Below are 143317 nucleotides of genomic sequence, written 5' to 3' on the forward strand. Positions count from 1 at the left end.
AGGCCCTACGTTATGTGCTGTACTCTGATTCTTACAGCTGCCCAGGGAGGCCAGTATGATCTTACTTTACAACAGGAGGAATGTGGATCAGAAAAGCACAGAACTGGGACAGATGGAGCTAGGATTTGAAATCAGTTCTGTTTGCTATATCAGTGTTCCCAGTCTTTGCACTATTGAGAACCTCTATCATTATGCTTTCACTCCTCCAACCCTACAGTGGATTTTGATAAATTTTATAAATAAACTGCATCCACTAAGCAAGAAATAGTTTACGTTTTAAACCATATGTTAAAACCATGCAATAGTCATTCACAACTTCTGCTCAGTACAAGATCCTCAGGTCACAGCACAGATTTGAGGCAATTCCACCTAAAAGCTGAGAGACTTGATCCCTTGGTTAACTGGGAAGGTCTTAATGTGGTTATATATGTAATTTTTCCTGATATTTTGAAATACTGAGAAGAACTCATGACTCTCCCACCTCATAGCTCTTATTTTGGCAGATCTCAGGCTGAGTACAACTCATGGGTAGATGAGAGAATAGGAATAAGAAATCTTACATTTTTTGCTGTTCTTTTCAGGTAAGAGTAGTGTGGAAATGGGGATGGCCATTGTATAGGGGAGCAAACAGAGGCTCAGGGATGCTCCGGGCTCTCTAAGGACTCTGAAGTCAGGTTAAATTGTAAAATTTCCTGGGAAATAGTTCAGAGTAGAAGAATGCTCTGAGTATGCCCAAAACTTTGTCTTGCAAATAGAACTTCATGAACAATTTGTTTCATTTGTTGTCAGGAAACTGACTTTATGGATGCCTGAGGATAGGGTGGTGGAGGAAGAAAGACTTGTGCCATTAGCTGTCTGTGCCTCGGGGGAATGGTCCTTTTCCTCTCCTGTGGAAGGAGGGCATTAAGATTAAAGGTGCACAGAAGAGGTGCCTGTGAGACATGCTAACCTGCCAGATATGGAGATGCAGCAGTCCCCAGAGGGTCCTCGTATCTCTGCCTTTACTCTGCTTTTGCTTATTCTAACATAACAGAAACTGATTATGACCCCCAAAGAGCTACTCTCTCCCCTCTTGGGCGAGTTAAACTCCATGTCCTCTTTAGATCTCTGTCCCTAAGAGAAGCCCTCCTTGACCCCTTGACTGACATCCCTGTTAAGCCCTTGAATACTGGGCACCTCTCCTTCATAGCACTTGTTCTAGGAGTTGTTTCACATTTGCTTGGGTGAAACTTTGATAGACATCTGTATCTCCCACTAGACTACAATTCCCTCAAGGGAAGGGATGGTGTCTGCTTTAGCTCACCTTTTTATTCCCAGCATCTAGCACAGTGCCTCATACAAAGAAGTCCTTAAAAATTGAATGAAGTGAATGCACACGTAAATGAATAAGTTAACAGTACTGAAAAAGCAGCTCCAGGGCTTTTTTAAGTGTTGAATTCCTCCCTGATGCTGTTGTTCTCCATGTTCAGGGTAGTGTCATTTTTTTTTTTCTTTACTGTGGTAGGATGCTGATCATGGTCTGGATCTGAGCACTGGTAGTGCAGATTACTGGGGCCCAATCACCCCAAATGGCTCTTAGCTGTGTCATGTACTTTACTGTGGTTTTTTTTTTTTTAAGATTTTATTTTTTTCCTTTTTCTCCCCAAAGCTCCCTGGTCCATAGTTGTATATTCTTCGTTGTGGGTCCTTCTAGTTGTGGCATGTGGGACGCTGCCTCAGCGTGGTTTATTGAGCAGTGCCATGTCCGCGCCCAGGATTCGAACCAACGAAACACTGGGCCGCCTGCAGTGGAGTGCACGACCTTAACCACTAGGCCACGGGGCCAGCCCCTTTACTGTGTTTTTAAATAAAACATACTAGGAAGAGGTGATATTTCTCAAAGTATGATCTGAAACCACCTGCACCAGAATCATTTGGGGAACTTTGTAAAATGCATATTTCTGGGCTTCACTCTGACCTGCTAAATTAGAATCTCAGGGCATAAGGTCCCAAGAATTTAAATTTATTGTTATTGTTATTGTCTCTTTTTTAAAAAATTGAATTGAATAGGTACTATGGTCACATGATTCAAAGCCCAAAAGTATAAAAAGACATATAGTTTTAAATCAGTGTCATTTAGGGGGCCGGCCCATAGCCTAGTTAAGTTTGCTCGTTCTGCTTTACCTGCCTAAAGCTCACTGATTCAGATCCTGAGCGCAGATCTACACAGCACTCGTCAAACCATGCTGTGCTGGCATCCCACATAGAAGAATTAGAATGACCTACAACTAGGATATACAACTATGTACTGGGGCTTTGGGGAGAAAAAAGAAAAAGAAAAGAGGAAGATTGGCAAGAGATCTTAGCTCAAGGTGAATCCAAAAAAAAAAAAAAAATTATGGTCATCCAAACAGTAAGTTTTTAAAAAAATTAATAACTATTTTATTTTAGAATAGTTTTAGGTTTATAGAAGAGTTGCAAAGACCGTACAGAGAATTCCCATATACTCCACACCCGGTTTTCTCTACTGTTAACATCTTACAGTAGTAGGGTACATTTATCACAATGAATGAGCCAATATTGATATATTATTATTATTATTATTATTAATAAAGTACATACTTTGTTAAGAATCTGTTAGTTTTTATCTAAAGTCCTTTACTGTTCTAGAATCTCATCCACATTACAATTAGTCATTATGTCTCAGGCTCCTCTTGATTGTGACAGTTTCTCAGGTTTTCCTATTTTAATGAGTTTGTTTTGAAGTACTTTGTAGATTTTCCCTCAATTGGGGTTTGCCTCATATTTTTCTTATGATTAGATTGGGATTATAGGTTTTTGGGAGGAAGACCGTAGAGGGAAAGTGCTGTTCTCATGACATCATATCAAGGGTATACATTATCAATATGACTTATCAATGTTGATGTTAACCTTCATCGGCTGACTGAGGAAGTGTTTCTCAGATTTCTCCACCACTAAATTACTTTCTTTTCCCCACTTTCAACGTCATACTCTTTGAAAGGGAGCCCACACCTAAGGGGTGGGGAGTTTTGCTTTACCTCTTTGAGGGAGCAGGTATGTACATAAATTATTTGGAATTCTTCTGCAGGGAGATTTACCTGTTGTCCTCCATTTATTTATTTATTCAATCATTTATTTATATCAATATGGACTTGTGAATATTTACTTTATACTTTGGGTTATAATCCAATGCTGTATTATAATCCAATGTTCTGTTGCTCAAAGTGTTCCAACTTTGGCCTCTGGAAACTCTTTCAGTTGGCTCCTGTGTCCCTTTGATACATCCCATTATTGCCTTTTTTTTTTTTTCTGCCCTTCCTTACTTTCTGGCCCTATAAGATGCTCTAGGCTCATTTTGTACGTTTCCTGGCTTAGCCCTAGAATCAGCCATTTTTCCAAGGAGACTTGATCCTTTTTATTAGAGAATGGTATTAAAAACTTAGATCTGGGTACTAGGTGTGCTTATTGCTACTGAGGTGTCGTTCCTTCTAGTTTCCCTCAGCAGACAGATTAAGGAAATATGTACGTATATACCAACCCACGTATATACACGTCTATAAATATTTGTATATGTAGCCATCTGTATCTATATTCAGCTAAACCTGAGTTCATACTGATGTCTCCAGCTCTAATCCATTACCACATGGAACATTTTAATTCCCTCCCCCCATGCTTGTCTCTAATAGTGAGAAACCTGGCTGCTACTATCCACCACCCATTTGCTCAATTGTCCAGTTCCAGCACACATGTATAATGGTTTCAAAGTTGTTAACTCCTACCCGGTGGGAAAAACTTTACCAACTAGAGTTCAGTGCTTATGTACAGTTCCTTTTGTCTTTAGTCTTATAGACTCCAATCATTTCCAAAGTTACTATAGGTCAGCACTTTTCTCCCTCACTCCCTTCAGTGAGGTTATTTTGTACATTTTTCATACAGTTAGATTCTTTTGTTACAGTCTGAATTCCATCCTGAGATTTAAAAAAATAAAGGTAAATAAATAAAATAAATGGAAATAATGGAAATATTTGAAACAGTCACATGATCTCAAACTCCAAAGTATAAAAAGATATAGTTTTAAATCATGGTCAGCCAAACAGTAAAATTTTTGAGCACACACTTTTAATATTTGCTTATTTTAAAGTTGCACATGTGTTCTACTTTCCTACTAATTTATATAATTAGAAATTCGAATAGTTTCTCCATGTTTACCTGCTGTCTATGCACACCCCTCTTAGAGGGCAAAGGCCACAGGCTCCCTGAAGCTTCCAAAAACTCGTCTGTGAGTGTTTGGAACTTAAGGTGTGTTTTCAGACAGAAGTAATGTAACATGTGCTGACTGACTTCCCACTCTCACTCACAAAACCCACTCACTTCTTCTTTTACTCCCAGTTGCAATATTGGCATTTTACTTGTCCCCAACCACATTGACAAGACTGTTTCTCTAGGAAAACAAAATCCAAAGTCAACTTGAGCTTCTCAGATTGCCTTTTGACAGAGACAGAATATTCTTTGAGTGAATGGTGAGACGATGGGACCTGCAGAAGTAACACGGCATAGGCAGAGTACAAACTAGAGCTTCCGTTCTGGGCATGATGAACGTGGCTGGCCAAGAATGGACATGAAATAAAGGTATTTTCAGCCAAGCAAAAGCAGAAGGTGTTCACTACCGTAAGATCTGCAGGAAAGGAAACTCTACATGAGCACCAACAGTAGAACTTTCAGCAATGATGAAAATGATCTATTTATTTGCTGTGGAGTAGCCATTAGCCCTTTGTGGCTACTAAGACTTGAAATGTGGCTAATAAGACTGAGGAACTGAATTTTTAATTTTATTCAATTTTACCTACTTTAAATAGCCACATGTGGCTAGTGGCTATCATATTGGACAGTGTAGTTCTAAAGTATGTACTTCAGGTAGAAGGAAAATTATCCCAGATGGAAGGTCATAGATATAAGAAGAAACGAAGAGCAATATACATATAATAAAGAAATGAAAGTGCTAAATATGTGGGCAAATGTAAATGAACACTCATGCTGCATAATAATAATAATATATAATAAAAAATATATTATTAGTGATATAGATCAACAATGTATAATAATATAATATTAATAATATATTATTAATAATAACAATATATAACATTAAAATATATTATAAATTAATAATATTATTAATATTAATATATTAAATATATAATATATTAATATGTAATAAAATATATATGATAAAATAAGAAATATATAAATATAATAAAATATATATTTAAAAATACGTAAATCTTGTAGAGTCTGGAAAGTATATAGAATTAAAATATAAGACAGTAGAAGCATATAAGTTGGGGATTGAGGTAAATGGAAGTGTTCTGTGGTCCTTGAATTGTCTGGGAGGAGAATAAAGCTACCCATTAGCATTAGTCTTTTATAAGTTAAGAATGCATGGATTACTTCTAGGATAAGCACTAAAACAATAGAAAATAAGTGTATAAGTTTCAAACTAGTAGGGAGATTAATGGAATGATAAAAAATATTCAAACCAAAAGAAAGCAAGAAGGGGGAGAAGAAACAAAATGGGAATAATGAATAGAAAGCAGCATAACATTGGGAGATTTTAAATATAAACACTCTATTTCATTGATTTTAAGGCACACATTTATTCATATTTTTACATTTCTGATATTCGGAGGAATATGACACGCAGTAGTGCCATCCAAACTATGTCAGTCACGTTGTGCTAACTTGTCAGAGCTGTTTATTTGGTCACCAGTTGAATTTTGCTCATCACTGTTCTTACATATGTTGAGTTAATTGCTGATTAAAATGTCCTCAAAAAGATGCCCTCTGACTTGGCATGGAAACAGAGTCATAAGATGAAAATCTACTATTAGTGAGGAAATTCCATTCTTTTTGGCAAATACCAAGAGCTTCTAAGACCCAGAAAGAAACTATCCACAGGTCGATGAAGCTGGGTTTATTTTGTTTTTGAAATATGTGCAATGTAAAACAGTAGAAATTCCAAATCCCTTGGAATTGATGAAGGAAATTTTGAAGCATGGAAAATCTGGTGTGATTGATTCGTGCACTTCATAGGGATATGGCTAAGGTGTCGTGTCATGGTTTAATTGGTAGTGTTTCTCTTTCTTACTGGTAGATAAGATATTGGTGTTTCTTATAATCCATGGTTTTTTTTAGGTGATATAAATGTTTTACATTATAAGGTTGCTTAAGCAAAGCAAACAGAACTGAACTACATGCTGTTTGCAAGAGATACATCTAAAACATAAAGAGTGGAGAAGGTTGAAAGGAAAAGGATGGGAAAGGATATACCACACAAATACTAATCAAAAGAAGGTATCTGACAAGGTAGATTTTAAGGCAATTAGCATTCTGAGAGATAAAGGGGTCATTCCTTAGAGATAAATGCCTCAGCTCACCAGGGAGATATAAAAATTCTAAATACATATGCATCCAGTAAGTGGCTTCAAAATATATAATGCCAAAATTGAGGTCAAAATAATAAATCTATAGCATAGTAGAAGCTCTTAATGTACCTCTTATATAATTGATAAACAAGATCACAAAAAAATCAGTGAGGATAGAGAGCATTTTCTCAACAGGATTAATACATCTGACTTCAGGGACATATATAGAATACCTCACGTAACAACTGCAGAATACATGTCAAATGTTTACATACAGACACTGGTGGAAAAATGCAAGGTTGAAATGAGCAGATTGGCAGTCAGGAGATGTTAGTTACTAGCAGCACTAATAATGGGGATGGTATTGCAACCATGTCTTTACTGACTTCCATAAGCTTCTTACAACATATGTGAAATCACATAATTTCCTCCACTTTCCTACTCCTTGTCCTCTTCTGGCTTCTGTCCTGCTTATTGCCCAACACTGTGGCTCCTTAAAAGTTGCTAGTCCTCTGAACCTCATGCCAATGATTCAGCCCCTGTTACTTGCTGTTGCTTCTTAGATGCTGACTGGATGCTCAACTGGATATGTGGCTACCACCTGACCCAGATTCCTTGTCACTGTGCTTCTACCACCTACTGGGACTTGTTGCTCCCCGTATGGGACCCACTCCCATCTTCCCCCAGCAGATGCTTACAGAGGCAATGCATTCCCATGATCCCTTGGACATTATACTTTGGACACCAGACTGAATGTCTCCTTTGGTCATCTGGAGCTGTGTCAGTTCTGCCAGCACTGTCTAGCTGCTTGGGCATGGTTAGCTCTAGAGTGCAGAATTAGCCTTGTTGCCTCTCCTGCTATGTATGCCTGGACAATCATGAGAAGTGACAGCATCCTATAGTGATGCAGGATGCAGGAATCAAACTGATATCAAAATAGCACTTCAATTCTTTGACTTTTGGACTACAGAATTTATATTCAGTTGGTTTTCCCCTTACTCACTCCACCGAGGCCAGGCTTTGAGATTAGCTGCCCAAGAGTGTTTTGATCTGCATAGCACATAGTCATTCCCAGAATTACTGGCCCACACTTGTGTGGAGACCTCCAGAAAGCAGGATCTGGGGTACTTCCAGAACGAGATCAGCAGCAGGAGGAGAATGCACTCAGACTTCAGGCTGCCCGACCCCACAGTCTGAGAGGAAAGGGAAGAGCCACACGCACAGAGGGCACTCTCCCCAGTACATGCCAAAAGGCAGATCTTCCTGTCTTCTGGGCCAAGGGAGGAATGTGGGGAAAGGAAAAGGACAGTTTTCTCCTCCTTTTGCATTAAGTCTGAGAAGTTTCACCAGATTTCTGGGGAAACACCCTTCCATGCTAGGTTGAGTGTGAGAAAGAGACATTGGGCTAGAACACTGGAAAAATATATGTCCTGAATTATTCACGTTTAGCTCTAGTGAGTGTTGAGTTTGTCCTTCATCCTTGTCATGGTAGAGATGGTCTCTTCTTTAGAGACTGCCGAGAGACCCACCAGGTTTCCTTTCCCCTCACAGACTGAGCCCAAGTATGAGGATAAAATACAAGTCTCCAGAAAACAACAGTCAGTAAAAAATGCCATTCCCCAGAGTGGGGAAAACTCCCTCACTTCCACTGAGGTTTTAGGGGTGGCACGTAATCCCTCTCCCCTTGGCTCCATGGTCAAAGTCCTCCTCCCCGCCCCACTGCTCCCATCACACTGGTCCAAGCCTCCTGAATTATTCTCTTACTATTCTTCTTCTGAAGGCCCAGTTGTCTGACTCCTTAATCCCATCCTTCTAGAAAGATCCTTCTCAGAAACAGAAATCTTTCCAGGCACTTTCATCTAACGTCTAACGGTTCCTGGGGATTTCCTCCTGTTGCCCACCACCAGCTGGTTCTGGAGGCCCAGAGAAGGGACTTGCTGACTTGCAGGGAGAGGTAGGGAACAGAAAGACCCATTTGGAGGGGGCTTTACTTGGCCTGGTGATGGGGAGACACCTTCACCAGAGAATAGGGCAGGATGGAAAGTCATCTGTCTTCTCTTGGTTGTTTCCAGAAGGGCTTTGAGAGATCCCACTGTCCAGGACCAGGAGCATCTGGTACATGACCTAACTATTGAATTTCACTGGGTCTTCGGCTGTCATTTGAACCTGGATCAATATGACCAGAGAGTAGAATTCCACCTTGAGCATGGAAAACTGTGCCTTCCCAGCTCTACATGAAGTGTCCCAACTCTAGCTCGAGTGGACTCTGACAAGCTCAGGACCTCTCATTATTTCCATCTTCCTTAGCTTTTAATGAGAGGCAAGTGACCTCTCTTCTCAGAACTTGGGCTCTGGAATAAGGCAGACTTGGGTTCAAATCTGAGCTCTCTCACATATTAATTGTGGGACCTAGAGCAACATTCTGAATTGTTCCAAACATCAGTTTTTTCATCCATGAAATGAGGATTATAGTAGAGCCTACCAGATAGGATTGTTCTGAGTATTTAGAAAGTTACTCAGTGATCAATATTAGCAAGGTGCCTGGACCATTGGGAAAATATTGTTTATTATTATTGTTGTAGTTATTATTTTCCTTAACCCCCTTTCTTCCAAACTCTCACTAGAGGCATCATGCCATCAGCAGTGCCTAGGGTGGGACAGATCCCTGCACTGACTGGGCCAATGGAAGGTCAGTGGAAGAATGGGTAGCGAGAGATGGAGACAGGAAGCGCCCAGGAGCCCAGCGTCATGCAAGAGTGAGCTGGCAGTGCAGGGGCTCCTTCAAAACCAAGGAAGGCTTGCACCTGGCCCTAGAGGAACCTCTGTGAACAGACAGGACCAGCCACAACAGCGGCCAGGGGATTTCCCAGGGCATGGCTCCTAGGAGTGCATGCATTCGGGCCATTCCTGCCTAGAGGTGGGGTCCTACACAGGGAACCTTCCCCACTGGGCCTCTGATTGGGTAGGTGACCTGCCCCTCAGTAAGGAGCTCAGGCACTTGTTTGATGGAAGGCAGGAGCCCACATGTGGGCCAATCACTGTCACGGATGGGTGGTTGCAAAATGTCAAATATGATAATACGGTGACCACTGCACCAAGTGATTCTATAATATAGCTATCTGTGATAGGCAATTATCATGTAGGGATGAAATCTGAAGTCTCATTCTCCTCCCGTGCAGTTAGCACAAGGCCTCTGGCTGCTCTCTCAGCTTGGAATGTCCTCCTGGTCTCCTTCTGCCCTGAGATTGGGGGGATGACTCCTGTAACACTGGCTCTCCTGCCACCTCCTCCCTGAAGCCCTCCTCAGCCCCTTCTGCATGGGATGGCTTCCTCTCTGGGCTGCCACAGCTCTGTGCATTCATCCTGTAGCACAGGTGTTGGTGTCCTTGTCTTATCTCCCTACAGCACTGTAAGCTCCCAAGGAGCAGGTCCCCTGTCTGACTTGCCCATGATCTCCTCAGCCCCAGCCTAGTGCCCCAAGCATCATGGCCACTCAGGGTTTATGGAATGGATGACCTGCCCAGACAAGATCTTACATAACTCTACAATGATATCGGGTCAGATGAGGTCTGTGGTTCTTAGCCCTAGCTTACCTTAGAATCTCCTGGAATGCTTTTCTGGGTCCCACGCCCAGACATTCTGACTTCACGGGATAGGTGCCGGTTGATTAAGAATCATTAAACTAGATTACCTGTAAACCTTCCAACTTCTCAAACTTTAACATGCAATGAATCACCTGTAGCTTCTGGTTCAGTAGGTCTGGGTGGTGCTCAAGACTGTGCCTTTCTATAAGCTCCAGGTTCTGTGGATGCTGCTGGTCTGAGCACCACTCTTTAAGCAGCATGGTGTAATGCTGTGGTTCCTGGTCTTGGCTGTACACTGGAAATCACCTGGTGGGTGACCTTTTAAGACCGTAGATGTCTGGGCCCGCATCGCTGAGATTCTGATTCAATTGGTCCATGGAGAGATGCAAAGATACTATTTTTAAGAGATCTCATTTCTACCGTTACCACTGTACATTTTTTACCTCTTAAATGTTTCTTAATCTGTTCCCTCCTTTCACTTCTGTTTCCCTCCCAGCACACCCTGACTTAGACCCTAGTCATCTTGCCCTCAGGCTAGTGCAGTATCCTCTTAACTGGTGTGCTTGCTCATCATCTCTGATCCCAAATTCTTCTCAAGGGTGCTCTAGGGGTGCAAGTGGTTTTAAGGTGCTGGTAATTATTTTCTGTAGGGAATTAATTCTTAAACAGCAGCAGGAGCACCAGCAGCAATGGCAGCAGCAATGGTGCTTGAAGCAGCCTCCTCTTACAGAGACGCAAGAGTGGACCAGGCACCCCTGTGCACCTCATCTCGCTTGGCACTCACTGCCATTTTACCAGGGAGGAAAGTGAAGCCTGGTGTTCACACACTGGCCTGCGTAGAGCTGGGACTCAGGCTGAGGTCTCCTGACTCTGTGCAGAGAGTGGTGTCAGACCTGACTTGGGCAGGCAGATGTTATAGTACCTTTAAATTCCAGCTCTGTCACTTACTACCTGTGTCATCTGGGGCAGGTAGCCTCCCTCTCTTGCTCTGTTTCTGCTCCTGAAAAGTGGTGATGTTAATTTTCTCATGGGGTTATTGTGAGGTTCACATGATAGTCTGTGAGAAGGGTTCTGGCTCAGTGCACAGCAGCCATCGCTTTCAGTGGTGTGGGTTTCCTGTGCGTCCCCTGCTGGCCAAATTTCTGTTTTTTTTAAATTCTGTGAGGAGGTCAGGGTTGCCACCCTTATGGAAATGATCAGAAGAACCTGGGAGATTCCCAGGCTTAAAACGTTCCTTCTCCTGTACCATTCACTGGATATGTGTGATCTGCTTCTCTATGCAAAATCAGAGGCCCACTCAGGGCTTATCTTGCACTCCATCACTTCTCCCCTGATGGCCCCCCCGCCAGTGCACTCTGTTCAAGAGTTCTCCTGTGTGGGCAGAAGTCATGGAGGTGTGGCTCAAGAGTGGCTCAGAGCCTTCTGGCCAGTGCTGGATTCAGAGACAATGAGGTTTACACATGAAACAAGGATTTAGTGAATCCTTGGGAAGTAATGGTAATTAAAATTTTTCTTCTTATATACAGATGGCCAATAGGCATGTGAAAAGATGTTCATCATCACTGATCATCAGGGAAATGCGAATCAAAACTACACTAAGATACTACCTTATACCCATTAGAATGGCAAAAATAACCAAAACAAAAAGTAACAAATGTTGGAGAGGTTGTGGAGAAAAAGGAACCCTCATACACTGCTGGTGGGAATGCAAACTGGTGCAGCCACTATGGAAAACAGTATGGAGATTTCTCAAAAAATTAAAAATAGAAATGCCATATAACCCAGCCATCCCACTACTGGGTATCTATCCAAAGAACTTGAAGTCAGCAATTCCAAAAGTCCCATGCACCCCTCTGTTCATTGCAGCATTATTTACAATAGCCAAGATGTGGAAGAAACCTAAGTGCCCATCAACTGATGATTGGATAAAGAAGATATGGTGTATATATATACAATGGAGTACTACTCAGCCATAAAAAAGAATAAAATCGTCCCATTCACAACAACATAGATGGACCTTGAGGGAATTATATTAAGTGAAATAAGCCAGATAGAGAAAGACAATCTCTGTATGACTCCACTCATATGAGGAAGTTAAACATGTGGACAAAGAGAACAGATTAATGACTACTAGGGGAAAGTGGGGGTGAGGGGGTGGGCACAAAGGGTGAAGGGGTGTACCTACAACACGACTGACAAACAATAATGTACAACTGAAATTTCACAAGATTGTAAACTATTATAAACTCAATAAAAAGTAACTTAAAAAATTTTTTCTTCATTTTCCTTCTTTCTGCCTAAGCCTAGGAACATATTAAAAAAATCATAAAAATATTTCATTATCAAATAAATTTTGGAAGGCTGGATTAAACAAACACAGCTTGAGGGATATAATATTAAAGCAACTTAATTTTGTCTGTAATAGTACTTTTAAATTTTAAAAAATCCAGCTTTGAGGTATAATTTACATATAAGAAATATGCTCACTTTAGATATATAGTTTGATGCTTTTTAACAAACATATATGTTCGTTGTACCCGTACTCCCATCAATATCTACAGCATTTCCATGTCCCCAGAGAGTTCCCTCCTGCCCCTATGCTCCACTCCAGACAGCGACTGATCTGATTTCCATCACTATGGAGTAGTTTCACTTGTTCTGAATTTTCATATAAAGGACTTGTACAGTATATAGTCTTTTGTTTCTGGCATCTTTTGCTCAGCATAATGTTTTTACGATTCATCCATGCTGCAGCATATGTCAGTACTTTATTGCTTTATATTACTGAGTAACATTCCATCGTATGGATATACCACATTTTGCTGACCCAGTTTTGGATGTTATGAACACAGTTAGTGTAATTAACAATTTGGTTGGATTTAGCCTACCATTTCGCCATTTGTTTTCCAGTTATCTCTTCCATTTTCTTCTATTGCTCTTTTCTATCTTTGTTTGTTAGTCAAATATTTGTTAGTGTTCTATTTTATTTCCTCTGTTGGCTTCTTTACCATTCCTCTTTTTATTATTTTCTAGCATTTGCTCAGGGCCTCAACCCTTTAACTTAAACGCTAATATTTTTCCTGCTCCTGTATAAAAACTCAGATAGTCACATGACCAGAAGTCTCAATCCAGAAATCATGGTGTCTTGTCCCTTGTCCCCACTCTGCTTCCAAGCTCTGGCAGATGAGGAAGACAGCAGATGGGGAAGGAGCAGACAATACAATGGAATTTAACAGGTGGCCATTAACAAAATTAAACTCGACCTCCCATTGGCTAGAAGGCCATAGAATACTTCCTGATTTAAAGAACAAACATAATTTTGTAAAGTAAACTCTGACACAACATGTATTCATGTTTCCAATAACAAAATGACATTAGAACTATAAAAAGTGTTAAATGTAAGAATGGATACGTGTTATGATTTTGTCTTCAATTTTCCTTTTCTCCCCATAAACAAAAAACTACGAATTTCCCCCATGATTTCAAAGTTTCCACTGCTGACCCTCTATACTCAGCAACCCCTCACTCTGCCATGTTGTCAGTCTGTGTCATCCATCCTCGCTCCTGTCATACCCTCTTGTAAGGTCCCTGCAGTGACAAGGAGGCAGCTTGAGCCCCTCGGGATTTTTCCAGGATCCACTGGATGCCATCTGGGAGAGAGTCTGGTTAGTGCCTCATAAAGGCCACAGGACTCCAGCCATATGATCTTGGACAGGGCACATCACTTTTCTGAAATGTGGTTCTTCTCTATTTGAAACAGGAATATTGAGGATGTCTTCATCCGAGGATTGGTATGAGCATCACAAAAAGAAAGTATGTGAGGAAACATTGGAGCATATTTACTTAAATTGAAATTCAGAGGTCCTGTCAGACAGGACCCACCAGGTGCTTGGGCAACTGGTGCTGCCCAGTTCCTGCGGGGAAGGCCTGTGACTTTGTCTTCTCCCTTCTGATCAATAAACACAGCCACTAAAAGTGGTGACCTAGTGTGGGCTGCTGGCTATTCCCCCAAAATCAACTCGGGGAAAGCTAGAGAAGCAGAGAGAAGTGTGGATTCCAGGCACTAACCAAGAGACCATGAAAATCTCCAGGGGAGGGTAGAGGCTGCCTGAACTGCTGAGGATGGGCTCTGCAGTTTGGAGAGAAGGGGCCAGAGGTGGAAGCAGGGGAGGCGGGGCAAGGGAAGCTTTTGAGTTCTGCTCTTGCTGGCATGCCATGTTGCTTTGGGACAATCACCAGCTGCCCCTTCACCACAGAAATGCCACAGACATAGGCGGCCGTGGCCCAAGCTACTGGGGGGTGGGGTAATATTAGGGCAGTGTGAAGGCCCTAGCACTAAAACGAAGCCTTTTAAAAATGCAGTCATAGCCAGGGCGATGAGATGCTCTTGGTGTTCCCAGGAAGAGAAATTCTTAAACATTCTCTTCAGAGTTTTTCATCATTTCTGCTAATATTCACATCCTATGCCACAAATAATAAACAAAAAACTCAGAGCAAGTTCCTGAAACCAACTTGTGGAGGGGGAATGAGGCCCCCAGAGCTGCCAGAAACCAAAGGCAGGGGTCCCAAATGCCAAACTCTGGGATCAGAAAGGGTGGCTGTGAACTGGGAGACACATCTGTCTCTTCTGTGCCACCCAAGGAGCAGGTGACTCACACAGTGCCCAGGGTACTGGCCTCCACCACCGGATAGGAGGTAAGCATCTGATGAGAAGCATGCCTGGTGGCGTGTGCTGCCTGTTTGCTCTTGTCCAGTTACCGGCACATCCCTGCCAAGTAGCCCCTTGAACACTTTTACAGGAGGAATCCCTCAATGGGGTCTGATCATTTTAGAAATATCAAAAGTGGCAGTGAGAACGGCTGGGATTCCACTGGGTCAGCATCTGGGCAGTGCTATTCGTAATACTCACAAATACCTATTTCATAACACTCACAAAATGACTACAGGATGTCTCGGCACATCTGGCACCCTGACCACGGGAGGCTGGCTTGAAGTGGAGTATTGTAATCTTGCTGCGCTTTCCATTTTAGCCTAAAGTAGGGGATACCTTATGTGTAAATCAACCCGGTGTCATGCTGAGCCCTTCTGGTGCTGTGCAGATAAAAAGGAAGCAAAGGCTTCCCTGGACACAACATATATGCACCCACAACATGCACAAAACCACACAAAAGCACATACCCACAACACAAACAATGCATACTTAGCATACACACATATACACAAAACACACACAAAACATATATAGCCAGAAAACACACAGCACACAATAATACACACACACAAAAACAACACACAAAACATACATACAAAAGCACAATACACACTCCAAGAAAACACACATCTCCCCCATACAGAAAATAGAAATGCACCAAAGATACACACACACACACACACACACACACACACACGAAAATACAACCTGCCAAAAAGTCTTAATGGTGATTCCTCTGTAATGAGTGGTTAGATAAATGAAAAAAAATTATCTAATAAATTAGATTCCTTAAAATCACTATAAGATGCAAAATTTTAAAAAATATATAAAATAAAATATGTATATCCTTTAACCCAGCAATTATACTTCTAGGAATTTATCCTAGGGAAGTAATCAATGATATATGCAAGGGTTTAAGTCCAATATTTATCACAATATTGTATATAATAGTGTAAAAATGAAAACCCAAATGTTCAAAACTGGGGATTAATTAAGTAATGGTACCTCAATATGTGACACAAATTAGCTGTCCCTTGTCCTCTTCTTCAACCTCCCACAAATAAAAAAACAAATAAGTAAACAATATCCTCTTGTGCATCAGTATTGGTCAGGACTGTCAAATTCACAGAGGTTGAGTGTGTGTGAAAATAAAGGTGAGAGTTTATACTGAATACTCCACACCACACTATGTAATGCCCCCCATTGTAGCAACAACTCCTCTCTCATTTCCCTTCCCTGTCTTGGAACTCTTGGGCAGGATCTACAAGCCTATTTTGCACCCACCGCAACATGGCACCTCCCCACCTATCTCCATCTTCCCCATCTTGAGAGCAATGCGGGGCCGCCCCACACTTTCATTCTCTCTCATTCCAGAACTCGGCAGCAGCAGTGTCTAAACAGTCACCCCAACTTGCCTTCCTAGAAGACAATGTAGTGACCATTTTGACTTTATTTTATTTTTACTTCATCTTTTCCTTCACTATCTCATCCCCATCCCAAAAGTTTATTTAGAAATTCTCCAAACAAAGATCTCTCCTTATTAGGAATTTAACAGACAACTTGTGGATTTTTATTCCAGCTGTCAGGGGAATAGCATTGTTCCAAGTCTTTAGACAAATAATGAAATACCCTACAGCAATTAAATATGATGCTGTAGAAAAGTATTAATGAAATGAAATGATATTTGAGATATATTGAGTAGAAAAGGCAGGAAGCACTGTTAAATAGGAATGTCATGTTACAAAATAATTTGCCAAACACACTCCTATATTTGTATTTTATGTAGATGTGTATGTGGAAAAAGACTAGAAGATGAGACCCTAGTCTTTAGCCACTTTTAAGAGATAGAGCTGCCATGTGCTCAGAAAGGCCTGAGTTACAGTCCTGTGCTGCCTTTAACTAGCTATGTGATCTTAGGGCAATTGCTTAACCTGTACAACTGTAACGTCTTTTGTCTGGAAGCAGGGAGGACGTCACCTACCCACAGATCATCAAAGGATTAGGTGAGATAAAGAAAGCAGTGGACTTAGCCCAGGCCTGGCATGGTAAGGGCACTGCTGACTGCAGAGATTGTTGCTGTCGTCCCTGTGTTGTTGTGGTGCTGGTGGTGGTGGCCCAGAAGCTATTATCTTACTTAGTTATGTGGATTTTCCTCTCAATTGACCGGCTGTCTTTGGCATTGTGAAGCACAGTCACACAGATTAAATGACAAGAGCAAACGCAATGCAAAATGCAAGAAAATGCTAGTAAATAGCCAACAGACCGTAGAGAGAAGCTGGTCCTTGGTAGGCTCGATGAGGAAGGGCCCTTGGGGGTGTTTTGCATGTCACTGCTGAAGAAGAGGGAGAGGGAGGTGTCAGTGATGTTCTGGAGTGCACCTGAAGGAGAGATGAAAGGAGATTTTCCTCTGGGACATGGAGACTCCACTTGCCTAAACTCTGGGATTGGGGTAAAGGACAACATGTGGACAGGGACGTCCCTGCACCTTCCAGGCTCACTGCCTGACCTAGACCCTGCATCTCCCCTTTCCTTTCAATCATGACTCTTTCCTACACCTTTGCTGTTGGCCTGGACTTGCATCCACACAGTCTATCTCGAGTGCCTTGAAATGTGTTGAATGGATGTGGTACCGTCCTTGGCAGAGTGACACTACCCTACAGGAATTTGTTTATGCTAGAATTTGTTTACAGTTCCATACACTATCCCTTGCTGTGGAAAATGACAGGCAATGAGTGATGGCTGATAATCTAAGATGCTGTTTTTATTGGTTAAAGGAATGCTGCTGTTGCATTTGCATTTACATTCCCGAACTGACTACTTAAAATGAGGACCAGACCTGGCCCCTCTAGATCAGAGATCACAGAGCAGAAGACGAACAGAGCTCCAGGACCCCAAGACAGAGCCACAAACTGTGGCGATCCCTGGCCCAGGTAGGTGGTTCTGCCCAGACATCTCTTGTTCTGATGTCCTGTGTCTGCCAAATTCTCTGCCTTCTCAAGTGCCACCCATTCTCTGTGTCCCTTGATTTACCCCCAAACCGCAAAGGTCATTGTGCTTTATGGATTTGGGGGATGCAGCCTAACAACAAACAACTTAAAATCAAATAGTAGATATTTATGCCCTTAAAGATCCATCAGGTCTCCCCACTCCCCAGAGCTGCTTGGTGGTCATCCTCTCCTTTGCTCACTGCCCTTGCTGCCAAGCCCTGGATCCCTTCTTTATCATTTTTATTTTTTGAAAACCATGTAGTTCTCTTTGTCTCACTCCTAAGCCATTCTCAAAGGATTGGGTTTCTACAAGAATTGCCCATCTCTGCAACCTTAAAAGTGGTGTGACCCTTGAAAAGTCACTTACCTTCAGGTTTTTCATCCATAAAGTGGGAATAACAATTCTTGCCCCACTTCCCTCACTATATTGTCCTGAACTAATGTTGGGGAAAGTTTTCTGTGAACTGAGTGAGATGTGCAGAATTAGGGGGTGTTTAGAAATCTCTTCTCTAACCCCTCCAACTAAAGGACCTTGTGTCAGCCCTGCCCCAAGACATTAGGAGCTGAGCCTTCTGGGACCTTTTGAGGCTTAGTTTCCATGACAAGAGGCTGCAAAGAAACTGCCTTCCTTTGAAAAGATTAGACTACAGCAGGGGGTCAGCAAACTTTTTCTGTAAAGGTTGAGACAGTCAGCATTATAGCATTTGCTGGCCACATGATCTCTCTTTAAATTACTCATCCTTGCTGTTGTATCTGGAGAGTAGCCATAGACAACATGTAAACAAGGGCATGGCTATGTTCCAATAAAACTTTATTTAAAAAACCGGCAGTGGGACAGATTTGGCCTGTGGGCCACAGTTTCCAGCCCGAGGACTAGAGCAATACACTTTGAAATTTTTATTTCATTTTTATAAAATGTTGGCAAGATCCATAAAAATGACATCATGACCCTTAATGCATTGTGACCCACAGTTTGGAAAACATTGCTTTGGAGAGGCAAAGATCAAAGAAGGAGTGATAGACAGAAAAGCATGGTCCAGCCCTGCGAGCTTTCCTGGATGCAAATGTTTCCAAGCAGAGAGCAAGGCCGGCAGCCTGTTCTTCACTCGGGTCCAGCAAGGTTTCCTGGGGTCAGAAGGTGCCATAACCAAACTCCTTCTTGTCTAGTCAGGTCCTATCCTTCATCAAGGTTCCTGTTGAGTCATTTCATCCCACTGAAAATGTCCTTTTTGGAGGAGAATTCAGGTGTGAAAACGGACTCTGAAGACTGGGAAAGAGATGAATCCCAGTCCTGCTCAGAAGGTAAGATTCTTGTGCTAATCCCTATGAGGGCCAAAAAGTAATTCCTAAAGCAGGACTTTGTTAGGCGCTGTGCACAGACCGATTCCTCTCTGCTGACTTTGCCTGATAAACGAGCTTTGAGAACTTCGAAGTGAATTAGACAAGAGAAATCCTTGTAGAAAAAATGAAGTTTTGCCACAGGTACCCAGGTACAGTAGGTGGTAGATCTTTACCCAAAGTTTTGGGATTTTGAAGACTTGAAATACCAACTGGATGATTTTGAATCCTCCAAGTGTATCTCTTTGCTCTTAGCCTGCCCAGGCAGAGGAGAAGGTCCTGGGGCAGAAGGGGTTGTCTGAGTCTAGGTTGGAAAAATGACCCCAGCTCAGAGCTTCTTAGTGCTCTGTGGGGCAAGGCACTTGGTCGTTGGCTCAAGAGGGACAGTAACAGGAGGTTTTTGACGCAAATGACTGTCTAATGCATGGAGTGTGAAGGGAGTGGCCTGTAACATGCCAGAGCCAAACCCCTAAGCTTTCAACTCACACATGGCAATCAGAGTTCCAAAACTAAAAATCAGGACATTAGTCTGAGAAATGTGGATCTTCTAACAGTAACAAGAGAATGGTTTTGAACCAGCCCTGCTCCTGGAACAGGAGCTATGTGGTGGCCACCATGCTCATTCTGTCCCTGAGGCAGTGGGGAGTGGACACTGCGAGGGCAAAAACACAAGATTCTGTAATTTCCCAATGCCAGGGAACTTCAAATGGTATATTGAGACCATGTCCTCATTCTGCCTCTGTTTGTTGGTGCATGGGAGGCGAAGGCGCTTCTTCCTGCTTCCAACACGATCCTTGAGAATCTTCTGTCTTGCCTGGGGCTGGGGTAGCTCCACCTTCCCCCCAACCTTCCCCACCAAGGTGCAGTCCTCCTGCTTCTTCGAGGCATAGACTGTCAGAGCTGGAGGGACAGATGGGGAAAATGAGGCTCAGAGCGGTGAGATGCGGAATTCTCTCAGGCAGCCAAGCAAAGCCAAGACTGGGTAGAACTTTCACACCAGAGCACAAGTTCTTCCATAGGTTCTCTGTGCTCTCAGGGTACAAAAGTTGTTTGGATTATGAACAGGGATTTCATTCAGGCATTTCTCAAACTTAATCTTTTATCAGGCAGAATCCTCCAGATTATTCTCAAGGGCAATGTATACTATCCCCTTGAATTAATGCAACGCAATATTTACTAATTAATGCAATAACTGTGTTTCTAATAAGTAAGGGCGCTAGGAAATTCTGCATTCAGAAACTCAGTTAGCTCTATGTTAGCTCTGTTTCCCACCTTTCTTGATCAGGGAAGCTATTTTTAATGTCATTACTGTCTCTCTGCTTTAGTGTTTCTCAAAACACACAAAAAAGAAGTAAGGCATTAAATGGCCCCTCTGATTCTCCTAAATCCCTGGAAAATTCAAGTTTCATGAGCTAAACTCACTGTCTCTGATTCCAGACCCAGCCAGAAGCCCCCTGGGGCCAGGCCCGAGCCTTACCTCCATGAGTTCTGCACACTCGTGTAAGGACCCTGGGTGGACGACGAGGGTGGCCGAGAGGCGAGGGTGGGATGGGGGATGGTGCCACTGGGCTTTCTTAGAGGAGAGGGAGAATCAGAGAGTGGGGACACCTAAGAGTGCTGGGATGGGCTGAGGCTTTTCGTTTGTAGAAGCAAATCTCAGGAGGTTTGGTAAGACATAAGCTCATGGTGGGCCTCTGCCTTTCCTGAGAGGTGCAGGTAATACATATCTGCTGAGTGGCACAGAAGAAAGGTTTCGAGCCTGGGAACCTTCCAAATGCTTCTTTGGACCATTACCAAGAGGCTGCCAAACCTGACCTCCTCACAAAGCTTATGAAAAACAGAAACTTGGCCAGCAGGGGGCGCACAGGAAACCCACACCACTGAGTGCCGGGGTGGCCACGCACTGAGTTAGAACCCTTCTCACAGGCTCCCGTGTGAACCTCACATTAACCCCAGAAGCAAATTGTTAAGATCACTTTTCAGGAGCAGAAACTGAGGAACAGAGAGAGGCTACCTGACCCAGGTGACACAGATAGTAAGCAACAGATGCTAGAATTTAAAGGTACTATAACCTCTGTCTGTCTGTCAGGTTTAAGGCTCCCCTGTCACCACTCTCTGCACAGGGCAGAGTCAGGAGACCTCAGCCTGAGTCCCAGCTCTACTGCAGGCCAGTGTGTGAACACCAGGCCTTACTTTCCTCCCAGGTAAATGGCAGTAAGTGCCATTTTAAGATGGCATGCATAAGATGAGGTGCACATGGGTGCCTGGCCCACTCCCGCGTCTCTGTGAGGAGAGGCTGCTTCACTGCTGCCACTGTTGCTGTTGCTGCAATTGCTTTGGTTGGTTTTGGTCTTGTAGGTAGGAGGTTTCTGACTCCTGATCTGCGCTGTACCCCATTGGGGTGGAACCAACCACACATTCCTGTCTGTCGGCCCAATTCACATTTCTCCTTGTCAGGGCTGTGATCCCCCTCAAATCTGGGAGCAGAGGTTCTTAATGTGTCGTCCTTGGACCAGAAGCAGCACCAGCTCCTGGAAATTTGTTGGGAATGCAAATTCTCTGGCTCTACCACAGACTTCCTACATCAGAAATGGGGGTTTGAGGCTCAAGAGTTTGTGTTTTAACAAGCTATATGGTTATTGTCATGCACAGAAAAGAGAGAACCACTGCCCTACAGAAAAAATTTCCAGCACCTTAAAACTGCTTGCACCTCTACTGTGGCCTTGAGAAGGAAGTTTAAAGAAGGTATTTGGGGTCAGGAATAACGTGAGAGGATATTAGTTAAGAGGATACTGCGCAAGCCTGAGTGTGAGATGATGGGGGCCCAAGTCAAGGTTTGATGGGAGGGAAACAGGAGTAAAAGACAAACAGATTTAGGAAATATTTAAAAGGTAAAAAAGCACATTGCTAGTACTAGAAATGCAACTTATATAGCACGTCTTGGTCTCACCCTGAGCCAACTGAATCAAAATCTCAGGGGTGTGGGGCCCAGGCATCCATGGCCTTCACCTACCGGGTGGTTTCCAGTGTACAGCCAAGGCTGAGAACCACAGCCTCAGACCGTGCCAAAGAGTGGTCCTTAGACCAGCAACATCCACAGCACCTGGAGCTCATAGAAAGGCAGAGTCTGCAGGTGTGGTTAATGTTTGAGAAGTTAAAAGGCTTAGAGTTAATATAATTCAATGATTCTGAATCAACTGGTACCTGAGCCATGAGGTCAGAATGTTTGGGGGTGGGCCCCAGAAGAGCTCCCAAGGAGACTCTAAGGTAAGCCGGGGCTGAGGACTATGGATCTCATCTGACCCCATATCATTGTTGAGTTACTTAGGATCTCACCTGGCCGTAAACACCAAGTGGCCATGATGCTTGGGGCACTAGGCTGGGGCTGAGGAGATCATGGGCAAGTCAGACAGGGGACCTGCTCCTTGGGAGCTTACAGTGCTGTAGGGAGATAAGACAAGGACACCAACACCTGTGCTACAGGATGAATGCACAGAGCTGTGGCAGCCCAGAGAGGAAGCCATCCCATGCAGAAGGGGCTGAGGAGGGCTTCAGGGAGGAGGTGGCAGGAGAGCCAGTGTTACAGGAGTCATCCCCCCAAACTCAGGGCAGAAGGAGACCAGGAGGACATTCCAAGCTGAGAGAGCAGCCGGAGGCCTTGTGCTAACTGCACGGGAGGAGAATGAGACTTCAGATTTCATCCCTACATGATAATTGCCTATCACAGATAGCTATATTATAGAATCACTTGGCGCAGTGGTCACCGTATTATCATATTTGACATTTTGCAACCACCCATCCGTGACAGTGATTGGCCCACATGTGGGCTCCTGCCTTCCATCAAACAAGTGCCTGAGCTCCTTACTGAGGGGCAGGTCACCTACCCAATCAGAGGCCCAGTGGGGAAGATTCCCTGTGTAGGACCCCACCTCTAGGCAGGAATGGCCTGAATGCACTCCTAGGAGCCATGCCCTGGGAAATCCCACAGTCGTTGCTGTGGCTGGTCCTGCCTGTTCAAAGAGGTTCCCCCAGGGCCAGGTGCAAGCCTTCCAGGTTTTGAAGGAGCCCCTGCAGTGCCAGCTCACTCTTGCATGACGCTGGGCTCCTGGGCGCTTCCTGTCTCCATCTCTCACTGCCTACTCTTCCACTGACCCTCCATTGGCCCCGTCAGTGCAGGGATCTGTCCAACCCTAGGCATTGCTGATGGCATGATGGCACCACTGAGAGGGTGCAAGAAAGAGGGTTAAGAAGAATGGTGATTAACAGCTACTGAGTCCTTTCAATAGCTCAGGCACCTGGCTAAGTTACTCTTTTGAGTAAGCATTTTAATCCTCCCAACACCCCTCTCAGGGAGGTGCTATTACTACCCCCATTTCACAGAGGAGGACATTGAGGTTTGGAGAGATTTAGTAACTTGTCCTGGGTCCTAAAGCAGCAAGTGACAGAGCTTGGATTTGAACCCATCTGTCAAAATTGGGAACCCATGTGTTCACATACATGCTAAATTGCTTGTCCTGAGCAAGGCAGAAAGCTTCGGGGTGGGAGAAATCTTCAGTGGGCTGTGATGTCCAAGCCCACAGGCAGGGTGGAGAGTTGGGGCTGGGGCTCTTGGGGATGGGCTAGAAAGGATTGAGTTTTCTGTTCCCTATGAGAAGTGTTGATATCTGGTTATATTGATCTAGCTCCAAAAGTGACGGCCAAAGCCCCGGAGAAATTCAGCATTTATGACCAAGATCACAAAGTATTGGTCCTAGACTGCGGGATCCTCAGAGCAGTTCCGGATAGACCCTACATCCTCCCAGGTGACTCTCAGTCTCAGCTGTGGTTTCTGTCCCCCCTCAGCTGGGGTAAGGCCTTCCTCTGAGAGGCGCAGCTCAGGCTGTACCATGCCTCCAGCTCCAGCAGGTGGTGGGCAGCAGCAGGGCAGAAGAGCTCCAGAGACCACTAGGGATTGCATGCAGATTGTGTAACAACGGCCAGATGTGAGGGGGGTCTTTCTAGAAGGGCTGGCAGAAAGAAGGAGCCAGACTGTGGAGGAAGAGGAGGCTTGGACGAGAGTGAAGGAGGCAGCTTTGATCACAGAGCCAATGGGGGACGATTATGCATCATGCCTAAAACCCTGGCAGACAAGAGGGCCTTTTCCCTGCTCTGAGGACAGACCCATTTCTCTGTCTTTTCCCAGAGACCTTCTTTGTACTAGCTTCCCACTTGAGCTCAGCCTGTGAAGAGAAAGGAAGTCCAATTCTCCTGGCAGTCTCTAAAGGAGAGCTCTGTCTCTGCTGTGAGAAGGACAAAGGACAAAGCAAGCCATCCCTTCAGCTGAAGGTGAGCTTCCAGTTCAATTTCCTTTCCCTCAGCCACCCCAAAGTGGAAGGCCAAGATCCTCAACACCTCTCACTCTCCACAAAGTCTTATCTTGGCCAATATAACAGGAGCATCCTCGCTTCTGGAAGCACTGGGTAGAAGAGGTTCCTGCCCTCCTTTTTGGTTCTGTGCTCCAAGAGCACACATGCTGGGTTTTCTCTCAAAGACTGCTGTCTGATTAATCTCTTTTACCTCATAGAAGAAAAAACTGACTGACTTGGCTACCGAGAAGGAACAAGCACGTCGACCGTTCATCTTTTATAGGGCTGAGGTGGGCTCCAAGAACACACTGGAGTCAGTCACCCACCCTGGATGGTTCATTTGCACCTCCTGCAATTCTGGTGAACCTGTTGGAATGACAGATATTCTTGGGAAAAGGGAACACACTGAGTTTTCATTCCGGCGAGTTCACAAAGCTGAAATGAGCCCCACTGAGGCCACTGAGTAGAAAACTGCCCTATGCAATGCCTTCCTGTACTTTCCTCTCTCACACCAAACGCAGAAGAACGTGGAGCCTACTTGTTAACGTTTTTCATTTCTCATTAGTACTTTGAGAATTCATGTCTTTAGGTCATAGTTAAAATGATTGAGTAATTGTAGAGTTCTTAGATGAAATAAAGTTCTGGTTGGAATGAGCCCGGCTTCTGCCCGTGTGCTGCTTCCTGAACTGTCAGTCATCCATAGGCTGTGGCATTTGCAGGATTTAGCCAAGCAGAGCCTGAACTTGCCATGGGAAGGAGCGGCTGCACTGATGCTATGCTCTAGAATTAGCCATTCTTACTGGTGTTTGACATGAGCTGAGGGGTTGACCCTGAAGTAGAAGTGCATTGATGTTGTTTAGTCTGTCTCTAGCGTCCAGTGTGACAAGAAGAAAAGCAACAGCAAGTCACCATCTAGCCAAGTGATAAGTGGAAAAGGGTAGGGTGGGTCTCAGACAAGGAGCAGGGTGACCCAAATGTGGGAGAGGCACAGAGACAAGGAATCTGAGTCAAGTGACAGTTAGGAGACCAGAGATCTGGTGAGCAGCCAGTCGGCCTCTGAGAGGTCTGTCAACAAGGGCAAGGTCCATTGCTAAGCTGGGCATAGATCCGAGAAAAGGGTGATGGGCAGGCTGGCCAGACAGAAACCCAGGACCTGGAAGCAGAGCGAGGGGTGAGGAGAGGGAGAGGCTTGGGAATTAGTTGTGTACTAGTTACGGTTCTTCAGTTACAAGCAGCTATAATTGATTCAGGACTACTTAAGCAAAAAGTATACCAAAACAGGGGCTGGCCCAGTGATGTAGTGCTTAAGTTCCTGTGCTCTGCTTCAGTGGCCTGGGGTTTGTGGGCCCGGGTCCTGGGTGAGGACCTACACACTGCTCACCAAGTCATGCTGTGGTGGCGTCCCATATACAAGATAGAGGAAGATGGCCAGAGATGTTAGCTTAGTGACAATTTTCCTCACACACACACACAAAAGTATACTAAAACAAACAGGAGCTTACTAAATGGCTGTTGGGCATATTCATTTCTTATTGCTGCTGTAACAAATTACCATAAACTCAGTGGTTTAAAACAGTGCAATTTATTATCTTAGCTTTCTGGAGGTCAGTCCAAAATGGGACTCACTGAGCTAAAATTGAGGTGTTGGCAGGGCTGCATCCCTTCTGGAGGCTCTAGGGAAGAATCAATTTCCTGCTTTTTCTAGCTTTTAGGTGTCACCTGCATCCCTTGGCTTGTCACCCCTTCCTCCATCTTCGAAGCCAGGATTGGCTGGTTGAGTCTTTCTCACGTTGTATCACTTTTACCCTCCAGCTTTCCTCTTTCACTTATAAGTGATTACGTTTCAATTATTGTGATTACCTCAGGCCCGTATAATCCACCTGGATAATCCAGGATAAACCCCAGCTCAAGGTCCTTAATTTAAACACATCTACAAAGTCCCTTTTGACATGTAAGGTAACACATTCACAGGTTCTGGGTATTAGGACATGGACATCTTTGGGGGACATTATTCAGCCTGGCACATGAAGGACATGCTGAAGAACCATAGTCAGAAATTTCCCACAGGTCAGAAATAACATGAGCTAGGGAAGCTTTGGCCCCAACGCTCAGATGGCTAAGGATCAATCATGTTTTTTGTCACTTAGGAAAAGATTCAGATTCCAAGGAGAGCATGTGACTGCCCTAGTTTGGGTCATGTGTCCACTCCTTGGTCAGTTAAAGGCAGCATACCTTGATCAACACTTTCTCCAAGATACTCCTTCGTGTTTCCAAGGAGGCCAGTGAGGGTCCTCAAAGTTGAATTGGAGAGCTGATCTCAGGAGCAGGTGTGGATGTTGGGCAGGAAGATGAACTGATGCCTCCTCGAGTCCCCTCAGTTTTAACTAGGAGTATGATAGTACCCCAGTCTCTGAGGGTCAAGGGAGATGAGGCCCAAGGTCAGCTCCTTCTGTTTCTGATCTGATAATGATGTTGACCAACACAAGGCCAGTGGTAGAAAAGTATTTAGTATTTTTAGTGTTTGAAAATGTGTCCAGGTGACAATGATGCTTGTGGGAGTATGATGTCTTCTTCATAACATTACAGAACCTCTTCACAACAAGACACAATTATTCAAATTAGCCTCTGAGCTAGGGCTGTCCCATGGGAGTGAGGGCTCTTGCTCCCTTTATGGACCAGAGATGAAGTGTGCTGACCATGGCCTTGAGGAGGCAACCATTTGGCCCAAATGGAGACTGGCATGGCCCAGCCTCCATCCTGCTCCACTTCCTTCCAACCTGGTGACACATAACCAGTTTCTGTGGCACTGGCAACAAGGGCTTCTGCAGTGCTCCACAGAGATCACACATGTACCAGGACCTTGCCGAAGTATGAGGCCTCTGTGCGCCATTGACTTTATTGTTGGAAGGCTCAGGACATGGTTATGGTGATCAAGTAGGTGTTCCATCCCATTTAATGCTTTGAGCTGCTTCCCACTCCTAGCGCTACCAACCCCCCTTCACCTGACCCTGTTTTTTATTCTTCTAACATACTATATAATTTACTTATTTATTATGTTTATTGTTTGTGTCTTACACTAGAATGTAAGTTCCAGGAGTGCTTTGCTCTCTGATGTATCCCAAGAACCAACATCGTGCCTGGCACTTGTAGACATTCTAAGTTTTTTATAAATGGAGAAAGGATGAAAGACCAGAGGGAGGAAGGAAGGCAGGGAGGGGGAGAGGGAAGAAAGGAAGGGTTGCTATTTAAATCATGGTCTTCTCATTACTGCAGCTGATACGACTTCTCCTGCAAAGCAGATGCATTCTGGAAAACGTGTATAAAACAAACTCAAGTGTTTTGAATTTCCTTTTCCTAACTGTCATTGTAATCATGGGTGTGGGTGTTAGTGAAAAAGTTTTAGCCCTTATATATCACACATGAGAATCCCAATGTATTAGTTTTCTAGTGCTGCTGTAACAAAGTAATACAAGCTGGGTGGCTTAAAACAACAGAAATGTATTCTCGCACAGTTCTGGAGGCCGGAAGTGTGAAATCACGTGTTGGCAGGTTGCTTCCTTCTGAGGGCTCTGAAGGAGAATCGATTCTATGCCTCTTCTAGCTTCTGGTGTTTGTTGGCATCCTTGGCATCCTTGGCATTCCTTGGCATTCCTTGGCTTGTAGATGCGTCACTCCAATCTCTGCCTCCATTGCCACATAGGCTTCTTCTCCCTGTGTCTCTGTGTCTCCACATGGCATTCTCTGTGTACGTCAGTGTCCAGATTTCTGTCTTCTTACAAGGACACCAGTCATATTGGATTAGGGCCCATCCAAATGACCTCACCTTAACTTCATTACACCTGCAAAGAGTCGCTTTCCAAATAAGGTCACATTCACAGATACCAAGGGTTAGGACTTCAACATGTCTTTTTTTGTTTGAGGAAGATTAGCCCTGAGCTAACTACTGCCAATCCTCCCCTTTTTGCTGAGGAAGACTGGCCCTGAGCTAACATCCATGCCCATCTTCCTCTACTTTATATGTGGGACGCCTACCACAGCATGGCTTTTGCCAAGCTGTGCCATGTCCGCACCTGGGATCCGAACTGGTGAACCCCGGGCCGCTGAGAAGCGGAACATGCAACTTAACTGCTGTGCCATGGGGCCGGACCCCAACATGTCCTTTTTGGGGGACACAATTCAACCTGTAACACTCAACATTCCAGCTGTTCACCTCAAGGAATTCTCTATGCTTGTAAAAGGGTAATCTCAGGTCATTTAATCTGCAGCAGTAAACCTGCATGAGCACCCTAACCAGAGGTTCGTTTCACAGCTGGCCACTCTTCCTGCCCCCATCCAAGGTCCTGGGGCAGGGTGAGGCAGGTGGAGGCACGGGGAAGGCTGTGTTGGGAATGGAAAGAGAAGACCCTTATCCATCCTGCACTCTGCTGGGGAATGAGTTACCCAGCACAGAGCGTAACAGACAGCCTTTGGAATGGTGCACCCCAGGCATTTTTGATCCCAGTTACGCCAATCAATTAAACAATGTTGAGGACACATCTTGAAATGAGGGCATTAGTGCGTTATGAAACTTATACAAAATTAGAATTTAAAAGGACTAAATAAATAGTACATTCATTAGTTCTTTCTCATATTCCAATGCATTGTCTGGCTCACCCAACTGCTGCCCTCCACCCCCATCCCAGCAGACACTTACCTAGCAATTCGCTGGCAAATGTTTAATAACCAGTTCTCCGGGGATGGGTGGTAGTGGGAGGGAGCTCTGATATGAAGCTCTTGCCAGTTTCCATGGCATAAGACTCCCTACATGGCCAACTTCAAACTGCCAACATGAAGTCACTAAACATGGAGTTGGTGTTGGGGAAGTGGGAGAATTCCCCCCACCCCCACCACTTTTCCTTAAGGTTCTTATGGCTGGTCAAATAATCAAAACGGCAGGTTAGCAGGAGAAAAATCAAAGTTTAATAGCATGTATACATGTGAGAAACCCAGGGAAACTGAGTAACTCAGCCATCTGGCTGAGGCTGCCTGTTTAAATATCTTCAGCTACAGACAAAGAGGACGTTAGTGATAGTGATTTGGGCCTTCAAAGGGGAGGAAGACAATTTACATAGAGATGGTATGCAAATGTTTGTTAAACAGGTTTTGCTGGGCCAAAAAAATGGGTTTGTTGGTGTCCTTTTATCACACCTATTTTCTATCATACTGTAGCTATCGTGTGGTATGAGCTCCTTTGTGGAACAGGCCTTCTATGCTAAATTCATTTAGGCAGTTTGAGAGGGGAAGGTCAGATGCTCTTCCTGAGACTTCTGAGCCTTTATTGTCTTCAGCTCAAAATAATCCGCATACCAGAGTGGTGCATCTTGGGGCGGCCTGCCCTGAACCCTATCATTGGTAAGAGATGCTAACAATTGGCTCTTGCAAGCTGATAGAAGCTGGCTGTAGCACACCACTGCAACCACCTGTAACATCTTCATTTTAGAGCAAGTGTTGGCAAACCGTAGCCTGCAGGCAAAATCCAGCCCACTGCTTGTTTTGTATGGTTTGCTAACACAGCCATGTTCACTGGTTGTCTATGGCTGCCTTCATGTTGCAACAATAAAGCTTATAGCCTCTCAGCCTGCAAAGCCTAGAATATTTATTATCTGGTCCTTAACAGAAACTTTGCTGACTCCTGCTCTATAGGGCAAGAGACCATAGACTGTATGCAGCCTCCAGACATTCATCCCTGAGTCAGTCTGGAACTTCAAGCACAGCTTCCATCAGAGAGCTGCAATGCATGATGGTTGGGTTCTCCATTTCTCTCACAAAAACCTACACTATTTTTTACTGCAAAAGTAACACTAGTTTGTTTCATTTTGTTTTGTTTTTTTACTTGGCCCAGCTTCTCTTGGCAATTCTCAGCAGGAAAATGCATTCCAAATTCCACCTAATTGGGGGATCTGGAGACTTTGACACTACCTTTTACTTCCCCACAGTCCTCTTGCAGAAGGTGCTATGTCTGAACAGCTCCATTCAGGAGCTTGAGGCAGGATCATACGTCAGTTGACCCAATGGGGCAGGGACAGTCTCTTTTTGCAGAGCAGGCAGAGGGCACCATTTGGGAGACTGTCATGGTCATGGTGATTTCTGGTTTGGAAGGTAATTTTCACATGCATTGAGTGATTGTTGCATCCCCATAATGCTGTGAGGAGGGCAGGGGGGAGTTTTCGTGCCCATTTCATGGATGAGAAAACAGACTCAGAGACAAGTAACTTGGCCACAGTAACCCAGATTGTAAGTGGCAGAATTCCAAGTGCTCTGATTCCTACTACAGAGCTCTTTCCATTGTCCCTGAGCTGCTACAACACAACTGTGCTTAAAAATCACCTGGGAAGCTTCTTAAAAATACACATTCTCAGGGTTGCACATTTAAGCATTTCTGGGATGTAGCCCAGGAATCTACCTGCGTTTTTAAAAAGCCCCCGAGTCATTCTGATTCAAGTGTTTCTTTCTGGTCTACACTTTGAGAAACGCTGCCTCCTCCCCATACATTAGAAAATGATAATGTGCCTTTCTGGCTGAGAGCTATTTCCGGGTTATTGGGCATCAGCACTAGTGTTCAGTCTAGGCTTAAACACGAACCACTAGGAATGTCCTACTCCAGGTGATGTAAGCTTGAACCACAGAGAAATCTCATTGCATTGCCTGTCTGGTGACCATGCACTGTCCCCAGCAAGGATGCATCCAGCAGAACACAGCTGCTGAGAGAGGATTATTCACTCAGAGCCTGGACAGTGTGGGCTGCCTGGTGAGGCCTCCACCAGTTGACTCATTCATTCAGAAGTGCTTGTGCCAGGCTCTGTGTTAGGTGTTGAGGATGAAAGGCTGAGCAGACTCAGATGCAGCTCTGTCCTCAAGGAAGTTACAGTCTGGTGGGGAGACAGATGTTAATCAGGCCAACCACAAGTGCATATGGAGAAGCAGTGCCTGGTGCATGACGGGGGTGTGTACCCCAGCCAGGAAATCAGAGGGGCTTCTTTGAGGAAGAAACACCTGAGCAAGATAGAAGAAAGAGTGGGTGTTAGCTAGGCTCAAAGTGGGAGAACTTTCTGTCATCTTTGAGGGGACTTGATGAGTTTCCTTTACTGATAGAGAAAAAAGCAAAGATGGAGAAAAGGGAGAGATGTGGACAGCATGGAGCCAGCTATGTCTCCATAGTTTGCAGGGATGGTTTTTCACACCCCAGGCTGTGGTACCCTGAATATCCCATCTATATGCCTTTGGGAACCTCCTTTTCTATGGAGGGGGAAAGGGAGGGAAGAGTGCTTTAGAAGCACAGGGAGCCCCTGTCACCCATCCTTCTTCCACCCTGTATCCTGACATGCATAAAACACATTTCCTGACCTGACAGGTAAAACAAGTGATGCTGGAAGGGCAATGAATGAGAACGGGCCTTGGGCACATTTACAGCGTGAGACAACCGGTATCTCTTCCTTAGAAAATTGGGGAGAGAAACTGTTTTATTCTTCTTTACACAACTCCAAAGCAGATGCTGGCCCTTGATCCACTTTCTGAAACTGTAGCCACAGCCCATGTATTACCCAAGGCTGCAGAAAGGAAGAAAGGGCTGGCAAATTTCAGAATGTTGGTGTGTGCCAGTTATTTCCTGGCTCGATCCACAAAGTCTCTCAAGAGAAGGATGGACTCAGACCAACACTCACCAGATGGCAAACAAAGATGGAAGGAAACACTACTTTGCTTAGGGAAGGGGCTCGTCTGCAGCCTGCAATCTAAGCTCACTGCAAGTCCCATTTTTTTTGGAGCTCTGCAGGACTGAGAAAGCCAACTGCTTCTGTATGGACCATAGAAGCCGCAAAGTGGCAACTTGCACAGTAGATAAGATCGGGGCCCCACATCTTTATCAAGCATGGTGCTTTAAGAATAAGTATACAAATACGTTTATTCAAATAGATCAGGCATGGTCCTTTAAGAGTTAGGTCAAGTCAGTCAGCCAGCAAGTACTAGACTAAGGACATTTATAATCTCATCTGAGCCCACTTTGAATGATCTCAAGGCAGCATCATTAAGTTAAGGACCTTTCACAACCCAGATCACTGGCTAAATGCCACTGCCAAACAAGAACTGTCGGTTGCTAGAACTCTCCAAATGAGAGTAAATGCAAACAGTTCCAATGAATGAAATACTAGGAGAGCACTTACACAATCATATAGAAGGGAGAACTCTTGAAAGCATTGCAAATGCAAAGTAATTTTGATTGTCCATTTTCTTTGAAGTGTAGTCAAAGACAAAGGCCATGCAAATGTTAAATCATGCGAGTCATCAAGTCGTTTTATTCTTAGTCTTGATATTAGTCACGCTATTTTGGACTTTATATCAGCAGATAAATCCAATGAGTAAGCAAATTTTGTAAGTATCAAGACTTTCAGTTAGAGAGTAATTGCATAGCTCAGTGAATTATAAAAGAAAGGCATAATTAGAGTTTCCATAAATGGTTGGCTTTTAGTCTTAAGATGACACAAACAAGGTTTGTCTTTCTGAAGGTTACGGAGGGGGAAAGATCAGCAACATCACAAAAGAAGACACTCACCTCCAGACCCCAGATTTTCACTGGGCTCTCCCATCTGTAGATAATAGTTTCTGTGTGGGTGAGAAGCACTCCAGACTTTAAGCATTACGTCTGTTGCATGCAACCCTAGAACCCAAACCCATACAAGCCTCCAACCTCCCCTGCCCCCAAATTTGTGCCTGGGGCCTCAGTTCCTGTTCTGATTGCCCACCTGGCACTCTGACCCTACTTTAGGATCTGGACCTTGTCTTGCTTTTGATCTACACCCAGATGAGTGATGAGCGCCCTGCTGCTTGTCTTCAGACCTCCCAGAAGCTGCTTCTGTCTGCCACCTGCTCCGGATTCTTTGCCACTGACTCCTCCCATCTGTTCACATCCATTGCCCCATTTTCTCCCACTGAGGACTCACAGACAGTGCCTTGCCATATCCCTTGGGGCCTGGACCCCACTGAACCTCTCTGTTTACACCTGCAGCAGGATCAGCCTCCCTAGAATTCATCCAGCCTCTACTTGCATCGCTAATTTTAGAGCTTGCATTATCCAGGCTGCCCTCCTGGAGGAGATAACCAGTATGGCCTGGCTCTATCTTGAGAAACAGGCACCCGAGTGAGGTTGGACTGTTTAGAAAAGCAGCAAACCCACAGGCACTGAGATCCTCGCTCCCCAGAAATTTATTTCAGTGTAGAAGTTTGTAATTAACCACACTCTACTTTTTATATCCCAAACTACATACACTTTAAAGGCACAAATGACACTGAAAACAAAGCCCATGTGCTTGCTGGGTGAAGACAACATGTTATAGGGAGAAGATATTTTCTTATTTGCTGTTCTCTGGAAATAAACAAAGACCACTCAAATGAGAACAAGCAGCATCTCTTTACTCAGAGCTGGCTCTAGCAAGAGAGTCAGCCACCATCACTTGCATTTGGCAGTGATTCATAGGCAGGGAGAGGAGTGGGAAAGCTTTATGGTGGCAAAGAAGGGAGGGCTGCAGGAGTGCTTTGATTGGAGTTGGCCTGAGGAAGCTAGAGGCGGGGCATCTCTGTGATTGGTTTGGAGAGCATAGTTGGTTTTTTCTGATTGGTCCTGAGTTGGAAGTGGGGATAAAAGTAGAAAAGTTGTCAGTTATTGACCAAATCTTGATTCTGGGCAATTACTACAGAAGTTGAGAGTTAGAGTTCCATTGTCATGCATGGTTTGGCCGTTGTTAGTTTGTATACTCCATCTTGTACTACATTGAGATTCACACTGGTATTTTCAAATTCAAATTGTGTGTTTTTTTCTTTCCCTAGATCTTTCGTCACTCCCACAGGTTGCCTGGGAATGTTGGAGGTGTAGATGAAATATCCGTGATTCGCAGCTGACTCCAAGGTGAAATAGGAGCCAATCTGTTCCTTGAGGAAGGTGAAGGGCAGACTTTCCTTACCGTTCAGTGAGTTCAGTTCTTTGATGTTCTTTTTCTGAAAGAAGAAGGAGAATTTATGAGGTAGCCAGGCTACTTTGTGAAGGAAAGAAGGAAAGTTCATGGCAGTCTTTGCCAAAATTTAGGTTTTCAGCCTTAACCTTAAGGCTCCCCACTTCCCTGGGCAGGAGGGTGGGGAAATTTCTTTCCCAGATCTCTTACCTTTAGTTGCAAAGAGGGATGCTCTGGATCTTTGACTGTGTCGCAGTGGAGACAGAGCTCTCCTTTAGAGACAGCCAAAAAAATATGATTTTCTTTCTTGATACTAGTTGTACTTAATTGTGAAGTTGATATATAAAAGGTCTCTGGAAAAAGTCAGAAAACTGGTGAGTAGAAAAATAATCTTTTTTTCTGTTGATGTTTCAAGTACAACAACCCTCTTCCCTTTGGCAATGTCATCAAATTCTCACACCTGAGTTGGCCCAGGAGCCAAGGGTGGGAAATTCTTGGAATTTCCCTTTCCCTATGCCTCTGGCTCCTTCTTTCCACCCCTTCCAGGGAAATGTCTTTAAGATCAGAGACTTCTCTGGGCCCATCTCCCCACCCTAACTGTTGCCTGCCATCAGCTGGCCCTTGAGGCTGTTTCCCCAGGAAGCAGGCTTTTGCCCATGGCAGAGAGGGGAGTGGCTGAGCTGCCCCTATTGGGTGAGGGGGTTAATACAGCCAAGGGAGAGTGAGAGAGCACAGGAACCACTTCTGCTGAGTAAAGCAAGGTTGAGAATCACCTGGGGTTGTGGTGCCTTTGTCTGGAACTGCTTTGAGGACCCCATTTTCTAGGACAAGAACTTGCTGGTTTGGGTCTCGAATAGTACACTTCATTAACTTTATAGATTTGATTGTTAAATCTGAAAAACAGTACCTGAGATTATGAACAATTAACATGCTTCAGTTCACCATTCTCATATCCCCACTTGCTCAGTGGGCTCAGACAATATGTTTTCCTCTCATTAGTTTTTCCTGTTACTCCATCTCATTACTCTACCTATAGATGAACTTTCCTGATTAACCACTTGTGCACTGGAGTCAGATTGAGTTGGAGTCAAATCCTTGTTCAGTCATTTTCAAGCTGAACAATTACTAGACTTTTCCAAATGTCATTTTGCCCACCAGTAAAATGGGGGTAAGAAGAGCTATCCTACACAGGGTTGATGTGAGGAAGATGGAGGGATTCAATGAAAGTTCATCATTATGATTAGTAGTATTGATAACATCCAATGGAAGTTCATCATTATTATCATTAGTAGTAGTATTGATAACCCTCTTTGCTGCACCCTCTCACTGGTGGGCCCATGTTATCAGAAATGTCTGGGTGGCATGGATCTCTGCAGAGTTCAGCACCATCTGGGCCCATGGTGAGAACAGTGGAAGTGTGGGGAGGATGAGGTAAGGCAGGAAGCAGCCAGGAGCAGAAGCTTTGTGTCAGGAAGGGGATGGAAATGGCAGGAGTTTTGAGGAAAATGCGGAGGGGTTGTCCCTGCCCTTGTGGAGTCTGAATGGGCAGGACCAGCTGCAGGAGTGGCCAAGGATTTGCTTGAATATGGGGGAGTTTAGGCATTCAGTCTAGTTGGCCCTGCCTAGAGGGGGCAATCCTAGACCAAGAATTTGTTGCTATGCCACCTCTGCTAGGTCAATTGACCATTCTTCAGTGACTGAACTGAGGCTTTGCATGGGGGAAGGTACGAGCCCACATAGAGCACCAATGTTTGAGTCTATTTGGCACAACAGATGTAAAATGTGATAATGAGGTAGACTATCCTGTAGATTAGTAATTATACTATATAATTAAATACATACATAAATGTAAACACACACAGAGTCTTGCTTCCTACTCACTTGTGATCCTGATGCCTTTAACCATCCTTTGTGCCCTCCTCCCTGTCACCTACTATCCTCCTCGTCCCTGTCCCGAAATCCCGGCTCGCATGCCACCTCCTTCCTCAATTCCTCCATCAATCCCTTATTGGGAGTGACCTTTTCCTCTCTGAGCTGCCCAGCTCTTGTTCTGTGCTGGGGAAGGGCAGCAGTCCTGGAATATCTTGTATTGCAGTAATTGCGTGCTTGTATAGGAGTCATTTCTGACTCATTTGATGTTTCTCGTAGGGCCCTGGGTGGGGCTTTCAGTAACCAGCACTTGATTAGTATTTGCCGAGTTGGCGTCTCTGGGCTGGAGGAAGTTATCAGTATGTTTCTGAGGGCTCTTCTGGCACAAGCCATCTGCGACTTTTGTTGGGGAATGAAACAATGAGGACTGAAACCAACTGAAGATACAATCTATCAGTATTCTCAAGTTTGAATTGTATTTTTGGGAAAAAACAGACTTACACAAAAAATGGAATAAAAAGTACTTGAGTACTAAAAAAAATGGGATACTTCAACACTAGCTGGTACCTATAAGATCTAATGGAAGTAAACGTCTGATCCTTTACCAAACTTGAATCACAGATGCACTCTGTGGTTAGCACAGACAGGAAGGAAATCACCATCACTAAGGTAGGACTGTCCACTGCCAAATGAGGCAGCCTAGGACTCAGCCCTGTCCTGCATCACAATGGCGTGGTCGTTCCAGCAGGTGGACGGGTCTTCATCACCTGAGCTCTTTCAGCCTGCATCCCTACCATTCCTCCACTCTCGCTTCATGCTTCAGCTGTCCCAAACTCCTTCTCTTCCCATATCCTCCCCCACACCTTTGCTTACGCTGTTCCTTCTGCATGGAATGGCTTTCCTCCTTTATCCTGCAGGGTAATTCCAACTTTTCCTTCAAGATTCAGTGCAGGCATCACCTCCTCTTGGATCTATCTCCCAATTCCATCCCTCAGCATAGGCTGGTTCTCCGTATTCCTATAGCAACCTATGCTGCCTTCTACAGCAGCCATTACAAATACACACTAAGTCAAAATTAGCGTTGGATGTCTGTCCTCTCTCCCCTCCCCCACCAGCCTGTGAGAGCCAAAAGACAAGTGAAAGTCTTCTTTGCCTGTCTGTATGAGCACAAAGGGCATGTTCACAGGACCCTCTGTGCCTGGCCCCACCGTGTTCTTGGCATACTGGCTTCTACACACAAAGTCATTGCCCAGGGGTCCTATGCCAGGGCCTGAGTTCCAGGTTGCGAGGACTTGGGCCAGCTGTGAGCTCTCATCTCTTACTTGCTTTCTATCATCGGATCTTTAGAGCACTTTACAGATGAGGAAGTACAGGACCCATGGAAACATTCTGGGACTCAAACTGAGGTCTTCCTGCCACATGTGATGGAAAGACCCCCAGAGTGGAATCGGGACTGGTAACCCTGGCTCTGCTACTTGCTAGCTGAGTGTCTTGGGCAAGTTCCTCACATTTATGATGCTCACTCTTTATTGGAAAAGTGGGAATATAGTAATATTCTAGTAAAATTGTTGTGAGAATTAAATTAATTCCCTTATGGAAAGAACTCAGCCTGGAGTTTGGTATATACTTGCTCAATAAATGTGAGTTTCTTGTCACTTCGTCAGAGCACCAAGTCCTGTGTTAACCTCCTGAGCTTATTCTTCCCCAAAAGGTTAACATTCTCAAAGCTGAAAATGCAAGGGCTGGGGTGCTCCCTCCCACTATTCATTAGATGCCCCTGGGAGAGAGTCGCTCACCTCCTTGGGGAGGCTTAGCTACCCACCACCCTTCCCTTTCACCCCAGGACCCCTTGGACAATCACCTGAGTGGCTGGAAGCCTCCGAAGGAAGGCCGAGGTCCGTCACCAGGGGACCTCTTGCTGACGATAGGAGTCAAAGACAACAGGTTAGCAAGTGCAATTCCATTAGCCTGGGATGCTTAACTTCTGCAGTTCCCAAAGCACCATCTGAAGAACACTCACACAGAAAAGTGCTAATGCTCCTAAGGAGGTTCCAGGTCCAATAATTTTGAGAGATTCTGGATTGAACAATGTTAAGTCAGGTTCCTTAAAGCAGGACTTCTCAGAGCCATTTTTTTGAAAATATTTTGTGAGGCAAAACAAGAGTTTTGCCAATGTTGACCTACCTAGACTCCCTCTTATCTGAAGGAGGATCACCTTTCTCGCTTTGGAGATTGGAGCTTTAGGTACGCCTTTCAACATGAAGGATCTCGGTCCTTCTTCTTTGTGTGTGGCAGAGTGGGGAGTTTAGTTGCTGCACACCAGTCAATGGGAGAAGCAGTGCTTTAAAATCTTTCGTCTGAGCCCATGTGTGAAACCTGTCTACTCCTGACACATTTGGGGTCCTGAATCACAATATGTCCATTTCCACCACTTTCCGTACTGTCCCTGTTTACGTAACATGCTGGGAAAATTCCTGGAGCCCAGTTCTTTTGCAAATTGGACAAAAGAAGAATCATTTCCGTAGACAGAATTTAACATGTTCCTGTTTGGGAGCCACTTTTTGATGCCAAGGATGGCTTTGAAGAGATTTCTTACATTCTGTCTCTGGCTGGGATTCATGCTTTTCTTCGCAAGACTCATGGTCAGTGTTCATGGCTGAGCTCCCATCCAAAAAGGATATCACCCAAGCTGAGAATTAACACAATGAGAGAGGTGGAGGGAGGCAGAACCTGCATAGATTAGAGGATATTGGTTATGGAAACTTCCAACCCCAGGAAACCATCCCCAGTGCCCCTAATACCTACAGGACCTTGCCCTATCTCTCCTTGGGAATGTTGCCTTAATGTCACAGGGCCAGATCATTCCAATTCATGATGGAATTCTGTTTAGATTTTAGCCCACTAAAGCAGTTCTGTGGTTTGCCTAACAAATAACAATGTATTTTTGGCCACTTGCCATATTTTGTTTCCCATGTACATGGATTCCCAGGAATCACCTGGGAGTCTTGCTAAAATGTAGATTCTGATTCAGTAGGTCTGGTGGGTCCTGAGGCTCTACATGTCTAACAAGTTCTCAGGGGATGCTGCTGGTTCACAGACCATACTTTGAGTAGCCTGGCTCTAAGAAACTCAACTTCCGGTGCCTTGGAGCAGAGCAGGCTCACAGTCATGCTGTACTGTGGGTTTGGAGGGACACGACCTCAGTTCCCTTTTGGACCTGCACAGCACTTTACAGTGTAAAAGCCCTTTTGCATACACGACTCAGCACATCCTCACCATGAGACTTCAGAGGACATGGGGTGAGTATTTTCAGTTCCTTTTTACAGATGAAGAATCTGAAGTTGAGAGACCTCTTGTAGGTCACAGAGCTAGAAACAAGTTGGAGAGCCCTGGAATTCAAATCCCCACTTCCTGGTGCTTTTGCATCATGTATCAGTTCCCACAGGAGAGAGCACCAGGTGGGATGGAGGTCACCAGACATGAGTGCTCATCTCAGCCTCACTACCAGTGTGCAGGGTGACACGGTAAGTTATGTAAGCTCTCTGGGCTCCCAAAGACGTGGTACACAGACGGGATTCAGTAATATCTCTGAAAGTGCTGACATTTTGTGATTCTTTGTGGCTGGAGGAGTTTCCCAAACTTTAAAAAGCACGTGAATTACCTGGGGACCTTGTTAAAATGTAGTCTGATTCAGTAGGTCTTTAATGGGGCCCAAGACTGCGTTTATAACAAGTTCCTAGGTGACATTAGTGCAGTGGATCCATGGACCATGCACTTAACCCTGGCTGTATCTTGGGATCACTTGAGGAACTTTAAAAATTATAAATCTCTGGGTCCCATCCCCAGTGACTAACTCAACTGGCTTGGGGTGGGGCCCAGAGTTAGTATCTTTTGAAAGCTCCAACTGATTTTAATATGCAGCCAGGGTTGAGAATCACTGTGTTATAGGGTTGGGCTCCTAACTGGAAACAGTTTGCACCAACAAGTGACACAGCTTTCTGATAATAGTTGAGCAACCCTCCCAGATTTTCTGATACTAAGTGAGTCACGTTTTCAAGTTGTTACCAGGAGAGGAACTACTTTCCTGCCTTTGTTGAATTTCTTTTACTATTCTAACTCCAGAGTCCTCTGCAAATCCATTGGGAGATGAATCTATAAAGTTACTCTCTTCGCTACAGCAGAGAGTAGAGTGTCAGCCTGTTTGTGCCAGATTCTAGTTGCGGTTCATGGTAGGAAAGCAGTACCCAGAAACCCCCTCCTCACAACAGTCCCCATCTGGATCAGACAGAGTCACTGCTACAAGGTTTTCTTACCTTGCCAGGACACTTGGAAGTCACATTTATCCCAATTATTAGTTTAGAATAGTGGTTCCCAAAGTGTGCACCAATGTGCCCTGGGGTGGCTTAGCATATCACAGGGGTGCCATGGGATAGTTTAAATTTTTGAGGAAAAATAGACATCTGTTACACTCATGCAAACCACTATCATTAAGTTGTTTCAACCTGAATTCTTAAACAGAGCTGTCAGACATTTCTTTTGTCTTAGATGCTCTATGAAGAAATTCCTCAGACATTAAGGGCACTGTGAACTGAGAAAGTTTGGGAACCTCTGGTTTAGAAGTTGGAGGTAGCATTCCTTGGGCAGAGTACTGCCTTGGGATTAGTAAATCCTGTTGACAGTGCATTCAGGTGTGGAAAGAAAGCTCATAGAATGAGATTGAGATGTGCTAGGAGTCAAAGAGGACTAGATTGATCTGCCCAATAAAGAAGGAAAACTGATGCTTTTACAAGCAGCCTGAGAAGGACAAGGCAGGGGAACTAAGAATACGGAATAGCCAAGGCAAAGGAGAGAAGAGGGAAGCTGGGACCAGAGGAGTAAGATGGCCTCTGAAGTCATTGAGAAGTGCCTGATAGTGGTGTCACTGATAGATGTCTAGCAGGAAGGGTGTAAATTGCTTGCTGGGCCTCTGTCAACCCCCATGGCTACTAGCTCCTTGCTACTCAAAGTGGTCTGGGGATCAGCAGCATCAGCATCACTTGAGAGCTTGATAGAAATGCAGAGTCTGAGCCCCCCCCCCCCACACCCAGGAACAGATGTTGCATTTTTGCGAGATCCGCAGATGATTCTCATGCACACTGGTGTATGAGAGGCACTGTGCTAGCTGAGAGATTCTCAAGCTCTGGGACGTTGAACTACCTAAAGGAGTTAAAAAAATATTGAAGCCTGGGAAATTCCTATTGAGTTGATCTAGACAGCAGACTTAGCATCAGGGTATTTAAAAGTCTGCCAGGTGTTTCTAAAGCCAAGTTTGAGAACTACTGGCCTGGTACAACTGCTTTGTGAGAGTGGGTTTTTTTGGGGGGGAAACCAAAGTTCTGGATCAATTTGGAACCAACATAGGAAACAATTGAAATATGTGAGCCATGAGAGAGATCAGCAGATATAAGAAATTAGTGACTACAAGAGGTATCCCTGAGGTATTAGGGAATAGGGTAGGAAAAATTGGGTTTCCACCATACGTTGGATAGGGGATTAAGTCAATTCCTACTTAAACATTGCAAAAAAGATAACCCCAACAGCCTGGAGGACTTTGAGACATCTAGGTGACTGACGTCTAGTTATGGATAAAACTGGCTCACAAGGCTAGTGAAATTTACAACAGATCTTCAGATGGTATCCACTCAGGTGGTATCCACAGATATCACCTAGAAAGAAGGCTATATTCAGCCATCTGGGATCTGTCTCCATCAAGCAGAGAATACTCAGAGCAGTGGATTCCAAAAGCTCTTTCCTAAGACAAATTCTCTATTTGCCTTCAAAATTACTCACTCCAGCTCCTGGAACAGAGGAGGGAGTGACATCAGTGGTTCCCTACTACAACGCACCAAGGTACCTATGTTCTCAAGCTCCATTCTCTCCTTCCCCCTACATCACTCACAACCCATTGATTTCTAGGGCAAGTCCTCCTGGGAGAAAATGTCTGTTCATATACTTTGGAGCAAGTTGCTCAGAGGAGATCTTAGGGACAAAATTTGGAAAAGTTTGAAAAGCCATAAGGAGGAGGTCCTCCTAGTGAGAAAACAGCCAGGCCAAGACAATGAGTGCTATTCCATCTCCCCATCCATGCATGTCTGTAGCTAAGAAAGACAAATTAGGCTTTGGCCAGAGGGTTGAGAAGGGCCAAAGTGGCTGGTGCCCACAGCCTGGAGGGTATTCCAGAAACAGGGGATGAGGACCACATACCTGGGCCAGGGATACGCCGTGCCTGTGGTTCTGAGTGGATGTTGGAGCCCTGGTGTGTCTGGTATACCACTCAGGCTGTGCTCATCGGGAATGCATAGTGAATGGGAGTGGGTAGATGTGAAATTATGACAGCTACAATTAGACAATAGCTCATTGGTGGGGCAAATTAAAATGACTGCAAATTCTTTGATGTTCTTCTCTTTGAGAGGTGTGGTCTGTGTTCCCTCCCTTTGACTCTGGGTAGGCTCTGTAATTGCTTGGCCAAGAGAAAATAGAATGCAGTGGAGTTATGCCCATTTCCATCCTCTTCTATGTCTTGAGGACCGGCAGCTTTTACTTCCTGTCTCTTGGAATACTTGTTCTGGCAGACCAGTCATCATATGGTGAGAAATTCCAAGCAGCCCCACTAAAGGGCTGATGTGGAAAGGAACTGGGGTCCCACTGACAGCCCCAGCTGAGTTCCTAGCTGACAGCCAGCATCAACATGCCAGTCAAATGAGTGAGCCTCCTGGAAATGTGTTTTCCAGCTGCAGTTGAGTCACATGAAACAGAGTAAACCATCTCAGCTGAGTGCTGCCCATATTGCAGAATTATGAGCAAAATAAGCCACAATGTTTTGGGATGGTTTGTTATGCAGTAACAGATAAATGAGAAAAGACTTTGGTACCAGCAGTGAGGTGCTACAGTAACTAAAGCTCAAAACATGTATGGGTGGCAGGTGGGAGTTGGAAGGCTCTGAAAGTTTGAGGGTGAGAGTTTGAAGGACAGCGAGGAAAATGCCATTGAAAACTGGAGAAAAAAATGATGTGTGTTGTGTAGCAGTGGGAAGATTAGCAAAACTGTTGCCTGAAGTAATGTGGAATATTTTAAGACCTCAGACAGATTTCTTGACATGCCTAATAGGTCCTTTAAAAAACTTTAAGGGCTTGTCCCACAGGTGACTCAAGGGAGAGAGGGCTGTCTTGAAAGAAATTCAGGGTGTCTTTTTGTCTAATAAAATGGATTATAAATTGAGAAGGTAAAACACTTTTAAAGGAATTGTAGTGGCTTGGACTGAAAGGGACAGAGAAGTAAAAAAATAAAAGGAGACCTTAATATATAAGATATAATATATATAATAAAAATAATGAGCACAAAGATGTCCACATCCTAATCCCCGGAACCCATGACTATGTTACCTTACGTGAGAAAAGAGACTTTGCAGATGGGATTAAGTCTAAGCTCCTGAGATGGGAGATAATTCTGGATTATCCATGTGGACCCCATATAATCACAAGGGTTCTTATAAGTGACAGAGGAAGCTAAGAGGGTCAGAGTCAGAGGGATGCACTGTTTAAAAAGACTGGCCCAGCCATTGCTGGCTGTGAACTTGGAAGGGGGCCATGGAATGTGTGGGCATGGCCAGATTTGGCCCACAGACCATAGTTTGCCTGATTTAGATGATGAGGGCCTGGACTCCAGGTTGATGCCTTAATTGGATAAGATTATTGGGGCCCTTGGCAGGGCATAAGTATATTTTGCGTAAGGGAGAAATTGAAATAATCTGTGGCCAAAAAGTAGGCCACGATAGATTAAAAATAAATGTAAATTCCTTGACATTTCTCCCATTGAGAGATGGCATTTATGTGTATTCCTCCTGAATTATTACAGATTCTCTGATGGATCAGTAGGATATGCCAGAATTGTGGTATTACCAGTTCCTAGACCCAGGCCTTGACAGACAAGCCACTTCCACGATTCTTCCACTCTTCTGTAGAACCTGGCTGCCATTCTGTAAAGAAGCCCAAGCAGCCTTTAGAAGAGGCTGTGTGGAGAGGAGTTGGGCCCTTGGCCAATAGCCCTGGCTGAGCTCCGAGTCAACAGTAAGCACCAACTTGTTAGCCACTTGAGGGAGCTACGTTGGATGTGAATCCTGCATTCTGGCTAAACTCTGTGAACTGTCCCCACTGAGCTCTGTCCAAATGGCAGATTTTTGAACAAAATAAATGATTGTTGTTGTTTTAAGCTACTGAGTTTTGGGATGGTTCGTAATGCAGTAGTAGATAGCAGAGATATTTGCCTTTCTACAGTCTTTTATTATAACCATCTTCAGTTGCATGAAACCATCTAAACTATGATGAAGGAGGTAGAAGAAGATGAGGTGGCTGAACATCCACTTCTATAGTCAGGTGTCTGAGAAAAATAGCTACAAGCACAAGAAAAAGGGGAAAGAGTAAGTAAGTCAGGGAGTGAGACTGGGTTAGGCAAGATTCTGCTCTCATTTGATTTTTCTTAACAATCCCGGGAGTCCAGGTAGAAGTGGCCTCTCCCATCTCTTCTTCCAGGTGCTCTCCACCTCCTCCCTGTCCCCCTAATCTTTAAAATGTGAAGCACCTCCAGGAGACCTCCCTTGACCAAGCCCCCCTAGAACCTACTTCTTCCTACAGCCCATTGTTTACTTGATTATTAATTTCACTTTCCTTATTTTTCTTTGTAAACATTCCTTAATATTTATTTATTTTTAGCATGACTATGTTTCTTGATTGACACAAAGAGATAGTTAATTCAGGGAAAAATCCATAAGCCAGTTTGGAACCCAGCACAACCACAGGCATACTGATGGACATTTATTGAGCACTCAGTGTGTGCTGCACACCGTCTCTGTATTACTGCACTTAAGTCTCACATCTCCCTTAGCATACACATAAAGGAACAGGGACTTTGAGGCTAAGGAAATTGCCCAAGGTCACATGTCTGGGAAGTGGAAGAGGGGCTGTAGCTCATGTTTTTCTGACCTCAAAGCAATGTTCCTAACTATTCCACTAAACTACTTCTTAGTCACTATGCACATTTAATGTCTATCCTTCTATTCTTTTATTTTCATATATATTTATTTTTAATTACAAATATAGACTCATGCATGAAAAATTGATTTGTTTTTGCACTAACCGTGTATCGTGAGTTCCTTTCCACGTCACAAGATAGGCTTCTACAAGATTTCTTTTTCTTTTTGGTGAGGAAGATTGGTCCTGAGCTAACATCTGTTGACAAACTTCCTCTTTTTGCTTGAGGAAGATTGTCCCTGACATAACATTTGTGCCAATCTTCCTCTATTTTGTATGTGGGATGCCACCACAACATGGTTTGATGAACGGTGTGCAGGTCCACACCTGGGATCTGAACCCATGAAGCCCAGGCTTCCAAAGTGGAGCATGCCAACTTAACCACTATGCCAGTTGGTTGGCCCCTACAAGATCATTTTCAATGATTGCATAATGTTCCACTGAATATGTAAGGATATATAGAAAACTCTCTTCCTTTTTCAGCCGTTATATGAGTTTTTACTAAGGAGAGACCCATCTTTGTTGGGAGAATTCCTTGTTAGTCCTTCCATGGGGAATGAGACTCCATAAATCACACCAAAATGACAAAATCTGGTCATGAAACTGTGTTCTAAGAAGGATCTGTTCTGTTTACTAGCCTGGCCTTTCTTTTGGTGAACTCTGAAATGGATAAGAAATGAAAATTTGGAAGGAGTAGGGGTGAAGAGTTGAGCACAACGATTTTCAATAAGGAAGGACCAAACTGGAGCCAGTGAAACTTTGATTGCAGGAAAGGAGTGGAGGATGGAGGGAGAGAAAAGAGGAAGGAGGAGCAGAGCAAGGGAGGTAGGGGAGGGCAGGGGACAGGAAGTGCTGGGAAGGGAGAACCACCTAGTGGCTTTGTGCCTCTGAAGGGGCATGCAAAGAAGGGACATTGGATGATGGTGTGATTAAGTTGTTTCTAGGCTGTTACGCTGTAGACCTTTTCCATGTCTCCTTCAAGTCTCCAGAAACTTCCATATTGCTATCACATATTTGGGTCCAAGTGGACAACTTTTTTGGCATAAATGGCTCAAAGTTGAGGAAAAGGACAGCTTCCATATGGGCTATATGTGGACATTCTACAATTTATTGAAATGATTTCATACTGTTGGACATTTAGGTTTACCCTATAAACTCAGCAGTAGGGTAAATATTTCCTTAGAATATAGCCTTAAAAGAGGAAGTTCTAGGTTAAAGAGTAGGTGTAGGGTAAAGCTTTTAATGTATTTGAAAACTTTAAAAATTTGTTTGATAACATACAGAAAGTGCAACTTTTTTTGGATTTATTGTCTTAATGTTTCACTTTCCTAGCCTATTGTGACATCATATTGAAAGAAGCCTTTGTGGTAGATCGTAAGCTCCTCCAGGCGTGTGGGCCAGGATGTTACCTCCTTTCCATCTGGGCAGCCCTAGACAGGGCCCAGCACAGTGAGCATTTCAGGCTCATTTCCAAGGTCTGCGTCTCTACCCCTCAGCGTTATCTGCCATTGCTGTGGATTCGACCACCCAACTTCATAAGTGCCTCTCGTGCATGTGGATGTTGGTAGCACAGACTGAGGACCCATCCGTGGTTGTTTTCTCCAAAACACAACATAACTCCCCAGCACAACTGCTGCCCTCATAGAATTTTGGTCACATTGCTTCTCAGTCTCTTTATTTCTGAAGAGGTTTAGTTCCACTGAGTGACTCCATGTTTCCCAGATCAAAATGTCCTTGTGGCTGTTTAGCAGAGATAAGGGCCTAACCTGTAGGTACAGTAGGTGACAGTCCACAAGTGGAGAAAGGATGGAACAAGAGTGGTGCAGGTGACGCTTCCTTGAGGAAAGGGGTGGTGGCAGGTGTTCCTGCACATACCTGTTCATAGGTAAATCTGGGGGTGAGGCGGCTTCCAACCTCCGCTTGCCAAGGTGTTGAGGGATCCTGATAGAGAGACAGTATACTGTGGTGTGATGCATTCTGTGGCCATTTTGTTGTATGGTAACACTACGTACCAAACCAGAAACCATGCCAGGTGCTGAGCAAACAGCCACAGCATGGGTCGCATGAGTGTTTGTGGCTCTGATCAATTGCCTTAGAAACAGACCTGTGGGACACAGTCTGTTCCCAGCTCTGGGACTGGGCATGCCTTTTGATTGTGCCCAGTGAGTGGCTGCGCCTCAGAGCTTGAACCCACAGGGCCATGAGGCCCAGAGGTGGTGCCAGGAACAGGACAGGGGACACAGCTGGCCCTTGCTGAGTGATTCTGATGATGTACTTGCAAAAAACGGTACATTTCCCCCTGAAGTCTTTCTTTCATTCGCCAACCCTTATAACAACAGAAGTAAAAATGGGCAGGAGTTATTCCTCCACAAATGAAGCACAGGTGAGGTTCAAGCTTGGTTAGGGGCAGGATGGGCCCAAAGAACTCTTTTCTCCTAGTTCCAAGCTCAGCTTACTCTGTGTGGTCAGCCCCTGGAGGAGGCGAGAAGGGACTTGTGTCCTCCAGAGCCAAATGTCAATGATGTATGTTTTCTCCAAGCTCTGATTCTAGGACAGTGCCTTATCAACGGTGGGCTGAGCCCTGCAATAAGTCATAAAAATCAATTGAAAACCAAAAAAGAATAGAACATAAACTATCAGAATCCATTAAACATAGTAAGGGTAAGTATTGTGTCATGAAAGGTCAATTCCGCACTGAGCTCACAGATCCTTGGTGAAGTTCGCCTTTTTACTGTTCAGTAGGGAGATTCGGCTCCCATGTGTTAAGGAGCTGAAAATGGATTGGATGGAAGCAGTTGAGTTTTATAAAACACACCAAGGTTTTATCATTATGTGGCGTGAAATTCAGATGTCCAGGCAAGATTTTAGACCCCAGAGATTCCCTGTGAATTCAGTAATCACGCAAAGTACCTGAATCTCAGCACTTTCAGAAAGAACTTGATGTAAAGCTATGACCCCATTCTATTACTGCAGCGTCATCACCAGGACACGCACTTCTGCAGTGCTTCTAGAATATCATATCTATTTTAAAGCATTTATTTACTCATTGACTGTTTCCCCCTGGTAGCTTGTCTTTTAGAATTTCTTTTCAGGGCTCCCAACTATTGTATTAACCGTGCACGGTTACTTACACCTGCAATGAAAACTTTGAAAAGTTTATTTGAAAATAGAACCTTTCCTTTTTGCTCTATTGGTCTCAAACAGCGCAAACAGCTCTCACACAGCTGGTTAAGGGAATGATTCTGCCGCCCTGTGAGGCATTTTTCTTTTTCTTTTTTTTTTAGATTTTTAAAAAATTTTTTCCTTTTTCTCCCCAAAGCCCCCCGGTACATAGTTGTGTATTCTTCGTTGTGGGTTCTTCTAGCTGTGGCACGTGGGACGCTGATTCAGCGTGGTTTGATGAGCAGTGCCATGTCCACGCCCAGGATTACGAACCAACGAAACACTGGGCCGCCTGCAGCGGAGCGCACGAACTTAACCATTCGGCCACGGGGCCAGCCCCAGGCATTTTGCTTTTAACAGTTAATTGCACCATTTTGTGACTAGCTCCTCCAGCTGGTCCATCTGACACTGTTGTAACCAAGCTCATAAAATACACTGTTTCTTATCTTGCATTTATAGACACTTAATGAAGTTCCGTTCATCTCACAAGGTGTCCGTGCAGTTTGTTCCTGCTCCCGCTCCCTGTCATAAAGTTTCCATGCAAACAAGACACTTAAACTAAGGAAGAGAATTATTTGAGATATATGAGATAATTACTATTATGTTTGTTAATAAAGAAGACAACAGGCCCAAAATGGAGTTGCTTATGCTAAGCCTCATGTTGCCAAACCAAGACTTAATTACAGTTTCGGCTCTCCCAGAAATGGAATCGTATGCCAGTCCACCAGGAATAGCACTAGTTAGGCCACCTGCTGCGAGACCCCTGCCATCCATATAGGAAAGTAACCTTGTAATAGCCAACCACTTTGTGCCTAGGATAGCTTCCTTGTGCCTTCTGCCTATAAAAGTCCCTCGTTTTGTATAGCTCCTCAGAGCTCCTTTCTATCTGCTAGATTGGATGCTGCCTGATTGAATCTATTTTTGCTCAAATAAACAAATTTTTTTTTAATATGCCTCAATTTATCGTTTAAAGTGTTTCAGAGTTGATGACAAAGTTTTGTCCCTGTGAATGACTTGTGAACCTGATAACTTTCTAGTTTTAATTAAAATGTTACCACTCTGCTGCCCAGGAAACAAATAATTCATGACAATTAATTCTGTTTCATTTTAAGGAGACTCTAGGCCTTTATGACTTTACACAGTCAAATTTCCATAATATTTTGTTATCTATATTTTAAAGAACATTTCAAAATAAGATGCATTAAAAATTCTAAAAAATTAAGCATGCAGTAAGAAAAATATGGTGTACTGATATAGCAAATTTCATGTATTCAATAACTGAAAATCTGAATATTTTGTAAACTAAATCTTTCAGTCACGTAAAAGTGAACTATTTAGAAAATTAATTTACTTTGTCCTTAAGGTACAAAGGCCAAAATTACAGTGTAATTCATTTTATTTTTTCTTTTTCAAAAATTTATTTCCTTATGCAATTCCATCAGCAATCAGATTAATATTAAAAGTCAATAATAAATGTATGAGTATGTGTGAACTGGGCTGCAAGGTAAAATGAATTTCAAACAGTGAGTTGCAGTGAGAAAAAAAAAGTTAGAAAAGCACAGTTCTATGGTTATGACAAAGGTCCTGCCTGCGGGAGCCAGGCTGAGCTCAGAGCTCCAGCTGCCACACGCCCAGGTGTGGTCTCCAGAGACGCAGCTATCTGATGTTATTTGGTGTCACGGCGCCCTCTGCTGGTCCTGGAAGGCATAGCTCTGATAGTGACAGGCGGGGCTCAGGTGGAAGTCCTGAAGGTCTTCTAGACTGACCACAGAGCGGTCTTTGGATTCCCTGGCAGCCAGGCCCTCGCTGTGGCAGCATCCAGGAGGCGCAGGGGCCGAGGATGGCTTGTGATAAGGCAAACATTTGCATTCGCTAAGTTATGCAAGGAATAGGCAAGGAGTTGAGCAGAATCAGCTCATAAAAGATCTTGGGGTCTCACTACAGAACTAGACTTGGTGGGTAGACAGTATGGAGAGTTTTACTCAGGGGATGGTGTGATTGCATCTGTGTTTTAGAGGAATTTCTTGGCCAGAATGAAGCGGGCAGCCTGGAGCAGTGAGTGGCTTGAGGTGCGTGGGCAGTTATGGGCTGGCCTAGGAATCCAGGTGATAAGTGGTGCCCTTGAGCCTCACTGGGCATGCCACGTGTCTCACCTGATCCAAGCCTGTGAGACTGACCTTGTTCACTGCATGTTCTGTCTCTTGCTCTCTGTTTCCTGGTTGGCGCAGGCAATGGGAGATCAGAGAGAGAGAGGAGAGTTTGGTTAGAGTCCCCATCCCCACCCCCCCCAAATTTGGCGGTGGCTGCATTCCCATATAGAAGGCCACAGCTCCATCTCTCGGTATACTGGTCAATGCCTGGTCTCCTTGCCTCTTCTCTTCAGGAGGGGTAATGGATTCCATCTGTCAGCAGCCCCCGGTGCTTCACCATCTCCTGTGGCTTTTTCTGGACCTGCCTGCACTTCGTCAATACTCCCTTGCTTACTTTCTCCCCAGTGTGCACCTTTGGAGTGTGTGCTCTATCCCTTGTCAAGACCTGACCCATGCTGGAGTTTTAACTGTATTGTCCAGGCAATAGGGAGTCATTGAAGATTTTAGAGAGGACAGTGGTAAGAGCAGGTGTGTATTCTGGAAAGATCTGGCTGACTGAAGTGAACAGAACAGCCTGAATTAGCAAGGGTTTGAGGCAAGCAAACCATTAACAAATAGCAGCAGGCAGCCACGTACTAAACTAAGACACACCCCCTGAAACGCACAGCATTGGGTCAGGGAATGGCAGCAGGAAGCCAAGCCAGTAGAAGAGTGTGTCAGTTGCACATATCACTTGATAATTAGCTTTAAAAATCTTTAAATTTAATATTTTGTTTTTTTAGGGTTTAGGGTTGCAAAAATGAGTGTGTCAGAAGTGTCCACCAAAATGTCCTGCTTTGTCTCTTCTCTTAGCGCCTACCCCTTCCATGCAGGCTGGCTAAGCGGCTGCCTCTTCACTGATGCTGGACCTGGGCTTTCTGGCACCACAGTCACATCCTTAGACTAGTGTATGATCGAAATATAATGCGAGCCGCAAATCTGAGCCGTGTATGGAATTTTAAATTTTCTAATAGCCATATTAACAAAAGTAAAAAGAAATATGTGAAACTCAAAATATACAAAAAACTCTTAAAACCCAATAATAGGAGAACAAACAACCGAATTAAAAATGGGCAAAAAATCTGAATAGACACCCCACCAAAGAATAAGATGGCATATGAAATGATTACCATAAGATTACCACATAGATGGCAAATAAGCATATGAAAAGATGCTCAACATCATATGTCATTAGCGCACTGAAAATTAAAACAGCAGGGAGATACTACTACACCCCTATGAGGATGGCCAAAATCTGGAACACTGACAACACCAAATGTTGGCGAGGATGTAGAACACCAGAAACTCTTGACCATTCCTGATGGGAAGGCAAAACGATACAGTCACTTTGGAAGACAGACTGGGAGTTTGTTTGTTTTTTTACAAAGCTAATTACAGACTTACCATGTGATCCAGTGATTACAACCACACAAAAAATTGTGCGTGAATGTTTATAGTAGCATTGTGAATCATTGCCAAATCTGGAAGCAATCAAGACGTCCTTCAATAAGTAAATGGATAAACAAAATGTGGTACATGCCTGCAATGGAATATTATTCAGCCATAAAAAGAAATAAGCTATCAAGCTACAAAAACACATAGAGGAAACTTTAATGCATATTGCTAGGTGAAAGAAGGTAGTCTGAAAAGGCTACATACTGCATGATTCCAACTATGTAACATTTTGGAAAAAGCAAAACTACAGAGATAGTAAAATGATCAAGGGTTGCCAGGGGCTGGGGGAGAGACAGGAAGGGATGAATGGGTGGAGCACTCAGGATTTTAAGAGCAGTGAAACTATTGCATATGACAGTGTGATGGCAGATAGACATTATGCGTTTGTCAAAACTCGGAACTGTGAGCACAAAGAGTAAAGCCTAATATAAACTAAGGACTTCAGTTAATAATAATGCATCAATATTATTCATGATTATACATATATAATACTGGCTAATCAATTATAACAAATGTACCTCACTAACGCAAGATGTTAATAATGGGGGAAACTGTGTGCGGCTCTGTTGGGGGTGGGGGGTTGGGGACAGTGTGTGAGAACTCTCTGTGCTTCCTGCTCAAGTTTTCTATAAGCCTAAAACTGCTCTAAAAAAATAAAGTCTATTAATTAAAGAAAAGAGAAATAGGTGAAAGTAATTTGAAAAATACATATTCTTTAGCTCAATATCCAAAATATTATCTTTTTGGCATGTAATCAGTATAAAAATTATTGAGACATTTTATACAACATTTTGTACTAAGTTTTCAAAATCTAGTGTGTGTTTTACAGTAGAGCACATCCCAATTTGGACCAGCCTTATTTCAGGCGCACAATATCCACCTGTGGTGACTGGCTGCCATAATGGGCAGCGTAGTGTTAGACTTCCGCAGGGATTGTATACAACTTCTTGGCTTGTTTTTTCCCCGACATTAGTTAGTAAGACAAAATACGAACTCATACAGCCCTAGCACCCCCACCGCATCCTGAAACTGGCCCCAGGTCAGAAAGCTGGATGCTGTCACCTCTCCTCTCCTCAGTTCTACAAAGCCCAGCACACGAAAGCATTCATTGCTCCTGCATCCCCACCTCCTTCAATCAAGCTCGTGAAGAGTGGTCTCTACTGTCTCATTTCCTTGTCCCCCATTCACTGCTCAGCCCACTCAGTGGGTCCTGAGCTCTGCCATTTCACTGAATCAGCTTTTGCTAAGAGCACCCGCCACTCTGTATGCATTTACACAGTGGGTATTTTTAGTTCTAAAGTGGCTTGACCTCCCAGCAGCAAGTACAATGGATCTCTTTCCCTCCTGTCAAAATCTCTTCCCAGGGCATCCATGATGGCCATTCTTCTGGGTTCCTTCCAACTTCTTTGACACATCCTTCTCCATTGTCTTTGTTAGACTCTGGGCTGGGCCACTAAATGGTGCAGCTCTTTAGGACTCAGTCCTAGGCATCCCTTCATTCCATCCTTTCTTCCTAAGTAATCACGTTCATGTGCTGACTTAAAGGATCATTTATGTGCTGACTACCTTGTTTATATCCCCCACCCAGCTCTCCTCTGAACTCCAAACAGCCATATGATCTTAACAAAGCTCATTCCAGAAAGAAGCTATTATTGACATAATATCCATTTTAAGTTGAGAATTTCCAAGACTTGCCCAACATCATACAGTTGGTAGCACCAATCACTGGCCCGGCTGTGTCCCTACCAGGGTCCTCTGGAGTCTGAGAAAACCTTGAGGGGTTCAGTTTGTGGGCTCTGGCTTCTTGTCACTGCTGTCCACAGGTTGGGCAGGATCCTGGTGAGAAAGTGTGACAGACGTGAGACTGGCAATGGCAGAGTGAGGGAGGGAGGAAGCTGGTGGAAACTAGCTAAGAGAGAGATCGGGTATAAACACTCGAAACCATGAAATGTATTTTTTTCATTCACGGAGAGAAAAGGGAGATTCGGGGAGAAATTGGAATACATACTTCTCATTTTTAGCGTCACTTAGAGATCTAACATTACCGTATTCATTTGCAAACGTAAAATGTACTAGATATAAGTAGGAGGAATAAGGAAGGATATTTTAATTCTTTACAGTTGCTAAACTTCCCTGGTGATCTCACTTTTTCGAGAAAGTAAGCCTCATCGTGTCCAACTTCCATTTTAAATCTGCTTTATTTTTTGTGAGGAAGATTGGCTCTGAGCTAACATCTGTTGCCAATCGTCCTCTTTTTTGCTTGAGGAAGATTGTTGCTGAGCTAACATCTGTGCTAATCTTCCTCTATTTTATGTGGGATGCCACCACAGTGTGGCTTGACAAGTGGTGCTAGGTCCACACCCAGGATCTGAAACTGTGAACCCCGGGCTGCCAAAGTGAAGCATGCGAACTTAACCACTATGCCACCGGGCTGGCCCCCTTAACTCTACTTTTTGACAATATAACATTTATTTAAATTTATTTTTTGCTTTCTTCCCATTTCACTTTTTTTATCTTGCAAAATTTTAAAATCATGCAAAAAATAAGAACCTTATTTCCACCTCCCAGATTTTACACCTGTCAATTTTATTTTTAATAAAAGATAGCAAACATTACAAGGGGCATTTTTAACTCTCATCCTCTTCTGCATCTCCATTCTCCTCTATCCTTCCCAGAAACAGACACTAGCATGGATTTAATGTGAGTTCCTTCTGCTCGTTAAAACTCTGAATACATATTTAGGTGTGTTTACATACATAACCAAATGATATCTTGAATATTTTAAAGATTTTATTTTTTTTTCCTTTTTCTCCCCAAAGCCCCCCGGTACATAGTTGTATATTCTTCGTTGTGGGTCCTTCTAGTTGTGGAATGTGGGACGCTGCCTCAGCGTGGTTTGATGAGCAGTGCCATGTCCGTGCCCAGGATTACGAACCAACGAAACACTGGGCCGCCTGCAGCAGAGTGCGCGAACTTAACCACTCAGCCACGGGGCCAGCCCCCTATCTTGAATATTTTAAAAGGGGAATAAACATATCAGATTATCTTGTAGTTTTATTGATAAATGATTGATGCATGATAAAGTGCATTTATTTAAGGTATACAATTACATGAGTTTTGGTCTATGTGTACACACATTAAACCATAACCACAATCAAAATAAGGCACATATCTGTCATCCCCCATTTTTTTTGTGCTACTGTATAACCCACCTCTCCCTCCCACTGCCCTGCAGAAATTAGGCAGCCACTAATTTGCTTTTCTGTCACCATAGATTAGTTTGAATTTTCTGTAGAATATGTATTAGGTAGGTAAAATCCTACAGTGTGTAACATTTTTGTCTAGCTGCTTCCATTCAGCATACAGTCATGCACCACACAACAACATTTCAGTCAATGATGAACTGCATATATGATGGTGGTCCCATAAGAATATGATGGAGCTGAAAAATTCCTATCACCTAGTGATGTCGTAACTGTCCTAACATCATAGTGCAACGCATTACTCACATGTTTGTGGGGATGTTGGTGTAAACAAACCTACTGCACTGCCAGTTATAAAATTATGAACAGTACATAATACTTGATAATGTAATAAATGACTGTGTTACTGGTTTGTGTATTTACTATATTATACTTTTTATGGTTATTTTAGAGTGTACTTTTTCTACTTATGAAAGCAAAGTCTACCATAAAACGGTATGCTGTGTTATTCCTGCAGTAGCCTCATACATCTCATGTTTACTGTGTCTCTTGATTTAATCATGTTCTCTTGTGCTAGATTTAATCTCATGTTGTTTTGTTCATCATTACTCCTAAGTGTACAATATCCACTGTTAATATTGCCAGAGACCACACTGAACGATTGACCTAGAAATGAAATTAAAAGTGATTAAGGACTATGAAGGTGGAAAATCAGTGATAGTTATTGCTCTCCAGTCAGGCATGTCCCATTCCACCATAGCTGTGATCTTGAAGAACAAGAACAGAGTGACAGAAGCTGTTCAAGGATCTGATTCATTGAAGGTAACAAGACTAATAAAAATCTGAGAAGGGCCTGTATCAGACATGGAAAACTTCTAATGACCTGGATTGAAGACTAGACACAGAAGTGTATCCCTCTCAGCACCATGATGATCACAGTCAAAGCAAAAAGTTTGTGATGTTGAAAGAAAAGGGTAGACCCAACTATGATGTTGAATTTACCAATAGCTCTGGGTGGTTTAAACAATTCAAGAATCATTGTTCATTACATCATGTGAAAGTGAGTGGTGGGTCTGTGAGTGCTGATGTGAAGGCAGCTTAAGAATTTTTGGAAACTCTAGATAAGCTGGTTGAGGAGGAAAATTACTTTCCAGAGCAAATATTCAATATGGATGAAACTTCCTCATTCTGGAAATGAATACCTGAAAGGACTTTCATCTATAAGGAGGCCAAGTCAATGCCATATTTCAAAGCTGTTAAGGACAGGATAACAGTCTCACTTGGGGGCAATGTTGCAGCCTACAAATTGAAACACTTTATGATATAGCACAGTGAGAACTCCAGGGCCTTCAAGCATATCAGTAAGCACACACTACCAATATACTACAGGAGCAATAAGAAGTCATGGATGACCAAGCTTCCCTTCCAAGATGGCCTCCTGAATTGCTGTGCCAGTGAAATGGAGAAGTACTCTTTGGAGAATAACATACCTTTCAAGATTTTGCTTATTATTGATAATGCTACTGGACATCCTCCTTTTATTGGTGATATTATTGCTAAAATCAAAGGGATGTTTCTCCCTCCAAACACCACCTCTTTGATCCAACCAATTAATCAAGAAGTTGTAACAGTTTTTAAGGCCTACTACCTGAGGAGGACCTTTGCCCAGGCTATTGCTGCAACTGAGGAAGACACTGATGTAATTCTGGAAGGGTTACATCTAAGACTGCATCAAGAACCTTGCTTTGACTTAGGGTGATGTTGGCAAAGAATGTTAATGGCATCTGGAAGAAGACACTCAACAGGTTCATCCATGACTTCAAAGGATTTGCCAAGGATGAGGACACAAGGATGAAGATGCAAAAATCAACAAGGCTGTGGTTGAGATGGCAAACAACTTAAACCTCAGTGTGCGTGAGGATGATGTTGAGGAGCTCCTAGATGGTGGTTCCTGAGAAAGTGACTAATGAGGAGTTGTTGGAACCAGAACAGAAACACATGGCTGAAGAAGAGGCAAGAGAAAAGGCAACTGCAGGGGAAGAAAAAGAAGAACTCCCAAGAAGATCACGAGGAGGGTTTAGCAGGACCCTTTGTAGACCTCAACAAGCTCCTTTAAAAGCTTGAAAACATGGACCCCAACATGGAAAGGTTTTCATTAATAGAGAGGACTATTCATGGTGCATTATCTGCTTACAAGTAACTCTATGATGAAAAAAAGAAACAAACCAAGCAAACCATATGGACGTGTTTCTGAAAAGTGTGGCACCTCCTCAGGACGAGCCCCAGGCAGGTCCTTCAGGAGGTATTCAAGAAGAAGGCATTGTTATCACAGGAGATGAAAGCTCTGTGCAGGTTATTGCCCCGAAGACCTTCCAGTGAGACAAGATGTGGAGATGGAAGACAGTGATATTGGTGGTCCTATGTAGGCCTAGGCTAATGTGTGTGTTTGCGTCTTAGTTTTTAACAAAAAGCTTAAAAATGTAAAGAATAAAATAAAAAATTTTAAAAATAGAAAAAAGCTTATAGAATGAGAATGTAAAGAAAGAAAATGTTTGTACAGCTATACAGAGTGTTTTTGTTTTAAACTAAGTGTTATTACAAAAGAGTCAAAAAAGTTAAAAAATATTAAAATGTTTATAAAGTAAAAAAGTTACAGGAGACTAACGTGAATTTATTATTGAAGGAAGAAAAATATTTTTTAATAAATTTAGTGTAGCCTAAGTGTACGGTGCTTATAAGTCTGCAGCAGTGTACTGTAATGTCCCAGGCCTTCACACTCACTCACCACTCACTCATTGATTCACCTGGACCAACTTCCAGACCTGCAAGCTCCATTTATGGTTAAGTGCCTTATCAGGTGTACTGTTTTTTATCTTTTATACTCTATTTTTACTGTACCTTTTCCATGTTTAGAGATGTTTAGATAGACAAATACTTATCACTGTGTTAGGATTTCCTACAGTATTCAGTACAGCAACATGCCTGTACAGATTTGTAGCCTGGGAGCAATAAGCTAAACCACATAACCTAGGTGTGTAGTAGGCTACACCAGATAGGTTTGTGTAAGCACACTATGATGTTCACACGATGAAATTGCCTAGTGCCACATTTCTAAGAATGTAGCCCTGTCCTTAAGTGATGCATGACTACACAGGTAACAACGTGGACTTGCTATTGGCATCCTGAGTTGAAGGGGGTCGTTGCAACCTTCAACTTGTAGCCAGTTGATCAGAAGCACAGGTAACAACTTGGGATTTCCACTGGCATCTGAAGTGGGAGGGGGGAGGGCAGTCTTGTAGTACTGAGCCCTTTACCTGTGAGATCTGATCTATCTCCAGGTAGGTAGTATCAGAATTGAGTTGAATTATCAGACACCTAAGAATTGCTTGTTAGTGTGGGGAAGTCCTTCACACACACATACACGTTGGAATTGGGTCCAGGAACCCTTTTAACCCCCAAATTCCATTTCAGGTCTCAGCAGCCTGTAGTTACAGATGAGGTTACCTTACAGTGCCCTGTAAAGCGCCCCCTCTTCATCTTGAGTGTGCACTTGTGCTCATGACCAGTCCATTCTTGCTGTTCCTGGTGTCCCTGGGGTTGCCTCTGCTCTGCAGGTGCTGGTCAGCCATGGTGACCGAGGAAACTGCATCCTTAAGGGGCCAGAGCTACGTGGTGGCTTGGGGTGTAGTCAGAGAGTGACGCTTAGGTGAGAGTCCAGCGGGAGCTTGGGAGAAAAATATGAGTCACAGACATCATGTGAAACTCAAAATCGCTCCTCCCAGTTACTAACTATGCTGCTATTACTGGGTTAAACTCACCAAGCCTTGTTTTGTCTCCCCTTATGGTGTTTTCTCTCTTAGAAGACTTCTTAATTCCTTCTGGAGTAGGCTTCTAGTGAATTCACAGACAACTGCACCAGGTATGTACAGAAATAGCTGACTCTTAGGTTTGACTTAGGCTGCATACTCAACTATGTCCTCATTATGTATATGCATAAATTACTCAAGCTTACAAGGGTATTAAATGGCTCCTGATGAATCCTAATGTATTTCATCACCATGCACCTTGTAGGGTGTGTGTGTGAAGGAGTGTAGGCATGGGTAGATTGCAGTGTTTGCCCATAAGGCTTCCTTCTCTCCCTGCACTTGCCATGGTTTCCCTGCCCTATGGGTAGAGTGTGTTCCCTGCCCCTTTGACTTTGAACTTGGTCATGTGACTTTTGGCCAATGGAATGTGGGCAGAAATGACAGTGAGCTAGTTCTGAGCTAGGGCTTTAAGAAGTGTGGCAAGTCTATGCCAGCACTCTTGGAATTCCTGGTCTTGGCGAGGAGAAGAGAATACCCAGATTGCACCCTCGGCCTGTGTCCTTGAATGCAAATATGCGGAGGAGAACAGAACCTAAATCAAAGCCTGGAGGGAAACTGAGCCTGATGGGATCAGCTGAATTGCAGGTGACCTACAGACCAAGAGTGAAATAATCAGCTGACCTATGTCCCCAAGATTTTGTCTTTGTTTGTTATATAGCAGAAACCTAAGTAATACTGGGGCCTAAATACAGTGGACCAGTGATAGCACAGAATGGTAACATGGCGTGGTGGCCACTTAGATGGCAACCCTTCATCTCTGTTGATAAAGACTAAAAAAAAGGTGGCAGTCATTGAGAGTTGAGAGTGACTGAGGGTTGAATCCTAGCTGGTTAGAACTGGCAGATGGAACTCCGAGTAACTATAGGCATGTGTTCCTCCAGCTTCCTCAGTTCAGGTAATTAAACTAAGACACAGAAAAGAAAAGTGGAAGGCTTCCTTGACATTTAGCAGCAGAACCAGAGCTAAAGAATGAGTCTCTTGTCTCCTGCCTTTCTATTCTTGTTTCCTGAAGTTAGGATGTTGGGAAACGTCACAGAGAGATCAGCAGCAGGGGTGTGGAACAAGATGACTGGGTAAATGAAAGCCTCAGTTTCCATTCCTGCAGCTCTCTCCATCCACCAAGGCATCTCCAGATAACTCACCAGCAAGGGCAGCTGTGCCTTCTGCACAGTTTGTCTGACTGGCCACTGGAGTAAGCGTTCTTTTATAATGACTAAAGGGCTAAAATGTGCCTATTAAACTTTCATGTGTGAATCACCTAGGGGTCTTGTTAAAATGCAGGCAGGTCTGGGGTGTAGGTCTGGGGTGGGGCCTGAGATTCTGCATTTCTAATGGATGGACCACACTTTGAGTAGCAATGCATTAGATCATTCCAGTGGAATCTTGCTTGAATGATTGACATGAATTAATCAAGGCCAGGTAAGTGAGGCACTAACACACGAATATTAAGTTGAAGCGAAATTCCCATCTGAAATAATAGTTTCACCTTGGCTTACTGTCCCAAGATTGTTCCCTTTTGAATGGTTTGGAAATGAATTGAATCAGCCATGGGTAGGTCTGTGGGTTGTTGTGTGATTAGAAGCCCTGCTCTAGCTTTGTGCTCCTTCCAATTCTTCAAACATGCAGTGGCCCCCTAGAAATTTGACTTTTAGGCTCCCTATGGGTCATCTGCCCCAATATCATCAGCTCGGCACATTTCCTGGGTGGGGTAGGGACTCAGGGACTGGGAAATGTGGAAAATCCAGCCTGGCAGTGAGAAGCTGTTATGTTAAAATGATACATTATATTTCTAGATATTCAAATACTGGACTATTCATGCATTGATGAAATCTCACTCAGGACATGATGTATTTTTTTTAAAGTGACTCATTTTTTTGTTGTGCAGTCTTTGTCAGTTTTTGGTATTAATTTTTATACTCACTTCATAATAAGAATTTGAGAGTTTCCTTTCTTTTCCTATGCTGTAGAACAGTTAAATAGAACTGAAGTTAGATCATTGCATTTTCGGTAGAATTCCTGTGTTAAACTCCTTGGCCTGTATTTCTGGGGGAAGTTCATTGGCTTCGTTCTCTCTTACTTCTTGGGAAATTGCCTACACAGATTAAAAAAAAGAATCTCCTCTAGGCTATTTTGATAAATCGCATTTTCATAGAAAATTGTTTATTTCATTCAAATTTTACACAGAGATGAACAAGGTAGCCTTTTATAAACTTTTAAATTTATTTTATCCATCCACTAATTTCCATTAATTTGTCCTATCCATTTCATACTTTTTTTCATACTTTCCCCCTTGTTCTACTCTGTCTTTTTTCCAGTGTTTTGAATCAGGCTTGATGTTTGTTTTCTTCTTTTTCATCAAGGTAAGTATTTAAGGCTTTGAACTTTTCTGAGACGTGGCATTAGCTATCTCCTATAACTTCTGATATTTACTCTTTTCATTATATTTTGCTAGAAATTCTGCAATTTTAGTTTGTGTATAACCTCTTTGACCTAAAAGTTGTCTAAGAGAAAATGTTTTAATTTCTTAGTGGAAGGGCCTTTTCATTTTCTGATTTGCTTTTTAGTGTCTGATTTTATTACATTGTGATCAGTGCATGTTATCTGTAATCTAGCTTATTTTGTGTTCTGGGTAACTTATTTTATTGTTCACTTGATACGTTGCACACAGGCGGCCTTTTCTCCCTGCTGACCCCCTACCAAAGGCACAGTGGTGTGGAAGCTAAGATTTCATCTGGAGACACTCTCGAAGCACTTGGCCAAGGCACTGAAACTCGCTGCACTGCTCTTTATTCAACTGTAAAATGTGGGTGTCATTGGGGTTCCTAATTTGAATCTACTCTGAGATTCAGGAATTTCTGGACATATACGATCAAGTTGTAGGATGGTTTCATTAGAACCCTATTTTCAGGACAGCAGTCAGTCAAAGAGAAGAAGAAACGTGGCTTGGGGAGGTTATGTAGCAATAGCAAAGTTTTGAAGCAGAGGGGTGATTTTGAACATGCTAAAATTTGCTCACTTAGCTTTGTCTCTGAGCCAACTCTTTTTGGACTTGAGTTAGACTCATTCAGCAAAGAAAAGATGAGTGTTATTAGGAAAAGAACCATTTATCTAAATGTTCTATTTGGCATTAGGACATTGTCAAAACTACAGAAACAACAGAGGTTTAAAAACAAAAATTGTACTGAAAAACTACTCTCAAAAATTTGAAAGCCTAGATGAAATGGATAAGTTCATAGAAAATATAGTTCTAAAACAACATAAGAGGAAGCAGAAAATTTGAATAGGCAAATAAGCATCAAAGAAAGTGAAATGACACTATAGAATCGCCTTTTCCCAAAATTACTAGCCTGGGAGAATTTGAGGGTTAATCCTACCAAATTTTCAAGGAACTCTTAATTCCTGTTGTACACAAATTGTTCCAGAAAAAACCCCAAACTAAAGTTGCTCAACTCACTCTATGATGAAAATACAATTTTTGTTTCAGAAGCAGATAAGGATAATAATAATGGTAATAATAATAATAGTAGAAATAATCGTCCTATTTCATTTATAAATGTCAATGAAAAATTCTAAATAAGATATTAGCTCTTCAAATCTAACAATATATTAGAATATATTTTATGATCATATAGAATTTATCCCAGGAATGTAAGGAAGGTTCAATATTAGAAAATCTGGCTAATTCACTATAATAATAAATAGTAAAAATTACATAGTTGTCTCAATAGATACAGGAAAAGCATTTGATAATATTCAACATCTATTTCTGATTTTAAAAATTTCTTAATTTTAATCTAAAATTAGGAACAGTAGGAGAGTATTTCTTTAACTTGTGAAAAGCTATATATCCCAAATCTAATCAAATTTACAACCTAATAGAAAAACTTTAAATTCATTCTCTTTAAGATCAGTAACAAGACAAAAGTGCTCACTACTCTTTAATGTAATAGTGGAGTTCCTGGACAACACTTTGGAATAAAAAGAATTGAGAAATGTAAGCATCAGAAACAGAGATAAAAAATTGCAATTATTTGTAGGTGATATTATCATAAAGAAAAATCAATAAAAAGCTATTAGAACGAGTTCAGCAAGATTGTTAGATATAAGATAACTTAGGAAAACCATTTCTCTCTGTCAGCAATAACCAACTAGAATATATTATCAAAAAATATTACTCATAATAGCAAAATACTGCAAATTAAAGTCAAATATATGAAACAAAAATATGCAAGATTTATTTGGAGAAGATTTAAAAATCTAACAAGTTATATAGAAGAGTATCTGAATAATTGAGAGATGTTGCATTCTTTTCAATGGGATGACAATATTATCAAGTGGTTAAATTTATCCCAGGTTAATTTATAAATTCAATTTTATCCAACAAAATTCCAGTTGTATTTTTTTTTTAAAGAAAATCATTAAAAATTATTTTCAAGGTCTACGGATAGCTAAGTCTACGTTGAAAAGGAGGAGTGAGTAGACTATTTAATTAAATCAATTTTTTAACGGGCACTATTAGCTTTAGGGCTTCAGAATATTATTTTTTTCCAAAACATTTTTCCAAAACATTTTTCCAAAATAACGTCTGAAGTGTTTTAGTATTTGTATCTTTTGAATATTTTGGAAATTCAATGGGTGAATAAAATAAATTTGTTATCCAAATTTTAATTTATCAAATATTTCATTGATTTGTTTTGAAACATCCTTAAGAATAAAGATAACCTAAATTTTTAAGAATTAATTCTCTAAAGTCATAAGGCCTTTTTGTATTTTATGTAAATAGATTCACTGCTTCTTAGATATTTATTTTCTGTCCAGCAAATAGGTAAATTTTGATTAAAGCTGAGGAATCTCAAATCTACAAGATAAACGTTGTTTTGTTTGGGGAAAAACAAACAAAAAAGAAATTGAAAATTTAAATCACCAATTAGACAATATATTAAAGTGTATTTCAGTTTGGATTTGCCTACCCCAATAATTCTCCTCTTCATTAGCCTAAACATCTTATTTGCGTGTAAAAATTGTCAAGAGAATCAATAGCAGCAAACCAACTACTCTAGAAGTTTACCATAACACATTCACTTTACTTTTTAAAAAAAACTTTATTTGAAATAATAATAGGCTTTACAGAGAAAGTTGAAAACAGGACAGAGAGTTTACGTATATCTTTCACCTAGCTTCCTCTAACATTAAAACCCCATATACCATAGTATAATAATCAAATCTAGGAAATTAGCATTGGTAAAGTACTAATAATTAAGCTACTGACTTTACTTGAATTTCACCAGTTTTTCCTCCTAATGTCCTTTCTCTGTTCCAGGATCCAATCCAGGACCCCACATTATATTTAGTTGTTGTATCTCCGTAGGCTCCTCCAAATGTGATAGTTCCTCAGTTTGTCCTTTTCTTTTATGACCTTGACTCTTTTGATGAGTATTGGTTAGTTGTTGCATACAATGTCTCTCAAATTAGGTTTGTCTGATATTTTCTCTTAATTACATTAAGGTTATACATTTTTGGCCAAAACACCACAGAAGTAATGTGTCCTTATCAGTGCATCATATCAGGGGTACATGAGTTGATGTGTCCTGTTACTACTGACATTAACCTTGATGGCTTGGTTAAGGTGGTGTCTGTTGAGTTTCCTCATTGTAAAATTATTATATTTCCTTCCATAATTGACAAATATCATAAGAGATACTTTGAGACTATGTTAATATACTATATCTCCCCAAATTTTGCCTGCTGATTTTAGCATCTTTTAGTGGATCTTGCCTGCAATGATTATTACTGTGGTATTTGCTTAATGGTAAATTTGCATTTCCCTCATTCCTTCCACATTTATTAATTGGAATTCTTCTATAAAGAAGAGCTGTTATTTCTCTCTCATTTATTTATTTGATTATTTGTACCTGTATGGTTTTTAAAAATTTGTATGTATTTTCATTCCAAATTTGTTAAATACAACATTCTTATAAATTGATTCATTTCAAGTGTATTCATATACAAAAGGCTGTATTCTCCTCTCCTTATCAGTGAGTTTTATACTTTTACGTGTTTTCCTGTTATTAATTAGTATCCGTTTGTTTCAGCTTGAAGAACTCCCTTTAACATTTCTTGTAGGGCCAGTCCGGTGGTGATAAACTCCTTCAGCTTTTGTTTGTCTGGAAAGCTTTCTATCTCTCCTTCAATTCTGAGGGACAACTTTGCCAGGTAGAATATTCTTGGTCAGTAGTTTTTTTCTTTCAGCACTTTGAATATATCATCCCATTCCATTCTGACCAGCAAGGCTTCTGCTGAAAAATCTGCTGATAGTCTCATTGGGATTCCCTTGTATGTAACAAGTTGTGTTTCTTTTCCTGCTTGTAACATTCTCTCCTTGCTTTAACTTTTTTTTTTTATTAATGTTATGATAGATTACAACTTTGTGAGATTTCAGTTGTACATTTTTGTTAGTCATGTTGTGGGTACACCACTTCCCCCTTTGTGCCCTCCCCCCACCCCCCCTTTTCCCTGGTAACCACCGATCAGATCTCCTTATCAATATACTAACTTCCACCTATGAGTGGAGTCATATAGAGTTCGTCTTTCTCTGACTGGCTTATTTCGCTTAACATAATACCCTCGAGGTCCATCCACGTTGCTGCAAATGGGCCAATTTTGTCTTTTTTTATGGCTGAGTAGTATTCCATTTCTCCTTGCTTTAACTTTTGACAGTTTAATTATAATATGTCTCAGCGTGGGTTTCTTTGGGTTAATCTTTTAGCAACATACTTTTTTTAAAAGATTTTATTTTTCCTTTTTCTCCCCAAAGCCCCCCGGTACATAGTTGTATATTTTTAGTTGTGGGTCCTTCTAGTTGTGGCATGTGGGATGCCACCTCAACATGGCCTGATGAGCCGTGCCATGTCCGGGCCCAGGATTCGAACCGGCGAAACCCTGGACCCCCGAAGTGGAGTGCACGAACTTAACCACTCGGCCATGGGGCCGGCCCCTCTGTCGGTTAATCTTATTTGATATTCTCTGGACGTCCTGGATCTGGATGTCTGATTCTTTCCCCAGGTTAGGAAAATTTTATGCTATTATTTCTTTGAATAAGCTTTCTGCCCCTTTCTCCCTCTCTTTTTCTGGGACCTCTATAATGCATATATATTGGTCCATTTGAAGGTGTCATTGTTATCATGAATATTTGCTTCATTCTATGGTTTATGACACTCCATTTTAATTTTTTCTGTGTGAGGAAGATTGGCCCTGAGCTAACATCTGTTGCCAATCTTCCTATTTTTGCTTGAGAAAGATGATCACTGAGCTAACATCTGTGCCAGTCTTCCTCTATTTTTTGTGTGAGATGCCACCATAGTGTGGCTTGATGAGCAGTGCTAGGTCTGTGCCTGGGATCCAAACATGTGAACCCTGGGTGGCTGAAGCAGAGCACACGAACTTAACCACTATGCCACCAGGCCAGCCCCTCCATTTTAATTTTTAAAGTATAAATAAAAGATTATAATTTTAAAAAATGACTACAAGTGCCAAATAAGAAACACATTTCTTCTGAGAGATTAAACTCAAGATACTGGTTAGAGAGTGCCATAATTAATAACTAAAGGCACAATGGCAGAATTACTCATTTACCAGCCTGTACAGGAGTTGTTGGCACCATGTTTGGGACCAATGAAGTAAAAGAAAGAGAGGAAGGTGCCATTTTGCAATAGTGCTATTTGTAGACACAATGCTGTGATGTCAGATGTTATAGAAATTCACAATCCCAAAGACTAAATAAAAAGTGTTCACTGTAAATTTATGAATCAACAGATATTAGTATTGTACTCAGTTAATAACACTGATTAGATTATTGATGAGAAACACTGGAAAGTACATTATTTGTTCTGCAAAAGAGTACGAAATTAAATTCCTAGGTACTGAATATAGAAAGTGGTAAGTTAACACTTTGAAACTAATAGGATATGAAGCTCTGTGGAAGTTTGTGTAACAGTGGTGTGGCTGCAGTGACAGAAAAGGGTAACATTATATTTGTCAATAAAAGAAAAGAAAAAGATGAAGATTTAAAGAATGATTGCACCCTTGAAGTATAAATTAAATATATCGAAACATCCAGAGTAGTTGTAAGAAAATTTCTGCCAAGCAAGAAAAAAGGAATAAATACTCTTTTCCATTTGTTAACACCTACTTGTGTGATCACAGTTTCTTATTGATGGTAGCAGTCAAGATTTGAAGATATAGATTATTGTTAAAGAAAGGCTTGATCAGGAATTATCTGTAGCCATTTTGAGCTTTAAATCTGTTTTGAAATGAGTATGCTCACAGAAGCAAGCTCAAGCTTCTCACTAAAAATTCAAAAAATTTTATTTGGAAAATTTATTCAAATTCAATATTTAGTGATTCCCATAATATTTTGTATTTTAATTTCATACTATTGTATAATATGAACAAGTAGTATAGTGCAATTTTCCACAAAACTTACGTAGATGTCTCTGAATCCTCTCCAGTTTACCTCTGTGTTGAAACAATGAAAGAAGTTAGGTTTCATTGACCTTCAGATCTGGAAACTCAGCGCTCTGCACGAATTTGTGAGTACACTGGACAGCAGCTTGGAGTAGTAGAAAGAACAGAGGCAATGATGTTAACCACTGTAGATTCCAGCCCCCTCCCAGTTTTTTAGTGGTGGAGAGAGCCCCAGTAAGGGCTGAGATTTACCTCCCTTACCATAGATCAGTCGCTGTGGGGGACTCAGTGAACAGATTTAGTTTGATTTAGGTTAGTAAATGAATATGACATTTCTTATACCTGAACGTAAAATGCAGTGGCATTACAATTATTCAAATTATCATGGTGGCATGGGATAAAGGTGGATAGCAAGCATCAGGAAATCAAATGTCTGGTGACAACAGCAATTTCACAGGTGATGGAGCCAGCTGGTTTCTTCAGAAGATTTTAAAGAGCATACATGGAGAAAAGAAGAAATTGAAAACCGTGAATGTCCCACTGAGAAGAACAAAGTGGACAATCAGCAAGATTTAATGGCAGAAAGAGTCCCTCATTTCCTGCAGGGCAGAAATAACTGAAAACTAAATCCAGTGCCTGCTGGTAAGTGCTGCAGTTTTGCAGAACCAGTTAATTACTTAACCTGCCAAGAGGTCTCTTATGCTGAGGTCGGGAATTGTGCTCTGAGACATGAGTGGGGACACTTGAACAGACACATACCTGTTGAGAACTTCTAACCTTCATCAGCCCCCGAACCTCTGTTGATAGCTGAGGTACATAGTCCCCTCTGCTCCCCACCAAATGTGAAGGAAGCATTTCAGTGGTTGCACCTGAGCCCTTTGCCTCACAGGCCAGAGCTCCTCAGGACTTCCATAGAGCACTGATAAGGAAGTACAAGGCCTACTCTGAAAAGAAATGGCCTAAACTCCAAAAGACTTAAAGGATCTTGCCATCGGAGTCAGTACAAGCATGAATAGTATTCATGGGAGTAAATACTAAGTGTGTTGATCAAGATTGGGCTGAATTTGTTGATAGAGACAGATTTACTAGGATTATGGAAGTAATGCATTGACTTGAGTACTTGGGGAGATGTTAATCATCTGCTAGGTTGACTAACTGAAGCCTAGATTTAGTAGTAAACTATGGTTAGTGAAGCTGAAATACTGTAATTTCCCTGGAATAATGTAGGGTGGTGATTTTCAAACTTGGCACTTTGAACAATACTGATGCCTGGATCCCACCCATAGAGATTCTGATTTAACTGGTTCGTTAAACCAGTTTAACTGATTTAACTGTGCGTGTGGTTGTATGGACAGGGGTTTTTAAAAAGTCTCCTCAGGTTATTTTCATATGTGGCCAAGGTTGAGTTGTTGCTGTACAGGAGGCTCAGGGACATGGTGAGAATCTTGGGATACGTCTATTATGTGCAACCTACTCAGCTGCCCATTGATCATACACCTCAGGATGACCCAAGAGACCAATAGCAAATATGTTGGTGAGGGGCCCACCAGTTTCCTGGGGAACTCAACTAAAGACAGTTGCTGTCTTTAGGCTGGAGACGACAGTGAGGGTGCTGCAGTGGAATTGGGTTCCCAGCTCTGACAGGGAATTAATGAGATCTCAGAGCAGAAGAGGCCAGATGATGGTGCCTATCATCAGAGACAAGGTGGGTGCAATTACCATAATAATCCACAGGGACAGGATGTTAGCCAGAGTATTTTGAGGATCAGAACTCTGTAGCAATGACTAATTCAGTGTAGGATTTCTAGAATGAAATAGTTGGAGAAGCATCTAAGGTGCTATTTAACACATATGGGAAGAAAATTTCTAGGTCTAGTAGTCAGAAAACCTAACCTGAACTGCTGTAGTGAAGATTCATGGCTTCCTACCCACTTTCCAGATCTAAAGAAGATCACAGACCTGAAGCCCTTAGACTAAGGTGAAGGCCAGGTCCCTCTGAGGAAGAACTTTGCATGGTGGTGTATGCAATTATGGGGTGAATTGCCATGCCCCACTCCCCAAATTTGCATGTTGAATCCTTAACTCCCAATGTAACTGTATTTGGAGACAGGGCCTTTAAAGAGGTAATTGAGGCTAAAGGATGGGGCCCTAACATAATATGATTGCTGTCCTTATAAGAAGAGGAAGAGATATCAAGGAAGTGTATTCACAAAAGAAAGGCCAGTTGAGGACATAGCAAGAAGGAGAGATGCCTCAGGAGAAACCAAACCTGCTAGCACCTTGATCTTGGACTTCCAGCCTCCAGAACTGTGAGAAACAAACTTCTGTTCTTTAAACCACCCAGTCTGTGGTATTTTGTTATGGCAGCCCAAGCAGACCATACTTGGTGACAGGACTCTTCCCCCAAGCCTTCCCCAGAGATACTTGTGGCCATTTACCAGAGGACTGTGGATTGGGAGAGAGAAAGAGCCAGACCTTCTGGGGGGTTCAATACTGGCTCCATACTGATGCTAATTCCCAGAGATGCAAAATGCCACTGTGGTCCATCAATCAGGTAGAAGATTATAAAGGTCAGGAGACAGAAGGACTCTGGATCCGAGTCTGTCTGGAGACCCAGCCTGAGACTATTTCCCCAGGCTTAAAATTTATCTAATTTTAATAGATAAATTTAGTGATTGGCAGGGTGCCAATATTGGGTTCCTTCTGATAAAGTGAGGGCTACTACTGAAAGAGTACAAAGGAGAAGCCCGTAGATTTCTTCCTCATCCCCTGCCAAGATAATAAACCAAATTCCTAAAGCAATATTACATCCCTGGGGAAATTACTAGAATTCGTGTCATTATCAAAGACTTGAAAGATACTAGGGTATTAATTTCACATCCCCACTTAATTTGCCTTTTTGGCTGATGCAAAGGCTCCATGGGTTGCAGAGAATGCAAGTAGATCATCACAAACTTAACTAGCTTGTAAAGCCAATTCCAGCTGCAGTTCTGCATGTGGTGTCTTGACTGGGGCAAATAAACACAGCCCCTGGGAGCTAGAATACAGCTATTAGCCTAGAAAATGTTCTTTAAACACTATATATATGATCAAAGACGACCAGAAGCAATTTGCCTTCACATGAAGTCTTCATGTCCATGTCAACTCTCCAATTCCCTGTCATAATAAGTCCTGGGGACCTGGTGCTGGTCCATGACATTGATGAAATTAATGTATGTAGCTGAATCTGGTAAGCAAGAAATAGCAAACACACTAGATGCCTTAGAAAGATAAATGCATGCTAGAGAAATGCATTCAGGAGTCTGCTCTGTTGGTGGGATTTCCAGGGATCCAGTAGTCTAGGACATCTCAGAATATCCCCTAAAAAGAGATGGACAAATTCTTATACCTCATATTTCCCAGCATGAAAAAAGAGGCAAAATGCTTGGGAGGCTTCTTCGGATTTTACAGTTAACACATTTCTCGTTTGGGCAGGCTGTTTTGGTCCATATACCTAGTATCCCACAAAGCTGCTAGTTTTGGTGGGTCCTAGAGCCAGAAAAGTTTATGCAGAGGATCCAGGCTGGGATATAAGTTTATTTGTCCCTTAACTCTTATGATTTAACAGACCCAACAGTTTTAGAAATGTTTGCAGCAGATAGAAGTGCTGCATGGAGTTCTTGCAAGCCCCAGTTGAAGAATCACAGCGTATATCTCTAGGGTTTTGAAGTAAGGCCATGTCCTCTTCTGCCTTGCTGAAAATCAGCTCCTGGATTGCTATTGGTCCATTACAGAGACTGAACTCCTAACCCTGAAACACGAAATGACTATTTAAATTAAACTGCCCACCATGAGCTTGGAATGACCTGATCTACCAAATCATAATGGACATGCACAGGAACATTCTATTAAAAAATATTAGTCGATGGGAGACCTGAAAGGTAAAAGTAAACTTCGTAAGCAAGTAACACAGCCTCCTATAATATCTGCTCCTACAGCTTTTCCACCCATTTCTTAGTCCATATTTATAGTCTCATAGGGAGGTCTAGAGTAGTGGAGAAAAAGCATAGGCCTGATTTATGTATGAATCTGCATGGTATGCTGGCCCCAGCCGGAAATAGATGGCTACTGCCATTTCACTGTAGCTCACTCAAGTGGCCCTGAAAAACAATAGTGAAGAGAAATCCTCCCATTGGGCAGAATTTGAGGTACCATATTTGTTTGTTCGTTTCACGTTAGAGGAGATCTGAGATATAGATCCACACTAATTTGTGGGCACTGGCTAATGGGTTGGCTATCTGTGCAGGGATTTAGAAAGACAAAGATTTAAAAATTGGCTACAAGAAGGTGTAGAGTATGGCATGTGGATGAACCTCTCAGAGGGCACAGATGTGAAATGTGAAGATATTTGTGTTCCAAACAAATGCTTACCAAAGAGAATCTACTGCAGAGGAGGCTCTAAAAAATTAGAGGTCGAGATAACCCAAACTGTGGATGTCAGTCTTCCCAAGTCACTTGCCTGCTCAGTGGGTCCATGTCCAAAGTGACCATGGTGGCAGATATGGAGGTTATGCATGAATTCAGCTGCTTGACTTCCCCTCAACAAATTCAATTTGATTATTGCCACTGATGAGTGCCCGAACCACCACTAGCAGAGATCAGCAGAAAACCCTTGATATGGCACCATTCCCTGACAAAATCAGCCAGCTATCTGGTGGCAGACTGATTATATTGGACTATTCCATCATGAAGAGGTCAATGCTTTCTTCCTGTGGGGATTGATATACGTTCTGTGTACTGACTTGCCTTCTCAACTCATGGTATTTCTGTCAGTAACACCGTTGTGGACTTACTGCATGACTTTATCTAAGGTGTCCCACATAGCATCCCTTCTGACCAAGGGAGACATTTTTCAGTAAAGGAACTGTGGCAACAAGCTCAACTCATGTAATTCATTGGCTTTACCACGTGCAGCTGTCTTGACAGCACAGTGGAATGGTCTGTTGAAGACTCACATGTAGTGCCAGCTGGAACATAACAGTCCGAGAGGGTGCTGTCTTACGGGAAGCAGTATATTCCTTAAACCACTGGCTGATATATGTTGCTATCTTCCTCATGACTGGAATGCACAGGTTCAAGAACCAAAGGGTTTTGAAGTCAGGCAGGGGTAGGGGGGAGTACCTCCTCTTACTCTTAAACCAAATAACCTCCTGTAGGAATTTTTTCTTCTTGTTCTGTGCCCTTAGCCTCCGTAGATTGAAGGTTCTTGTGCCCAGGAATGACATGCTTTCTCCAGGGAATACAGTGAAGGATCTGAGAAACTGGAAGCTGAGATTGCCCCCTGGCCATTTTGGCCCCTCGTGTCGCTGAATAAGCAGAAAGGAGTCACCTTACTGGTTGGGGTGATTGATCCTGATTACTCAGGAAATCAGGGAAAACTGGGAAGCTGCTACTCAATAGGGGTAAACAGGACTATGTCTGGAACCCAAGGGATTCCCTCAAGCATGTCTTATTACTCCCTTGTCCAGTAGTTTTTGTCAACAGAAAACTGCAGCACCAATAAAGAAGAGTACCAAAGACTCAGGTTCCACAGAAAAGAAGGCTTGATTCGCCCTCAAGGTGAAGAAGAGCATACAGCTGAGGTACTGGTAGAGGGTAAGGGGAACATGGAATGGGTGGAAGAAGGCAGCTAGGATTACCAAACTAGACCTTGTGAGTAGCTATAGAATCAAGGAGTGTATCAGTTGACTGCTTAACTGTTTCCCCCAACTCCTGCCTTTTCCTCTAACCACCTTATATGAATAATACTGCGAATGGCTTTAAAAAAGTTTCAGTTGAGAGTATGACCACATTGACATAAATTACAACGACTCAGAAGCTGATGTCTTTTTATATTTTGATTGAGATAGGGAACACAGATCTCTCACTCATGGAGGAAGAACATGGACGTGAGGGGCAAAAGGCTTGGACTGTACTGGATGACTTCCACTGATCCTTCAACATCCACTGGAAGGAAATTGGCAGATGGGAAGAGAGTGAGGTCAGGCTATTTATAGGCTGACTGCTTTTCTTGACAAAGGTCACAGCTCCTGCTAAATATCTCTCTCCACAAATCTCTCTCTCTCTGAGTTGTGGTAACCACTTTCTTCTCTTGTCTCTTCAGGCTTATGGGTGGTAAGGGCTGTATCCTACTGAAACTAGCTTTGGGATTTCTGTGTACTCTGCCCACATCTTTGTAAATAACTCCTTTATTACATTTATCTCAAATTGCCAGATTTGAATGTGTCATATGTTTCTTGTTAGGACTTGATTGACACAGCGTGGCTCCCAAGTTGGCCCAAATAGACTTGAAAGACTTTGGTGTGAGAAAGACATTCTCTTTACCATAAGATATAAATGATGGAGCATGCAGTTCTGATCATCATAGACACTTATCTTACAGACTAGAAGGAACTTGCCCTTAAGTTATGAATTTTGGTTCAGAAAGAATTAAAAATGCTGATTCTTGCTGACATCAAAGAATTTTCAGAACAGCAACCCTGATCCTATACTACTTCTGGACTTCCGATTGTGTGATCTAGAGTCGACATTTTTATTGGTTTAGCCACTTTGAATCAGGTTTTTCCTGCTTTTGAAGCTGCAAGTAACTTAACTGCTAGGTTCTTTGAAGTAGAATTGAGGGCTCAAAGGGCATGAACATTTGGATTTTTAATAGCTCCTGTGAAATTCCTTTCTAAAAAGGCTGTGCTGACTCATACACCGCTCGTACAGTGAGTGAGTCTATTTCCTTACACCATTGCCTACCATCATCTTTTTAATTCGTACCTTTCTGATGGGTGGAAACGGAATCTCGTTATTGCTTTGATTTGCATTTGCTAATTACTAGTGTGGTTAAGTATAATTACTTCTATTTATTGGATATTTATATTTTTTCTCAGTGAAATGTTTTTTGCATTTATTGCTCCCGTAGAATTATCTGTATTTTTCTTATTAATTAGCAGGAGCTATTTAACAAGTTTGAGTATTAACTATTAGCCTGTTAGCTTGTTAGATGGGTTGCAAATATTTTCTCCCAGGTACCTTATCCTTTAACTTTCTTCCATGGTGTGTTTTGTCCAAAATTCTAAAATTTTGATGATGTTCAATTTATCATCTTTTCCTTCATGGCTTTTGCCTTTTCTGTAATGTGGATCATTGGGCAAGGCTAGAAGTTCTCTGTCATTTGGCTCTTTGTCCAGGAATTTCAAACTTTAGGCATTTAACCTACAACTTTTCCTTAAATACCGTGAGCTGTCCAATTAAGGCTTAAGCTGTTTATTTTTAATTTTTTGGTTGCACGTAAGTGTACAATTTAGTCCATAGTTGTTTTAAATGTAGAGAAACGTACATTTTTATTGGAGCTATACAGATAGGTTCTTTTATCTTAGTGCTTTTAATGCTGCTATTTATTTCTGCCATTTTGGTGAGTAGTTTGGGGCTATTTTTGTTGATTTGTCCTTTATTTTCACATGAGGGAGAGTAAACTGTTAAATAGCATGTTGGCCCAGATCCTAAAGTCTGGAGTTTCATGAAGAAAGCAGTTTCAAGGAGACGCGATCAGGCAACCCACAGGGAAGAACGTCTTAGACAGTGGGCTTGGGTTGTTTGGAGGAGCAGAGGTTCAGGCATGTTCAACTACATCATCCCACCCACGCTGAGTAAAGGCTGACCTGCAGAGGCTGCCCTGGGAATTTCCTGGGCATTTCCCCAGATCTACTAGAGTATAAATAGCCCCACACAATCCTCCGTGGTTCATGGTCCACATCATGTTGCTCCATCAGTTCAACTGAGGTAAGTGCTAGTTCTTTTCCAGTAGCAATGCCTGGGCCAGACTGCCAGCCCTGCTGGTAGGTAGCCCTTGATAGGACCTAAGCTACAGTGGTTTTGGTCGTCTCAGAAGCCCCAGGGGAGCTGGTGGGCACCGTAGCAGAGAGCCCTGGACTGGGGAGTTGGAAGTTGTAGATTCTATCCCTAATTCTACTATTAATTTGATTCTGTGTATTTGTCACCTGCAGGGGCCACATAACCTCTACTACTTCACAGTCCCTTCTGCTTTATTAGTTGTGATTGGCAGCTTGGGTACACGAATAAGTTGTTATGGAGATTGTGCCTCTATGAGCAGATTCTAGAGATTCTAGTGGTGGTGAATGCTCAAGCTTTCTCGCCCTACCTGGTTTCCATGACTTATCAAGATCATGGACATGTTATGTGAGCAAACTAGCAGGACTTGTTATTGAACAAGCCTGGATGATAATGTCTTAGAGCTTGAAAATTGGAATCTGAACTTATTTGTGATCTCTTAAAATTATTTCCATGTCTAAGTTCTTTGACTTTATGAATACCTGTTTGAATTCAATTCAAGCCACACTTAATGGTGTGCATAATTTTCATTGTTCTATGTGACAGTAAAACATTAATAGAAAGACTCTGGCAAACTGAATTATGTTTATATAGCAGAACCACATTCTTTACTTTTTATAACCAACATAAATATTGATAGTCTTCTCAGATATATTATAATCACATTATTCATCCCTTCTATTCTAAGACAAAAGTGCCGGTTCATTTCTTCAGTAGATCGGCTCTCTGCTCTTCAATTATCCACCCCAATGGTTCAGTTCTTTCCTCTTTTCACTATCCCTCTTATTCCCTCTAATTTCTCTGATACCAGATCACACTAAAGTTTAAACTGGAGACTTCAGAATGGATGCTGATTGCTGAGAATTGTGGGAAGTGCTGTATCCTCTGAATGTTAGGAAGTTAGGGAAAGGTCAGCATCAAGTGGAATAAGAGGCTAAGGCTAAAGAGGACACTTGTGACCATAATACACAGATTTTTGCAACCTTCTTCTGGGCATGAAAAATTCAAGCCATACCCAAAGGCTTTTGAATCAATAGAAATACAGTTCTCTAGGTTGTGTCGCTTGGGTCCTCTGAGCATCTCCTGGGCTGCCTCCTCCTCTCCACCTTTGTGGTTCGTGCACTCACCAGACCATACTCTCTTTTCAGAAGTCTGAGCCTCAGTTTGGCAGAGGACCCCTCCTGAGCTCTGGCATCAGTCCTACAAGGTTCCTCCTTTGAGCGCCTGTGTTCTTTTGTTCCCTCTTCTTTCCTTCCCACAGTTGTTACAATCTGGAATACCTCGGGAAACTCCTTTTTACTCTGTAGCCTTCTAACACATGTGTAACCAGTTCTTCGTTTTCAATTTCCTATGCTTGAAATTCCTTGTGTGGGTTCTGCTTTCCAGACTGGCTCCTGATTGAAACAGAGACCCAAGGAATTTGGAGGCCAGATGATGGCGTCTTTTAGATGCTATTTTGTGGTGAGAATCCCAAGAAGGGGATATGTTGACTGATGCATAATGGAGAGGCTCTTCAACTGGGCAGAGGGGACTCAAGAGGTGACTGGCTGAGCCTGGCTTTGAGCAGAAGTGTGTCTGAATTTGTTACTGTGCTCTCTCCTCGGGTAACAGATAAACTGGAAGCCAAAAGTGATGGGATTGAGACCTCTGCAGGAAAGGACTAGGTTCCTCCAAGGCCAAAAACCAGATGGGGTGGAAAGTATGAGAGGGTGAGAAAAGAGACTCTTTTCAGGATGGGAAAGAGGGGCTCACAGAGGGTTGCCTAGAAGATTCTGTCTTCTTCTTCGCACTTATTTCCCCCCAGCTAGACAGGTGAATATGAAGTTGTAGGTGCTTCTAGTCTGTCTCCTGAAATTCACTTCAGTCAAGTTAACTTGTGCCTCAGAAAATTTTTATGCTTGACTTCAGCGGATGGCATGGGGGTGTGTGTAAAAACTTGATCCACAGAAAAGTAACAGTTACCATTTATTGAGAACCTACAAATGTCCTGAACCACAAGAGCAGAAGTTGGCGGATAAGTTGGGACCTGGGGCTCCGTTTCTGGAGAAATCACTGCCTCCCTCTCTAGTCCTTCGGCAGTTCTGAAGTCCACTGTATTTTGGGGCCACCAGGGACCAGGCTTGCCCCAGTTAAGGGTGTGCTGCTCAGGGCCTGTGGCTCCCCCAGGGAATGGAGGTGCGTCTCTGAGGGACTGAAAGAGCAGAAGTAGGGAGCTTTCAGCCTAACTATCCTTTCAGGGGTGGCCTGAGATGGAGCAGTTGTGACCAGGATTGCCATATGGATCCTGCCTGAAGCACCCAGCTAATTTTGCAATCACAGGATTCGCTTAATGGGACTGTAAAGGGCAACTTCCCAGCCCCAGGAGAAGGTCTCCCTCCACGAAGGGCCTGGCATTTCCAGTCCTAACCCGGGAGTGACACGGCAGGAGAACTGAGCTTTGGGGAAATCCCTCAGTCTCCCCTTTCTGAGAAGCCCAGGGTCTGTCCTCTATTTCTTGTAGGGCTTGACTGGGTGCTTACTGCTCAGGAAGCTCAGACGGGTCTGATAAATAAATGAAAAGCAATAATATATATTGGGGTATATATAGGTTGGAGGGAGCCATTTGGTTTAAAATGAATTTGGCCTGGCCTTGTTTTGCCGAAAGGGCCTGATGTGGTCTGTTGAGCATGTATTGTACAACTGTTTAAACATTTGCTATGTCCCAGAGGTAAGAATGACTCCCTTATGGGCTGGTCCTGTGGCATGGTGGCTAAGTTAGCACACTCTGCTTTGGCAGCCTGGGGTTTGGGGGTTTGGATCCCAGGTGGGGACGCACACCACTCCTCAGCCATGCTGTGGCAGTGACCAACATATACAGTGGAGGAAGATTGGCACAGATATTAGTTTAGGGCTAATCTTCCTCAAACGAAAAAAGAGGAAGATTGGCAACAGATGTTGGCTCAGGGCTAATCTTCTTCAGCAAAAACAAAGCAAAACAAAAACAAAAACAAAGAATGATGCCCTTAAAGATAGGGATGTAACTTTCCCCCATATCAGCATTTCTTTAAGGATAAGCATCTCTTCTTGGAGACTAAGGATTAATTACTGACCTGCTGTGCTCACCTTGTGACCACTGACCTGCTGACCACCGACCTACTGTGCCAGCTAAGCATCTCGAGACAGTAGTAAAAGGGACATTCCTATCATATGTGCTATAAGCTCTTTGTTCCAAGATGGTATATAAACACTCAGTATACCCTACTTCTTTGATGCCCTTCTTTCCTTGGGGAAGGAAGTCCCTGGGCAATAGTCCTCAAACCTGGGTCATACTAAACTCACCCCAATTTTGATTTATAGATTGGCTGTAGATTATTTGTGTCGATAGGTCATACTCATGCTGATGCTGTGATTTCTTCATCTGGGCCTCAGGGGATCTTCTGGCAGGAGGAACTGGCTTTCTTTCACGTCATACAATAGTCACACCCCACCAAGGAAGCTGCAGCCTCCCTATGCTCACCAGATAAATGACCCAGGCTCTGTCAGGGCCCGTCACTGCTCTTGGGAGCTGCTGGAGCTGTGATTCAGTCCCCCGTACTTTCGATGAAGGTCTTTCCTTGCCAGCTGATAGCAGGAAAGTCTTCTGACTCTGGAGCTTTCCCTCTTTTCTGTGCTTTAGGGCTCAGTGAAGGGATGGGGCCATGCCAGGCTGGCTCCGTGTCTTGTCCTGTGCAGAGCTAGGTGCTTCTGATGGGGAGCTGCTAGGATCCTGAAGGAGCTGCCCTGGCACGAGTGCCTCCCCTGCTCCCAGGCAGAACCAGATGCCAACGAGAGGTGGGAGGGCTCCTGGGAGGAGGACGCACAGGCATAGAGGGCTGGGGGTATTTAAGGACAAAAGTCATGCCTGGCTTTGGAACTTCTAGGGAGAGACTATCATTGGCTGGATCTCTGGGTGGAGGAAATTCTGCCTGACCTCCCACCCCTGAGGCTGCCTTGAGGGTTTTTCTCAGGAAGTGGCTCAGATTTTCTGATTAGGGCTTTGTGTCAGGCCAGGCTTCCCAGCTCCCTGTCCAGAACAAGGACCTTAGGAACCAGTGTCCTGGGAAGGTTTTGGAAACATCTCCTGAGGCTCATATCTCTTATTGCTGTCCCCACAGGTGTTGAGACAACCCCACTATGTCAGACGTTCGAGGATCCCCTATCCCCGAAAGAACCCATGAAGCAGGTGATGTTGGGTGGGGGCCTGGAGGCCTGGGACATAGGCACTCATACCTGTCTTTTCTGAGCACCTCAGCATTCTTAGCCCCTCCCTGTATATGGCCCTTACCACCCAGTGCTGTCCATCTCCCAGTGGACCGTGGGCTTCCCAAGAGTGGGGACCAGTGCTTATTCACTGCTCTAGCTCCAGACCCAACATTGGGCCAAACACAGAATAGGCATCAAAAAGCATGGCTGGGTCTTGACACACATGTGCTATGGGACCGATGGTTTACCCTTTTAGACCAGTTGCAGCCCTTTCCCTCCTCACCAGAGCCCACAGCTCTACTGGAAAAGAAGGCCAGGCTGATAGGTCACTGAGTGCTGCCAGTGTAAACCCTGGATCTTCCTTCCTAAAGGGCCTGGATTAGATAATCTTTCTCCTCGCACCTAGAAAAGCAGCCTAATCATAACGTTTCTTCATTATTCTTTTCCATTTAAACCTCAGTGAATAAACCTCAGACTGGCAAGGTCTCTGACTTGAGTCAGCAGGTGTGGATCCTTCAGGGTCAGACCCTCGTGACAGTTCCACGGAGTGACAGAGTGGCTGCAGGTGAGTGGTCATCCAGCAGCTGCTGCTCCTAGGAGGCAGCCTCCTCCCCTTTGTGCAGCCAGCATGCTGGCGCCAGCCTTTTGTTGAAGTGTGACTTTACAGTAGGGCTGTCCTGGAGGGAGGAGAATTTCATACCTGCCTGGGAAGGCATGCCTTGTTGTTCTTACTTGTGGTCAAGTCAGCTCCCACTTCTGGTGACCCTAAGAATGAGTGCTGTCCACAATGTCTTGTCCTCAACAGACCTCCTCAGCTTCTGTAGACTCGTGCCTATGGCTTCCTTTATGGAGTCAATCCACCTCATACTTGGTCTTCCTCTTTTCCTGCTGCTTTCTACTTTTCCCAGCATTGTTGTCTTGGGCCAGGATAAAGAAAACAGAGAGGCTAGAGCAGCTTCCTGAGGAGCAGGAGAGCTCCATTTAGTGAGAGAAAGGCTTGTCCTATGGAAGAGGAGCAGCTTGTTCTGCCCGACTTCAAAGTGTCCTGAAAGGGCTAAATGGGTGGATACCACAGGAAGGCAGATTTCAACATCACATTAGCAAAACTTGCTAATGGACAGAGATCTCCAAGGATCAGAGAGGCTGCTTGGGGTTGGAGCTTTCCACCTCCAGATGTGTAAGCAGAGATGTGAAAATCTCATGGGCAGGGTCTGCCGTCTGGTTTAACTCTTTGTGTTTGGTCCATTTCCTAGGGCAGTGATTGGCACATGGTGTGAATGAATGAATGAATGAATATAGTGGTTGGCCATTTGGAAGGTCTAGCGTAGCAGGGATTGCACTCTTAAGGTCTCTTCCATATGCACCTGGAAAATACTGGTTTTTTCCTGACTTCTAAAGGACACTGACACCATCTCCCCTCTTATCTTTATAGTCACTGTCACTGTTGTCCCATGTAAGTATCCAGAGTCTCTTGAACAAGGCAAAGGGATTCCCATTTATCTGGGGATCCAGGATCCAGAAATGTGTCTGTCTTGTGAGGACGTTGAAGGGCAACCCACGCTGCAACTGAAGGTGAGTGACTAAGAAAAATTTATTTTAAAAAAAAGGCAATTTCTTTTACAAGTGGTAGAAAAATCTAATTCTACAATTAAACAAGAAATATTCTCCTGTTCCTAAGCATATTTTCCTAACTCCTTTTGAGTTACGTGCATGAAATAGACTTTTCTTTGATTTATCCTGCCCCTCACTAGTTGAGGACTCTTGTCTTTCTTGAATATTGAGATGTTCTGAGCCATGGATTCTTCAAGTATATTCTTTCTTTCATTCTGCCTTCTCTCTTCTTTTGGAATTCCTATCCGTCAGTCGTTAGAATTTCTAGATCTCACTTCAATATCTCGTCTAACTTTCCATACTTTCTATCCATTCATTGTTTTTCTTTACTTTACTTTTCTTTTCCTTTTTGGTGTTGCATTCTAGGAGAATTTCTTTGTTCAATCTTCCAGGTCATGATTACATTTTAAGTCTTGTCCCATCTGCGAAATCATCTTTCTACTGTGTTTTCTGAAATGTCAATCTTTACCATGTCAATTCTCAAGCTTTCTAGTTGGTTCTTTTTTTAAATTTTTATAACTACTTGTTATAAAAAAGACTTATTCCTTAGACTTCAGTTTCATAAACTTCAGTTTAATTCAATTCAGCTCAATTCAATTTAATTCAATTCAGCAAATGTGTGGATTCTTATTGGTCTCCAGCACTGTCATGGGCATTTGAAATACATCAGTGTACAGAATGGCCAAGAGCCCTGCCCTCATGGGGCCTGGATTCTAGTGGGAGGAGAAAAATGGTAAACAATAAGTATAATAATAGGTAATTTGGTGATATGTCACAGGGTGTTACGTCCCCTGGAAAAGAACAATTAGAGCAGGATAAAGAGACTGGAAGTGCCAGAGACAGGTGGAGTCAGGTTTTCCTGTTAAATAGTGCAAGAGGCATCATTGGGAAGGTAAGATTTTAGCAGAGAGTAGACGGAGGCAGTGGAGTTAGCCAGCAGGGTGTCCAGCAAGAACAAGTTCAGGACTAGTGAAGAAACCAGTGTGGCAGGAGTGAATTGAGGAAGGAGAAGTTCAGAGAGAGAAAGATAGATCATGAAGGGCCTTGACGGTCTTTGTAAGGATTTTAACTTTCAATCTGAGTGAAATGGGAAATTATTAGAATGTTTTGAATAGAAGAGTGACATGAATAGACATAGGTTTGAAAAGGATTATTTTGGCTGCATTGAGAATAGATTGTGGGGGACAAGAATGAAAGTCCTGTGGCAGGCTTTGGGGTGATCTAGGTGTGATTTGGTGGGCAAGGGGACAGCAAGGGAGGTAGGGAGAAGCTGGTCAGATTCTGGAAATTTTAAAAATTGAGGCAACAGGATTTCCTGACAGAGTGAATGTGGAATGTGATCAAGACAAGGACTGACAAAAGAAAAAAGAAGACAGTGACTGAGAATTACATTTTCAGCTATGTCCTGTCTGCTAAGCTGCCCTTTGATTGTGATTTTGTCCTCAGACAGACTGAGAATTGACTGTCGCATTCAGCAATGTACAGGTCATTAGGGACCTTCATGAGAGCAGTGTTGGTGCAGTGGCGGAGGCCAAAGTTTGGGTGGAGTTGAGGTTAAGAGAGGAATTGGGAGAGAGAAATCAGAGCCAGCAAATACAGACAACTGTTACAAGGAGTTTTCTGCAAAGGGGAATTGGGAGTGGTGGTGGGCAATCAAAATAGTTAATTTGAAGATGGTGAAATGACAGCGAATATGCTGATAGGAATGATTGAGCAGAGAAAGCAAGACTGATGGAGTATGAGAAAGCAGGGAGAATGGCTAGAGGAATACCCTTAAGTTGGTGAGTGCAGATGAAGCCTGTCACCCAGTCCTTCCCAGGCAGGAAGCTGAAAGTAAGGATGGAGAAGGAGGCATTAGAGTTTGAAATGGGAAAGTGTCCTTTTATTTATTAAACAGTCAATATATTTCCACTGAGTTTCTACCTGTTAAGGAATATAGTCTGTTCTTCTTAAGATGAACAAGTCTGGCAATAATTAAATGACTGGTGAATAAATGTGCTAAGTTCAGACAGGGATTGGAACTAATGAAGAAAATAACCCAGTAATGAGATAGTGGTGGGTAGGAGGAGGGGGTTTGAGACCTCCTTTGGCTAGGAAATTCATGGAGTTTCTCCCCAATGAGGTGGCATTTGAGCTGGGAGCTGAGTAATGGGAAGTAGTTGGCCATGGGAAGATGGGGGGCAGAGCATCCGGGGGAGTGAGAGTAAGTGCCAGGGCCCTGGGGCAGGAATACCTCCATGTCTTTGAGGGGAAGGAAAAAGATGGGTGTGGCCAGAGCATAGTGAGCATGCAGAGAAGTGATAGGAGGTAAGGGCAGTGAGGTGGGCAAGAGCTGAACGGCATAGACCCTGCAGGCTTTGTGAAAAAGTTTGGATTTTATTGTAATACAATTGAAAATCATATAAAACATTTAAGCCAGAAGATAACACAATCCTATTTATTCAGTGGTTTCAGTTGAAAGGTCATTCATCTGCTTTGTGGAGAATGGATGGTAAGGAAGGGAGCAGGTGATAGATTGGGGCTTTGGGAGTGTGTGAGGGGTATGAGAAGTGGCTTGTTCAGGAAATATTTTGGAAATAGAGTTCACAGGCCTTGCTGCTGGGATTGAAGAAAGCGGTATCAAAGTGACTCCTGGGTTTTTGGCCACCCAAAGAATTGGAGAGATTCACTGGAAGTCATTAGCGGAGTAAAGGAATCTTATGGAAGAACTCCCCCGTCAGGGGAGAATGGCCTGCATTACGGAGGATTCTTATGTCTCTCTGGAGATCTTACACATATGTAATTTTACTTAGAAATACTTATTTTAGCTAAATATACAATTTATGCATATACAAATATATACATATGCAAAATCTACTTCTGTATAAAAGAAGGCATTTTCTGATTGCTCTATTTGCCTTGTTCCTTTGCATGCAAATCCTTTGTTTTGTCAGACCGTCTTGTGTCTTTTTCCCGGCATTGACCTTTCTCACATGTGGGCAGTTGGTCAGAGACCCACACCCCCAGCCTGGCCATCCTTTGTCAGAGCAGTGGTTCTTGCAGGCTGGTGGCTCTCCCTGGTGCGGCTTTGGTGAGGGTGGTCCTTGGCTTACTGCTGCAAATTTGCATCTCCTTCCCTTTTCTAGAGGGCCCTCGCAGCCTCTTTTGTAAGGAGAATTCCAATTTATTGCTCCAGTGTGGCCACTTGTTCATTAACCTGTCCCTTGCGTCTGTCTGACGCCATCTCTGGATTAGAGGCTGGGACCTGGGCAGGTGAGCTTTCCTGCGTGCTTACTCTGCTGCTCCTTTGAAACGTGTGCATCCAGGCCCGCTCTAAAAGATGGATAAGGCCCTCTCGATCTTTGGAACACTTAGTAGTTGTGTACAGGTAACCTTGAACTACTCAAACAGCCTCAGCTTCTCCTCCTGGGCATTCTCTGTCACGTTTCAGGAGCAGAAGATATTGGAGCTGTACAACCAAGCTGAGCCCGTGAAGCCCTTCCTCTTCTACCACGTCAAGACGGGCAGGACCTCCACCTTCGAGTCCGTGGCCTTCCCTGGCTGGTTCATCGCCTCCTCCGAGAGAGGCCAGCCGATCTTCCTCACTTCTGACCAGGGGGCAGTGCACAATACTGCCTTCAACATCGATTTCAGTGCTTGAACTCAGCCTGGAGGTGGCAGCTTAGTCAGAGGTTTTGTCTTAAATTTTCTAGTTCCTAGTGTGTTTTCATCTATATTATTGCAGTGTCATTTCACATCAGTGCTGAGAGGTGAGCTGGGCCCTGTTCTCATCTCATTTGTGAATGGAGCAGAAGCGATGACTTCATGACAACCGAGGAATAGAATATGGGCTCAGAGCAGGAGGGAGGGGTGGTGTAAGGCTCTCCTCCCAAGCTGAAGCTGTCCTGCCCACAAGCCATTTGCATAAGCACATCAGGACCCAAAGATGGTACAGCCTTCTCCTGAGGGTGGACATGAAAAAGCCCAGAGCTCATGAATCTTACCCAAGATCGCGTAGCTAGCGTGCAAATGATCTTTGTTTTTCTTTTGCTTTGTTTTCTTTCCTATTTGGATTACATTTTCTGTATTCTCTATAGGTTGCCAGTACACCTCCAAGTGTGTGATACATCCTTTTAAGGGTTAGGCCCTTTTAAAGAAAAATAGTGTTTAACAATAATAAAATATTTTTGTCCTAATTCTAACGTGTAAACAGTAAGCCAAATATAAACTTCATGTGTTCATACCATAAAAAGACTAAAACAGGTATAGAATGAAACAGAAAACAAAGAGTAACCTGAAATTAGCAAAAGAGGAATTGAATGAGGACGTCACAGTGGGTGAGCCCAGGACTGGGGGAGAAGGGACAGCGATCCATGGTGACTGGGTGCGTGGGAGGTTAAGCATGTGAAAGCACCACTAGCTGAATACTTTCTCTACAGTCTCACAGCTTTGCTTTCTCCCTGCTTCCTCCAGTCTTTTCCTTTCAGGCAAACTCAGCATCCACATATGCCCTTTAAAAACTGTAGTAAAGGTGCCTTTCGTGGAACAGATAGCCTGGGTCACTCCCCAGCCATGCTTCTGGTGATGTATTCTGATGAAATTTAATAAGTGATTGTGGGCATAACCGGAGAAAGACGTAGCTCAGATCTGGTTCTGTATATGATAGATTTCTTCTTTTGACCCTGATACTACAAACGCAGAATATTCTGTTTGCTTAAGTACTGTCTCCAAAATAGCACCAGTAACTTAACTGTTTTTTTTTTTCTGCTTTTGGACAATCAGACCACATACTCTGCTAGGCATGCCAGTGAGCAATCAGTAAGCACTGATTTATTACAATGTCTCTTGATTCTTTAAAGTGTTCTTCTTCAACTAAATATAATTTTAGCACTGCAGTTTTATGAAAATCAACATTAAAATGGCACTATGCTAATTAGTTTTAGAATATCAAATAAAAGAATTAGTCACTGGATATTTACTGCTGTACTCACTACTAATAAATGGTGGCAGGTTGTTACATCTGCCAATTTACATTGTTACATTGTCAGTTGTTACGTATGACAACTGGGATCTTATGACACATTTGCTTGTGACATGATTATAGTTCTGAGTGCTGCAGCATTGCCACCCTACCACAGGCTGTGTGATGATTCAGTTTCCCCGTCTCCTTTCTCTACTGTGAAAACTTTATTTGTGCAGGCTCTATGACTCCTTGGATTGACACTTGGCACAGATGAGCTCAAACAAAACCTCAAATATGAGTCCTGGTGTCATGTAGCTGGATTCAAAGGTAAAGTGGTCATCCTGTTGATCCAAAAGAGGTTTTGATAACTATTTAGAGTGTAATTAAAATGAAAACACAATAATCTCATAGCTTCTGGAGCCTGGAGAACAGACTTCCATGGACACCTGCCTTACGCATCACATTTGAGATCTGCCACAGCATATGAAATCACAGAAGGCCCCTGTGAGTAGCAACACCCTCATTTTCAGGCAATTGCCTGGTGCACACCTATTTTCACACATTTGCTGTATCAAATGCTCTTGAGTTTGAGTACCAGGAGCTCCGGGCCAACATTCACTGAAGGATTTTGTTCCTTTGGCTCTTTAGCACATAGGTACTGTCAAGGGCCTGATGCACTGGGCGAGGGGCTTTTGGATTCCAGGGGAGGAATCGAGAAACTTGCTACCAAAATCACAATTGCAGAGAAAACAGTTGAGTGGGGTGTTTCTCTGTCAAGCTGCTTTGGGGCTGGTATCTTCTGGCACCAGGATCCCCGAAGGGCAAAGGCTGCTTCCTGAAGCTGGACCTGAAGACACTGTCTCTTAACTCATGAACAACTGGGCATGAGGACTGAAGATGCTGCCTCCAGGACCTTGAGAACAATGTTTGTACTTAATAATTCTTCACATCAATAAAACGTTAATTTTTATTTCTTAGACTTTAAAAAGTTGTTCAAAAGAATATTCTTACCAAAGTAATACATGTCTGGGGTAAAAGCAATATTCTCCTGTCCCAGTACTATTTCCATGAAGCACCTGCTAACTCTTTTCAGTTCTTTTCCAGTTTTTCCTTTGTGTGTCTAGGTATATCCTTTGTTAAAAACAAAATTTCAACCGAGTAAATTTGAAGATCTAATTGGCTTCACTCACTGGTTTGTGAATGGGGCAGCATCCATCTAGCAAGCAGAGAGATGCTCTGAGAACTGTGCAGATGGAAGGTTTTATAGGCAGAAGGATGGTGCAGTAAGGAAGTTGTTAGTGAAAGAAAAGAAAGCATAGTTTCAGGCCAGGGCATCTTCTCTTAGGGGAAAGGGAAAGGCAGGGGTTTTATTATGTAATTATCTCACCAGTGCTAATCAGGAAATTTCAGAGTGACTGTTAACAAGGTCACATTCCTGCCATAGGTTGAAACCGTAATGAAATCTTGATTTGCTGTCGTGGGGTGAAATGACTCCATTTTGGGCCTGTTACTTCTTTTTTAACAGTTTGTACTTCTGTTTCTTGAAGTACCAACTTTAGACATTATCTTTTCTACCAGACTGATGTCATTTGCATCTCTACTGGACAAAAATCATATGCTTTTTATGTTTTCTACAAGTTAATAGTAAGTGGTAAGTCACATAAAGTTGTTTTTATAGTGAGTAAGATGAAACTTGGGTGGCCCTGCTAGACAATGCTCTAGTATGACATTGAAAAGGCATACAATGATCTTTTTGCATTTTTTTCAAGATTTGGATAATTTTCTTAATGACATCATCTCCTTTACCCTTTTCATTTTGTGAGTGAGAAAAGGGAGGTACATGGAGTGGACACAACTTGATGAGAGTGGCACTGACCTTTAGTAATAGAACTGGAAATAATGATACTCTTGATTTTGGTCTTTCAATTTCTGTCTCCTGGACCTGGAATGTTATGAGACACTGTGTGAGAAATCAGCAGCAATTACCCAGAGCAAGACAGCAGAGCAAAGTGTGAGCCACCCCCTCCCGTCATTAGGGCTGTCCTTATCCAGCAGGGTGTCAGCAGATGACCCACCCAGGGTGGATCACCCTTGGCCATCTAAACATATGTGTGTTATGTAATGATATAAATGCTGAAATGTATTGTGTACCTGTATTTCTCAAATTTGAAACAACATCAAAATCACCTGGGGTGGGCACTAAAAACCCAGGTATTTAGCCTCCAAACCTAGTAAATTAAAACCCATTCCCCTCGAAATTCCAAGTTACTAGGTTTAGAGCAGGGCCTCAGAATCAATATTTTACTAAGGACCCTAAGGAATGCTGATTAACCAAGCCTGGGAAATACTCCTCTGGTCCATCCCAGTGGAGTTTCACATGTAAAAAGATTCAGATTAGTCATGCTTTGGATGATTTATGTGCTTCTACAGAAATAAAGAGGTATATAGAAATTTATACTTGTTGATTTTGTTGACATTTACTTCTGTAAGGTTGTTCTCGCTTGAGTGATTCAAAAGTGAATTGAACAGGGGCCATCCTGGTGCAGAGGTTCCGTTTGCACGTTCTGCTTTGGTGTCCTGGGGTTTGCTGTTTCGGATCCTGGGTGCACACCTGTGCATCACTTGTCAAGCCATGATGTGGCCGGCGTCCCACATATAAAGTAGAAGAAGATGGGCACAGATGTTAGCTCAGGGCCGGTCTTCCTCAGTAAAAAGAGGAGGATTGGTGGCAGATGTTAGCTCAGGGCTAACCTTCCTCAAAAAGAAAAAAAAAGTGAATTGAACAAAATGACTTGTATAAAAATATCCAAACTCTCAAATAAAATTTCATAATGTTCCATAGCTGGAAAGAACCCAAATTTCCATTGGCCAGTGAATGGATAAACAAGATGTGTTATATTCATACAAAGGAATACTACTCAGCAATAAAAAGAAACGAACTACCAATAGACATTCAACTGGATTAATGCCGAAAACATTGAGGATGCCAGACACAAAAGGGTTCGTATTGTGTGATTTTGTTTATAAGCAGTTCAAGAATAGGTAAAACTAATCTATGATGATAGAAATCAGAAAAGCAGTTACTTTGGTGGGGGTAATGAGAGATAGAAGATTCTAAAAGCTGCCATAGAGCTAAAACATCACACCCATAGAGTCAAAAACCACCACAATGGCTTTGCTTTTCTCTGCAGCAACATAGTAAGCCAGAAGTCAATGGAAGGATGCTTTCTACATTCTGAAGGAAAATGATTTCCATCATAGAATTCCATACCCAGTCAATCTATCAATTAAGTACAAGAGTAGAATAGACCTATTTTCTTTTTTTTCTTGCAGTAACATTGGTTTAATAGCATTATATATATTTCAGGTGTACATCATTATATTTTGATTTCTGTGTAGATTACTTCATGTGCACCGCCCAAAGACTAATTACAATCCATCACCACACACGTGTGCTTAATCACTCCTTTTGCCCTCCTCCCTTCCCCCCTTCCCATCTGGTAACCGCCAATCTAATCTCTGTTTCTATGTGTTTATTTGTGGTGGTTTTATCTTCTTCTTTTGAGTGAGATCATACAGTATTTGACTTTTTCCCTCTGACTTCTTTCACTTAGCATAATACCCTCAAGGTCTATCCATGTTGTCACAGATGGCTGGATTTCATCATTTTTATGGCTGAGTAGTATTCCATTGCGTATATATACCACATCTTCTTTATACATTCGTCCCTTGATGGGCAACTAGGTTGCTTCCGAGTCTTGGCTATTGTGAATAATCCTGCAATGAACAAAGGGGTGCATGTATCTTTATGCATTCATGTTTTCATGTTCTTTGGATAAATACCCAGCAGTGGAATAGCTGGATCATATGGTAGTTCTATTCTTAATTTCTTGAGGAATCTCCATACTGTTTTCCATAGTGGCTGCACCAGTTTGCACTCCCACCAGCAGTGTATGAGGGTTCCCTTCTCTCCACCTCCTCTCCAACATTTATTGTTTCCTGTCTTGTTAATTATAGCCATTCTGATGAGAGTGAACTGATATCTCATTGTAGTTTTTTGTTGTTGTTTTTGTTTTTTTAAAGATTTTATTTTTTCCTTTTTCTCCCCAAAGCCCCCCGGTACACAGTTGTATATTCTTCGTTGTGGGTCCTTCTAGTTGTGGTATGTGGGATGCTGCCTCAGCGTGGTTTGATGAGCAGTGCCATGTCCGCGCCCAGGATTCGAACCAACGAAACACTGGGCCGCCTGCAGCGGAGCACGCAAACTCAACCACTCGGCCATGGGGCCAGCCCCCTCTCATTGTAGTTTTGATTTGCATTTCTCTGATAGTTAATGATGTTGAACATCTTTTCATGTGCCTGGTGCCCATCTGTATATCCTCTTTGGAGAAATGTCTGTTCAGATCTTTGGCTCATTTTTTAATTGGCTTGTTAGATTTTTCATGGTTGAGATGTATTAGTTCTTTGTATATTTTGGATATTAACCCCTTATCAGATGTATGGTTTGCAAATATCTTCTTCCAATTTTTATGTGTCTTTTCATTTAGTTGATGGTTTCCTTTGCTGTGCAGAAGCTTTTTAGTTTGATGTAGTCCCATTTGTTTATTCTTTCTACTGTTTCCCTTGCCCCATCAGAGATGGTGCTTGAAAATATGCTAAGACCGATGTCAAAAAACGTACTGCCTATGTTTTCTTCTAGAAGTTTAATGGTTTCAGATCTTACATTCAAGTATTTAAATGACTTGGAGTTAATTTTTGTGTGTGGTGTAAGATAATGGTCTACTTTCGTTCTTTTGCATGTGGCTGTCCAGTTTTCCCAACACCATTTATTGAAGAGACTTTCCTTTTCTGATTGTATGTTCTTGGCTCCTTTGTTGAAAATTAGCTGTCCATAGATGTGTGGGTTTATTTCTGGGCTCTTGATTCTGTCCCATTGATCTCTGTGTCTGTTTTTGTGCCAGTACCATGCTGTTTTGGTTGCTATAGCTTTGTAGTACGTTTTGAAATCTGGGAGTGTGATACCTCCAGCTTTATTCTTTTTTCTCTGGATTCTTTTGGCTGTTTGGGGTCTTTTGTTGTTCCATATACATTTTAGGATTTCTTGTTCTATTTCTGTGAAAAATGTTGTTGGAACTTTGATAGTGATTGCATTGAATCTGTAGATTGCTTTAGGAAGTATGGACATTTTACCTATGCTAATTCTTCCAATCCAAGAGCATGGGATATCTTTCAGTTTCTTTGTGTCTTCTTCCATTTCTTTCAACAAGATTTTGTAGTGTTCAGTGTACAGATCTGTCACCTCTTTGGTTAAGTTTGTTCCTAGGTATTTTATTCTTTTTGCTGCAATTGCAAATGGGATTGTATTCTTAATTTCTCTTTCTGCTACTTTGTTCTTAGTGTATAGAAACACAACTGATTTTTTTATGTTGCTTTTGTATCCCACAACCTTGCTGTATTCATTTATTATTTCTAAAAGTGGATTCTTTAGGGTTTTCTATATATAAAATCATGTCATCTGCAAATAGTGACAGTCTCACTTCTTCCTTTACAATTTGGACTCCTTTTGTCTCTTTTTTTTGCCTGATTGCTCTGGCTAGACTTCCAATGTTATGTTAAATAAGAGTGGTAACAGTGGGCAACCTTGTCTGGTTTCTGTTCTTAAAGGGATAGCTTTCAGTTTTTCACCACTGAGAATGATATTAGCTGTGGGTTTGTCATATATAGCCTTTATTATATTGAAGTATACCTCAACATGATTTCCTTCTATACCCATTTTCTTCAAAGTTTTTATCATAAATGGATCCTTTATCTTGTCAAAATGCTTTCTCTGCATCTATTGAGATGATCATGTGATTTTTATTCTTCATTTTGTTAATGTGGTGTATCACATTGATTGATTTGGGGATGTTGAACCATCCCTGCATCCCTGGAATAAATCCTACTTTATCATGATGTATGATCTTTTTAATGTATTGCTGTATTCAATTTACTAGTATTTTGTTGAGGATTTTTGCATTGATGTTCATCAGTGATATTGGCTGTAATTTTCTTTTTTTGTGTTGTCCTTGTCTGGTTTTGGTATCAGAGTAATGTTGGCTTCGTAGAAGGAGTTAGGAAGCTTCCCGTCTTCTTCAATGTTTTGGAAAGTTTGAGGATAGATATTAAGTCTTCTTTGGATGTTTGGTAGAATTCACCAGGGAAGCCATCTAGTCCTGGACTTTTATTTCTTGGGAGGTTTTTGATTTTAATTTCAATCTCCTTACTGGCGATTGGTCTATTCAAATTCTCTATTTCTTCTTGATTCAGTTTTTGAAGATTGTATGATTCTAAGAATTTGTCCATTTCTTCTAGATTATCCAATTTGTTGGCATATAGCTTTTCATAGTATTCTCTTATAATCTTTTGCATTTCTGAGGTGTCCATTGTAAGTTCTCCTCTTTCATTTTTGATTTTAATTATTTGGGACTTCTCTCTTTTTTTCCTTGGTGAGTCTAGCTAAATGTTTGTCAATTTTGTTTATCTTTTTAAAGAACCAGCTCTTGGTTTCATTGATTTTTTCTATTGTTTTTTTCAGTCTGTATTTCATTTATTTTTGCTCTGATTTTTATTATTTCCTTCCTTCTACTGATTTTGGGCCTGGTTTGTCCTTCTTTTTCCAGTTCCTTTAGGTGCACTGTTAGATTGTCTATTTGAGATTTTTCTGTTTGTTGAGGTAGGCCTGTATTGCTATAAACTTCCCTCTTAGAAGCACTTTTGCTGTATCCCATAGATTTTGGCATGCTGTATTTTCATTTTCATTTGTCTCCAGGTATTTTTTGATTTCTCTTTTGATTTCTTCATTTACCCAATCGTTGTTCAGTAGCATTTTGTTTAATCTCCACATATTTGTGGCTTTTCTGATTTTCTTCCTGTAGTTGATTTCTAGTTTCATAACTTTGGGTCAGAAAAGATGGTTGGTATTATTTCAATCTTCTTAACTTTATTGAGATTTGTTTTGTGGCCTAATATGTGATCTATCCTGGAGAATGTTCCATGTGCATTTGAAAAGAATGTGTATTCTGTGGTTCTTGAACGAAATGTTCTGTATATATCTACTAAGTCCACCCGGTCTAATATGTCATTTAAGACCAGTGTTTCCTTATTGATCTTCTGTTTGGATGATCTATCCATTGGGGTAAGTGAAGTGTTAAAGTCCCCTACTATTATTATGTCACTTTCAATTTCTCCTTTTATGTCTGTTAATAATTGCTTTATATATTTAGGTGTGCCTATGTTGGGCACACAGATATTTGCAAGTGTTATATCCTCTTGTTGGATTGTTCCCTTTATCATTATGTAGTGCCCTTCTTTGTCTCTTGTTACAGTTTTTGTTTTAAAGTCTATTTTGTCTGATACAAGTATTGCTATCTCAGCTTTCGTTTATTTGTCATTTGCATAGAGTATCTTTTTCCATCTCTTCACTTTCAGTTTGTGCGTGTCTTTAGGTCTGAAGTGTGTCTATTGTATGCAGCATATATATGGGTCTTGTTTTTTTATCCAATCAGCCACCCAATGCCTTTTGATTGGAGCATTTAGTCCATTGACGTTTAAAGTAGCTAATGATAAGTATATACTTATTGCCATTTTGTTACTTTTTTTCTGGGTGTTTTAATAGTTCTTGTCTGTTCTTTTCTTCTTCTCTTGCTCTCTTCCCTTGTGGTTTGATGACTTTCTTTAGTATTATGTTTGGGTTCCTTTCTTTTAATTACTTGTGTATTTATTATAGGTTTCTGGTTTGTGATTACCACGAGGTTTATATATAATAACCTAAATTTAAAGAAATCTATATTGAGTTGATGGTCTCTTTAGTTTGACCTCTTTCTAAAAGCCCTACTCTTTTACTCACCTCCTCCCACATTTTATGTTTTTGATATCATATCTAAACTCTTTGTGTGTGTGTATCTATTACCTGCTTATCATTGAAGTATGTGATTTTAGTACTTTTATCTGTTGACTTTCATATTATCTTCATAGGTGGTTGATCTGCTACCTTTACTGTATTTTTGCCTTTACCAGCCTTTTTTTTGGATAACTTTCATATTCTTATTTGTGGTCTTCTCTTTCCCACTTAAAGAAGTCCCTTTAGCATTTCTTATATAACTAGTTTCTTGTTGATAAACTCCTTTAATTTTTGCTTGCCTGAGAATCTCTTTATCCCTCCTTCCATTCTGAATGAGAACCTTACCAGGTAGAGTATTCTTGGCTGTAGGTTTTTTCCTTTCAGCATTTAAAATATATAGTGCCACTCCCTTCTAGCCTGTAAAGTTTCCACTTAGAAGTCAGCTGATAGCCTTGTGTGGTTTCCTTTGTATGTTACTTGTTGCTTTTCTCTTGTGGCTTTTAGGATTCTTGCTTTATCTTTAAATTTTGGACATTTTAATTATAATGTGTCTTGGCGTGGGGCTCTTTGGCTTTATCTTGTTTGATGCTCTCTGTGTTTGCTGTACTTGGATATCTGTTTCCTTCCTTAGATTAGGAAAGTTTTCAGCTGTTATTTCTTCAAATAGATTCTCTGCCCCTTTGTCTCTCTCTTCTCCTTCTGGGACACCTATAATACAAATGTTAGTGTGCTTGAGGTTGTCCCAGAGTTCTCTTAGGCTGTTGTCATTCTTTTTAATTCTTTTTTCTTTTATCTGTTGAGTTTGGTGATTTCCTCTAGTCTTTTATCCACCTTGCTGATCTGTTCTTCTGTATCATCTATTCTGCTATTGAGTCTCTCTAGTGAATTTTTCATTTCCAGTATTATTGTCTTCATTTCTGATTGGTTCTTTTTTATGTTTTCCACTTCTTTGTTGATGTTCTCACTGAGGTCATCCATTCTTCTCCCAAGATCAGTGAGCATCCTTATGACTTTTTGTTTGTACTCTTTGTCAGATAGATTGTTTATCTCTGTTTCGTTTAGTTCTTTCTCTGGGGTTTTGTCCTGTTCTCTTGCTTGGAACATATTCCTTTGCCTCCTCACTTTGCTTTTTCTCTATGCTGTATCTATGTATTAGGTGGGTCAGCTACATCTCCTGGTCTTGGAGAAGTGGCCTTATGTAGGGGATGCCTTATGAGGTCCAGCAGCGTGCCTCCCTCTCATCACCAGTTCCAAATGTTTCAGGAGTGACCCTGTGTGGGCTACATGTGTCCTTCTGTTGTGGCAGGGTTGCTCTTGCTGCAGGTGCCCAGGAAGGATAGGCTGTCCCCCTGGCTCGCTAGTTGTAATTCTCAGATGTTTGTGGCTGCTATGGGCCCTTTGGTCACTTTATCAGTTTGGGGAGTCCCAGCACAGTTGGCCGCAAGGTCTGATAGCACAATCCTGTTGCAATTTTTGCCTTGAGTAGGCCCCCAGTATTGCTGGTTGCTAGGCCCAGGTGCTTACAATTGCTGTAGGCTTCCAGGCTGCAAGCCTGTTGTCAGCTCTCTCAGGATTGAAGTTGAGTAGGGCTGGCCCCAGGCATGGGAGCATCCAATTGTTTGAGGTTTTGGAAGATGGGACTGATCCCTTATGTGGCTATTTGAGAAGCACAAGTCTTCTGCAGTTGACAAACCCCATGGCCCACAGGTCCACACACACTGTCAACACAATTCTGGCCTGTCCACACATCCTGACCCCCTGGAAGTGTACACAGTCACCCCACTGCTACACACTCCACCAACACTCCACACATTCGACCTGCTTCTCATGCATGCCTTGCCCAGCATAGGCAGACCCTCTTGCCTGCCTGCAGAAGATCCAGGCACCCCACCTATGCAAGCCCACAAGTTGCCTGAGGGCTTGCTATTGGGTAGGGCCAGTCACTACTGCGGGCTGCCTGCCCTGGCTGAGCTGGATTAACATGTCTCTCTAGTGGGTGGGGCCAGCCCTGGGCTAACAGGCCAGGCCAAGGGAAGAACTCCAATGGCTTCTGCTAGTGTCTGTGTCAGCATGCCTGTACTAGGTCACAATAATGGCTTCTGCCAATGTCTCAGTCTCTGGAGAGGTCTCACCTATCGCCAAGATGCACCCAGAACCTATCAGGTGAGTCTCTTTTCAAGAAAGGACTATGCACCTTTCTTTCTGATGATTTTAGGTTGCTTTCTGAAATGGGTGATTTTGTGCATGGGCCCTTTAAGAGCCAGCTTTTTTCTGCTTGTGTCTGATAGCTTTTCTAGGGTTATTCCCCATTGTAGTTAATAGCCAGCAAACCCAGATAATATGAGACTTGTCTCAGTTGTGCTGAATCTGAAGGATGCCTATAGTGGTAACACTCCCCTGCTCAGGTCCCCCACTCCTCCAGGGAAGGCTGCATAATTTAGGATAGCTCCTGGCTGGCTGTGAAGCTCTGTGGCTCACCAAGGTGGCCTTTTTTCTCTCCAGAAGGAGTTTTTGCCTCTTCCACCTCAGTCAGTACTGCCCTTTCTTGCAGGGGTTCCTTTTATCCAGTTTCAGTTCTCTCTCAGGGCTAACTATTCCAAGAATATTTGTAAATTGATTGTGTCTATGGGAGGAGGTGAGTTCAGAGTCCACCTATGCAGCCATTTTGACCTGATCCCTCAGAATAAATCTATTTTCAAACAAGCAAGATTTATCTTTTGTGTAGTTGCACTTGAGAAGCTCCTAGAGAATGTGCTCTGCCTGAACAAAGGATTGAGCTAAGAAGGACAAAGCTACGGGTTTCTGGAAGCAGGGGATCCCAACCAGAGAAAAGTAATATGAGCCTGCTAGATGGTTGTAAAGGGAGATCCCAGGAGACAGGCAGGCAGTGTGAAGCTGTTCATGGCTCAGGGGCATCAAGAAAGTCAAGCTGATAACATGCCTGACATGTTTGATTGAATTGGGAAGAGATTTCAGCAGTGGGGAAAAGTTTTGGGTTGATAAATTGCATAGAAAAATAAACAAAAATCAGCAAAAATAAGACAAGTCTTAATTCCAGGGAAAACATTAAGTTATCTAGGGGAGGAAATATAATCATAAGTTACTATATGACTCAACTGTTAATAGTGTTTATGTTGTAATAAAAATATAAAGTCTGTATGGTGATATATTCAAAAGTATGATGTAAATATTTGGGGCGGATGCATGGGTTTGTGTATGTGTGTTTGTGTGTGTGTGTGTGTGTGGTAGCAGGGGGGTTAGGTGAGTTCTATAGGAAAGTGTTAAAACTTTATCATTCATAGAAGGATGTCATACATAATGATCAAAACTGAAAAGTCAAGAAGTAGCAACATATTAATGGTATTTAGAGATATGGAGGTAAATATAAAAGAGAATCAACTAACAGAGTTAAAAGCAGTTGTCTCAGAGTAGCAGGAAATAGTAACTGTTCTGTTTTATAATAAGACGTATTATTTATTGACTTTTTAAATTATGTACAAGTACAATTTTGATAAAACTTAAAAAAATCTTTTGTTCCATATAGGCTAGCCAGCCCTGGTGGTCTACCGCCGTAGCCCAGGTTCATATCCTGGTCAGAGAACTATACCACCCTTCTGTCCGTTGTCATACTATGGCAGCTGCATGTTGCTGTGATGCTGAAAGCTATGCCACTGGTATTTCAAATACCAGCAGGGTCACTCATGGTGGACAGGTTTCAGCAGATCTTCCAGACTAAGACAGACTAGAAAGAAGGACCTGGCTACTCACTTCCAAAAAATTGGCCGAAAACCCTGTGAATAGCAGTGGAGCATTGCCTGAAACAGCGCTGGAAGGTGAGAGTATGGCACAAAAAAACCAGGCAGGGTTCAGCCATGCCATACACAGTGTTGCTAGAGTCAGAATCCACTTGACAGCAACTGTATTGGCTGGGCTGTGTCTTGAAGAGGCAAAGTAAAATATTTAGCCGAGCACATGAGATACCAGGAGGCAAGATTCCATGTACAGGCTTTCCTTACCACCCTGAAATCTCCCTCTATCCTGTGGGTTGGTAACCAAATCTGGTTCCCAGACTGCAAGGGAACAGGCACATACAACCCATGAGACGGGAGTGGGTTGGGGGTGGAGAGGACAAAAAAATATATAGCTCTCCTGAGCATCACAGTGGGAACCACCCCTATCTAAACCTTTGTGTGAGTCAGCTTATAGAAATGAGTCATCACTTTTGGTGTGAGTTCTTCCTAGGGCTGGTGAGGCCCAGAAAATCACGGGCTGCATTTAGGTGAAATTTGTTCTTGGAAATGAAAAGATGAGAGCAAAGAGGACTGGTGGGAAAACTTTATTTTTCTATATGGAAAACTCAGGCTGTGTTCACAGTCTGTCTTTCAAAAATGATGTTTTAAAGTACATCATCAGTTGTCTAACTCTTAACATTTGAGCTTGAAATAATTTTCCTTGGCCAATATGCTCTTTTTGTTTTAAGCAAATTTTGATTGTTAATTTTGCCCATGGGCTGGAGGCCACAGACTGGGGAAGTGGTCCTTCTTTTCCACACTGGAAGGATGTACCGTCCCTGTGCCTGCAGGACCTCACCCTAAGGTCGCTTAGATTGAGCCCCAAGTCTATGGAGAGGGACCAAGTCTTTTCATTCTTCACAAATCCATGTCTTTGGATTGTAATATCTGGATATTTATACCTAAAACTTTCATAAATGATTTTATTTTTTCTCTTTGTAAAATTTAGATAAAAGAATTTCTGGCTTTTCCATATGGCTGAATTTCTTTTTTCTTTTTTTTTAAACTGATGTCTGATTTATTTCTACCTTTTAAGTAATTAATATTTTAGCTTATTTTGTTTTGTTTTAAATATGGCTCTAAAAATAATTGTTACATATGGCTTTTAAAAAATTGTTATAAGCATTTAACAAAAGAATGAAATTATGATTGATAAACATTCAATAAATGATAGCTTTTGTTGTTGTGTTATTCTTATTGTTTCCAGAAAATTCAGGAAATCTCTTCTGGACCACTGTCTATGTTTTAAAATAAATATTGAGTAGGTATGAGGAAATATTTATAACAAATATATCCAAGATATAAATAAAAGGAACCCACATGAACTCATCACTAGCTGAAGAAAGAAAACAGGGACCTTTGGCACCCCTGCGTGATCATCTTCCATCCCACCCCCCTCCCTCCTTCCCTCAATGTAACTATCACCCTAAATTTGATGGATGTTATTCCCTTGCATTTTCGTATAGTTTTACCGCATATGTACATGTCCCTAAAATAGATGTTATTTAGTTTTGCATGTTTTTAAACTTAATATAAGTGAAATCATACTGTTGGTATTCTTCAATAGCTTACCTCCTGTTCCTGGGGTTCATTCATGGTTATGTCACAGTCTGGGTACTCTGAAGAGAGACACCAAGGTTAAATTAGAGAGGCAGTAAATGTATTGAGAGATATGCATGAAAGACAGAGGGCAGAGGGCTCAGGAGTTGGCAGCCTTCAGAGCACAATGATGGACTGACACCAATGATAGGATAGAGGGAAGAAAGATGTGGGTGGGAAGAGCCTCAGACTGCAGTGCTGCTGTGAAAACTCTGAGAAAGTCTTGACCAGACTGATGGGGAACCCCTGAGCAAAGCTTACCTGTAGAGGCTTCCCTGTCACCAGGAAAGGCCTGGCTATAGTACCCCGATGATCTCAGTCTTTGGCTGGGAGCAGCCCGTGGAGATAGTAGCCTTCGCTGGAACCCTGCAGTGGATGGAAAGGTGTGGGAGCCTGAGGCTGTCTGCCAACTGTTCTCGCGGTAACAGATTCTCCTAAAGGGAGATCTGAGAGGCACACCTCTGGCCACCACACTCCGCTCTTGCGTGGCATCCATCCTCTCCTCTACACATATTTGGGAGCAGATCCCACATGGTTCCCACAAGTCTTTTTCCTGAGGGGAACTTAGAAGCAACACATTAGTGAGTGGACTACAGCACCCATTTCTACTACTGGCTACAGGGCAGTGACTGGTTCTTATCATCTCCCTTCTCCACTATCTATTCCAAATTCTCTTTATCCTCAGCCATTGCCTTGGCAGGTTCTAGTGGCTTTCCTGGTGACGTGACCTAAATCCTCATTCTTGAGGATTCTGACCATTTGGTAATCATGCCCTTTCTAGGCTGAGGTTGCTGTGTGTGTCCATTCACAGTTACAGTTAGGCAAAGAAATATCCAGAGGTGCCTGAGTGGATCGCCTGGGTTCCACAAGCATTGCATGTGCGTTCCTCCCTGCCTTCACATGTGAAAGTAACTCTGCCTCCTCCTGCATGTGCTGCATCCTGAAGAATGGAATCCTATCCTCCCAGTGTTTTGCTGCTTAGATGGTACTTGGATGAATGGTCACTTGGTGCCTCATTTTGAAGCATTGTGTCTCCACTAGGGCTCAGTAGCATGTCAAGAACTGTTTCTCAAAAAACATTCAATTCTCTGCTACAGAGAATTCTCTGCTCAAAGTTCCTCCTTTATTATTCCGTTAAGTGAGCCTTTTCTCATGATGAGCTTTAAGTTTTCATCTGAGAATGTTCTTGATCTGCATTTAGTCTGGAAAGAAAATTTGCAAAGTGTGGAATTCTATCAGAAGTTTCTTCTTTCAGCATTTTGAGATATCGTTCTATTGTCTCCTGACTTCCATTGTTGTTATTGAGAAGTTAATGGTAAATATTTTGCTCCCTTGAAGGCGATGTCTGTCTATTATCTGTTGTTTGTACTATTTTACCTTTGTCTTTAGTATTATGCAATTCTAGTCTGATGTGGATTTATTTTATTTTATCTTACTTGGAATTTGTTGTGTTTGTTGAATCTGTGAACTGGTGTCTTTATCAGTTTGAAGAAAGTTCCCAGCAATTCTTTCTTCAAATAATGTCTTTGCCCCAGTTTATCTTTCCTTTTGGGGACTCCAATAAATGTGATAAATCTTCTCACTTCCTTCCCCACATCTTGTCCACCTTCTTCTGTATTTTCCATCTTTCCTGTGTCTGCTGCAATCTATTTTTCTTCTCATTTATTTCCAATTTGCTAATTCTCTCTTCTATTTTTTCAGCTTTGTTGAGATATAATTGACATATAATATTGTGTAAATTTAAGGTGTACAATCTGATGACTTGATACATATATACCTTATGTAATGATTACCATAATGAGCTTAGTTTACACCTTTATCACATCACATAACTATCACTTTTTTGTGTGTGGTGAAAACATTTAAGATTTACTCTTAGCAACTTTCAGGGGTATGATACAATATTGTTAACTATAGTCAGAATGCTGTACATTAGATCTCAAGAACTTATTCATCTTATAACTGGAAGTTTGTATTCTTTGACCAACATTTTCCCACCTCTCTCCCCCAATGAAATAAAAGCCTAGCACAGAGGGACATGATGGACCCAGGGCAGGCAGCAACCACTCTGGCACTGAGGGACAATACTTTGACCAGCAATGCTTTCTATTGAAAAATTATTGATCAAAAGGAGAAAATGATGAGAGATTTTCACAGATTGAGGTATATGGGGTAACTATTTGAGTTCAAAACCGATTCGGCTTGAACTAGAAAGCCCAACTTGTGGCCTATCAAACGTACATTGTACATCTACTTATCCATTAAAGTATGGAATCTCTCTTGAGATAAGGAATGCACACTTCCCCTCCTATGCCCTATTGGTAACGCCTGGATTAGTCCCTTTCCTGGCATCATGGTCATGTTGACCTGCTAATTTGCAACTGAATACCTCTGTGAAAATGTATCCTAGGTGTGTTTAATGTATCTTCTTTGTTCTGAAAAGATATAAGACTGGAACACCTTCTAAGTCCTTCTCAGGTTATAATCCTGACTTTGGCTCATAATAAACTCACCCCAATTTTGATTTATAGATTGGTTATGGATTATTTTCATCGACACTGTGCATTAAAATTCCTTCACAAGAGCTGAAGATTTCAGGTGAGGGGTTACAGCACCTTGGTGGAACACAGAAATAAGAAAAGAGACGTTGAAGAGGATAGGAAGGAGACAGTTTCACATTACCCCCATCACTCCTCCCTTACAAGAAATGCTGAAAAAATTTCTTCAAGCTGAAATGAAAGGACGCTAATTAGTACCATGAAAATATACAACAGAGTGGTAAAGATAGTATACAGTAAGTATATAGTAAATTCAGAATACTCTAATATTGTAATATGGTGGTGTGCTAATCCTTTGACTCTAGTATAAAGCTTAAAGGACAAAGATATTAAAAGTAACTATATATGTAATAATTTGGTAATAGATACACAATATAAGAAGAGATAAATTGTGATAACAAAAATATAAAATAACAGAAAATGAGTAAAAGGGTAGAGTTTATGTATGTGATCAAATTTAAGTTATCAGCTTCAAATAGACAGTTGTATCTTATAAGATGCTTTATGTAAGCCTCATGATAACCTTAAAGCAAAAATCTACAATAGAAACACAACAGATAAAGAGAAGAAAATTACAGTATACCACTAAGAAAAAATCATCAATTCACAAAGGAAGACAGAAGAAGAGAACGAAAGGAACAAGGAAACTAAAAAAGTCAGAAAATAATTAATAAGATGGCATTTGTAAGTACTTACCTATCAACAATTACTTTACATGTAAATGGATTAAATTATCCAATCAAAAGACATAGAATGACTGAATGGATAAAAACAAGATACAACTATATGCTGCCTATAAGAGACTCACTTCATATTTAAGGATACACATACATTAAAAGTGAAGATATGAAAAAAGATATCCATGCAAATAAAAACCAAGATAAAGTAGGGGTAACTATATTTATATCAAAGAAAATAGATTTTAAGTCAAAAACGACACAAGAGACAAAGAAAGTAATTACATAATGATAAAGGCATCAATTCACCAAGAAGATATAACAATTGTAAATATGTATGCACCCATCTTGGAGTTGCCTAAATATATCAAGAAAATATTAAAAGATCTCAAGGGAGAAATAGACAACAATATAAAAATATTAGGGGACTTCAATTCCCCACTTTCAACAATGAATAAACCATCCAGACAGAAAATCAATAAGGAAACTTTGGACTCAAACTATATTTAGACCAGATGGACTCAGCAGACATATATAGAACATTCTTTCCCAAAGCAGCAGTTTACGCATTCTTCTCAAGTACATATGGAAAATTCTCCAGAACAGATCATATGTTTGGTCACAAAACAAGCCATAGCAAATGCAGGAAGATTGAAATCATGCCATGTACCTTTCTGACCACAATGGTATGAAATCAATAACAGGAGGAAAACTGAAAAACTCACAAATATGTGGAAACTAAACAACACACTCCTAAACAACCAATGGGTCAAAGATGAAATTAAAAGAGTTATTTTAAATACACATGCCATAAACTGTAATTATTACTAAAAGATTATCTATAAACTCTTATTTCATTTATCTCTAAATCATTTATTCCCAATAATGATGTTTAGATTACCACACAAACTTTATGAGACATTAGACAAAATTAGCTACCATTTAAAGCTATTATTTTGACGACAAATTTCTAAAAGATAATGTGAGCTTATTTGACTAGTAAACCCAGGCTGCATGTCTGCATCATATTCAAATACCGACAACTCTGAGGACATGCTTTTTCAATCAAACCAACAAACTTAAACTTTTCATTAATCAAAGATTAATCAATATCATGTTAACTTAAAAGACATTGGAGTAATTTCTATCACATTTAGAAGTTATGTAAGCACTTGCTTTAAGCCGATTAAAGAGAGCTCTTAATTTTGGCCATATCATCTGCAGGTAAAAATATCACACACATATAGCATACATATAGACACACACACACAGAGACTGCACAGCTATTGTTTTAAAATTACTGCCATGAATCAGATACAAGGCTCCCTAGTTATGAATCCAAATTTTTGTTTTAAGCTTTTTTACTAATATTTGTGGAAAAGACCCTAAAAATGCTAGATTTTGGGCGAGGTTGCTCTTATGGCCATTTTTCTGGTCTTTTTCCTTTTTCCCCCTTCAGTTTTAGGAATTGGTGATAAGCTAGATGACAGTTCCCAGAGAGGTGAGGCCATAATCCTTTTTAAGATAAAAGAACTGGGTGGAATCTGAATTGCCCCTAGAACTGCTCTTTTTTTTTTTCCTCTGAGTGCTTAGTTTTAATTTAATTTAGGGAAGAAGGCCTGGAAAGAAAATTCTTATCAGACTCTGAATATCAGATTTCAGTTTGGCCAAATTTCTGATCCTAAGTTGCTTAAATCCTTTCGAATCCTTAAAACCTTGTCAGTTTCAGCCAGGACAAACAGTAACTACCTGGCGGTATAGAACAGCTCCAGTAATCTTTAGCGTAGCAGTTTCCCAGAAAATCTCTCAGAGTCTCATTAATTTGTAGATTATGGAGGTGTCTGTAAAGTCATGGCCTAACGTATTCCTTTAATTACTATTTATAACTTAATTTTCTATTAGCTTTTTGCAACAAAACTTTCAATAAGATTATTTCAGAATGCTGAAGTTTTTGCTTTTTAAGTACACTTTTTAAACGATCTTATCTAATTATCTAATGGCCAATGTAATTCCCCTGAGGCTGGCAGCAGCTTGGGAGGATCCTTAGCCATGAACAGAGTGCAACCCACATTTCTCTCTGACTATCTCTGACTGCAAAATGGGGTTCAGTGCATTTTGTCTGACCATATTTCAGGACCTCTAACTTGACGATTATTAAGCCAAACCCTCAGGACATGAAACAAGCTTGGTAAATATTTTTTTGCTGTTCTTTGCAAATATTTAGAGCTCCTAGAACCTTTAGTTTTTGAGCAATTGTGCTGGAAGTTGGCGAGCTCGACTTTTTAAAAATGTCTTTGTTACCTGGCTCTTAAAAAGGAGCCCCACAGTGGCCACTGTAATTTCAAATTATCCTGGATTATTTTGCCAGCCATTAACAGTTATCCTTATTTCATTAAGCACTTCCAAGCCACAGCACGAAGAGCTGGCCGGAGTTCCGAGGTGAGGCTGCCCACTTGGGAACTCATAGGCTTTTAGAAGTTCGATTTCTTGTTTTTCTTTTAGTTTTGTTTTGCTATGAAGTCTGAACAATTCCTAGGGACAGTGTGGTGGGTCAGAAGTGTGCTCCTTGTGAGTGTTACTCCCTAAAGAAAGGTCTTAAACATGCTCTTACATGCCTTGGTTTCTCCCGCTGGCAGCCTAAAACCGCTGGGGGGTCTCGGAGCTCAGGTGACCAACCCTCATACGAGCTTCCCCGGGCGAGCCTTTAATTAATTAACGTGAATGATAGTGGAGTTCCCTATGGGACCGCTACACATCATGAGGGTTTGACCCTCCAAGACTCCTGCTTAGGTCGTCAGTCACCTGAGAATGCCTTTCAGCCAGGAGGAGCAATGTCCCTTTTCTTTGGAGCTGAACACATCAGTCTCTCATTTCTCTATCAAGCAGTTTGTTCAGAATTTATAGAAATGAAATTCTTCACAATTTAAAGCCAAATTAAAAAGGTCAGCCTTCCCCATTCACTCCAAAGTTCCCCCCAGGCTCCCCTGGCCTAGGAAATTCCCCCAGGTTCCTCTTAACTAGAGTGTGTACCGGTACCCCCTAAGACACCTGGTCTTAAGGTTTGAAACAGCTCATGTAAACTCTGGACCATCAGCTTAAAATAAGGAGGTCTGGGTTTCAGGAAAACTCACCAAGGTCAGCTGAAGAATGCAGTGATCTGGGTCGGCTCAATGGGCCCCTATTGGTGCCGGATGCCTGTTCAGAGTAGATTCTAGGTGGTCTCCCGTGGGTTTCTCTGAAATCCTGCTAACTACACCGAGAAATGTTGATGCAAATAATCCATAACCAACCTATAAATCAAAATTGGGGTGAGTTTATTATGAGCCAAAGTGAGGATTATAACCCAGGAAGGCCTTAGAAGGCGTTCCAGAGAAGCATGAGTTTCAGTACAGTCTTATATCTTTTTAGAGCAAAGAAGATAGATTAAACACACCCAGGATACGTTTTCAAAGAGGTATTCAGTTGCAAATTAGCAGGTCAACCTGACCATGATGCCAGGAAAAGGACTAATCCAGGTGTTACCAATAGGGTGTTACCAATAGGGCGTAGGAGGGGAAGGATGCATTCTTTATATTAAGAGAGATTCCTTAGTTTAATGGATAAGCAGATGTACAATGTATGTTTGATAGGCCACAAGTCAGGCTTTCTAGTTCAAGCTGAATCGAGTTTGAACTCAAATAGTTACCCCATATAACTCAATATGTGAAAGTCTCTTGTCAATGGATAGTTGTTCAAATTGATGTTTCTGGGAAGGAACGAGCGCTAAAAATTCCTCTGCTGACATCTCGCTGATGTGACTCTCTTCTGCTGTGTGCTGTCTGTTGCCAAATACAGGCATTGGCTTATTTTGTTTTATTTATTGTGTTATATAGTTCTAGAGGTGCTGTTTGACTCTTTCAAATCTGTCACCTTTTGTAATTTGCTGTTCTAGAAAAATACATTCATGTTTGTCATTTGCTTCTTAAACAGGTAGGATGATTGTTTTAAACTTGGTGTATAATAATTACAAAATCTGAAGTCTGTGTGGGTATGTCTCTGCTATCTTGCTTTATTTGTTTTGTTTCTTTTTTTCATTCTTGTGATCTTTGCTTGTATGTCTGGTAATCTTCAACTACTTTTGGCTTGTTGCCTTTGTAAAATTATTTGAGAGGCTCTGCCCTTCTCTAAAGAGGCTTTCTCGTTGCTTCTGGTGGAACGTGTCTAGCCTACATTAAACCAAATACCGTTTGAGAGTTCTTGGCTCAAGCAAGCTGTGAGTAAGCAAAGTGGAAATCTTTGTGAGGGCTTGTCCATGGGCGCGGTCTTCCAGGAATGACTACTTTTCTTGACATCTTTCCCTCTTCCCCTTTGTTTGGTACCAAGACAGCCTACTTCCTGGGTCCCAGAGATTGGGGAAAGATGAGGGCGGGTCTAGATCTGGTTTACTTGTCCCCTCCCCAGCCCCAGGCAGACCCTGAGCCTTGACCTCTTTTTTTGTGCTGCTTTGACTAGACTACTGGCATGGTGTGTGCTCTATCAGCACAGAGCATAGAGTGGTTTCAATGTTCCTTTATTCCAGAACCTGATTCTATATGTCTGGGGTAGGGCCTGAGATTCTGCATTTCTGACAAGCTGCCAGATGATGCCAATGCTGCTTGTCCATGAGCCACACTTTAAATGTCAAGAATGTACACAATAAGGACAATTCCATCTAATGATTTGGCAATATGTGAACAATAGCCAAATCGAATGGTAGGAATTGTGCTATGGGAGTTGGGAAGGATTTGTGGGGCTGAGTTGACTATATCAGATCTTGACCTAAGTAGCTAAGGATAGATATGGGTGGATAAAGGGATGAAATCCCAAGGCAGATCTAGTTCTGGCTAGCTGAAGAGAGAGGGGAGGCTGTATCTGTAGACTTTATCTCTATGGAATTCTTCTCTTGCAGAAAAAGGTGTTTCCTTCTTCATATTTGACACAATGTCCCTTCTCCGAAGTATCTAACTCTTTGGCTGTAAAGGATGTCACCCGCATACTAGCGAAAATAAGTATGGATCTAGGGCTGTTAGGTATTACCAAAGCCCCCATCACCTCCACTAATGGCACTGTGGACTAAGTGCCCAGGCTGCATAGAGCTTCACGTATCTATAGGATGAAATGAGGAGTATGAAAGGACCCACATCTCAGGTGTGGTTGTGAATGAGTTTGCATTAGTTTATGCAGCATTCATACCAATGTGTCCTGGGTGTTCACTTCTTTGTACATTATGGCAGGACATTTAGCCCCTCCCCTCAAGATATCCAAGTGGGTCCAGTCCTGTGTAGGGGGCATGGAGTGATGTCAAAGGCTCTGGACTTCTTCTTAGAGCATGGAAATCAATTCATGCTAATGGACACCTGGGGGCAGCTTCTCTTCATAAACTCAGCTTGATTCTGAATTCTAGTTTTGCCCCAGGGCCCCTGCTGCATATTTAAATGTGGGTACTTCACGATTCCACACTCCTGAGGGTATGGCTAGAGGCTTCTCAGGATGAGATTGTAATGGCCTTTATATCCCCCTATGCAGTGAGAATCCCTGGGAATGGTATAAGTGTGAACATGAGGGTGTCTTTATGTGGTCAGGTAGGCTGATGAGGTAGCACAAAGGTCAACAGCTAAGATGATCTATTGTTGGTCACTGCACAAAGGCTGATGGAGATAAAGAGGCTGATCTGGGGTCTGGTGACAGTCATAGGGGAATCACTGGGCCACTTGCTCCAGGAAGCTGTCATGTACTGGGAGTTTTGCATACTTATCTTTAACCCACACTACAGTCCGGCAAGGTGCAATGCATTTCATACAAGAGTCCTCTGAGGATCAGAGATGTGAAAGGACTTTGCCAAGGACACAAGTCTGAAAGTTGCAAAGCCTAATTCTGAATGTGCATCTTTTGAATACAAGTCTCTTGTTTTTGACACTAAACTATCATCTTAGTTTGGGTTCTCTCCATGATAGACTCAGGGAATTCATTTAGAAGATGATCCCAGGAAAGCCAACAAAGGGAACATTAGTGAGCTGGTTACTGTTGTGGGCAACTGGGCCAGGTCCCACTGGGAACCTTCTGAGAAACCCTACCCTTGGCTCACCAGAGGCTGGGGGGGCTGAGACATTTATCCACCAGTCCTTTCCCCCATAGGTTCAGGTTGCCCCTGAGAGGCAAGCCCTGGAGGTATGAAGCTGACAGGTGATGGGAACAGCCGTAGTGGCAGGGAACTCAGGTTGGCTGAAGGATGGGACAGAGCATCAACAGCATTGCCTCAGCTTTCCTTCGTGGGATACCTAATGCATGTGTGCTAGCTCAGGGCACTGCAGCACCTGGGAGCCAGGCTCCCTTCTTCGCTAGTCCAGTGTAGTGATCCAAGTAGTCCATGCAGGGCAGGGTGTCCAGGAGCTGGTCTTGCCCAGGTGAGGCTCCCTTGAGTGGAGAGGCAGCATGCACAGTGGCTCTGAGAAGCTGGAGGAGCGTATGCTGGGTTGTTTTTCCCTGGTCTGGGATTGGCAGAGAATATGGTGACTGTGGAGTAGGAATGACTAGAAACGACACAGGTCTGAAGGGACTCCCTCCCTCAGTCTAACTTGCAACTACAGGGAGCTTCCACTCTTACAAATAACATTTCTGTGTGTCGTTTTGCAGCCTCAGAGTCCAGTCATCGGCACTGGGGCAGTCCTGTAATTTTTCTTTCTTCAAACTCAGTGTTGATGACTATATTTCCTTGTTCTTGCACTTAAAGGCTTGGCATGCCCTCCTTTTTCAGGGTGCACAGACATGTCACAACCATGCTGCGATTTGCATTTATTTACATAAAGCCTTACTGAATCCTCTGACACCAGGAACCAGTGAATACCCAGGGTGCCAGGCAGTCCCAGCCCCAGTGAGGCGGAACCCCTTCCTTGCTCATGTGGATAAAAGCTTTGGGCCTCGTTGGAGTCAGGGCACCTGAGTGCAGAGAAAGCCACAGTCCATAATAGGGACAGGGGGTCCTCTGTAAACAGGTTACAGGTGCAGCCTGGAGCCGTGAAGTCTGCTACCTTTGATCTGCTCTTGCTTCTGGACCTCTGGTCTTGGCACTCACTGTCTTCTTAGAAGTCTGGGTCTAGGCCTGAATGGGATTCATAGGTACAGCTGCTTCTGCTTGAAGGTAGGCTGGGTCCAAGAAGGTGAGCAGGTGAGGGAGTGAGGTGAGTTCCGGGAGTGTAGATTCTAACAGGCATCATCATTGGGCTGGTCACTAGCTGTTCTGACTTGGGGTCAAGCTGTGGCTCGGGACTGACTCAGGTGCCCTCGTGGAGTCTGTCTGCACGTAAATATCTCCGCTCTTCGGCAGTTCTGACACACCACCAGCATGATGAGTAGAGGTAAAGATCCACATGAAAGGGCAAAAAGCGGGAAAGGGGATATTCTGTGCCCTTATCCTTACTTTTGCATTTGACTTTCTCTACAGGGCTTTCTGTAGCAGTACCTATTGTGGGGAATATTCAGGATAACAATCATCTGGTGTGGTTCCTTCAAGGCCAGACCCTCCTATCAGTCCCAGGGAAGCACGATAAGGTTCCAGGTAAGTGGACACGGTCTGTCGAAGGCAGCCCCTTTGGGCTAGAACTGTGGTGGGTCTTGTGCTCAGCTTTTCATTTCACTATTAAAGAGGCTTGTTGACTGGGCCTATCCGGAGAGAAGAGCATCTCACAGGCAGTAATGAGCCAGAGGGTGATCAGAGGGTTATTCTGTGACTATGGTCAGGAAGTCAGAGGAGAGAGAAGAATCAAGGGAGACTGAATGGTTGGCCTGTGGAAAATGGCAGAAGACTCTGTGAAACTCCAAGGAGTAGGACTAGGACAAAAGAGAGGGATCTAAGGGCAGACCAGTTTTGAATCCATGAAAGGCCGACTTTTCTAATGGATGGAGTTCCCTCGGGATGGAGATGGAGGTATGTCTGGGGTAGGTGGTGGGCGACAGGGTGACCACTCGGTGGGTATCAGTTAGCAGATTCCAGCCTCTATTGCCCTTATAGCCCTGGGTCAGGGATGCCGCCTTGGAAACGACACCTGAATGCCACTCTTCGGGTTGTGTTCACAGTCACTGTCGCCATAGTCCCATGCAAATGTCCGGAGACTCTTGAGAAAGACAGAGGGAATCCCATCTACCTGGGAGTGAAGGAGCCCGAGTTCTGCCTGTTCTGCACAAAGGTCGGGGATCAGCCCGCGCTGGAGCTCAAGGTGAGTGTGGCAAACAACGGTCTTGTCAAGGAGTGACTAGGAGAGGAGAGCCCATTTATTTTACAAAGTGCTCATTTGATGGAAACTCTAGATTTTGTAATCTTTTTTTGGTGAGGAAGATTGGCCCTGAGCCAACATCTGTTACCAATCTTTCTTTTTGCTTGAGGAAGATTGTCGCTGAGCTGACATCTGTGCCAGTCTTCCTCTATTTTGTGTGGGACGCCGCCACAGCGTGGGTTGATTAGCGGTGCTAGGTCTGCGCCCAGGATCCAAACCTGTGAACCCTGGGCTATTGAAATGGAGTGCAGGAGCTTAACCACTACGCCACCAGGCTGGCCCCTAGATTTGGTAATCTTTTAAAGGCCAATTTATTATCCTTATGTATATTTATTTTTGGTTCTTTTTGGGTTGTATGTGTCATGAAAGAATAAGAAAAAATTACAGGGATGTTTTGAAACTCATCTGCTAAAATCACGTATTATTTTATTTATAAAAATAATTTGGCAAGAAGAAAGGTTTTTAGAGTTATTCTTAACTCCAATAGAATATACATAGAGAAGATATAATAGTATATATATGTGTGTGTGCATATGCTATTACATGTGTAATATATTACATATGTGTCACGTATGATACATTACATGTAATACACATGTAATAGTATACACACACATATACACACACATATATATACACACACACAATGTCATGTGCAGGTAAAACCAGCAAGGACATTTTTAGAAGTTAATTATCACAAGGTGGATAAGCATATTAAAACATCTTTTTTTATAAGAACTAGTTTGCAATTTTAAGTTAATGAACATAATTCTCTGAGCAAACATTTTAATAACTGCTATTCTCCATTATTAAAAAAATACTTAAGTCATAGGAAGATCACAAATCAGGGCTCTGTGTTAAAGGAAATCTCTTGACCCTTTTGAGCAAACAAGCACAGGCAGACGCTCAATTTAATGACAAGTTATAAAACAGTGGCTTTCAACCAGGGGCAATTTTGGCCCCCTGGGCCATTGTCAATGTCTGGAGATACTTTTGGTTGTCACAGCTGGGTGCTGGGGATATGTTACTGGCATCTGGTGAGTGGAGGCCAAGGATTCTGCTAAACCTCCCATCATACACAGGACAGCCCTGATGACAAAGGATTATCCCACCCAGAAGGTCAGTAGTGCTGAGATTGGAGAGACTTAACCTACAACAGTTATGTTTTAATTCAAAATTCATGGCAACTGTGATGTCAATATTCTTTGGATTTCTCCATTTCTAAGCAAGAGGTAGTGGCTAAACCAGTGCTTTGCATTCTCAAAAACTTTTGTGTCAACATTGTCTTCTTTCAAAGCCTCACATTAAAAACCATTGAAATTTGTGGCCTAAGGTTTCAACCACAATCTTAACAGAAATAAAGTATTTGAGGCCTATGATTCTTTTTTGTTGAGGTCACATTGGTTTACACCATTATATAAATTTCAGGCGTACATCATTCTATTTTGACTTCTGCGTAGACAGCATTGCATTCACCTACAGTTTTCAGTCCCAGGGTATGAAGCAGTGGTCTCCGGGGCTGCTTTAATGAATGGGCAAGGCTGTCTTGGATAGAAACTGTCAGGGTGTGGAGAATGTGGAGCAATTCAAGCAGTCACGTTTCGCCCTGGGGCCGCCTTCTCACCCTTCAGAAGCAGAACATAATGGAGCTGTACAACCGACCGGAGCCCGTGAAGCCCTTCCTCTTCTACCACAACCAGACTGGCAGGACCTCCACCTTCGAGTCCGTGGCCTTCCCTGGCTGGTTCATCGCCGCCTGTGCCACAGGAGACTGTCCTCTCATTCTTACCCAAGAACTGGGGAAAGCCTATATCACTGACTTTGAGTTCACTACACTGGCTTAAGGTCAGTTTGGGGTTGCAGATGGCTCTCCATGCAGAGAATCTTGCCTTGGTTTCCTCCATTTTAGCTTTTAAGGTGCTTCTGAGATGAACGTTATCATACTGACCCATTCAACAAGGGGGAGCAGAATTGTCACAATTATGTCCGATTTTCAGAAGTAGAAATCAGGTTAAATGGAGAGTAAGCAGTCAAATTTTAGGCTAGACTAAGAAGGAAGCGTCTGTGGTTGGGCTTTTCACACAAGGGTATCTTGCTGTACCCCAAAATATTCATGCAGTCACCTAAGCGTTGGGCGAGGCTATATGCCCTCTCCCAGGGGCCACGTGGAAAATAGTCCAGGGATACTGAGGGTCTTTGCCAAGGCCACATAGCAAAAATAAGGCACAATTACAAAAATAATAAAGAAAACTCTGCTTCACACACTTGCTAATACGACTTCAAATAAGAAATGAGGGGGATTCTTCCATTTGTAGTCCAGGTCTCCGGATTTTCAGATGTGTTGTTCTGTGGTGTTGGATCAAGACCTTCTGGATCTGCACAGGAAGAGGCAGACATAGACGTTCCGTCAAAAAGAAGAGACTCAAAAGAGAAAGCCGAGCCCCTCCTGGGCTTGGTTTATGTCTCCGTGAAGTTATTTATTCTGCTGGTTTGAATAAGAACTAGTGTTGTTTATGAAACTTTCACCTAAAGGGTTACCACTGGATCTCAGAAAGAGTTAAATTTGTGAAATAAAAGTTTTTTCCTTTCAGTTGCTCTGTTATGAGTGGAATGACTTTATGAAATATCATGGTTGTAATACTGATTCCTCGCATTTATAAGGAGTTTTATAGTTTGTAAAGCAGATTCTCATGAAGTCTCTCATTTCTAAGAAGAACTCAGTAGGATTGTTGGGGAATATGGTCTCTTCCTAACCTCAGGTCTCCCCAGGACTCACAACTGGGGTGGGTAGTAGAAATAAGGCGTCATTAATAGAAATCATGCTCCATATTTCAATGCATAATGTTGGTGCACAGCTAACTGAAATATTTCCCCGTCCTACCCCAGCAAGGGTTTCTGAGTCTTTCATGGATTTCTCCCATGCTCGCAAAATGTAACCTGACATGGCTCCCATGCATCTAGAACATATTTATTATAAAGGCTTATCTGTTCTTTTTTTTTTTTGGTGAGGAAGATTCACGCTGAGCTAACATCCATTGCCCATCTTCTTCTTTTTTCTCTGCTTAAGGGAGATTGTCCCTGAGCTAACATCTGTGCCATTCTTCCTCTATTTTGTATGTGGGATGCCTCCAGAGCATGGCTGATGAGTGCAGTAGGTCCATGCCTGGGATCCGAACCAGCAAATCTGTCCCACCAAGCAAATCTGGGCTACCAAAGCAAAGCGTGGGAACTTTAATCACTTGGTCATGGGGCCAGCCCCTGTTCTATCTTTTTATGAAATCAGGTTTCTTCCCACATAATATCAGTGAACTTCTCTGTAATATGGTGATCTTTAGTCCCTGTAGTCTTGTGATTTTTCACTTTCCATCATAGTTTTACTTGTCTACAAGATTTGGAGAAATATGTGGGGATACTATTTTCCCAAACACATTGATAACTTCGAAGGCCCTACAAGCATAGCCCCAAACTCCTCATCCCATCCTGATATCTTCTGCCTTTCCTCATTTGAGTGATCACATTCGTGTCAGAGATTAGACTTCTTCCTGGCTACAGCACAGCACTCCCTGAGCTTTTCATTTCTCATGGTTCCTACAAAAAGGTAGAAATGCTTCTCCTGCCTTTCCATATGTAGGTAGTTTCTCTAGAGCTGTGGGGTGACCAGGACATAGGAGAGTGAAAAGGGTTCTATTAATAATTACACTGGGGTGATGGGCATAAACTGGGACACTCTTGGACCAACCGGGAGGTATAGTCTCCTGGGTGCAAGGTTAGAACCCATGTCAGGCCCTCTTCAGAACTTCCTCCACACACCCGCCCAGCCGAGGAGCCAGGGTGAGCCCGTGGGTCTCTAGGTACATCAATCATCCAGCTGGAGGTGAAGCTCCCGGTGTCCCCTACCTGTCTGAGAGATTATCTCGGGGCACTCCATCCCTCATATGGGATGGGAGAGCCTCCCCTCAACCCTCTTCATGAGGAGGGCAGAAACTCACCATGTCTCACTACACCTCATGCCTTCCCTACAAGGCAGCCCACTCTCTTTCTCCCCAATCTTCTCTTATCCATGAGAATGCTTCATTCATTCCTTTGTTTATTCAACAAATATTTATGAATTCCAATAACAGACCAGACACTGTTCCAGAACTGAGGACATAGTTTACAAGACAGACAATTTCCCTTCTCTCTCCCCAATCTTTCTCTTATTCATGAGAATACTTCATTCATTCCTTTGTTTATTCAACAAATATTTATGAATTCCAATCATGGACCAGACGCTGTTCCAGACATTGAGGACATAGTTAACAAGACAGACAATTTCCCTGGCTCCATGGAGCTGGTATTTTGGTTGTGAAGATAACACACACATGGATGCCTGCATACATGCATACATATCCACGGCCATGGAGACATACATTTTATGAAAAAAATAGTAGAGAAGAATGAGGGATTAGAGCATGAGTGGCTGGGCTCTTGTAGATAGCGTGGTCAGGGAAGATCTCATTTAGAGGTTGGCTTTTTTGCAAATACAAGGAAGAAGTAAGGGAGTGAACTCCATGATGCTCTGGGGAAGCCCATTCTTGCAAAGAAACAGGAAAGACTCCTGGTGAGGATGAGCTGTCTGGGTGGGAATATCAGCAGGGCCCTAGTGCAGCTGGAGCATGAAGAGTCAGAGGACAGGGATAGAAGATGTGTGGAAGGCTCACGTGGGCTTATGTGAGCCTTGGTGAGAGCTTTGATTATTATTCTGGGTAAGGTACGAAGCCATCAGAGAGTTCTGAGCAGGGAAGTGATAGGACCACGTTTTGCATCTTTGATCCTGCTTACTGCTGGGTGGACGTTTAACTCGAGGGAGGTAAGAACAGAAGCAGGGACACCAGTTAGGGACTAGTGTAATACTCCAGGGGAGAGAGTTAACGGTGGATTTCAGAGAACAGAATCATGGCCAGTGGTTGTGAGTTAAAAGGAAGCATAGAATTTAGGCATAGAACGAGTAGAATTTTTTGACATTTAGGACTGGCCAAAAATATTGGGTTTCAAGGGTAGTGACTGCCTTTCACTGCCAATGTTGAGGCTGAGTCTGATTCCTAATTCTGAGTTAGGAGACCACAAGACCTACAAAGTCCCTCCTCTGACATGTCTCCTCTCTTGGACACAGCGCAGGTTTCAATATCTACCACTGAACCCAAGGCCTCCCGTGTGTCTCAGCCAGCACAAAGTGCAGGAGACAACGACCCCGAAAAAGCACATAGTGGTTAAGAACACAGAGACATGGCTTTTAACTTGGCTAAATTTATTAGTACCTATGTGACTTTGGGTAAGTTTTGTCATCTCTCAGGACCTCTGTTTTCTTACATAGGAAATAAAAATTCATGGCTTCTAAAGGGTTGTTGTGAGGATTAAAAGATTAATCAAGTAAATCTCTTACAACTTTATTAGACACAGAATAAGCTCTCAATATTGGTTATGTGAAACTCCCGAAAGAACTGTGAATTGTCCAAAATTAGATGTGAACGAGGCTATGTTTCATGCAGTCAGTGAATCAAGAGAGCCACACCTCTGCCTCCAAGCCTATCCAGAAGGAAGTTCTCTTCCTTAACTCAGCATCTGGCCTCATCTGTATTTCCTCATTGTTGTTTCTTGATATTTGCTCTCTTCTGGTTTCTCCGGGACCCCAGATGGGCCACACCTCTGTTGCCTCCCGGTAACCCATTGAAGCCTCAAGGGACCTCTGTGCCAATCCAGCTTTCTTGTTGAAGTGGGCACACCCAGAGCCAGGAAATGACCCTCCTTCCTTGCTCATTAAAAGGGCTGGGAGTCCTAGATAGCTTGCTAGAGCCCTTGGATGCAGGTAGAGCCTCAACTTTGGATCCAGAGACAAGAACATCTCTTTGGACAAAGGTAACTTTTGCTGCTCAGAACCCATGTGTGGGGAACCTTTCACGGCTCTGTGTAGTCTTGAGGAGGCTCCGGGGGTCTTGGTCTAAGGCACAGGGTATCAGAGGAGCTGGGGCTGCTTCCAAGAGTGCAGGTGGTGGTTTGCTCACCCTCTTTCTAGGAATAACTATTGAATCAGGCACTGAGGATTGTGAGACAGGGAGGGGTGCGAACAACTGGTTCTCATCATGGGAAGTTTGTGGTCTTCTTGGGGAACTGTCCTGGTGCCCTAACCAGAAGCCCAGAGACAGATGTCGCCTGACAGTCAAAACAGCTAACGGGGCCTGTGGGTGTCCATGTGCAGGATCCTTAGAGATGCCTCTTTGGATGAGGAATCTTTGGGGAAGATGGGGGCCGGAGAGAGAAGTTTGCTGTCAGTAATTTAATGTTCAAGCTTCAAGTTGGGATAATCTGATGACTTATAGTTATGTGGAGGGCTAAATGGACATAGATACGTACTCTCCCTTCCTTCCCATAAACCCAGAGACTCTCTGTTCTAGAAGGTGCCTGGGGTGATGGTCTGGAACCTCCTAAAAATTCCAAATGTGATGGATGGAGGTCATCCAAAGGCTATCGCAGCCTGGAGTACCAGGACCACCCAGCCATGACAGAGATGGGAGCTTCCTTTTGGGGTTTTCTGGCCTTGGAACATGCTCTTCCTATCTTAGTCTCGAATATGCATTTGCGACGGGATCTCAGGGCAGGATTTTTACACAAAATTCCAGGGGAGAGGGAAGAGAAATAGATAACATGTTTTTCTTCTCTTCTTTCCACGCAAGACCAACTCCTGACGACCTTCTCTCCACCATCTGATTTACCTTGTCCTCTTCACAGAAGTCCTGAAGCCAACATGGCCACCCCACAGTGTAAGTGATGAATTGCAAACCAGCTTGGAAATATCTCCATCTTGCCTCACCAAAGACAATAGGGTACAAGAGCCCCTATCATTTGCTTAGCTACAAGTGTTTTTGCTCTTGCTAAATTGCTTAGACAGTGAAACCTGCCTTTGAAAATCTCAGAGCATTTAGCTTTTCTCTTATTATGTGTATTTAGAATTGCTTATTTATTTTGATAAAGAGGGTAAAGAAAAAAGCAAACAACATACTGATGTCCAATTTAAATATTTTTGGTTTTGTTACTAGCCAGAGACTATCAATCAGAAAAAGACAAGTCACTGATAACCCTAGAAATGAGGTGAATCCTGAAAATCTCTTGGGACCATGAATGCATGTAGATCCTTTCAGGTGCTTTGATCCACAAACTGGCTTCTGCCTAATTTCTCTCCCTTTCTCCTTGTAGCCACCCTTTCTCAGAGCAGTAAGCCTCTCCCAGAGTTCAAATCTATTATTACCAGAAAGCAAGCGGAATCCTGAAGTCTGTAATAACCTCAAGTGTTTTTTGTACTTTTCTGTCACTTGGCAGTGAAGCAAATTCCTGACTGCTTTCATGTTCGTGATCCTCTACAAATGGTGTGGGTTGTGGAGGGAGATTCTTTGATGGCAGTTCCTTTCAACAACAATGTCAAACCCGGTGAGTAACAATTGAAGCCACTGGTTCCTCTTTAACGGACACCAGCTCCACCAGTGATGGGGCTGAGCTTGCATGAGCCTGGCCATTGGCCTCTCCTACTTCTGAGCACCAGCCCAATGTCCACAGGAAGGGCAAGGAAGGGCAAGATGGTTCCCTCCCACAAAGGAAATCCCATACCTAGAAATGAAGATGCGAGGGATTGGCAGCTTTTCTTACTGGGAGAAAATGTCTTCAGACAAGAAGGGATTGTCCATTCAAGCAGCAGCTGACCTTCCTCTTGGAGTTTCTTTCCTTTAAATTCCAACCATTGCTACCTGTGCCCTCAGATTCAAACTCCATCATCTTTCCACCACCAAACCTACCCAATTTTTTAACCTGGTGTCCTCTCTTCTAATAATGGGGGAATATTCCTTCCTCCCATCAAAAGTCAGATCATCTCAGCTTCTTTCCCTTTCTCTAGGGCTTCAATGTTTAATTATTAAATTAAATTAATTAATTTAATTCCTCTCTTCCCTGCATATTCCACCTTTGTCTGTCTACTGGGTCCTTTCTATCACTGACAGACATGCTCTAATATAATATTTCCAGGCTTCTCGTGATTCCCATGTTTCGTTCTTACCACCATTCTATTTTCCTATATACTGATCTATATCCTGTTCTATATGTCAATCATAGCCAAACTTCATGGAAGAGTTGGCTGCAGAGCTCGCCTCCATTTCACCTCCTGCTCATGCTTACATCAAACAATAGACTTCTGAACTATTTGACCAACCCCTCAAGCCCCTCTTTCCAACGTCCACAGATGTACTCCTCTGCCCTCACATTTGGTTCCTCAGCTGCAGTCAGAATAATTGAGAACTCTTTCTTTCCTGAACACTCTCCATCTTCTCCTTCTGTGAGAACATTCTCTGTGGTTCTCTGGCTCCTCTTTTGCATTCTCCTTTCTGACTCTACTTTCTCTATAAAATCTCCAAATGCTGGGGATCCTCAGATGTCAGTCTGCAATCATTACACAACCCCTCTGAAGGGATTGTAAGCTGGTCTCTTGGACTAATGTATTTGCCTTTTCACTCTGGCATTTATGCTTCCAATTCAGATGTCTCCTTTGAATAGTTTACTCACATCCTTTTGCTGTCCTCTCAGTCGTCTCTGACTTCATCTATCCCAAGTAGGTCTATGGATGTGATGTCTCAAAACTGCTGACAGAACCAGTCTTCCCCATGCCTGTTAGCTACCATCATCCTGCCAGCTGGAGCCAGAAATACAGAAGACATCCTTGATTCCTCCTTTTCCTCAATCTCCATCCAATCCCTCAGAAAAAGCTGATGAGTCTCTGTGCAAAATACACCTTATTTCTAAGACAATATCATCATTCAGCTGGACCACTGCCATCACTTCTTCACTGCCCTCCCTCTCACTTCATTTGTGAAGCCTCCCATCCATCCTCCACAAAGCATCAAGAGTGACCTTACTATGTTGATTGAGTACTATCATTCCCATGTGTTTGTGTTGCGGGGGGGAGGTGCAGGGTTGGGGGAAGTGAGGAGATCTCAGGCACACCAGTCTTATTTCAGGGCCTCGAACTCACCAAGCTCTTTTGCATGGAGGGGTCTTTCTTTTCCTTTCCCTCTAATACCTTCCCTCCAGACCCCTTCTACCATCCTGTTACCATTTCTTCAGATACTAGCTCCCTCTTAGCTTTAAGGTCTTGGTTTGAATTTCACCTTTGCAGAGAGGTCTGTCGTGATTTCTATCACAATTTAGTCTCTCTCCTACTGTCCCAGGCTTTGATCACTTCCCTCAAGAGGGTGTTGCAATTTATTGTAGTTCTTGTCATTTCTCTGCTTAATTTTTTCATCTCATTTTCCATGGGGGCAATGACAGTGTCTCTCTTGTTCTTAGTTAAATCTTCAGTGCCTTGTCCTGGGTGGGCATTCAATAAGGAGTGCTGAGTGGATGAATTCTCTGCCCCCTGCCCAGAAGGACAGATACAGAATGCCCAGGCTCCTGAGAATCACCTGCTAAATTAGTTGGGAATTTAATTCAGCTGAATTTAAATTTAAATCAGCTGATAGAGACAGAAAACCTACATAACTGGGACTTAAATAAGATAGGAAGTTATTTCTTTCTCATATAAAAGAAGGCTGAGCAGTCAGGCTGAGGCCGATCTTGTGGCTCCATGATGCCACCAGAGTCCAAGGATTCTAGCCTTCTGCTTTATCAACCTTAATGTCCCCTCAACCACCATCTAAGTATTTAAAGGGGGCAGTAAGAAGACACAGGGTATAAGAAAGGAGCTCCTCCCAGCTGAGTCAACTCCTTATATAGAACATTCTTAGAAATCCCACGCAACACTTCTACTTATATCTCATGGGCTACAACTTAAGCATATGGTCAAAATCAGCTGCAAATGTGGTGGGAAATTTTATTCTTATTTTGGGGAAGCAATGTGCCCTGGTGACAACTGGGGTTCTGATGTTAAAGAAGTAAAAAGGAAATGGGTTTCAGACAATGATGAAGGCTATTTGCAACATGGCTAATTGGAGGCAACTTCTGGCGGAGTCCTGGCTGCTCAGTATCCTGCTGGCTGGGAGGAATAACTGAGATGCCAGAAGGACTGGCCTTTCTGCTACTCGGAGCTTGACACCTGTTTCTATCTTCCCTTGTGTTTCCAGTCAGTCTTGACATAATATCATGTACAGATGAAAAATTGCATGATGAAGCAAAAGGTAATCCGGTTTACCTGGGAATCAAGGGCACAAATCACTCTCTCTTTTGTGCAAAAATTCAAGGCCAGCCTACTTTGCAGATCAAGGTGAGTGGTTGTGCAGCTAATGAGAGAAGTATTGTGAGATGGACTTTTTATTTCATTTAATATGTTACTGAATAAAAATGGCATTTTTTTGATGCTTTATATTCAGTGTAAGAAAGGAAATCTGACCTGGCTGATCCCCGAATCAATCCATACTACCTTTGGAATGGGCGTAACACTTATTTTAATGTCAGAGCATTCTCTGAAAGCCAGAGAACACCCCCATGGGAATGTTTCAGAAAGGCTGAGGAAGGGTGGTTTCTCCATCCTCAGTGCTCCTTAGCTGCCTCCCAGAAATGCTCTGGGGTGATGAGGTGCTTCCATTTAAGCAAAGGCCACTGTACGGCACAGGAGACGGGGGGCCGGGGTTGTTAATCTGGATCTTGCATATTACATGCCTATGGTCCTTGTACTGAAAGCAGAATTTGTAGTTATGAAGCTAATCCTTCTGCTTATGATGGAATCTGTAATGTATCAATGCACTTGGAGGTTGGGAATCACGTAAGACTGGTCTGAACCTGCAAATGGGTGCATACCAGGAGCACCCACGAAAGAGAGTTGAACTTCCCTCTGTTCTCAGGGAAGATAGTGCTGTCTCAAAGAATCAGAAGTACTTTGTGTCATGGGATCTTGGGGTGGAGCCAAGCTATTGGGAACCAGTAGGTTGCCTGCGTTGACACCTAGTGTCCTCCTTTCATCTGCCTCTGTCCCTCCCTTTGGGGAAAGCAGTCACTTCTGGGGCTGAGTCAGTTTAGCTCCCTCCTTCCAGTAATATTCTTTAATAAGCCTCTTTTCTACTCCTAGGAGAAAAATGTCATGGACCTGCACCATATGAACGAAGGGCAGAAACCTTTTCTCTTTTTCTGCATTATAGAGGGCACCACCTCTGCCTTTCAGTCATTCTCCTGCCCTGGCTGGTTCATAGCCACCTCCTCCACGGCCAGACAGCCCATCACTCTCACCAAGGAGAGGGGCGGAACTGAAAACACTAACTTCTATTTAGAGCCTGAGCACTAAGTCCAGCCTGGGCTGTGGGGGGCTGATTCCAGGACAGAGAAGCAAGCAGGCAGAGAAGCTTCTGTTTGAAAACACAGTCAGTCATGTTAAGAGATCACCATGCACAGATGCCCACACATGGCCCACCTCATTTTCATCACCCAAAACCACCTCCTCCTCTGGACATCCATTTCTGCCCCATGTCCCCCATTTGAACGCCATCCCAATATGAAACCTAAGAGTCACTTTTTATTCTCTCCTGATCTTGTCCCACCATCCACCTAGTTGCCAAGTCCAGTTAAATCAACATCCCAAAAGCTTCTTGTACACAGCAGTCTCTTCTCATTCCTTCTGACAACCTACGGCCTAGAGATGTGAATTTAAAAAACTTTTGTTCATACAACCCTATTAATAAAAAAACATTGTTTATTAATTCTATGCATGTTTATTATAAATATTGTAATATATATTCTCAAAGATAAATCAAAAGGATAAGATGAATGTGAAATAAAAATTTTTATGTCTTGATAATCATGATGGATTCATAATAACATTAGTTAATAATTTGACACACAGTATATGCTTTGGTTAAAATTAATTGTTAACTGTAATGAAAGTAAATCAATCCATATTTCAAAGAACCACTTGTATCAGTTTGAATTTTTTAAGGCAACTTCTCAGAATTTATTGTACTGTCCTTATTTTATAAAGTGGCTGGAAGTAGAAGCATCAGCTACGATATTTTCTGGTTGTTATGTATGTTTTTGGAATTTTAGTAGAAGCTTCAGGCAACAGTTTATTGAGATGCCTTTAAGCCAGTTGTCCATTTTGTGAGGGTTACTTTAGTTAAGGCCTATAATATAATCTACAACTTCACTTAGCCAATCACATGTAAATTGCAATTTACTATAATATACTGAACATGAATGTGGCATGACAGGCTCTCTTCTCTCAGGAGACCTTGCTCTTCTTGGCACAGGACAAGCAAGGCTATTGAGTTTTGCAATTGGGTACCCATTGCTAACCAAGTTCCAATTTCTCAGCCAAGCATAATCTGTTCCAAACCTATCCTTCTGGCATTACCTCCTGTTGCTTCACTGTCCATGATTCTGTTTGAGATAATCCTTGAACCCCACCTTATATCCTGTGAGCCTTCCTTTTACTCCAGTCATTGCTGTGCAACTAGCTTTGGGAAGCTTTAACCTGACAGTGTGTCATCTCTGCTACACCAACCCCCTGTCTCTGCTCTGGGGCTCCTAGGACACCCGGGGAAGGACACTTGCAGGAACCTGCTTGGCACTCACACATGCACAAACCTGGAAATAAGGGGGAGCTGCTCCATGAAGAACCCTTGACCGAAGCAGGGGTGGGAGCGGGTGGGGAAAGGCTACTCTCTTTGATCATTCTGGTGGACAATTCTGAGATGTATTCTACCCACATGGTTCCTCAGAGTCTTGAGTCATAGTCACCCTCCACAGTGCTGAGGTCAAGAATGCACCCTTGCATTGGCTTTCCTCATTTCCCTCCTTCAATTTCCCCAGTCCCTACTCCTGTTCTCTGTGGATGCTTCTTATCACCCTGCATTCAAATCCTTATCTCAGGCTCTGTTTTCTGGTGTAAACTCAGACTAAGAGTCAACCAAAGTGAGCTTCTTTTCTTTACTAACTACTCCAAACACGTTGGATTTCTTCCCTCCATGCCTCCACTAATGCTTTTGCAAGCATCTCAAACACTTTCATCAATATGCATCTCACCTGCCTTTTACTAACATCCTACATCTGTCCGAAGTTCTCAGGGGCCTCTCCTCAATTACCCAACCAAATGCAGCATCTTATTGAGAGCTACAGCACTTTTGCTTTCTCGTGTGACATTTCCTTTGTTAGAGTTTGTGCTATAGTTTTTAATCCTTGTCTTGGTCTCTTTGCTCTCTTCTCCTCAACCAAATTCTAGGTACATAGAGGTCAGAGATTGTGTCTTTTACATTTATATACTCCCTTTGGAAGCCAAATCTTGCCTCGTATGTAACGATTTCTTTAAAAAATTTTGTTGAAATAAATGAGTTCTCATTGCAGGTATTAGCATTTTCCATTGATACTGAAGCATGTCAGGGTAGAACTTGCTTTATGATGTCGGGGCCAGACCAGCAAGAAGTGTCCAAGGATCTGCAAAGCTCCTCAAAGAAGGTAGAGAAGGAAAACACAGGAAGGCTGGTTAGGAACTTCCTTGTCTCAACTCTTCTTCCTCTTCCCCACATGCCAATCTGACCCTAGAGGACCGTGACTATGCTAGGACATCCATTTAGGAGGGGATGGCTGCAGAAACAAAGCACAACTTAGAGCATTCCAGAGGGCCTGCAGCCAGTGTCCACTGACTCGAAGGCATCTCCCTCCCAGAGGACTCTGTGTACTGCCCAAAGCTTTGTATTTTGTCCAAACCCTCACCCACGTGCATTCATGTATATTCACAACTGTTTAGGAGCACAGAAAAGGATACCAGGGGAATTCACTGTTGCAATTTTATTCTCTGACAAGGTCAGGATTAAGCTCAAGATGACCTAAGGATGACTATGAGAGATGTATGTTAACAATAAAATTGGACACATAGTAAGCAAGTTTTCTGGGAAGGGCTACAAAGAATGAGAGTTCTATAAATGGCAGAATGTGTAGAAAGAACAATAGATGGTGATAAAAAAAACATAATGTAATTCTAGGCTATATGTATAAATACTAGCTTTCTTAGCAATCCCAAAAGCACTGGAGATGAGCGGGAGATAGATGGCCAGTCCACTGTACACTGCATCACCTGTTCCCTCTGACAGAGGAGGTGATGGTGAAGGAAGGAGAGGAGGAGGAGAAACCATAGAAAGCCCCAAGAGATGTCCTCAGCTATTTTATTGGCTCTCCTGTTTTGAGGGTTTGTTTTAGTCTGCATGGGCTGCTATAACAAAATAACATAGACTAGGGGCTTAATATCGACAACTATTTATTTCCCACGGCTCTGGAAGCTGGAAGTCTGATATAAGGGTGCCAGCATGGTCAGACCCTCTCTGAGACTGAAGACTTCTTGTTGTGTCCTCACATGGTAGAAGGGGGAAGGGAGCTCTCTTGGGCCTCTCTTAGAAGGCTATTAGTCTCATTTATGAGGGCCCCCCCATCATGACCTAATCATCTCCCAAAGGCCCCCTCCTCCTAATACTATCACACTGGGCACTTGGATTTCAACGTATGAATTTTGGAGGATACAGACTTTCAGACCATAGCAAGGAGTGTGTTGTTCTTTGCTTGAATCAAAGCTAGGAACCATAGAAGGAGGTACAGGAAAACAGATTTCTGTTCAGTCAACATCAGAAAGCACTTCTCAACAGTGTGGGTGCCCTAAGCCTACCAAGCAGACAGGCTAGGATAGTTCCTTCTCTACCTGTAGCGTGGAGAGAATGAGGCCAACACACACACACACCATAGACAGATGGAGAAAGAGCCCTAACAGTGTTATTTCCTCTGTTCTAGTCTCTGAAACACTGGTTTCTATGACTTTTTCCTCCAGTCTTTGAGGTACTCTAATATTCAAGGTTTTGGTGCTGTTGTTGCTTCTATAAGCCAGAGTCATGGAGGCCTTACTCAGATCCAGGACTGTTAAATGGTGGGTTGTCCACAGACCGGCAGAGAAGAGGTTCTACACATGATCTTCAAAGACAGCTTTTCCCCTGAATGCCTTCCATTCAGCAATCTGAACCCCCAAACGCAAGTCTGTTCCAGCCTCCCACTCCCTCCTCCCCATCCTTCCTTTCCAATTTATGTCAGCATCCAGATCTGTTCTTCCCTCCCTACAACTCCACGTTCTTTTATTCTTTGGAACAGAACATTTAAAAGGCTCTGCAAGCTTGCAACTGAGAATTTTTGTCTCTCCACTAGGTCAAGAAGTTTAATTTTGTTTATAATCTAATGTCAACTTGAGGCAAGAAACACCACTTGGGTAGTCAACGAGAAAAAAGAAGGGAAGAGAAATATGCAGAAAATAAACTGATCGATTAACTGTCATATTATTTGAGTCACTTACAAGCAGAAGAGTCCTGATTATGAAAAAAATACTCCAGAGTCAACTCTAATTCATCTGGTTGGGTAATGACTCCAGGAATAAGTGGACAAGCCTCATGAAAACCCATAATGCCATTACTAATTTGTTCTCTACTTGGCCAAGGATGCAATTAAAAATGAGACAGAGACTAGCAAAGATTGTGCCCCTGATAGATTGCTACCTTCCAATATCCAATACCAATGATTAAAAGACCAAAATTCACAAGCTGCTCTTCCCTACTCGTGTGCAACTTAGAAGCTCTTCGCAGATTAAAGCTCTGATTCTCTAAGAGCAGCTTCAGCTATGCCTATAATAGCAGCATAACCATCATAAAAGCTGTAACTGATCAAGGTCAAAGCCAGCAGCAATGGCTTCCCGACACTCAGCATGGAGTTCAAATTCCAAATACCAGAACTTGTTTTTATTCCCAAGGGGAGCAACAAGACCAATAATTTCAATCATTAAACAAATATTTTTTGAGCACCTACACTATTCTAAATGCTGGGGATACGGTAGTAAACAAAACAGGAAGAAAATATATCAATCTTCCTGGAACTGTCATTAAATTTTGAAGGTTTGGGGATAACAGTCCCTCACCCTTGGTCCCCATCCACATTCAAACACGTAGAGAATATACTGATGGCAAAATAAAAATCAAAGCAGTGCCTTTATTATTGTTTCAGGTGGATTAGAGAAATAAGAGACAATGTCTAGTCCCCCCTTAACCTTTGGGGTCTGGGCTGTGCCCATCAACTCTGATTTCATATTCTCAAGTCACTGTGATGAGCTGTCATTTGCCAGCAGAACCAGGAGAATAAGGCAGAGTGGTAAACTCTAGGCTGCTCCAGGCAGCTTCAGTGTCGACTGGGTCCTCTTAACCGCTGCTCCATTGCTGGTCCAGGGAATATCAGGCTCTTGTTAATCAGAGGAGTTACTTCTCCTCCCATGAGGGGAGACTACGCGAAACTCACAGCCTCTGCTTAAGCTACTTTCCTCCCAAGCCATTCACTCCTTCCACTTTAAAAAATATTAATTTTCAACTGTTATTAATACAGCAATGCATTCTCTCTGTAAAGAAAAAAGTAAAAACATAACAGATACATCCAAATTCCTCTCCCCAAATCCTCAGTCCCCCTTTCCTCATCCCAGTGGTAACCACTGTTACGTGTTAGCATCATTCTGATCCATTTCTTATGCATTTACATACTCATATGTACCTATTGGAAACATATAGCGTGGTTTTGTGTGTGCCCCTGTGTGTGTGTATTTCCCCAAGTGGTATGATACAATACATGTTTTTCTCCAACTCATTTTTTCACTCAACAATGTGTTCAAACAGCTCTCTGTGCTGGTGTGGATGGATCTACTGCATTCTTTACAACTGCGCAGAGTTTTCAACAGAAGGTTGTTTAGCCATTCCCTCATTGATGGACAGTTAGGTTGTTTCCATTTTTTCTTGTTTTTTTTTTTTTTAACAAACAACATGTCAGTAAACATTCTAGTATATACCTCCTGTGCACACATTTGAGACACTCTTTAGAATAGACATGTGAACTGCTTGACTACAGAGTGAGCGCATTCTTTATTTTCAACTGACAATCTGGCCTTCAGTGTGGCTTTTCTGATTGAAACTCCCAATGATGTGTTCATTCCTCCCTGTCCAAAACTTGCTTTTAAATTAAAAAAACGTTTTGGGGCCGGCTCAGTGGTGTAGTAGTTAAGTTCGCGTGCTCCGCTTTGGCAGCCTGGGGTTTGTAGGTTCGGATCCCAGGTGTGGACTACACACTGCTCACTGGGCCATGCTGTGACAGTGTCCCATATACGAAATAGAGGAAGATTGGCACAGATGTTAGCTCAGGGCCAATCTTCCTCACACAAAAAAATAGTTTTGCTTATCTGGTGTATAAAGAATGACATCTCATTGTTATCTTAATTTGTACATTCAGCACATTCTAGTCTGCCCTCTGATTTCTCTGCCAAAACCTTTCTTTCAAGTAGCACCAATGAAATCTCTGTTGCCAAATCCAATGGACACTCTGCTATCCTCATCTTAATCAGTGTTGGACACAGCCTGCTGCTGTCCCCTTTTTTTTTTGGCAGGAAGATTGGCCCTGAACTAACATCTGTTAGTTCTCAGGGGCAATCTTCCTCTATTTTGTATGTGGGATGCCACCACAGCATGGCTCAATGAGGTCTGCACCCAGGGTCCAAACCTGCGAACCCTGGGCCACCAAAGTGGAGCATGTAGACTTAACCGCTACACTACCAGGCCGGCCTCCTGTCCCCTCATCTTAACACTTGCATGCTAGGGGTTCTGCAACACGTTGCTCCTGGTTTTTCCCCAACCTCACTGCCTTTTCCCTCTCACTTGTTTTCCTGGTTCCTCCTCCTGTGACTTTTAAAGGTTGAAGTTCCTCAGGTCTCACCCCTGAGTCTTCTTCTCCTCTCTACTGTTTCACTGGCTATTACTTGTTCTCATGAATTTAAATTCCAGATGGATATTGACAATTTGACCTGACCCAGAGCTCTTGTTGGAATTCCAGATTTGCATTTGTGGCTACGAATTTAATTGTCTCAGAACTTGCAAAGTGACTATGTCCCTTGATCCTTGCCCAACATGCCCATCCCCACACCCAGGCTTTTTCACCTCAGTTGCTCAAAACAGAAACCTAGGAGTCATCCTTGATTCCTCCTTTCCCTGAAGCCCTACATCCAATCCATCAAGTCCATCTTCAAAGAAGTCTAGTTCAAAATACATCTCAAATCCACTCATCTCTCTCCAACTTCTCTGCCACTCGCCACTGCTTGCTGGGTGACCACCATAACTCACCAGTATGGTAAATCAGCCTCCTGACTGGTGACCTCAATTTATTCCTCCATCTGTTCGTTAAATCCATGCTCTGTAAACCGTCCAAGATTACCTCCATAAATGAAAATTCAGCTGTGTCGTTCCAGTGTTTTGACTCCTTTGATGCATCCATTTGTACTTAGGTGGAAACGCAAATTTCCTATCATCGTTTACAGGCTTGCCTGGATGGTCTGGCCCCTGCCTCCAACCCCTCTTCCAAGTCACTCTTTCTCTCCATTCCTATCTTTAGTCATACTAATCTTTCAGTTCCTTGAATATGCCAAGTTCTTGACAGCCCTAGTACCTTTGCATACGCTATGCTCATGTACATCTGTTACTTGTATTGATTTATTCTCATTCTTTGTGTTTTTGGCTCCTTCAAGTCACCTCCTTATATGTCCCCTCCTCAAGAGGACTTCCCTGCCCGTTGTCTGAAGTAAGCTGTTTCCTCTACCTCCTGAAATTTCTACCTCCCATTTTTGATTGTTTCCTTCAAACAGTTTGTAATGACTATTTATCTGACTTTGTCTTTCTTTACTTCCCTCCTTATATTATAAAGCCCATGATTGCAGAGAAATAGTGTTTGTCTAATTCAGCATTATATCCCCAGCCCCTGGCACAGTGTCTGTGTTTAACAAATATGCGTTGAATAAATAAATAAATAATTGGTCAGTGAATGAATGAATGAGGAGCTGACCTCTTCCCCAGGCAGCCCACCCTCCTTAGCAAGACCAGCCTCCTTCACAATAAAACTTACCTTCCTGTTGCTAGTCTTGATGTCACAAAGAAGGGAGCTCCCACGTGCACCCAAGTCCTTCAGCTTTCTGAAGGCAGCTCTCACGGCCCTCTTTAACCTCCTTTCCTCCTCCTGACATAATCCACCAAAGAGGGAGGACAGTTCTTCCCCACTCCTGATGTTTCCTTCCGTTACACACCTGGCCTTCTTCTGCCCCCTCATTCATTCTACGCAAGTCAATGGAAGACCACGCATCCTGGTGCACACCTATTGTCCTGGTGTAATTGCTGATACCACCTCCTTCCACTCTCAAAAGTGCCACATTAAGTGATAAATTATGTGGTCACCTTACTCATTAGAAACTGGGATTGTGTGGCCAAGCTGCTATTTACCTACTTTCCACTGGGAGCCAACTGAACCGAAGAAAGCGTCCACTCTGCCCTGTTCCTTTGTGATTTATATTTGTATGAAGCCCATCCTCACATGAGGAGGCCTGTGGCAGTCCAGGACTGCCTGTGACTGGCTGTAACTCTCATTCTCATGGTCTTACTCTGTGCTTCGTTTGTTTGCAAAAAAGAATCCAAGCTCTCCAATATCAACTTATCAACAAGTAAAAAAAAAAGGAAAGACTTTGTGTTAATTCTCAATTAGTTCACAACTCAAGTGGGAAAGAAGGATGCTATGTATTACCCCTTCCTCAAATTCTAACAATTAACATGGCAAAAACCCAATTCTCGCCCCAGTGTCAACATCATTGATATCAATGGATGCGTCTCACTCCAGATGGACCCGGTATTTGGATTCAGGCTGAAGTGACAATTAAGCACACGTGGCACAGCAGCACTGGTGAAGGAGGAGGCTGGAACATCAATTGAGGCAGCAACATATTTTAAACACTCATCTGGAATATCACAATGTATATATTTGGATCTGCTATGAGGGTGCAACTGTGAAGGAGCCATGCTTGATTGTCACATTGTCCTCGCTCCAGCAGCCTAAAACCACCCAGAACAGCTCTGCAGTCCGACATTGTCAGGTTAATGGACTCACTGCAATTCAGCAGACCATCCACCAGCAGCAGTGGGCCTCTCACCGATGAAGGAAGGCAGACAGCTATTTTAAGATTTGGGACAAGGGTAACATTTAGGTAAAATTTAAGTGAAGCAGTGTTTTGATGGGCCCAAAGCAAAAGGGCTTTGGGGAAAGGGGTCAACATCAGGTCAGGAGTGTGAGAAGAATCTAGGGTCTGCGCCCTTTGAAAGTACAAAGCTAAGATGGATGTAGAATCTTGTATTCAGAAAGCCTTTATCTGAAGCTCTGTGTCTGGGCTGGGCTGCTCCTTGCTGTCAAAGTGATTTGCATCCTTCAGGCAAAAGTAGGATGTTTCATTCTTGCTGATGCAATTCAAACAGCCAAATTTCTGATAGTCCGTGGTTTGAAAGAACAAAGTCTCATTGAGTAAGAAAGTAGCAGTCACTCAGAGAAGTGGGATGTTATGACACTTTACAGCTGTGGCGTGTCCTCAGGAGGAAGGTTTCCCATTAAGGCTTTATCTATGCCTTGTTATTCCAGCCTGATGAAGGCCCAGGCAGAGTTTTACTTTCTCACTACGCACACTGTCTTCCTTGTGCAGGGCCTCTTTTCATTCCTGAATGGAAGGATGAAGCTTAGGAAAACCTACGAGGCCTGAGAGAGCCACAGCTCGTGGAAACTAGCCTCATCGGCAGTCAGGGCGGATGCTCTCAGCCTGCGAGCCCCAGCCACAGAAGCCAGAGGGATTATTCTGTCATGGGCCAGGAGGGGAGCATCACAGGTGAGCAGGTCCACCTGTTGAGAACTTACCATGATCTGGCTCTGGATCAGCACACCCTCCCTGTTCCACCCCAGGACAGCAAGGAACAACTAGGGAGAAACGGCATTGACCCCTCCTAGAGATCAGTGTGTCTAACCCTGTCTGCTCCCTGAGGGTCCAAGGCCAGTTCAGGGCCAAATTTGTTCAGTGCTCTCCTACACTGTGTCCTGTCCTGCCCGTGCCCTAGGCTTGTTGTGGGGAGCATGGTCCCATCAACTCACTGTCTCTTTGATCCTAGCACAAACTAAGGCCCTCATCCATGGCCAGGGCCAGGCCAAAGGCACAGCAGTGAGCTTGGAATCAGGGGCCAGCTGCTTCCCAGGACGAGCCGGGCTCAGGGGTGCAGACACCAGTGTGGGTCAGGGGCTCCCTGCTCCGTGGAAACAGTGCTCTCTCTTACAGCCCCCTATACTCAGACTGGCTCAGGCCAGGCTTCTGGGCCTTTAGCCAGAGGAGCAGGCAGAGGCTCCTCTCTCTAGGAAGCTGCTCCCTGGTGAGGCTTTGGGTGGGGAAATGACAGTGGCAGCACAGGTCAGACCGTTTAGAGATGCTCAAGGAAAGAAGGCGGGGGAAATTCCCAGAACAGCAAAAATAAAGACATGAAATGGCAGAAACATTTCATGGGACTGTCCTGAGTCAGGTGCCTGAACCCTGGTCTATCTGAACCTGGGAACTCCCTGGCGTCAGGGAGAGCACTTCCTAGGGCTGAATGAAGGAGTTCTGGTAAAAAGCACCTCCACCTGACAAGTCCCCAGCTCCTCTGAGCACAGGGCAGGCCAGCACTGTGGGATCCTGGTCGCTGAAGATGGACTCAATCCCTCCGTCGGGAGTCCAGAAGAGAGGCAGGTTCTCCAAGGCTGAAGCTCTGGCCCACAGCTTTTCCAGTGCCCTCTCCCCAATTCCCAAAGCTTGGAAAGCGTGGGGTATTCTAGAGATTTATGAAGACAGAGGATTCTCTAGCATTCTCCATGCCAGCAGAGCCTAAAGGGACTGTGGGGCAACATTCTTGGGAAGCAGTTGGTGGAAATTCCCTCCCCGGCTCAGAATTCTGAGATATGTAGGGGGTAGAAGATAATCCCAGAGGCTCTCATGACTCCAAGTGAAGAAGACTGAGGTTGGCAGAAGGCTTGGAACCATGGGATTTTTCTCCAAGGGATCAATGGGTCGAGTGATAAGATGTTCAACCCTAAAAAGAGTTGGAATCTAAGAACTACTCAGGTCCCTCTGAGGGTGCTCAATGATGGGGAGAGGCATGGTGGCACTGATGCTCCCACTCTCCCCAACAACCACACGCACTGTCTACTGAAACCAGATGAAACCAGACTGCGCCAGAGGATGCAGGAACACCTCCCCCTGCAACCCTGAGGCCAGCGCCATAAGAAGAGCTCTGCCTTCCTTCCCCTTGCTCTTTGTCCCCAACATCTCTGCACTAGGCCTGGTGAAAAGAAGGGAAACAGTTTCCTTGGAGCCAGAACATCATCTCTCCCTCCTCCCACCATTCTGAGGAAAACGACAAGAAAGTTATGACACCGTGACTGGGATGTTGTGAGGGGACCTGATACCTAGTGGGAAAGGTGGAGTGAATACAGTAAAATCCAAAGTAGCGACTGCAGAAAAGGAAAAGAAAAAAAAAGAAATATTTTTATGTTTATACCTAGATGATTTGATGGTTCTTTATAAGTGGGTTAGAAGGGAAATAGACCAAGAAGAGAGAAGATCGAGAGTCACAGGTTCGGAGCTCAGGCTGGGAGAGAGGTGTGTGGTTCCTGGCATGATCCTGTCTTGGACATAGAGAACACCGTTCCTGAATGGATCTGAGGGTTGGGCTAAAGGAAGGAAAATGGTCACCTCAGGGGAGTGGGAATTGGGGAAAGGGATGGGTTGGGCTCCGTTGCTTGTAGTTATGCATTTTTTAAAATTCTATCTGACTTTTTAAAGCAATATGCAATTATTGCTATGATAAAAATTAAAATGAGCTAAAATAGTATGACTCTGTGCCCTTGTTTTACTCATCTGAAAATATCTTTCTTTTTTCACTGGGTAGGAACTGAAACTCCCGCAAGGAAACAAATATAGGAAATCCAGGAAGGTTTATCCAAAGCACAAACCATGGCATCTTTCCTCTTTCCTCTTACAGAGGAAACCAAACATCTGATGAATCTCCTTGAGGGCGCCAAGCTCATTTTTCATGACTAGGGTGGAGATTCTGCCTCAATCCCTGTCCTTCCTGGTGACAAAGTCAACGACAAACTAGAACTTTCATTTCCTGCCTCCAGAAGAATGCATTTCTGTGAGTGCTCAAATAGGTCGGTTCCTGGAGAGGTCATTCTCAGGTTTTCAGAGGCCCTTGAGCTACGGAAGGAGTCAGTGCTTGATCCTGCGCGGAGTGCCTCATCCTGATTTCTCAAAGCTGACAACCCAGAAGATGTCCCTTTCCTGGTCTGGAATGAGGTGGATGATGTTGGAGGCCCAGCCTTGGTGATTCAGGCCATCAGAGGAAGCTACATCTGTGCCAAACTCCAGGACTGCCCTGCCCTGCGTAGACTGCCCTCCCTGCCTGCACTCCACCTTAGGGAATTTGCCCTTCCCTAAGTTTCTCTAGTCTGGAGAATGTAATTGAATCACAGCAACTGTAGCAAAATGATTGCGAAGACTAAACCTGAATCTATAGAGTTGGGGGCTCCGAATTTCTCCCTCTGACTCTTAGGTACGTTTATAATTGCTGGAGAACCAAATGGCATCTCCCTCTATCCCTCTCCATGATAAGCATGGGTGTCTGTGTGGATCTGTGACCACAGATGGAGGTACGGCTCTCAACTTCCGTGAGGCTGGGCGTCTACCATTCCAGGTTCTTCTCTGTCATAGGCCTCCATGGATGTTCCAGCACCAAGAGTCTTTGCTGTTTCTAGGAGTTCCCTTCAGCCTCAGTTGTGAATTCTCTCAACAGACCAGAGAGTCCAACTTTGTGTTCCTTTAGAAGACCCAGCTCCTGTAGAAGACCCACTGGTCCACACTTTCTGTTTTTGTACATTCTTTGAATGATTACATGAATGACAGGATTCTTTATATCCTAATAGTTATCTTTGTATATTTTATCTAAGTTTGAACATAGTTAGGCAATTTACCTTAGTAAATTTTGTGCTTTAGAGGTAAATTCTCATCAAAATTATGCACTAAGTTTTGTGTGTTGATTTGATGCTGGGTCAGATCAATTAAAGGGGTGGATGTTTTGTACTACTAAATTTGCATGGATAATTTTGTGTTTCTTAGTCCGGTTTAATTTATGAATCATAATCAGGATGGATCTGCAATGAAAGAACTTCTCTGGGCCTTTCCCTCCTTGAGAGAATAGATAACAGAAGTTTTGGTGAGCCTTTGATGCTGACATCTGAAGTCCGGTAGTGCTGCTCCTCCTTAGGTTAAACGAGAGGTCCCTCCCTTCCTTCCACTACAAAGCCTTAACTGGGGCTGAGATATCCCCAGAGGATAGATTGTGTTGATAACTTGGTCCAGGAGACAAGTTGGGATTTGGGTTTTGCACTTCCCAGGAAACAGGAAAGATGCTCATCTTCTTGCTACAAGTTAGTAGAGAGGAGGCCTTCAGAGAATAGAGTACCCAGACCATACTACAATCTCAGCTCCAGACGGCTTCTCACTGCTGGCTGAGCTCAGAGATCTGCCCACTGTCCACTACGGTCATTCTGGACCTGACCCTGTCCTGTGGTACTCCTATATCCTTGAAGGTAGAGGAGTTTTCATACTGGGAAGTCAGAACTGGTCTGGGGGTGCCCATTTGTTTTCACCAAATCTCTGCTCCATGCTTCTTCTCTAGAAGGGCCAATTCCTATAAGAAAGGTAATTTCCTGGTAGAAGATATCAAACCGAGCTGTGACCTCTAGTTGCTCCGCTGTTGTAGGTCATACAGAGTGAGATGTGTGGTACTGGGTAACATCCTTGAGTCTCAGTCCAGTTTGGCCACAAACTGAGGAGGTTGGTTGGTATGGTGGCAGATGTAGAATAGAAGAATTCAAGCCTTAGGCTAAGATGAGAGGCTTTGGAATTGGTTATTTGGGGAGGGCATGATCCCAGAATTCCGGGAGAAAAGATAAGCTTCATGACTTCAAGGACCAGGGGCAGGAGAGGGAGATGAAGAGACAGAGATGAGGACAAGACATTGAGCTGCAGAGAGTCTATGGATTCAGGGACAGGCTGAAGACAGCCCATTCTCTCAACTGCTCAACCCCCATCTACGCTTGTGTTTCAGGTGAAGAACTGAGCAATGAGAGTGAATCAATGGGAAACTGTCTTTCCAGACCATACAAATCATGTCCTCTTGTGATCTACTCCCTTTATTACCAGACTGAAGGGAAGTAGTCATGGGTCCTGTCCTTTAAGCTCAAGGCTGAGCAGGAAGGAAGGGTGGGTGGCCTTGGATTTCTGCATCTAGCCTCCTGTCTTTAGGTTGGATATCAACTAGTCTAGATTGGTCCTGGATGACAGACCCACTCCATTCATCCTGGATGTTCAAGGATGGAGTCAGAGTTTTCTTTATAGAATGAGGCAGGCACCAACTTTGACAGTGTTGAGGTTATATAATGAACATGTTCACCATCCCCCCAATTCCTTCATATCCCTTAACCTGCCCCTCGTAACTCTCCCTACACCTCCTTCACCAGGAAACTGCTGATCTGCTTTCTGTTACTACAGGCTAGTTTTCAGCTTTTACAATTTTAAATAAATGGGGTCATACATGATGTAATGTATTTTTTCTAGCTGCTTTCACTCAACATAATGTCCTTAAGATCCACTCAAGTTGTTGTGCATTTCAACAGTCATTAAAAATTGCTAAGTACTATTCCATTGTAGGAATATACCACAATTTGTTTATCCACTTACCTATTGATGGCCACATGGTTTGTTTCCAGTTTTTGGCTATTACAAATAAAACTGCTATGTACAGTAGTATACAGGACTTAGGATGGGCGTATGCTTTCCTTTCTTTTGAGTAATATCGAGGAGTTGTAGGGCCGGATCATATTTTTGGTGTACGTTTAATAGAAACTGTCATTTTTTAAAAATTTTACATTCCCGTCAGCTTTGTATGAGAATTCCAGTTCTATCACACACTTTCCAAGACTTAGTATAGCCAGTCTTTTAGCTGTCCTAACAGGTGGCTGATAAAAACTCACAGTGGTTTTAATCTACATTTTCCCAAGGACTAATGACATTGGGCATCTTTTCATGTGATTTTTTGTCATCTACATATATTATTTGGTGAAATATCTGTTCAAATATTTTGCCCATTTAGAAAATTGAGTTGTTTTCTTATTATTGAGTTTTGAGAATTCTGTATACATCGTGCATGCAAGTTCTTTATCAGATATATGCATTACAAGTATTTTCGCCCAGTCAGTGGCTTTTCTTTTCATTCTCTTAACAGAGTCTTACAAAGAACAAGAGTTTTTAATTTTGATGAAGTCCAATTTAGCAATTTTTGAAATCTTATATATTGTCCTTTTGGCATTACATCTAGGAAATTTTTGCTTACAAGGTCACAAAGATTTTCTTCTATATTTAATGTTATAAGCTAAATTGTGTGCCAAATTCATATGTTGTGTCTCAAAAATTATGTCCCAAGTTCACTTGTTGAAGCACTCACTCTTAGTAGCTCAGAATGCAGACTATATTTGGAAATAGGGCCTGTAAAGAGGCAATTCAATTAAAATTAAGCCATTAGAGTGGGCCCTGTTCCAACCTGACTGGTGTCCTTACGAGAAGAGGAGACTGGGCCACAGAGAGACATCAGGGATGCTCATGCACAGAGGAGGGACCATGTGAGGACACAGCAAGAAGGTGACCATCTGCAACCCAAGGAGAAAGGCCTCAGATGAAACCAAACCTGCCAACATGTAGATTTTGGACACGTAGCTTCTAGAACTGTGAGAAAATAAATTTCTGCTCTATAAACCACCTAATCTGTGGTGTTTTTTATGGCAGCTCTAGCAAACTAGTACATTTAATTACAGAAGTGTTATAGATTTAGGTTTTACATTAAAGTCTACGATCCATTTTGAGTTGTTTTCACATAAAGTGCAAGGAATAGAGTACAGGTTACTTTTTTTCTTTTTTTGTCCTCTTCTCCTTCTCTTCCTCCTTCTCCTTCTCTGTCTTCTTTTTTGTGTATGAATTTCCAATTGTTCTGTCACCATTTGTTGAAAAGACTTTTTTCTCCACTGAAGAGTATTTGCATCTTTGTTGAAAACCTGTTGTTCATACATGTGTGGGTTTTTTTCTGGACTCTCCATGCTCCTCCATTGATCTATTTATCTATCTGTTGAGTCTATTTATTGCCAATGTCATATGGTGTTTATTAGTATAGTTTTATAATGTCTTAAAATTAGGCAATATAAACCCGTAAACTTTGTTGTTGTTGTTCTTTTTTTTTTTTTGAGGAAGCTCAGAGCTAACATCTGCCACCAATCCTCCTCTTTTTGCTGAGGAAGATTGACCCTGAGGTAACATCTGTGCCCATCTTCCTCTATTTCACATGTAGGATGCCTGCCACAGCATGGCTTGATAAGCTGTGGGTATGTCTGTGCCCGGGATCTGAACTGGCCAACACTGGGCTGCTGAAACAGAGTGCACGAACTTAACTGCTGTGTCACGGGGCCAGCCCCAACTTTGTCCTTTTTAAAAGTTGTTTTGTTTATTCTGAATTTCCATATGAATTTAAGAATCAATTAATCAATTTCTACAGAAAACTCTGCTGAATTTTTTTTTCTGTGAGGAAGATTCACCCTGAGCTAACATCTGTGTCAATCTTCCTCTATTTTGTATGTGGGATGCCTCCATGGCATGGCTGATGAGCAGAGTAGTTCCATGCCTGGGATCTGAACCCACAAACCTGGGCCACCAAAGTGGAGCACATGGAACTTCAACCAGTTGGCCATGGGGCTGGCCCCTTGCTGAAGTTTTGATTGAGATTGCATTGAATCTATAGATAGACTTGCCGGAAAATTGATACCTTAACAATATTGAGTCTTCCTGAACAAGGCATATTTTTATTTATTTAGGTCTCCTTTATTTTCTTTCAGCAATGTTTTATAGTTTCTGGTGTATGAGTATATCTTTTATCATTGCAAAATGACTTTCTTTACCCTTGATAATGTTTCTAAAATCTAATCCAGTTTTCTTTTGATTAGTGTTAGCATGGTATATGTTTTTGCATCCTTTTACTTTCGGCATGTTTGTGTCTTTATATTTAAAGTGCATTTCTTGTTAAGTAGCATATTGTACCATCTTGCTTTTTATTCAATCTGACAATCTCTGCCCTTTAATTGGACAATTTAGGCTATTTACATTTAATGTGGTTATTGCTGTGGTTACGTTTAAGTCCATCATCTTACTGTTTATTGTCTATATTTGCCGTCTGTTCTTTGTTTCCCTTTCCTTTTTTCTGCCTTCTTTTGGATTAATTGGTTAGTTTCCTATGATTCTATTTCAGCTTCTCTGTTGACTTCTTAGTTATAACTAATTATTTTGCTATCTTAGCAGTTGCTTCATGGCTTATAGTATCCATCTTTCATTTACCAGTCTGCCTTTGAGTAGAATAATATACTTCCATTTCTTTCCTCCTAGACTTCATGCTGTTTCTTGTCATTCATTTTATTAACATCTATCTTATAATCTGCAAGCTGTCTTATTTTTAAAAAATTTATTTTAAATGAATTTAAATATTAAGTTAAAAGTCTTGTATATTTATAGCTACAATTATAATTTCCAGTGCTTTTCATTCCTTTGTGCATATTCATATTTCCATATGGTATCATTTTATTTCTGTGTGTATATAAAGAGATCTTTACTTAATCCTCATTTTTGAAAGATATTTTTGCTACTTAAAACTGCAAATATACAGTTGATAATTTTGTTCAATACTTCAAGTGTATTGCTCCACTGCCTTCTCATTTGCATTGTTTCTGACAAAAAATAATCTACTGTCATCCTTCTCCTTGTTTCTAGATATATAACGTATCTTTTTTCCTCTGGCTGCTTTTAGGATTTTTCTCATTATCATTGGCTTTAAGCAATTTCATTATGATTTTCCTCCTGTAGTTTTCTTCATGTTTTATGTACGTGGGGTTCATTGAGCTTCTTGGATTTGTAGTTTTCTAGTTTTTATCAGATTTGGAAAACATTTGGCCATTATTTCTTCAAATCTTTTTGTCCCTCCTTGTCTTCTGGAATTACATCTACATTAGGCCACTTGCAGGTGTCCCACATCCCACTGATCCTCCATTGTTTTTGTCTTCTTTCTTTCTATACCTTATTTTGGATAGTTTCTATTACTGTGTCCTCAAGTTTACTAATCATTTCTTCTGCAATATCTAATTTGCTATTAAACTCATGCAGTGTATATTTCACTCTAAACAGTGCAGTTTTCACCTTAGAGTTTGATTTGAGTCTGTTTTTTAAACCTTTTGTGCCTCTCCTTAATTTTTTAAACATATGGGCTTCAGTTATAATACCTGTTTTAATGTCTTTTATTCACTGATTTTAACATCTGTGTCAATTCCGGTTGGTTTCAATTTATTTTTCTCCTCATATTGTCTTTTTTTTCCTGTTTCTTTTTCTGTCTACTGATCTATGGATGCCAGACGTGAAATCTACTCTGTTGGGTGTTGGTTATCTTTTAAATAAACTTTTAATTTCAGAATATTTTCAGATTTGTAAAATCATTTCACAGATAGTACAGAGTCTGATATACCCTTCACTCAGTTTCTCCTATTATTAACATTTTAAATTAGTATGGTACTAATTCATTACAATTAATATACCAATAGTGACACATTATTATCTAAGCCTTTAGTCTTTACCTAATATCTCCCTTCTGTTCCAAAATCCCATTCAGGATACCATGTCACATTATTCATCATGGCTCCTTGCTTTTTATTACAGTGACAGTTTTGAGGAGTACTGGTCAGGTATTTTGTAGAATAACACTCAATTTGGATTTGTCTGACAATTTTCTCATGATTAGACTACAGTTATGGGTTAGGAGAGGAAGAACATTGCAGTAAAGGGCCATTTTTATCACATCAAATCAAAGGTACATACTATCAACATAACTTATAAGTCTTGATGCTAACCTTGATCGCTTGGCTGAGGTAGTGTTTCCTAGGTTTCTCTACTGTAAGGTTACTCTTTTTTTCTCTGTTCTATACTGTGATCTTTGAAAGGAAGTCACTATGTGCAGCCACACCTAAAACCTGGAGAGTTATGCTTCAACTCCTTGAGGGTGGAGAATCTACATACATTATCTGGAACTCATTTGCATGGGAGATTTGTCTGTTCTTTGCCGTTATTTATTTGATCGTTTATTTATATCAGTCTGGTTTCATGAATATTTATTTTATACTTTGAGTTATAATCCAATGCTACTTTATTTATTTGGTTGTTCAAGCTATTCTTGCCTTGGTAGCTCTTTCAGTTAGTTCCTGTGTCTCTTTGATATACTCCATCATTATGCGTTTTGTAAAAAGTTCTTTACTTTCTGGTACTACAGAATGCCCCAGCCTCGTCTTCTTGCCCTAGTACTAAAACCAGCCATTTTGTTAAGGGTGTGGGATATTTTTGTATTCCTGTAAATATTCTTGAACTTTGTTCTAGGAAGCAATTACTCTCCTTGGAAAGAGTTTGGCCCTTTTGGGTCTTGGTTTCAGGTTTGATAGGTGGGACCAGAGCAGTATTTAGTCTAGGTCTAGTTCTTGTGCATTTCTTAAGCGAGGTCCTTCCGAGTGCTACACTCATACGTAACGCCTTGTGAATTATGAGGTTTTCCAGTCTGGCAGGTGAAAACAGGTATTTAGAGAACTCTCTAATCCTTTAGAAGATTTTTATCTTCAGCCTTGGGTAGGTTCCTCATCTGTATACTCTGGTGATTACGCGATGGGGACCTTTTACAGATCTCCTGCATTCTTTCTATGCAGCGCTCCCCTTTCTGGTACTATTTTGTGATCTCCAACTACCTTTATCTCCATGGACTCTCTGCTCCATCTTCTCTACTCAGAAAGAATGCTGGGCCCCGCCAGGGTCTCTCCTCCAAAGCTGGGGTAATCACTGGGTCACCTTGTGTGTTTCCTGTCTCTCGGGGTTCACTGTCCTTCACTGGCTCATGTTCAGTGCTTTAAAGCCATTGTTTCATAGATTTTATCTTTTTTCTTTTTTTAGTTGATTCAGGTGGGCAGTTAAGTTTGGTTCTTACTACCCCATCTTGCTGGAAGCAGAACTCTGTACATTTCATTACTGCAGAAGCCACATTTACATTTACTGAAAGAGTCTCCGATTTCCTCCTTTATTTACAGCCCATAAAATTGGTTCTGAGGCCTTAGGGGTTGGGGTGGGTGCTGGATGCAGCTATAAAGGGAAAGCATGAAAGAGCCTGGTGGGGATGGAATAGTTTTGCATCTTGATTGTGATGCTGATTGTACAAAGGGGTGATGTCATTGCAAAGAAACATATATTCTCTCTCTCTCTCTGAGTGTATATATATATATGTCTACGTATATGTATACACGCACAGACACACGCAAACACAAATGAGTGCTTATAAAACTGGTGAAATATGAACAAGCTCTGTGAATTGTACCAATCCTGGTTTCCTTAGTGTAGTATGTTTATGTAAGATGTTACCACCAGGGGAGGCTGGGTGAAAGGTGCATAAGATCTCCCTGTTTTTTTGCAGCTTCCTATTAACCTATAATTATTTAAATTTAAAAGGTTACAAAAAAGCGAAGACTCTCAGAGTGGATAGAAGTAAAATATAGTAAATCTTGTCATTTGGTGTCTATAAGAGGCACTCCTAAAACAAAAGTTCAGGGAAAGATGCAAAAGGAAGGGATGAGAGACTTACGATAGGACTGCATTGGCAGATTAGTTTTAAATCTTCCCAATGTCATGCTGGACATTTTATAGAGCTACAATGACAATTAAAAAGCAAACATTTTCAGAAAAACTATAAAACAGAAAGCCTGCAAATTCCAAATTACATTTTAGTGTTTTTACTCAACTGAGGAACAAAGGTTTGCAGGTATGATAGCCAGATTTAGCAAATAAAAATAAATGATGTCCAGTTCAATTTGAATTTTAGATAAACAGCAAATACTTCTTTAGTAGAAGTATGTCCTGTGCAATATTTTCTAACCCCTGGTCTAGATTCATGTGAGGTCTAAATCCCTCTTTTTCTTCCAAGAAATTTAAATCTCGTTTATCCATATCCTCCGCAGAGCAATGTTTGGGACATCCTTACACTAATAAGTTACTCATTATTTATCTGAAATTCCATTTACTGGATACACTGTATTTTATCAGGCAACTGTACTTACAGGAGGCCTCATAGAGACTGCAGGGAATGCAAAGGAGCCTGGTGGCAACAGAGCTCAGCAATCACCAGCAAATATATATGCTCCCAAGTACAGAAAACCACTCTGAGATCTACTGCTGTGAGCATAGCTGTGAC

The 143317-nt window shown here is 42.5% G+C and overlaps 5 protein-coding genes across 12 annotated transcripts; 4 read left to right on the top strand and 1 right to left on the bottom strand.

Moving 5' to 3' along the window:
* Nucleotides 1-17534: 17534 nt before the first annotated feature.
* Nucleotides 17535-26323, top strand: IL37 (interleukin 37). 3 transcript variants are annotated; one of them, XM_070511768.1, is made up of 6 exons: nt 17535-17647; nt 18872-19006; nt 20480-20542; nt 23725-23844; nt 24225-24367; nt 24606-26323. In XM_070511768.1, exons 2-6 carry the CDS (start codon nt 18925-18927, stop codon nt 24852-24854), a joined length of 657 nt encoding a protein of 218 aa, XP_070367869.1. In that variant the 5' UTR covers nt 17535-17647; nt 18872-18924; the 3' UTR covers nt 24855-26323. The 3 variants fall into 3 exon arrangements, with proteins under 3 accessions (XP_070367869.1, XP_070367870.1, XP_014708234.1); XM_014852748.3 differs by having other exon boundaries at nt 17569-17647; nt 18876-19006; XM_070511769.1 differs by lacking the exon at nt 20480-20542.
* A 6667-nt stretch (nt 26324-32990) lies between these two features.
* LOC106838558 (interleukin-37-like) lies at nt 32991-44412 on the bottom strand. The gene is made up of 6 exons (XM_014852745.3): nt 42480-44412; nt 38833-38966; nt 38098-38154; nt 35141-35260; nt 34578-34720; nt 32991-34413 (listed from the first exon to the last, which is right to left on the bottom strand). The coding sequence occupies exons 2-6, from the start codon at nt 38888-38890 to the stop codon at nt 34126-34128; spliced, it is 666 nt and encodes a 221-aa protein (XP_014708231.1). The 5' UTR covers nt 38891-38966; nt 42480-44412; the 3' UTR covers nt 32991-34125.
* A 28548-nt stretch (nt 44413-72960) lies between these two features.
* LOC106838560 (interleukin 36 gamma) lies at nt 72961-85464 on the top strand. Of its 5 annotated transcripts, none has more exons than XM_070511772.1 (5): nt 72961-73598; nt 79591-79658; nt 80139-80243; nt 81111-81250; nt 84720-85464. In XM_070511772.1, exons 2-5 carry the CDS (start codon nt 79610-79612, stop codon nt 84927-84929), a joined length of 504 nt encoding a protein of 167 aa, XP_070367873.1. In that variant the 5' UTR covers nt 72961-73598; nt 79591-79609; the 3' UTR covers nt 84930-85464. The 5 variants fall into 5 exon arrangements, with proteins under 5 accessions (XP_070367873.1, XP_014708237.1, XP_070367871.1 ...); XM_014852751.3 differs by lacking the exon at nt 72961-73598 and adding an exon at nt 75064-75388; XM_070511770.1 differs by lacking the exon at nt 72961-73598 and adding an exon at nt 76989-79064 and having other exon boundaries at nt 79588-79658.
* A 24203-nt stretch (nt 85465-109667) lies between these two features.
* Nucleotides 109668-113613, top strand: LOC106838561 (interleukin-36 alpha-like). Of its 2 annotated transcripts, none has more exons than XM_014852753.3 (5): nt 109668-110108; nt 110195-110308; nt 110827-110966; nt 112655-112868; nt 113339-113613. In XM_014852753.3, the coding sequence occupies exons 1-4, from the start codon at nt 110096-110098 to the stop codon at nt 112865-112867; spliced, it is 480 nt and encodes a 159-aa protein (XP_014708239.1). In that variant the 5' UTR covers nt 109668-110095; the 3' UTR covers nt 112868; nt 113339-113613. The 2 variants fall into 2 exon arrangements, with proteins under 2 accessions (XP_014708239.1, XP_044628764.1); XM_044772829.2 differs by having other exon boundaries at nt 109668-109891; nt 109986-110108; nt 112655-113613.
* Nucleotides 113614-116763: 3150 nt separating this feature from the next.
* IL36B (interleukin 36 beta) lies at nt 116764-122934 on the top strand. The gene is made up of 5 exons (XM_070511775.1): nt 116764-116918; nt 117734-117820; nt 118377-118484; nt 121160-121299; nt 122101-122934. Exons 2-5 carry the CDS (start codon nt 117805-117807, stop codon nt 122311-122313), a joined length of 477 nt encoding a protein of 158 aa, XP_070367876.1. The 5' UTR covers nt 116764-116918; nt 117734-117804; the 3' UTR covers nt 122314-122934.
* Nucleotides 122935-143317: the final 20383 nt, after the last annotated feature.

The sequence above is a fragment of the Equus asinus genome, chromosome 6 (genome assembly GCF_041296235.1).
Source record: "Equus asinus isolate D_3611 breed Donkey chromosome 6, EquAss-T2T_v2, whole genome shotgun sequence".
NCBI lineage: Eukaryota > Metazoa > Chordata > Mammalia > Perissodactyla > Equidae > Equus > Equus asinus.

Coding starts and splice junctions, on each gene's coding strand:
- IL36B (XM_070511775.1), top strand. Junction 118,485..121,159: donor CAACAACAATGTCAAACCCG/GTGAGTAACAAT, acceptor TTGTGTTTCCAG/TCAGTCTTGACATAATATCA. Junction 121,300..122,100: donor AGCCTACTTTGCAGATCAAG/GTGAGTGGTTGT, acceptor TTCTACTCCTAG/GAGAAAAATGTCATGGACCT.
- LOC106838558 (XM_014852745.3), bottom strand. CDS start 38,890: ATGAACACTGACCATGAGTCTTGCGAAGAAAAGCATGAATCCCAGCCA. Junction 35,261..38,097: donor GGAGGCTTCCAGCCACTCAG/GTGATTGTCCAA, acceptor ACTGTTTTTCAG/ATTTAACAATCAAATCTATA. Junction 34,721..35,140: donor CAAAGGCACCACAACCCCAG/GTGATTCTCAAC, acceptor GACTTTTTCCAG/AGACCTTTTATATATCAACT.
- LOC106838561 (XM_014852753.3), top strand. Junction 110,309..110,826: donor GAAGCACGATAAGGTTCCAG/GTAAGTGGACAC, acceptor TTGTGTTCACAG/TCACTGTCGCCATAGTCCCA. Junction 110,967..112,654: donor AGCCCGCGCTGGAGCTCAAG/GTGAGTGTGGCA, acceptor CTCACCCTTCAG/AAGCAGAACATAATGGAGCT.
- LOC106838560 (XM_070511772.1), top strand. CDS start 79,610: ATGTCAGACGTTCGAGGATCCCCTATCCCCGAAAGAACCCATGAAGCA. Junction 79,659..80,138: donor CGAAAGAACCCATGAAGCAG/GTGATGTTGGGT, acceptor TTTAAACCTCAG/TGAATAAACCTCAGACTGGC. Junction 80,244..81,110: donor GAGTGACAGAGTGGCTGCAG/GTGAGTGGTCAT, acceptor TTATCTTTATAG/TCACTGTCACTGTTGTCCCA.
- IL37 (XM_070511768.1), top strand. CDS start 18,925: ATGTCCTTTTTGGAGGAGAATTCAGGTGTGAAAACGGACTCTGAAGAC. Junction 20,543..23,724: donor CATGAGTTCTGCACACTCGT/GTAAGGACCCTG, acceptor ATATTGATCTAG/CTCCAAAAGTGACGGCCAAA. Junction 23,845..24,224: donor TAGACCCTACATCCTCCCAG/GTGACTCTCAGT, acceptor GTCTTTTCCCAG/AGACCTTCTTTGTACTAGCT.